The 144,179-nt window shown below is 42.5% G+C and overlaps 2 protein-coding genes across 5 annotated transcripts in view; one reads left to right on the forward strand and one right to left on the reverse strand.

The window, feature by feature from the left end:
• The window catches only part of LOC123747206 (innexin inx2), a 37,756-nt gene extending 25,270 nt beyond the window's left edge, over window positions 1-12,486 (forward strand). For all 3 annotated transcript variants that reach the window (XM_069321562.1, XM_069321561.1, XM_069321563.1), the window contains exon 3: window positions 10,632-12,486. In XM_069321562.1, coding sequence (XP_069177663.1) covers window positions 10,632-11,513 — 882 coding nt within the window. In that variant the 3' untranslated portion in view covers window positions 11,514-12,486. The remainder of the gene's footprint in view (window positions 1-10,631) is intronic.
• A 32,341-nt stretch (window positions 12,487-44,827) lies between these two features.
• On the reverse strand, window positions 44,828-105,010 carry LOC123747188 (kinesin-like protein KIF23). Of its 2 annotated transcripts, XM_045729228.2 has the most exons (17): window positions 104,870-105,010; window positions 93,635-93,791; window positions 91,094-91,303; window positions 89,670-89,875; window positions 84,258-84,425; window positions 82,402-82,501; window positions 82,123-82,221; window positions 81,582-81,720; window positions 72,520-72,719; window positions 71,789-71,947; window positions 71,487-71,649; window positions 71,183-71,391; window positions 65,134-65,268; window positions 62,642-62,848; window positions 61,290-61,370; window positions 57,402-57,560; window positions 44,828-45,682 (listed from the first exon to the last, which is right to left on the reverse strand). In XM_045729228.2, the coding sequence occupies exons 1-17, from the start codon at window positions 104,878-104,880 to the stop codon at window positions 45,461-45,463; spliced, it is 2,625 nt and encodes an 874-aa protein (XP_045585184.2). In that variant the 5' UTR covers window positions 104,881-105,010; the 3' UTR covers window positions 44,828-45,460. The 2 variants fall into 2 exon arrangements, with proteins under 2 accessions (XP_045585184.2, XP_045585190.2); XM_045729234.2 differs by lacking the exon at window positions 57,402-57,560 and having other exon boundaries at window positions 45,325-45,682.
• Window positions 105,011-144,179: the final 39,169 nt, after the last annotated feature.

Raw genomic sequence — 144,179 nt, forward strand, 5'->3', positions numbered from 1 at the left:
GTACCCGCTCCGTGTGGGCTGACCGGTACCCGCTCCGTGTGGGCTGACCAGTACCCGCTCTGTGTGGGCTGACCGCTACCCGCTCCGTGTGGGCTGACCAGTACCCGCTCCGTGTGGGTTGACCAGTACCCGCTCCGTGTGGGCTGACCAGTACCCGCTCCGTGTGGGTTGACCAGTACCCGCTCCGTGTGGGCTGACCAGTACCCGCTCCGTGTGGGTTGACCAGTACCCGCTCCGTGTGGGTTGACCAGTACCTGCTCCGTGTGCGCTGACCAGTACCCGCTCCGTGTGGGTTGACCAGTACCCGCTCCGTGTGGGCTGACCAGTACCCGCTCCGTGTGGGTTGACCAGTACCTGCTCCGTGTGCGCTGACCAGTACCCGCTCCGTGTGGGTTGACCAGTACCCGCTCCGTGTGGGTTGACCAGTACCCGCTCCGTGTGGGTTGACCAGTACCTGCTCCGTGTGCGCTGACCAGTACCCGCTCCGTGTGGGTTGACCAGTACCCGCTCCGTGTGGGTTGACCAGTACCTGCTCCGTGTGCGCTGACCAGTACCCGCTCCGTGTGGGTTGACCAGTACCCGCTCCGTGTGCGCTGACCAGTACCCGCTCCGTGTGGGTTGACCAGTACCCGCTCCGTGTGGGTTGACCAGTACCTGCTCCGTGTGCGCTGACCAGTACCCGCTCCGTGTGGGTTGACCAGTACCCGCTCCGTGTGGGTTGACCAGTACCCGCTCCGTGTGGGTTGACCAGTACCCGCTCCGTGTGGGTTGACCAGTACCCGCTCCGTGTGCGCTGACCAGTACCCGCTCCGTGTGGGTTGACCAGTACCCGCTCCGTGTGGGTTGACCAGTACCCGCTCCGTGTGGGCTGACCAGTACCCGCTCCGTGTGGGCTGACCAGTACCCGCTCCGTGTGGGCTGACCAGTACCCGCTCCGTGTGGGTTGACCAGTACCCGCTCCGTGTGGGCTGACCGGTACCCGCTCAGGTGGGCAGTCCAATACAGTAGGAATTATGCAGTTTTAATTAAATACAGTGTACGACTTGAAGCCTCGCGGACGCAATCCCAGACTACCATCCTCTTCACTCTACGGCTGTTTGGGAAACTTTGTATGCGATCTCCGGAACTTTTTAGCTGATTGTGGTCCTTGTGTCGTAGCCTGCCTCCTCTCCCTCCCTCTCCCTCTTCCTCTCCCTCTCCCTCTCCCTCTCCCTCTCCCTCTCCCTCTCCCTCCCTGTCTGTCTGTCATTGTCCGGTATGGATTCAAACACCATTGAACGGAACTGAACCAAACTGGGAGCTTGCTATCCAGCAGGGCGAGAGGATGGAGGTCCATCCTCTAGCCCTGCTTGTCCACCTTCCATCCATCCCCGAAGGCAGTTCATGTTAATTTACGGTCTAGTAGCCCAAGTAGCCAAGAGGATTTTCTTCAAAAAAATGCATGAATATTATCGTTGTGAGCTTTATTAAGCCTGGGGCTACGTTTGGCGTTTTGGTTCTGTTATCAGTGTTTAAGGTAAATAGGTGAAGCATTTAGAAATGAACGCTTCCAACACAGTGCATTGAAGCACCTTTTAATAATGTTTTGAACGTTTTCAGATTAAAGAGCTTTTGGCGTGAGTTTCAGCTTTGGCTTTTCGGCTTTTCCTCAGCTTTCAGCTTTTCCCTTAGGCTATGCTCGCCTTGGCTGCGACCCCCACACACCCCCCACACCCCCTTTCCCACAAAAGTCCCGCTCCTCATTGATAGCCATTTATGTAACCAAAATAGTATTCTGTGAAATAAAATTATTGTATGTAACAACATAAGACTATAGGAAACTATGCAGAAGGCCTATTGGCCTTACAAGGCTGCTTTATCATCCCATAAGGAAAATAATGGATATTTTTGATAGTTTTCACAAAGTTAATAACTATTTGTTGCTTTGTTTTAAAGTAAATACAAATATTCAAAACTGATCAAAGAAAATAAACCACCAACTCATCATATATCTGTATATTCCTATATGTATATTTTATATTAATAGTTTCAAACTATACACAAATTATCATACATAATAATATCGTGGGATTGCTTGATTGTTTCAAGCGTAGGTTAGACATTAGCCTAGGTTATATATATATAACCTAGTTTATGTATAACCTCGGTTACATACTGTAGGTTATACATTAGCTTAGGTTATATAAATTGGGTGATATATATATATATATATATATATATATATATATATATTGGAAAGAATGTCAAATAATTATATATATATATATATATATATATATATATATATATATATATATATATATATATATATATATATATATGTCTATGCTTAAGGCACAACTCTTCTAAACACGAGAGTGAAGTATACAACTTTATATATATATATATATATATATATATATATATATATATATATATATATATATATCTGACCTGCGCTTGAAGCAATCAGGTGATCTGTGATAGTTGCGAAGCAGTTTATAATGATATCCTCCTAATAATGATGTCATTCAAATTTACAAACAAATGAAAACAAAGAAGTTCAATATGCAGCAGCAGTTCATTGTTCCAGGAACTGTCAGTGTTCAACTTTAGTGGCGTTGAGGCCCCCAGCTTGTACCAGCCAATAGTAAATGATTTCAGATATTCTGTTTTTGAAACAACGTGAAATATTGGCAGGTGTGATGAGGCCATGACAGCTGGTACAAGGACACCAACACTGACGCCATGACAGCTGGTACATGGACACCAACACTGAAGCCATGACAGCTGGTACAAGGACACCAACACTGAGGCCATGACAGCTGGTGCATGGACACCAACACTGAGGCCATGACAGCTGGTACAAGGACACCAACACTGAGGCCATGACAGCTGGTACAAGGACACCGACACTGAAGCCATGACAGCTGGTGCAAGGACACCAACACTGAGGCCATGACAGCTGGTACAAGGACACCGACACTGAAGCCATGACAGCTGGTGCCAGGACACCAACACTGAGGCCATGACAGCTGGTGCAAGGACACCAACACTGACGCCATGACAGCTGGTACATGGACACCAACACTGAGGCCATGACAGCTGGTACATGGACACCAACACTGAGGCCATGACAGCTGGTGCCAGGACACCAACACTGAGGCCATGACAGCTGGTACATGGACACCAACACTGAGGCCATGACAGCTGGTACAAGGACACCGACACTGAAGCCATGAAAGCTGGTGCCAGGACACCAACACTGAGGCCATGACAGCTGGTGCATGGACACCAACACTGAGGCCATGACAGCTGGTACAAGGACACCAACACTGAGGCCATGACAGCTGGTGCCAGGACATCAACACTGAAGCCATGACAGCTGGTGCAAGGACACCAACACTGACGCCATGACAGCTGGTACATGGACACCAACACTGAGGCCATGACAGCTGGTACATGGACACCAACACTGAGGCCATGACAGCTGGTGCCAGGACACCAACACTGAGGCCATGACAGCTGGTGCCAGGACATCAACACTGAAGCCATGACAGCTGGTGCAAGGACACCAACACTGAGGCCATGACAGCTGGTACATGGACACCAACACTGAGGCCATGACAGCTGGTACAAGGACACCGACACTGAAGCCATGAAAGCTGGTGCCAGGACACCAACACTGAGGCCATGACAGCTGGTGCCAGGACATCAACACTGAAGCCATGACAGCTGGTGCAAGGACACCAACACTGACGCCATGACAGCTGGTGCCATGGACACCAACACTGAGGCCATGACAGCTGGTACATGGACACCAACACTGAGGCCATGACAGCTGGTGCCAGGACACCAACACTGAGGCCATGACAGCTGGTGCCAGGACATCAACACTGAAGCCATGACAGCTGGTGCAAGGACACCAACACTGAGGCCATGACAGCTGGTACATGGACACCAACACTGAGGCCATGACAGCTGGTACATGGACACCAACACTGAGGCCATGACAGCTGGTGCCAGGACATCAACACTGAGGCCATGACAGCTGGTACATGGACACGTACCAGCTGTGGTTGTTGACATAACTTGCCGTTTAGGAGCATCTAGAGATGTTAAGGACCTGACTACCTTCTCTGGGGAGTTTATTTACCTCTGATGTTGACAAGTTGTTTGTTAGGCTAACAAACAACAAGGTTAGGTTTGTTATCGAAATCCCCTTGGCGAAGGACATCTTTCCAAGGATGCAACCCACGACAGTTGCCTTAATCCCGTGTAAGTATTAACTACTAGATGAAGAGAGGCATCAGTTGTTAGAAAAGTGCGCCCAAACGTCTCGTCCTCTCCGAGAATCGAACGCGATTCCTAGAATTAAACTCAAGATAATTACGAGGAGAGCGGTAAGCCAGTATAAAGTTTAAGGACAAGGAGCTAGGTTATGACGGGGGAAAGGAACAGTGCCCAACCACTTGGACCATCAGGAATCGAACGCCGACCTGCAAGAAGCGAGGCCGATAATTTACCGATCAGTCCAAGTGCATAGAATTCAACTGAGTCATTTGCAAAGTATTGACGTTAGGGAGGTAAATACCCATTGGTTAATATCATCCTATTTACCACATATCTGAGGACCACTCCCTCTAGTGGCTATGATGGTGATAGGAAGCCGGCGGCTTGTCATAGGTCCTCCAGTGTTACTGAGGATTTTTTTTCAACTGGATTATGAACTCAAGTAATGTCTTGGCATGTATGGCTTCAGCGGGTAGGCGGTTCCTTGGGTTTATAATCCTATGGGTGAAAAAGCGTCTCCCATTTCTGTTGTGCATGGTGGCTTCTTGAACTTGTGCTCCTTATGTACATAACAGGATATCATCAGCGGCGTATGCTACGCTGGCAGATACAAGAAATGTCTTTATGAATCGGAATAGAAATTATTCAGGATCTGCATGCCACGTACGTCAGACCACTTCTGCAATATGTTGCACCAGCGTGGAGTTGTAAAGTTGCCAAACAGAAATGGAAGCTGGGGAAAGTTGAGAGGCATGGCACCATACTAGTCCCAGAACAGAGAAGTATGAGTCACGTGATTCATTAAAGGAACTAAATTCTCACATCACTTGAAGAAGATTTAAAAAGAAAACTGTCAGGAGAGATATGATTACCACATACAAAATTCCCAGAGAAGAGAGAGCTGAAAAGGACAGATTATTCGGTATGAGTGATACACAAACAAGAGGACACAGGTGGGAACTACGTACCCAAATGAGACACAGAGACATTATACAGAATATTGGCAGTGACAGTAAAGAATATTGACAAGACAGTAAACAATGGAATACGTTGAGAAGCAAATTGGTGGTCGCAGAAGACAGCAGTTTTAAAATGCTGGTGTGATTGAGCCCTGTAGGCCCGCGAGGCTGTTTACTAGCACAGTGAAGGTTAGGAGGCCGGACCATACAGCTGAATTTCAACCACTTGACAAGTAAAATTAAGTGATCAGTTATGTGATAACATAAGCAAAACACAACCAAAACCACCACACCACCACAACCATTACACCACCACAACCATCACGCCACCACAACCATTACACAAACACAACCATCACGCCACCACAACCACCACACCACCACAACCACCACACCAACACAACCACCACAACCACCACACCAACACAACCACCACACCACCACAACCACCACAACCACCACAACCACCACACCAACACAACCACCACACCAACACAACCACCACACCAACACAACCACCACACCACCACACCACCACAACCACCACACCACAACAACCACCACACCACCACAACCATTACACCACCACAACCATTACACCACCACAACCATCACGCCACCACAACCATTACACCACCACAACCATCACGCCACCACAACCATCACGCCACCACAACCATTACACAAACACAACCATCACGCCACCACAACCATTACACCACCACAACCATCACGCCACCACAACCATTACACCACCACAACCATCACGCCACCACAACCATTACACAAACAACCATCACGCCACCACAACCATTACACTACCACAATCACCACAATCAACACAATCACCACACCACCACAACCACCACACCACCACAACCACCGTACCACCACAGCACAACATCCACCACACCACCACAGCCACCACACCACCACAACCACCATACCCACCACACCACCACACCAATACACCACCACAACCACCATACCCACCACACCACCACAACCACCACACCACCACACCACCACAACCACCACAACCACCACAACCACCACAACCACAACACCAACACAACCACCACACCACCACAACCACCACAACCACCACAACCACCACAACCACCACACCAACACAACCACCACACCAACACAACCACCACACCAACACAACCACCACACCACCACACCACCACAACCACCACACCACAACAACCACCACACCACCACAACCATTACACCACCACAACCATTACACCACCACAACCATCACGCCACCACAACCATTACACCACCACAACCATCACGCCACCACAACCATCACGCCACCACAACCATTACACAAACACAACCATCACGCCACCACAACCATTACACCACCACAACCATCACGCCACCACAACCATTACACCACCACAACCATCACGCCACCACAACCATTACACAAACAACCATCACGCCACCACAACCATTACACTACCACAATCACCACAATCAACACAATCACCACACCACCACAACCACCATACCACCACAACCACCGTACCACCACAGCACAACATCCACCACACCACCACAGCCACCACACCACCATACCCACCACACCACCACACCAATACACCACCACAACCACCATACCCACCACACCACCACAACCACCACACCACCACACCACCACAACCACCACAACCACCACAACCACCACAACCACCACACCACCACAACCACCACACCACCACAACCACCACACCACCACAACCACCACAACCACCACAACCACCACACCACCACACCACCACAACCACCACACCACCACAACCACCACAACCACCACAACCACCACACCACCACACCACCACAACCACCACACCACCACAACCACCACAACCACCACAACCACCACAACCACCACACCACCACAACCACCACACCACCACAACCACCACACCACCACAACCACCACACCACCACAACCACCACACCACCACAACCACCACACCACCACAACCACCACACCAACACAACCACCACACCACCACAACCACCACACCAACACAACCACCACACCACCACACCACCACAACCACCACACCACCACAACCACCACACCAACACAACCACCACACCACCACAACCACCACACCAACACAACCACCACACCACCACACCACCACAACCACCACACCACCACAACCACCACACCAACACAACCATCACACCACCACAACCACCACAACCACCACAACCACCACAACCACCACACCACCACAACCACCACACCACCACACCACCACAACCACCACACCACCACAACCACCACACCACCACAACCACCACACCACCACAACCACCACACCAACACAACCACCACACCACCACAACCACCACACCAACACAACCACCACACCACCACACCACCACAACCACCACACCACCACAACCACCACACCAACACAACCACCACACCACCACAACCACCACACCAACACAACCACCACACCACCACACCACCACAACCACCACACCACCACAACCACCACACCAACACAACCACCACACCACCACAACCACCACACCAACACAACCACCACACCACCACACCACCACAACCACCACACCACCACAACCATCACACCAACACAACCACCACACCACCACAACCACCACACCAACACAACCACCACACCACCACAACCACCACACCACCACAACCACCACACCACCACAACCACCACACCAACACAACCACCACACCACCACACCAACACAACCACCACACCACCACAACCACCACACCAACACAACCACCACACCACCACACCAACACAACCACCACACCACCACAACCACCACACCAAGTCATGTTAAACTGGACGCCTCACTCTCAGAGACATGCTGCTCAAATTATTGATTTTCGCGCTAAATCTCCTTGACACGTTTCCCACGCAGGACGAGTTAAAGCCACCGTCTTCTTGACCCGGACTGATGGGATGGAGGATGCTGGGATGGGGGATGCTGGGATGGGGAACTCTGGAATAGGGGATGCTAGGATGGGGATGCTGGTCTTATGAAGGTGTGGGTTGCTGCTGTGGCTGACTGAGAGACCAGAAGGCCCCAGGTGGGAGCCACGGTGGGTGTACATAGTCTCTGGCCGCCACTTGAAGGATCTCAACAGTGGATGTCAAGCGGACCAAGAAACTCCCACTTACAAGATTTGAATATCTAGAAAGACTGGATGCCAGTAGACTTGATGCACAGATGCGCAAGAGTGGAGTGTAAGGAGCGGGGCAGGTGGGGCGGCCAACCACAGGGAAACAGCAAAATCAATCAAGTACAGGCGATTGGAAGGTCAATTCCCCTTTGTTCCCATAGCGTCTGAGGACGCATGGTCCCTGGGGTAGAAGCGCCTTGGGATTCCTCAAAGAATTGGGTTCCAGGCTCATTGGCATCACCAGAGACCCAAAGGCTGCCAGTTTCCTGTTTCAGCGCCTCAGTGTGGCGATCCAGAGGGGAAACGCCTGCTGCATCCTCGGTTCCTATCCGGAAGCGAAGGAGCTCCAAGAGATCCATAACCTTTAAACCCTATTGCATTAACTAATGTACATCTTGTAAACTTTAAATATCTAATAAAGCACAACAAAACACAAAAGGAAAGAAGGTGGTAGGAGAAAAGCACACACAAACTGTATTGGAGGAGACCTAAACATTCCATCTAATGCATTATGTCTGATTTCCTCCGAGGCTAAGGGTCCCCCTTCTTCCAGCCAGAGGTGGTACTTCCTCCCTATTTAAAAAATAATATATATATATATATATATATATATATATATATATATATATATATATATATATATATATATATATATATATATATATATATATATAATACATATATCTCGTAAATCACTCACACACCCATTCATCCACTTACCCCGCCTCTTCGTCCTCTCATCCAATCGCTCTCCCAACCACTCATTCTCTAACATGTGCGCATATGTAATTATTCAAGTGTAACATCCCCAAACAAGTGATGTAGATGGCAAGTTTATCTTCCAGTACTGTGGAAACCTGTGTCATGTGCGGCGAGTGAGGCCGCTTGAGTCAGGTTTGGCTGCTAGGGGCTCCACGGGAGGCTACATGACACAAGTTGGGCCACTTGATACATGTTGGGCCACTTGATACATGTTGGGCCACTTGATACATGTTGGGCCACTTGATATGACATGTTGGGCCACTTGATATAACATGTTGGGCCACTTGATATAACATGTTGGGCCACTTGATACATGTTGGGCCACTTGATATGACATGTTGGGCCACTTCATATGATATGTTGGGCCACTTGATATGACATGTTGGGCCACTTGATACATGTTTGGCCGCTTGATATGACATGTTTGGCCGGCTGATGCAACGTGTTTGAACGCTTGACACGACATATTTGTCTGCTTGAGACATATTTGTCCCCCCTTGACACAAGTTTAGCTGCTTGACACGACATATTTGGCCGCTTGACACATGTTTGGCTGCTTGACATGTTTGGCCATGTGACTACACATATGTAGCATTTATTTGCGTTGCAAGCACATTTTCCTAAGATGTTAAACAGAGTGAAGATTACAGCGAAACCTTCCGCACTGGACTTTTCATAATATTATAATTTGATTGATAAATAAAGTTTTCAGAAATCAACACGAAACAGGTTTCCTTACTATGATGTATGGATAATTGGAACATCATTATATCAACAGTTAAATCATTGTAAATAGAATCCGATGCTTAAAGGCACCCAATATTATTTCCACGGGGTTCCTGTGTTATTTTACGCGCCTGTGTGAAGTTTATACATTATGTCATATGCAGAATATTTACATACTTTGAAGGCTAGCACAGTTTTGGGCCAAGCACAGTTTTGAGCCAAGCACAGTTTTGGGCCAAGCACAGTTTTGGGCCAAGCACAGTTTTGGGCCAAGCACAGTTTTGGGCCAAGCACAGTTTTGGGCCAAGCACAGTTTTGGGCCAAGCACAGTTTTGGGCCAAGCACACTTTTGGGCCAAGCATAGTTTTGGGCCAAGCACAGTTTTGAGCCAAGCACAGTTTTGAGACAAGCACACTTTTGGGCCAAGCACAGTTTTGAGCCAAGGACAGTTTTGAGCCAAGCACAGTTTTGAGACAAGCACACTTTTGGGCCAAGCACAGTTTTGGGCCAAGCACAGTTTTCAGCCAAGCACTGGTGGATCCATCCCTCACTACGCCGTAATATAGCATATAGTCACACAAAAAGGTCACAATAAACTTATGTAAAGGTCATGTATGCTACAAAATGAATTTTTACAGTAATTTCAACTTCACGTTAATATTAAAAGCTTTATAATGTGTTTTAACACTTATATTCTTTTCCAGGTTGGTAAAAATGTTATCTACCCTAACTTGGGCCAATTTGTGGAAGGCCAAAGCTCTCGAAGGGAGATCTCATACTACCAGTGGGTGACATTCTTCCTGCTGATCGAGGCGCTAGTCATCTACCTCCCACGGCAGATCTGGCACCAGCTCACCCATAGTCAGTGTCTCCCCTTCGATTTCACCAACCTTCGACGTCGCGAAGACTGGGAGGACAAAAAGAATTTCCTGGTTTGGCATATGAAACAGACGAGGGGCAACCACGAGTACTGGCTGTGGCAATATCTGCTGACCGAACTCTTGGCGATTGCCCTGCTCGCTTCCTTCTTCATTCTCACTGATGTGTTCCTGGGAGGCGACTTCTACAACTACGGGCTGGACTGGGTCAACTTCATGCACAATGCAACTAACACTACCATCTCTCCCATGACAGCACGTTTCCCGCGTCTGACTGTGTGCAAGCTACAGTACCACAGTCGTGGAGGCACTATCAACAGTTACTACCCACTCTGTCTCCTTCCCATCAACTGTTTTAATGATAAGATCTTCCTGTTCCTGTATTTCTGGTACTGCATGTTGTTTGGGCTGTCACTGCTGCGGGGGCTCTACATGCTGGTGCTCGTCACCTGCAAACCGGCTCGGCGGTTGCGTCTCAAGTTCAGCGCTAAGCTGGTGCCCGAAGATACTTTGGACCGGTTCATTAATGCTCACAATCTCAGCGACTGGTTTGTGCTGTGCAATCTCGCACCCACCATGGACCCTGTACTCATCGCTGAACTTGTCACTCAGCTCGTGTACGAGGTGCAAGGAGGAGAAAGTTCCGACTCCAAACCGTCCCGCCTCGGAAAGCAAGAAAAATCGCTTCAGTCTGTAAATTACATATGAGATTCAGCGCCGCGCGCTTCCCCACACTCGCATTCACACTGCCTTCCCAATGGCCACCCCAGCTACGGATTCCGTGCAAGTCCGAACCCGTACGGCCAGTATCATAACCGCTACCCACCCGTTCACGGGTACGGCACCGCCTATTCCAACGGCCACTGCGAGGGGCTGTAAGTGTGGTTGGTTCCTGCCTGGCCTCTGTGAGGTCCTCCACCCGTCAGACCTGGGCCACGGCAGTGCACAGGGCTCGGCCCAGCCCCCTGCGTCACCTGGACGCCTGGGGCTGCAGAACCGCACGCAGGGGAAGGCGCCGCGCTACTCTCATACCGCCGCACTACCACGTTGGGGCCCGCTGTCCACCATACACCTGGTGTACTCTTCAAGCCCAGCCTGGGATGGTGGGCTGCGGCGCTCCGCCAAAGTAACAGAATAAGCAACAGTAACAGCAACAGAGCAGAACAAGAGCGTGGTCGAGCCCTGAAGTTCGCCATGAGACCTGCCACCACAACGCAGAAGAACGGTGGACGACCTTTGCACCTGGTTCGCCCATCGACGACTACACACCAGGGCTTTGCAACACCGGCACTCTGCGTCTCCAACATGGGGACCTCTCGGTGATAAATATCGTTGAAATTTGAATCTGTTTGTTATGTTACTGGCATGAGTTTATCGGAAGTATTCACACAGAGATCTTGGTCACTGCTGCACTGGTTGCAAACTTGCAATCAGCCAACGGCTCTTGTTAAGTCACTTTTTTTTCATATAGTGAATCTAATCTTTAAAGGACTGTTTGTGTGTATTTTATAAGCTCGTAGATCTTTTGTTTTGCTTACTTGTCTAAGCTGTGTAGCTGACTGGTGATATTACAAGACAATGTTTTCTGTATATGAAAGAGTTTTATCAGTATTTAAAGTATTCTTCAGTATTATGAATGAGAACATATACTAAGATAAAGTAGTATATTATATATATATATATATATATATATATATATATATATATATATATATATATATATATATATATATATATATATATATATATATATATATATATGTATGTATATATATATGTGTATATATATATACATATAAAGTTTTGCTATTTGTTTTGCGTGTGGCCTGTCATAGTGCTTCTTGTTCAGTAAACTCAAAAACAGAAACACAGTGGAATACGCTGGTTCTTACTGGGTGAGGCGGGCACGGTGACCTCGCCCGGCAACAGTGCACATGTGGGCGACCAGACACGTGGCGCCCCCACCCTCCCCTCACGCCCGCCCCCCACCCGCCACCGTCACATCCACTACCCTCAGAACTCTTGTCAAACAAGACTAAAACACTCGTCAGACTCATAGCACGAACTCTTCAGTCCTCTCATGGACGTATCACACAGACAAACCTGCAGGAATTATGTGTTAAAATATATATTGTGAGCATCTTGAAAGGCTATATACATAAATATATAAGTGTTAATGTGGATGTTGGATGGGTGGTGAGGGCTTACCTGTGACGAGGCTTGGCGCATGCGTGTTAGTTGCCCACTGCGGGCTTCCTGGATTTTGGGCGGGTTTTTTTATTTTTTATTTTTTGATTGATCACTCACGCCCCCAGCCCTGATAGCGAGAGACTCTGCCACGTATCACACAGCGCGATCAATATTGAATATCGTGAATGGATCTGTGCGGTTATAAATTTAAACATAAGTTGACGTTCCCGCAAAGTTCCGAATATAATACTAGCATATTCCTTCCCCCCCCCCCCCCTCCCCCCAACCCCCTCCTCTCCCTACTACTAATTTCTAAGACATCGACATGATGGCCATTCTCTTCTCGTTGAAGCTGTACGCAGTCCGGAGTGGACGTGAAGGTAGTAGTACTGTAATTAACCTTTACAGGTGTGTGACCTCTTTCCACTGCCCCTCCGACCTACCCCCCTCCTTCCCACCCATGACCTCACACCAGTTTAGGTTACATGACCCTTATGTTTACTAGTCAGCCGGGGCGGCAGGCAAGTAACACGTGTTTACACTTGTATAAAACACATTGTTTTCTCACATTCTTTATGGAGATTATATAAAAAAAATACAAGATTTTTCTATTGTTTTGTTGTGATGTGCATATTTCATATGTACCGGTGTCTTTTTTCCAGCTAGGTGAAATCGAATTTTACTAGATCATATTTATGTTGTCTGTTCAATATGATGTTTATATATCCTCACACCAGAATGTTATTAGTTTTAGCTTCTTAATGGAACTGCGCATTAATTCTCTATAAGTAAAGAAAGTTACAGTAGGGAGTTGCTTGATAACACTTGCTTAGTTGATCTGTAGCCACTCTCGGTGTAGAACTCTCCATGACAAATCTCTCTCTTCTCTCTCTCTCTCTCTCTCTCTCTCTCTCTCTCTCTCTCTCTCTCTCTCTCTCTCTCTCTCTCTCTCTCTCTCTCTCTCTCTCTCTCTCTCTCTCTTCTCTCTCTCTCTCTCTCTCTCTCTCTCTCTCTCTCTCTCTCTCTCTCTCTCTCTCTCTCTCTCTCTCTCTCTCTCTCTCTCTCTCTCTCTCTCTCTCTCTCTCTCTCTCTTCTCTCTTTCTCTCTTTCTCTCTCTCTCTCTCTCTCTTTCTCTCTTTCTCTCTCTCTCTCTCTCTCTCTCTCGCTACATTTATGATCCTCCTTGACCATATATGTGAACCGCTCCAGTGTTTTGACTTTACGGCAAGAGCAGGTACAATGTGTAATCTTGAAACAACGGATCATTCTATAGTGTATGTTCGATAGATCTATAGATCATTCTATATTGCAGGACACAACCTTGTGCAGACTCATTATGATGCTATGATCCCAGATGCTGTTGGTGTAAAATAAAATATGTACATTAGTCTAATAAGCTCTTGGCACTGGAGTAGTTTGGATGTGTGGTCGTTAAGTCCCACCAGCAGACGCAGACTCTGGCCCCTGTAGTTGTGGTCAAGCGGTCTAGGACTTCCCCCTTTGTTGTATATGTAGAATGGGACCTTTTTGTATTCATGCTGCCAAGATGTGTATCTAAAGAACCTGGTGCCACTATTGTTAATAGTTCTTTCATTATACACAATGATCACATGATCAACTATGTTTCACTGTAAGTTGATAATCACCATTTAGCACCCAGCCTGGCCTATTCCTAAACCTAGATCGTGTGAGGTGTCCCTATTGCATCCTCGACCAGATATACTACCTATTCACAATTATCCCAATTGAACCATCGTACCCGCAAATGACCATTTAGTGACCCCTTTGTCCTACTCTCCCCAGAGATAACATATATTCCTCCTCAACCATCAATACATACTCTAGAAGTGGCACCAAGTTCTGAACACACCCACTTAAGTCTCCCAGTCAACCCTACCAGGGGGGAGGGAAGGTTAGCCCAATGAACCCTTACAGTCAATCTTGCTGGGAAGAGGAGGGAGGCTGACTGGTACATCCCTCGCAGCCTAACCAGTCTCTAAGGTTCAATCATTTGTTTTCCCAAACAGATTTAGCATCAAATATGTTGCAGTTTAGTATTAAAGCTCTTGCAGTCTAGTTTCCTGTCAAGTCTGTAGTAATTCATCATGTTAGATTACTTGCAACAACAGATAGGAAAACTTCAAGATACTGTAAGAGGTCTTTTACGGTGATATTTAATAAGTCGATACTGAAGCCTTTGAAGGCAAACTTGCTGTCAAGGGGAAAAGTGTCACAACTCAAGCAGTCAGCCTCTTTCTGGGGAGGGTACGGTCATTTGTCATGACTTTAGTCAGTCTTGTTAGGGGGAAAACATTAAATAATGCAATTCTTAGATTAAACTATTGTGGAGGAATCACCTATCTCTGCTAGTGAGCTGTGCTAGTCAGCTAGGCTAGCGGACCCGTTGTCATCACTTCGCTAGTAATTAACCTAACAAGGTAAACATGAACTGATGAAATAACATGTACTGGGTTGAGCTGCTGCAAGGCAGTCATTCCTGTATGTGTAAATCTTCAATAAAGTTTACCTCAGACTGTTGTGATAAAATTATGGACAATAGAAGCTACTAGTTTTTTTGCTGTTGACAGAAATAATAACTATTCCTAGTATCAAGTCATTAATGTACCCTAAAAAACTTGTTTCTGGTCATGTTAAGGTGTGGACATGGGCTTTGTAAGCCTTTACTGGAATCTAAGTTAAAGTGGGCATCATATGTTGTAATATATCATTATATCGGTGTCACTTCAGACTGTATGTACATTATTTAGGGCAACTTGTGGCTCTTAAGTCACCTCTAGGGTATTATTGTATATAAGCACGAGTGCTTTCTCAATGGTTCAATGACTCTTTTATAACACACAACAAAATATATATGTACAGTATTCAAACTTTATTGAAGTAATACGCACTTTTAAGGGTCGTGATTGGTTACAATGCGTTTTAGATTGTAAGTTATGTAATGTCTAAGGAAAGGGGAAGGGGGGGGCGGTGTTAAAGCAAGATTGGCTGTTGGGTGACGAGGCATTTTAGGGTTGATGGTGAAGACATGTAGAGTTATATCCTGACAGTTAATTGTTTGTAACGCGTACGAAACCTAGATACATAAAACATACTACCTTATTCAGGGTTAGATCTCATTTCAGAAGTTAAAATTTATAGAAACTTTTTCGGCCTAAGTAACATAACACAAACTGAATAAAAGCATCACTGAATACCTTGAGGTTGTTTACAAACAGTGGCTTCCTGGGCTGTGACCCCAGTTGACCCCCAGAGCAAGGAAGGCGCTCCGTGGTCAGCTGGTGACATGACCTTGACCAAAGCTGCCCTATGACGATACCAACAAGGTCACTCTACAACCACTTGGGATTTGACAATGAAAAAAAAATATATATATATATAGTTCTCTAAGTATGAACTGTTAGATATTGTAACAACTTGTTATAACTTTTGTGAACACGGTAGTGGGATATTATATTTACAACAGGTAGTCAGTATATGCTATTTTTTAGGTTCAGTAGACAGAGACGTTGTGTGTTTTATATATATATATATATATATATATATATATATATATATATATATATATATATATATATATATATATATATATATATATATATATATATATATATATATATATATATATATATATATATATATAAAACTCTAGGTGATCTATTTTGAGTGTACTCCTTCTAAATGTTCATGTGGCTCCTGAGTTATTGATCAAATGTGCTGTATACAGTTAGTGTTGGGAGTTAGGTCATGGTGTCTATCATTGCTGTCAGTTTGGTCATAGGATAACTTATGAACTAGTTCCTTTGCGTGATGTCCTTTATTTATGTTTATTTGTATGCTAAATCTATTTTTATCATGCTTATTAATTCATTGTTCTGATGATATTTAAAGTACAGCACTAATATTTGTGTACCGATATATTTGCCAATCTTATATTACCACAATTATATATTACTCCTTAAATTTTATTGGCATTTTACTTAACAGACATACATGACCTACATATATGACCTGACTATCAGTCATAATTGTACTTAACAGCGACAGATATGACCAAGTCAGCATTGTAATGAACTGACAGATATGACCAAGTCAGCATTGTAATGAACTGACAGATATGACCAAGCCAGCATTGTACTGAACTGACAAATATGACCAAGTCAGCTTTTAGTGGTTCAAAGGTACGGCTTCAGATAGCTTTATATAGGACTGATTTTCAAAGGTGAAGCCAGCCGCAGGGTTGGAATTTGTAAAAGGTATCTAAGGCCAATTCATCTGAACCCATCATTTAATTAGTTAGTAGTGTCAATTACTTTTTTTCAATGCTTGATGATTGAATTTCTAAATGTTATTCCACTTTCTAAACAAACATATTTTCTCTACGCGTGATGAAAACATATTTTAACACATACCATCTGGGGGATCTTTCAATGTCAAGAACTTGACTTGCCTTAATTATTATTCTATTAATGTTGTTCATTTACTGGCATTCCAAGTCTATTTTCCACATTCACATTGACACCTTTAATGCGTCTCTGTCTACCGTCCCAAAAATTGCCCCCTTTTAGTCAGTTGTAAGAGGACGAAGCACTGAACTGTAACTTTGCATTTCTAGAGGCAATAAGGAAATATAGTTAATATACTGTAAAGTTCTCGTGTTGCAAATTTATTAAATAAAACAGAGAAACTGCCACTTCGTGTGTTTTATTAGTCCGTTATAAGTTATTGGTTCATGCAGCTAAGCTTCGAACTAAAATATGAGGTACTTGACCTACAGAACGCACCAGGTACTGCACTTACAGAACGCACCAGGTACTGCACTTACAGAACGCACCAGGTACTGCACTTACAGAACGCACCAGGTACTGCACTTACAGAACGCACCAGGTACTGCACTTACAGAACGCACCAGGTACTGCACTTACAGATAGAACAGATACCCACCACGCTTGGTACGTTAGTCGTGTACCAGTTTAAGAACCATTAATGATAATAACAATAATGATTTAATATCCATCTTACACCTGATATCTGCCACAACACCACGGCACGTGGTTAATAGCCAGGCAAAATACAGAAATAATGCTGCTGTCTTGCCCAAGAAGAACAGCGCCTGCTGTGTAATTCAAATTGTAAGTACAATTACTAGTGCTGACAAACTGTGGCTGCTGTTCTGATAGACAGATGTCTGCTCAACAACGCTCGGCGCTGGGCAATTTCTCATTCTGGAAATTCAGTGTTGTTTGCTGAGCATGCTGCGGCAACAGTGCTGAAGACGTGTCATGTAACGCTGATGACGAATGCTGTGCTGGTGTGATATGAAACAACATTACATGTGGACAATGCTAGGCTAGAGGTGAGTTTGCCCTTCTATTGTGCAGTGTGGTGACTTTTTACATTGAAATGCTTGTATGCTTTGCAAAAGTAAAATAATTACAATAAATTCTAAACTTTAGAGTGATGAGTTCATTTTTAGCCAGTGTAAAATGACAAATCTTCCTCAGGTTCCTGCCTATGATTCGGCTTACCCGCCACAGAGTGGCCGATAAGTTCTCATGCCTGAACTGTTTCCAGCATCAAAAGTGCAGTAAGAAACCTGCCTTTCTTTCTACTCCACTGTATAGGAGATAGTTTGTGGCGACTGTAACACCATAAAACACCCTTAATCACAAATATCATGACACTGCCAAAGGCAAATTAACTATATAGATCGCTGCCTTGGAAATTATGCATGACAGGAGAGCCTAGCTACTCCCAAATAAAACTGCAAATCAAGGTATCAAACTCATTTGCTATCACTGGTCAGATTTCATATGATTCTACATGATTCAGGCCATGACAAGGAAGACCTACCCACCTCCAGGGGCAAGAGGGAAGCGTTCGTAAAACGAAGAAACCAATAATAATAATAATAATAATAATAATAATAATAATAATAATAATAATAATCTTATTTTCTGGTATAGCTGCTTCCTGGGATTTTGCATCTCTTGGTCTTGTACATTACATCAAAGTCCTGACGTAAGCAAGTGACAGCCACAGTATTGAATGTCGGTGTACATCAGTTACTTGAGAACCAAGTTGAGATTTATTAATGTTCATTACAGAAACGAGCCGTTAACTAACATGTGCTCCAAACATGGACATAATCTTGAAGGCCGAACGCTAAATTCATCCTTGCCTAAATTTGGTTCCAGATATTCTAATGTGCCATCATCCACAGTCGAAAACTTTCCCCTCAAAATAGAATCACATAAGGACAATTATTTCTAGCTGAAAAAATTCTGGCTTTTCATTAACACCGATGAATAACGAGTTTCCGAACAATGGAGAAATGTTTCTGTGGGCGGTGGCCGAAAGGTTAGTCATGTAATGGGCTCAAGAATTTTAAATATTTTGAGTAATATATAATTTTGAATGAAGAACTAAACATGGCGTTCGTGTATCTGTTTGACATTGTTGCAGTGCATGAAATTGATAATGAAACTGTGTAAAGGTATGAATACAAATGCTTGGTAATTAAAGAGAGTATGTTGATGGGTGATGAGGTAGTTAGCACGAAGGCCGCGGCTTCCAGCACTGTGATTGGTCAAGGCCACACCTCATAATCTAAGTCTAAATTTTCCGATGTCTTTATACCATTTAACCTAAGACTTTTGATAGAAATTGGTTTATAATATTAATACAAAGCAAGATATAGTAAATAGAGTATTGCCAAATAAAATTAAAGGACAGCTTAATTGATAATAATACTATACGTTTTCCGTGACATAAGCTTGTGACGTCAGCAGAGCGACGGGCTGACCCCGCACGGTTGCCAGATTAGGCTATAACCTATGGGGTGCTCAATTGAAATGTTACTTGCAATTAATTACTCAATTACAATCGTTACTTGCTACTTTTTGGTCTACTTTTACAATAAACTGGGATATTTACTCTGAAAATATTATGAACTCATGAGAAATATTGAATTACTTTTATTATAAAATAGCGACTTTTTTGTCTATAAGCTGGCTACTTCCAGCAATATAGACTGGGAACACCAGGTCAGCCGTCAGTGTGTGCTCGTCATCCGCCGGGGTCGGTAGTTGTCGGCCGTCGCGCTGGCAACTGTTGGTCAACTTTACTGAGGCGTAGCTGTGAGCTGCAGTATTCATGTGAGTAAATACCTTTGAAATGGTTGCCTCGTATGTAGAGGCTGTAGTTTATCAATTAAGATTAGTTTAGTGAGCTCTGTTTGCTACGTATACAATGCTTGCTGGACTGAACAGACGTACAGGAGTAACAATTTTAACTTGCCTTTTTTATGTTCATATTCCGACACATTTAGCTTTAGAATTTAAGTAGCGATACAATATACCGTCAGTGCAGGCGGGTTCGTTCTCGACTCTCGATCGAGAATTCGGTTTCGAGACCCGGGCGGGATAGAAATGATTTAAGTGCGTTTCCTAATGCCCCTGTTCACCTAGCAGTAAATAGGTACCCAGCAGTTAAACTTGTGGGGTTGCATCCTAAGGGTCAGTAGTTCGACACTGGGGGGGGAGGGGGAAACGTAGATATAAGCCTAACATGTATATGTAGTGGCTGCCTGTCCCCTCAAAAATGAGTTATTTATATGTATAAATATATAATGTGTATATAAATATATGTATTTATGCATGTTGATAAAGCACTTATTATTGTGTAGCTGTATTATCGACAGTAATAACCAACTAAAATTAGATTGAAATTTAAATACTTAGTTAATATGTAAGGGTTCAAGGAAAAAAATATTCTTAAAATGGTTAGACATTTATAATTGCATAATTTTTAAACAAAATACATTAATCATTTCATAAATAATTTTAACATTAATAGCCTAACACGGATCATAATAAATGAGATTAATAAAACTTTAAGACCAAGTTTATCATGATGTCAATTGGAATTGACACAAAATGTTACGATTTACTAACAGAAAGAGATACATAGAAAGCACAAATAATTTAATTCATAGCGACAAATAAGATATAACATGTTTAAATTTGCAGCGCCAGCATTTGATAAATTCAGGGACTAGTCTGGATCACGTTCACTCTAAACACAGCTTGTATTTTAACATGCATCCTATTTAAATAGAAAAAATCTATGCTTTAAATAGATTTTGTCTATTTAGAATGCTTGTCAACAAGCCTTTTTGTAATAGTAATTCCTTGATTAAAAGTATCCAGGTAGGGGTAATCCCTGTTTCTGATTAATCCTAAGTTTTTCTTGCAATAAAGTTATTTAATCAATGTGTGGAATTTGTGTGTGACTGGAAGGAATCATTCAGAACCTTGTATACCACATATAAGTTAGACCAATCCTGTAGTATGCAGCTCCAGCATGGAGTCATATCTCGTCAAGCATAAGACTAAATTGGAGAAAATTCAGAGGTTTGCCACCAGACTAGTACCCGAGCCGAGAGGTATGAGCTACGAGGAGAGCCTTTGGGAACTAAACTTCGTCACTGGATGATAGAATTTAGGGGCGGGGGACATGATCATAAGATTCTCAGAAGGATTGATAGAGTAGACAGTTTAACACTAGGGGGCTCAGCAACCAGTACACTAGTTCATTGACAGTTGAGAGGTGGGACCAAAGAGCCGAAGCTCGACTAGGTGAGTACAACTAGAGTACGTACACACACACACACCGAATGGGAGATGAAGTCCTTCACAAAACGGACAGAGAGGAAGATCTGGGAGTTGATATTACGCCAAACCTGTCTCCTGAAGACCACGTCAAAATATCAGCGGCCTATGCGAGGCTGGCTAACATCAGAACTGCTTTCAGAAACCTATGTAAGGAATCCTTTAGAACCTTGTATACCACATATATAAGGCCAATCCTGGAGTATGCAGCCCCAGCATGGAGCCCTTACCTAGTCAAGCACAAGACGAAGCTGGAAATAGTTCAGAGGTATGCCACTAGGCTAGTCCCAGCACTAAGAGGCATGAGTTATGAGGACAGGCTGCGTGAACTGCACCTCACGTCGCTGGAAGACAGAAGAGCTCGGGGAGACATGATCACCACATACAAAATTCTCGGGAATTGACAGGGTAGACAAGGATGGATTATTTAACACGGGTGCTGTACACACAAGAGGACACATGTGCAAGCTGAGTACCCAAATGAGCCACAGACATTAAAAATAATCTTTTCAGTGTCAGAGTAGTTAAAAAATGGAATGCATTAGGCAGTGATGTGGTGGAGGCTGACTCCATACAGTTTCAAATGTAGATATGATAGATCCCAGTAGGCTTAGGAATCTGTACATCTGTAACGGGGGGTGGGGGGAGAGAAAAGGGATGAAATGGAAAGAAAATTAATAATGAAATAATGAGGGTTTAGGGTAAGGGAGGTAGAGAGGTGGGAGGAGTCAGGGAGAAGCGAGGAGTGATCAGGTGAAAGGGGAAGTTTGAAGAGAGGCGGAGGGAGAGGAGAAAGAGTAGGAAGTATAAAATAGAAAAGGTAGAAGGTAGATGAGAAGAAAAAAGGTAGAAAACTGCAGACAACACCTGAGAGATCACAAGCATCACACGCAGGTCCTAGTCCCTCTTCTGGGGTTTGGGACAACATCCGATGTCTCCTGGGGGGCAGTTGCAGGCAAGCCTGGATAGCCCCTCCTCTAACAATCCAGTCGTCCCCTCCCACTGACATGGCGTTACAGGCAATCCCAGTGGGGTGGGGGCCTACCTCTACCATTAAGAACGGGACTTAAGCAAGCGCAGGAAGACGGCCAACTCCCGCAGTGCTATGCCTCGGAAAGTAATCAGCTAATGAGGTAATCTCTGTTTACAGAGCTAACGGAAAATGTGGCAGAGATCCTGCCACTTGGCCACTCACTACCAGCAACAATGTATATGGTCTCACTGTTACGTGGACCTCTGAGATCTACTCGCTCAAGGTAATGATGGGGTACTCTCGACACCACTTCTGCAGCCCCGAACTAAACGTTAACCCCGAGGAAACTAGTTCCTCTTGAAGACGACCAGTGGCCGCATGCTATGAGCATTTATGCGGCAATTTACCTGGAACTTTATCCATCGGAGGCTCTGGATCTACTTACTTACGTTATGTCGAGGAAATGAAAACGTTAAATGCCGACTGGAGATGGTACGATAGGCGTTTCAAAGAGGAACGAGAATGCGTCATGTGCTCCTGGTGACATCTACGCAGCAATCTCGAACTACGGTTCTTTTAAAAAACAGAAAGGAGGGCCCCTTGCGAGCAGCGGTCTGGAGGTCTCCATGGTCTTGGGCAACACTAAACAACGTGACCTTTTTTTACCGGTCGGATATTGTTTTAATTTCCACTAAGGAAACCTACTGCAATACCAGTGTTTGTCCCTATAAGCACACCTGCCCACGCTATTCTGCCCCACACCCAGCCTACAGGACTTGCAAAGGGACAGCAATTACCCAGAACTACCCTCTCCCTCGAGAAAAACCCTACACGAGCAGCGTCACTGCCGGTACGGGTAGACCGCCTTTCTAAGCTGCTAGAAAGTTATCCAAAACGAGATTATATTATTAAGGGGCTCTCAGAGGGGTTCCCGTTGGGTTTCCAGGGAGAGCGCAGGGCATTGTCGACACACGCCACCTCTTTGATTGTTGCCGCCGAAGGCGGCTAGTTTATTGTGCACCCCATACTCATCCTGTGAGCGGTAGCGCAAAAGCATTACAGAGGGCACAAAAGGTCTTTATCAGACCTCATCTTAGATTATTACATAAACAATTTCTTCAATCCTTCACACCTTATAGATACAATGTCAGCTAGTTACAGAGAAAGTGCTATTACAAGAGCTACATATTTACAGTAAGTCATCATACATTAATGGTAGGTCTTATCGCTAATACATAATAGTTTGGCCAATGGGGATATTACAGAGTCAGAGGGGAGCTTCTGATTATTATTAGTATTACGCCACCTCTGTTGTTGGCCGTCCTGACAGCATCGAACCCATACTATAACAAGAATTGTGCCTAGGGAGGATTGCAAAACTTTTTGACGCCCTCTGCCTGCTCTCCAACTTTAAATGCTCGATAGCACTACGTGAGAAGTCCTTGCCAGGCAAATTTAGGCTCCAACAACTTCAGCTTCTCATTCGATCATAACTGTGAATTTCAATATTCCGAAGATCGTAACGACAGTACATTACTAGTCCATTACTGACGCTCTGGCCCTAGTCGTGTTTAACTCACCAGAGGCCCACATAGCGAAGTGTGACATAGAGGAAGCCTTCCGTATTCTTGTCAACACTGCAGAATATCACCTCCCTGGTTAAGCTTACGGCGGGCACTACTACGAGAAAATGCCGAGCATGGGGGCAGCTCCATCCTGCAGGATCTTCGAAGTATCAACAGCTTTAGCTTGGATACTGGTAACAAAATAAAGTCCATGGTTAAAGTACTCGACGACGACTTCTTCGTGAGACCATCACACCAGGAATGCCTAGCTGACCTGAGGACCTTCATTGTGCGCTGTGCCTACTTAAGTGTCCTTCTGGCCCGAAACAAACACGACGGGAGACATCTCCCGTCACGCAGGGTGCAGTTGCACCTCCACAGATCTCCAGTATCAGCTCTTGATACTGGTAATGGCTCAAAAGGACCACCACTTACGGGCTATTCATGCCCGTGCCACCTTTTGGGTGACTTAATCTTAATCAATCAATCAATCCCAAACAAAACCCAAACATAACACGGCCCAACAGCGACGCTTACCTTCCTCGGTCTGGTGTCAGACATAGTAAAAATGGAAATTCAACTTACAAGCGACAAGGAACAAAAATATGCCAAGGTCATACTAGATGCCCTTGACCACAAAAGCATGTGCCTTCACGAACTGCAGTCTATCATAGAAAAACTCAAGTTTGCCACTTCCGTCATTCTGGGAGGTCGTATTTTATTTTTTATTTTATTTTATTTTATTTATATATATACAAGAAGGTACATTGGGTTTGAGAGAATACATTGGATAGTACAGTATTTACACTCTTGTAAAGCCACTAGTTCGCGCAGCGTTTCGGGCAGGTCCTTAATCTAGCAGATAATTTTAAGTAGGTAATTTCAATCAGAATTTATAAATGAAAGATACATTACAAGAGAAAAATGAGATGAGAGAGATAAGTAAGTATATTAAAGCACATTGTTATATTAAAGCTCTGATTGATTACATTGACAGCTTGATTAGTAATTTAAACAAGATTAATAGACACCATACAGCAGATTGACAGCACATATAAGACAGCAGTGATCACAATGGTAAAGATGTTCAGAATGGGTACATAAAGATTGGGAGACTGGGTAGTAAAAAATACAGATAACAAGATTTATAAACACCATACAACAGATTGGCAGCACATATAAGAAAACAGCAATGATCTCAATGGTAAAGATGTTCAAATTGGGAACATAAAGGTTGGGAGATTGGGTAGCAATAGATACAGTGCAATTTTAAGGCAAAAAGTGAAAAACTATGAAGATGAAATTAGGTACTTTTTAGTATTGATTTTGAATGATGTAAAAGTTGGACAGCTTTTCAATTCAGTAGGGAGTGAGTTCCATAAACTGGGTCCCTTTATTTGCATAGAGTGTTTACACAGATTAAGTTTAATTCTGGGGATATCGAAGAGATATTTATTTCTGGTGTGGTGATAATGGGTCCTATTACATCTGTCCAGGAAGAGTTTCAGACAAGGATTTGCATTTAAGAACAGGGTTTTGTAAATGTAGTTGACACAGGAGAATTTGTGGAGTGAGATTATGTTTAGCATGTTTAGGGAGTTAAACAAGGGGGCCTGTTGTCTGAAAGCAGAATTTGATATTATTCTGATAGCAGATTTTTGCTGGGTGATGATGGACTTGAGGTGGTTTGCCGTGGTTGAACCCCATGCACAGATACCATAGTTGAGATAGGAATAGATTAGTGCATAATATAGAGAGATGAGAGCAGAGTTAGGAACATAATATCTGATTTTGGAGAGTATACCAACTGTTTTAGAGACTATTTTCTCTAAAACTGAGACGTATATTCCTGAGACGCCTCTTTCCGCTCGCCAACGGGCCTCGCACCCCATATCGGCTCTGCCCTATCACGAAAGTAGGGAAGCTCGACTTAATATCATGGGCTTCTTTCTTGACACGGTTTAATGGTGTGACGATTTTCCCCTCCTATGGGAGGCTGGTGAGTGGCTCCTTAGTTTACCATGTGTGCTGATGCCTCCTCTTACAGGTACGGTCTCACTTTGGGTCCTGCCTGGTTTCGGGGCACGACGTGGCCTCACAATTGGTGCTCCATTAATATCGCTTTCCTAGAAATCTACCCCTTCATTTTGGGCATGACGCGATTTGCCTCGGTGCTCCGAACTCCTGTGTGGTGTGCAAGTCTGATAACTTTGCTGTAGTACATATCCTTAACTCCTTTTCTTCCAATTGCCCTCTAATCATGCAATTAGTGCGGCCCTTGGCGGTAACTCTGCTACTGCATAATATTATTCTGTTCCCTACCCATCTCACTGGGAAAGAAAATCTCTTGTGTGATTCACTTTCACGTTTGCAGGTCCTTCCCAACGGTCTCATTCAGCGGCATGGAATGGCCGTCCTACCAGTAGCCATACTAGCAGAACTGCTGGCACATAATTTATCCCTGAGACACTAGCAACCCTCAAGGCCTCCCTACAACCATCCATGCTAATAAGTATATGAGGCTTAATGGGAAGAGCATATCTCCTTTGCTAGGCAATACGTCAGACGCAAATACCTACTTCCGGCAACCCCGCGGCTACTTGCCAATTTATTGCAGCATCTGCTAAACAAAAGCTGTAAACTACAGACCAGTTTCAACGCCACTGCCTTCACTCACAAGACGCGTGGCCTTAAGAGACCCCGCGAGGTCCTTCATCACACAAATACTAAAAGGAGTCAAGATCTTGTCACACTGGAAGCAGGCTTCCCCGACACCCCATCAAGCGCGCTCTCCTTCATAACCTTGTAAACATGCGACGTTGGCCGCCACTTGAATACTCCATGGTATGTTGGAGCCATCTTCCTCCTGACCTACGAAGCCTGCCTGAGGGGTGGGGAAGTGGTCTACGCAGCAGGCGGTAAGTATACACTGCAATACAAACAAGTAAAGTTATCCTAGGCACACACTTCAATCTCCTTTGTCTCTTACAAGCTCAGCGGGTGCGAAACGCCGTCCCTGCAAATACATGAAATTCTCTCTGACCCTCACTACAGTTACGGCTCTTCCCTGTTTCCTGCAGCGGCGGGGCAGCACCAGGGGCCCCCTCTTCACACACGAGGACCACAGCTCGGTGACAAGAGGTGACTTCACACGTGAACTACACTTGGCACTAAAGGACACATCCAGACACATGGCTACGGTCTGCACTCTTTTTGCATCGGTAGAGCCACACAGATGAGGTGCGACAACCTTTCCCCAGAGATATAAATTCAGTAGGTCGGTGGTAGAGCAACGCTTACCATACTACATCAGGCCGCGAACCATCATGACCCCCCCCACCCCCACAGCAGATGCGCATTGTCTGACTTCAGAATGGGGGTTCCGCGGGAGACTCCGTCGGACCCTTCCCCCCCCCCCCCAATCCATTGAATAACATTGCTTACTGTGTTTCTTCTGGTCTTCACTTACTTCAAATCTCAACTTCTTTAGCTCGGCCTTTGCCCGTCTGTTATTCTTCTATACGCCCCCCTTTTGGTCAGCTAAGTGGCAACCCCCTTTTTACACTTAAAGCCTAGACTCCTCTATTGTATCCACTGTTATTTAGTTTTTCAACTTACGATTTGTTTACTACTAATTTCATAATTTTATATCATGGAAACATTATGGCAATTACTTGCTTCACGTTTTGTATCACTGAAAATGTTTAATGTTAGCAAGGTAAAATACAAAATTAAAAAAAAAAAAGAATTTTCATTGTTTTTCAAAGTTGTTTATGTATTAAATTGTTGCCTTCGTCTTGTTGGCTAGTAGAGGCTTCGATGGTCCTGGTTGGCATATTATTTGGGTGAGATTGTCAGCGAATGTGATGTATTCTCTGGGTTGGGGTTGTAGAAGGTCTACAGTATTTGTTAAAAAGTGGGTGAGGACAACTCCCTTGCGGTATTCTGCTTTTCAATTAAATTATGTCACCCAAGTAGCTGCCATGTTGAGCCTAGCAGTCTTGTTTATAAAGCTGCATGCTGTGGCAGCAAATCTCAGTGGAAGCTCCTAGCTCTGATATCTTTTATTTTAGGCCTGTGTGACAAATTTTGTCGAAGGCTTTAAAAGCATCTGAGCACAATATTGCATTGATCTTTTTTTAACATTGCATCAGCCATGTGCTCATAGATCAGGGCTATAGCTGTATAGGTCCCTGTACCCATGTTGTCTAGTTTTATAGATCCTCTTCCATGTATTTCAAGTCATTGGTCGATTTATTTTTTCCAGTACCCGGTACTTCGAGGAGGGAAATTAGTCTGTAATTTTCAGTTTGGCTTGGATTTTCTTGGCTTGGGGATTAATCTGATTGTGGCATTTTTTGAAGTATGCCTGGTGCCTTATTCTTGAAACCTATAATTGTTCTATGGACGTCTACAATGGTTGTGCTTCATAAGGTGGCAATCATTGTGAATGTTGTTAAGGTCTATTGTTTGTGTTGGAAGTAGTGTTGCAGCTCTGTTAGCGACTAGTTGTTATTTCCCTTTCACTTACGGGACAAAAGTTTACATTTTCTTTTGAATTTCTGCTGAATATATTTTCCCAGAACTTCGTGAATTCCTGTTCTTGTTTTTCTCTCTCCTCTTAATTTATTTCCTTGATGTAGGGTGTTTCCTCGGCTGCGGTACCCATCAAGGTTTTTACTTTATTTTCCAGAACTTTCCTGGGTTTCTGTAATAGACTTGAATTTCGCTTATCAGATCATCCCACTTTTTAGTGTAGTGTTTTGCATAGATCTTGCAGCTCATCTTGTAGTTGTCTTTGTAGTCTTTTTGCGCTCGTCCATCCACACTTTGTGCGTTAGTTGTAGAAGATTGTGGTTTGCAGTGTTGTGTGCGCCTCACTGGTTTAGGGGGGAGGGAGGGTGTGTGTGTGTTGTGTGGCCAGCTTTTGTCGTTCATGCATTTTACTCTGGTGCAAATCCATTTGTTTAGCTCTGTATTTATGCATTTAGCTTTGTATTTATGTACAATCGACTTGATAATGGTACAGGACGGACTGAAACATCTAATGGTGTATGGTTTAGTTCTCATTATGTTTCCTTACCACTAAAGTATGTGATACTGATTTTCTGGGCACTGTTTTTGAGGCCTCCTAGTTTGTGTATTGATATTTTTTTGTTTGGGGGGAAGGGGAAAGTAATAGTTTCTGAATAGGGTTAGTTGGTAGCGTCATTATTATTCATAGGTGGTTGCTTATGTTTACTAGGCCTCATTTTTTTTCTCTCTTTATGATTGTAACTTTCGTCGTTTGGAGTTCAATTGCCAAGAAGTTTTTTTTGGATGTTATCTACAATGTTGAGGTACATTTCTCCTGACGGCAATTGCTGCTCCATCGTTGGGCTGGTATGTTTTGTAGATGAATATCTTGATCTTCTCTCGTTTTTTCCAAGACGGTTAATGAGTATTTTATCCGGGTCTGTCTTCGTACAAGTTGCTGAGTTCCATAGCTCTGTGCAGAGTCTAGCTTAGTACATTGTTGTATTATTTTTAATGACTGGACGGCCGTGTTGAAGTTTGTTGGTCCATTCCACCTGGTTCCACCATTCTTGGGTTCGAAGTGTGTCCATTTTGCATTGTGCTGAACTTATTGCTACTTACCTGGTGATTGACTTGAAGAGGGGGGGAGGTTGTGGTGGACGTGTGCAGCATTGTGATTGTAGATCTCCTTACCGTTGGCATAGTTGTAATTTTTTTTAAGATTTTACTCCCTCTTGAAGGGTCTTTCGGCTAGCCTTGTGTGAACTGGCTGTCAAGAAGAATTAAATTGTTTGTAGTTTCATTTGGGGCTTGGGTTTCAGTCTGTCGTGTTAAGTGTGGGACTAGCATTGTAGCTCACTTCAGATTCGAAGGTTTGCTCATCTTCGTTCTCCTTCCCGATTAGTGGTGGGTGTCTTCTATGATGCTTCAAGATTAGTGTCTTCCCTTAAGGGATTAATAATAATGGTGATTGCTGGTGGTGTTCCAGTTACAGAGTCTGGTGACATTTTCTGCAACGATAGGTCTTTGCACTTGTTGGGAATTGGTACAGACTCTAGGTATGTTAACATTGTTTTCCACGAGGGCTTTTATAATATCAGGAGGGAGCATCATCTGGGAATTTCATATCAGGAAGTCCATTGCACCTTCGATTTCCTTAATTGTGATTGATTTTGATTGTTGCCACCGAAGGCGGCTAGTTTATTGTGCACCCCATACTCATCCTGTGAGCGGTAGCGCAAAAGCATTACAGAGGGCACAAAAGGTCTTTATCAGACCTCATCTTAGATTATTACATAAACAATTTCTTCAATCCTTCACACCTTATAGATACAATGTCAGCTAGTTACAGAGAAAGTGCTATTACAAGAGCTACATATTTACAGTAAGTCATCATACATTAATGGTAGGTCTTATCGTTAATACATAATAGTTTGGCCAATGGGGATATTACAGTTAATTGTGGTTCCAAATGATCCTGGCTTTGCTAGGCTTTCAAGGTGGGTAAAGATTATGATGCTCAATATTTTGGTTGGGAGGTCACCATTCACCTGCAAGGATGTTTGCTGCGTTCTGGGCTGCATTATTCGTCCATGTATTTGTCAGTTATATCTGCATAGGTACTGTTGGCCATCATTTGCTGTATTGCTGTAGCTTCTCTTTTGCTTGCGGGGAGACTTCCTTGTAGGCCAGATGGATGCCAGTGTGGGGTGAGGCCCTCAGTTGAGGCACTTGGGGTCTGTCTTGTCCTTGCACTCCCTGAAGGTGTGATCTTGCTGGCCGGCGCATTCAGAACATACTTTGACGTTCTTCTGATGCAGGTTGAGGCTGTGTGGTCATATTTGTAGCAGGTCCAGCAGCGAGTTATATTGTAGTATTCATCTAGTTCTATGTTCTTGTTGGCTGTACTCAGGTGGTAGTACTTGTAGTAAATGCCCTGGTGGGGGGGGGGGCATTTTTGTCATGAATATTTCCTCAAATCTGACTTTCATCACAGATTTAATATTTGGCATGATAATTACTACTACTAGCTTGGCGCATTCATTTCTTGTTTCCTATGTCCTGGAGGATGTTTTCAGAGACTGTCTCGTCTAGTCTCTTTAGGACTATTGACTTTTTGGCCTTCAGCTCCGGGGTTATTATAACATAAAATTTTAAGTTTTTTTTAACTTTCGTATGTTCTTTCCTTTGATTATGGTGTCAACCTCCTTATCCTGGTAATCGTAGAGTCCCTGATGGGTATTAATCTTGAGACTGGACACAATTTGGGCTAAATCATCGTTTCATGTAGCCTATTGATCCCTCTAGGGGACGGATTCTTACTGTGAGCTTCCAGTTGTCTCAGGTTTCGTTATTCATTCTTTCTCCTTTCCTATATTTTTCCTATCACTCCCCCCCCCCCCTTCCTGCTTAGAATAAGGTCCTCTTGGCTGAGGGCTGATCACTTCCGTCCTTCTAGAGATTTTCACTTTTTAAGGTACTTTGTGTACAGCAAAGTTGTGTTAGAGCGATACATCAGAGTGACGATTGATGGGCTGCTGCTGGTGGGGTGAGGTGGGGTCATGCCTCCATGCAAGAGGCATCAAGCTACGATCGGCCTGAGTGGGGTCCACCCAGGATATTTGTTCACTTATTGTTTATCACAATGAAACGTGTAGAGTAAAACACGTGTATGGAGCAAGTAACAAAATCGGCAGACTAACAGACGTTGTCACAGCTCGAATAAGACTTTTTTTTTTTGAGATATATACAAGAGTTGTTACATTCTTGTACAGCCACTAGTACGCGTAGCGTTTCGGGCAGGTCCCTGGAATACTGATCCCCTGCCGCGAAGAATCGTTTTTTCATCAAAGTACACATTTTACTGTTGCGTTAAACAGAGGCTACAGTTAAGGAATTGCGCCCAGTAAATCCTCCCCGGCCAGGATAGGAACCCATGACATAGCGCTCGCGGAACGCCAGGCGAGTGTCTTACCACTACACCACGGAGACTGTAAATTCGACTTATTCGACTTAAGTCGAATAAGACTACATGTATCTCTGGCAGTTTGGCTTGTATAGGAATCCAGATAAAGCAAAGTGTGAAGACAGAGAGGTAAACACACTCGAACATTATATCTTGGACTAGTAAAATTGACCCATTTATAGATAAATCTAAACTCGCGTTGTATGAAATGGCAAACCATCTTATTACTAAGGATAAAATACCTGGAATCCTTGCACTGTATCCATATTTCGCTTCCAGTAGATAAACGACATATGAGATTAAGAAACAAGTAGTGTATTGTTAAGACTAATAATAAACAGCAGCTCCCCTATGACTGTAATATCTCTATTGCTCAAACAATTATGCATTAGCGATAAAATCTATCATTAATATATAATGATTTACTGTAAATATATAGCTTTTGAAATAGAACATTCTCTGTAACTAGTTGACATTGTAATTATAAGGTGTAAAGGACAGATTGAATTGTTAATGTAATAATCTCCGTTGAGGTTTGATAGATCTTTTCAGCTCTCTCTCTAATTCTTTTTGCGCTACCGCTCACAGGATGAGTATGGAATGCACAAACTAGCCGCCTCCGGCTGCAACAATCAAATAAATCAATTTAGAGTGAATACATGAATACATGTATAGCCTCTTTATACTAGTGACTTATGCAATAGTGCTAAAGCACTCGACAGCGGAGTATTATTATGCTGATACAACCCTAGGCGATCAAACAAGGTTTCAAGGGTCGTAACCCCTAGAGACTTGAAGCCAACATCCTCTCGGCCTAAGGCCTGGGCAGCGATTGTGAGGTGCTTAGAGATGGTGAAGAGGGGGGTCTAGATGGGGGAAAGGGAGTGGGGGATGGAGGCGTGTGAGGCAGCCTGTGGAAGGGAGTAGGTCAAGGGGCGGATGTGAGACGGCCTGCTGTTGAGAGGAAGTGGTAGGACAGCCTGGATGGGAGGGGGGGGGGCAGCTTGTCGGATACAGTGTGGGCTTAAAATACAGTACCTTAAACTTATTTCATATCACGTCTTGCTATAATATGGCTTTCTCCAGTTAGATGATATAGTAGGGAGCCATATAATTTATTGTAGCTCTCATACTTTGCAGATTACAGTGTTCCAATCACCCTGTTGAATCAGTAGATATCTTGGCCGTGTGATTGAGCACTCTCCTGGAAATTTTTATTGTTCTACTTCCTCCGTCAGTTCCACAGTCCTCCAGACAAACATCTTCTCTTACTGATGCTACAAATGCCAGACAAGATTGTAGTAGTGGCCGAGTGGTGCAGCGGACTCGGCATTATCGAGCCTGCATGATATTTAAGGGTTAGTTTGCATTGATTCTCAGTTTCTGTAGCACGAGTTTCTGGAAGTTTGGTAGAAGCCATGATGCGAGAGTTGTAACGTCAAACTAGTTGTATAAATGCATGGATTGAACACATTTCAATCCGTGATTCACTGTATGTCTACTTGAAGTATAAGGATGTAGGTGTACGTTAAATACAGGTCCAGTGAGTTGTGTGTTGCATGGATGCAGACGATGGTTTGTAGCAGAGCGATCTGTTAATACCACACCAAAATATAAAGCTAAACTTGAAGTGATTGTGGACATGCATAATATTATGGGATACAATTGTGACAAATAAGTGGGTGGGGTGGAGTATTGGAAGCAATACTTCCAATACTAACCAATATTAGTTTTGGTTTAAAATAGTGGCTGGCGCAAAGAAAGCCATGTTGAGGAAAAAATAAAGATGTGCATAAGGTCTGCCTTTAGTGAAACGAATGTGTAGTATGAACGTGAAAAGTTCAAAGTATAGAATTATATTATCTGGGAAGCAAGTGTGATTGAATAATGGAAAATGAGATGGCAGGGTCGATGGCTTTGGCTTGTAAATTTTAAATTTAAATGTTCGTTTAAAGTTAATTAATTTTGTATCAAGATCAAGCATTATAAAAATCTTAACTTAAACAGTTTAGTAACATGCGAAGGATTGAAATATGAAGAGTGGCCACAAGACCAATCCCTTTAGTTTCATTATCAATTTCATACGTTCCAACATTGTGAAACAAATGTGCACATGGCATATATTTTTGTTCAAAATGATAATGTACTATTAAAAACTTGACAAAATATTCAAAGTTCCCCAGCCTTTTTCTGGTATGCGGTTAAACTTACAATTTCCTCAACGGTTTGTTATCAAACCATTTAAATATTTAGCATTTTATTTGCTGCCTCTGAAGGAAGAACTGAAAACCCATTACATATTGTCGGCCTCGGGATTTTACTAAAACCAACAATGTCGAGATTGTTTGTATCTTTACACGCTTTGTCGGGCTTCACCCACTTGTGTAAAGTGAGTAAGTTAAGGTTAGTGGTAGTTGAGACGTCATTGTTTAACTCCGCGGCACCTGCCCCTTCCCCCCCCCCCCTCCTCTCTCAGATAACTCCTCCAGGCTCCATGCTATAACATGGCCGCATCTACAGTATCCCCCAGTACTACTACACACCATAAAGAAAATTAACATGCAGAAACTGCAAGCAGTACAAAATAAGGCGCTAAGGAGAGCAGCAAAACACCGTCCACCATATGATCAGACAATCCAGGAGCTCCATGAACTCCTGAACATACAGCCACTAAACATCAGACTGCAGCACCAAGCCATCAGGGTGTGGAACACCATCGAAATGTTAGAGGACCCAATGTTTGAAAGATTGCTCCAAGATGAGACGCCCCGCTCCCACAGCTGGTGGCCCAAGAGCCTCGATTCTCTGGATGAAAACCCCGCCCCACAGTATATAATCCCCAGATGAGATATATATGTGTATATATGAACAGTTCATATATGTGTATATATGAACAACTCGATAAATAATAATAATAAAACAAAGAGCCTTAAACAGAACAACATGTGTGGAAGCATGGGAGTGTGTATATATGAATGCTACACAGTATTCATCTATGGACATCCATATATGGTGAAACACATGTGAAGAACCTCTCACACACTCACAGCTCCCTGACAAGAGGGAGCCAGCTTAGCTTAGCTGCCAACACCCACACATCGTGTCAGCAAGGCAGGACAGCCCGCCTGCTTTCATACCTCTCACTGTATTTCCCACTTCTAACCTTCCCTTCACCTATGCCTCTCCTTCCTCTTTACTCCCCCAAAAAAATGCTACAACACTTCACTGTCAGTATAACACAGGTGGGGGTGGTCATTGTCTTGTAATGGTGTAACCAATTGTCCTGATACCACTTAACGCACCTTACGGAAAAAAAAGAGTTCTGGCAAAATTGGTAAAGACAGCAGCAGGAGCATAAGGCCACAAAAGGACAGAGGACTGACCCATGGAGCCTCGCACTCCGGCAGCCGCACGCCAAGCCCCCTTACGACACCAACGGGCCAGAAAGGAAGGGGGTGTGGTGGTAATAGTAATGAGGTTGTTTTGGTGGTGGTGGTAGTAGTGTGGTGGTGGTTGTGGTAGAAGTAGTAGTGTGGTGGTTGTAGTGGTGGTGGTGGTTGTAGTGGTGGTGGTGGTTGTAGAGGTGGTGGTTGTGGTGGTGGTAGTAGTGGTGACTCACTTCCCCCTTCAGAGCAGGAGAGATTGCTGAAATAGAGGGAACACAGAGAACATATATGGCACGCATAGACGCGATAAAGCACCTAAATTATTGGGATAGTCTCAAAGCTCTCCAAATGTACTCTCTAGAAAGGAGACGAGAGAGATACCAAATAATATGCACATGGAAAATACTGGAGGGACAGGTCCCTAATCTACACAGTAAAATAAAAACGTACTGGAGTGAACGATATGGAAGAAAATGTAGAATAGAACCAGTGAAGAGCAGAGGTGCCATAGGCACAATCAGAGAACACTGTATAAACATCAGAGGTCCGCGGTTGTTCAACGTCCTCCCAGCGAGCATCAGAAATATTGCCGGAACAACCGTGGACATCTTCAAGAGAAAACTAGACTTTTCTAAAAAAAAGTTCCGGACCAACCGGGCTGTGGTGGGTATGTGGGCCTGCGGGCCGCTCCAAGCAACAGCCTGGTGGACCAAACTCTCACAAGTCAAGCCTGGCCTCGGGCCGGGCTTGGGGAGTAGAAGAACTCCCAGAATCCCATCAAGCAGGAGGTGGTAGTAGTAGAGTGGTGGTAGTAGTGTGATGGTGGTGTGGTTGTGGTGGTGGTAGTAGTGTGGTGGTGGTAGTAGTAGTGGTGTGGTTGTGATGTAGTGATGGTGGTAGAAGTAGTGTGGTGGTAGTAGTGGTGTGGTGGTAGTAGTGGTGTGGTGGTAGTGTGGTGGTGGTAGTAGTGGTGATTGTGGTAGTGGTGTGGTGGTTGTGGTAGTAGTGGTGGTGGTAGTAGTAGTAGTGCGATGGTAGTAAGGTGGTGGTGGTTGTGACGGTAGTAGTAAGGTGGTGGTGGTAGTTGTTGTAGTGTGTGGTGGTTAGTAGCAGTGTAGTGGGTGGTGATTAGTAGTATAGTGGATGGTGGGTAGTAGTGGTAGTACCGTAGTGGTGGTAGCGTAGTGGTGGTGGTTAGTGGTAGCGTAGTGGTGGTGGTTAGTAGTGGTGGTTGGTAGTGGTGGTAGCATAGTGGTGGTAGTATAGTGGTGGTTAGTAATGGTAGTATTTTGATAGTGGTGGTAGTGTAGTGGTGGTAGTATAGTGGTGGTGGTTAGTAGTGTGATAGTGGTGGTGGTGGTAGCGTAGTGGTGGTGGTAGTAGTGTAGTGGTGGTAGCGTAGTGGTGGTGGTTAGTAGTGGTAGTAGTGTAGTGGTGGTGGTTAGTAGTAGTGTAGTGGTGGTGGTTAATAGTAGTGTAGTGGTGGTGGTTAGTAGTAGTAGTGTAGTGGTGGTGGTTAGTAGTAGTAGTGTAGTGGTGGTGGTTAGTAGTAGTGTAGTGGTGGTGGTTAGTAGTAGTGTAGTGGTGGTGGTTAGTAGTAGTAGTGTAGTGGTGGTGGTTAGTAGTGTAGTGGTGGTGGTTAGTAGTAGTAGTGTAGTGGTGGTGGTTAGTAGTAGTAGTGTAGTGGTGGTGGTTAGTAGTAGTAGTGTAGTGGTGGTGGTTGGTTAGTAGTAGTGTAGTGGTGGTGGTTAGTAGTAGTGTAGTGGTGGCGGTTAGTAGTAGTGTAGTGGTGGTGGTTAGTAGTAGTAGTGTAGTGGTGGTGGTTGGTTAGTAGTAGTGTAGTGGTGGTGGTTAGTAGTAGTGTAGTGGTGGTGGTAGTGTAGTGGTGGTGGTTAGTAGTGGTGGTAGTTAGTAGTAGTAGTGTAGTGGTGGTGGTTAGTAGTAGTAGTGTAGTGGTGGTGGTTAGTAGTAGTAGTGTAGTGGTGGTGGTTAGTAGTAGTAGTGTAGTGGTGGTGGTTAGTAGTAGTAGTGTAGTGGTGGTGGTTAGTAGTAGTAGTGTAGTGGTGGTGGTTAGTAGTAGTAGTGTAGTGGTGGTGGTTAGTAGTAGTAGTGTAGTGGTGGTGGTTAGTAGTAGTAGTGTAGTGGTGGTGGTTAGTAGTAGTAGTGTAGTGGTGGTGGTTAGTAGTAGTAGTGTAGTGGTGGTGGTTAGTAGTAGTGTAGTGGTGGTGGTTAGTAGTAGTGTAGTGGTGGTGGTAGTGTAGTGGTGGTAGTGTAGTGGTGGTGGTTAGTAGTGGTGGTAGTGTAGTGTAGTGGTGGTAGTGTAGTGGTGGTAGTGTAGTGGTGGTGGTTAGTAGTGGTGGTGGTTAGTAGTGGTGGTAGTGTAGTGGTGGTAGTGTAGTGGTGGTAGTGTAGTGGTGGTAGTGTAGTGGTGGTAGTAGAGGTAGTAGCGTAGTGGTGGTGGCTAGTGATGGTAGCGTAGTGGTTAGTAGGGGTAGTAGCGTAGTGGTGGTTAGTAGTGATGGTAGTGTAGTGGTGGTGGTAATAGTAGTGTAGGTGGTGATTAGTAGTAGTAGTATCGTCGATGAATCACATGCCTCTGATATCGTTTGCCTTATATTCCTGTATTGGCATACATAGTGATATTTAGCACTTGGTATCCTGCACATTTGATGGTGCTACATAGCCTTCGACTTGATGTCTTCATTTGACAAGTATTTGATGCTTGATACTTAGAGGATCGCAAAGCCTCAAAAATAACAGGAAGTGCTGTCCCATACTCAAAGCCACCCACCTCATAATCTTTGACCCCCCTCACACCAACAACAGGCTGGAAAGTGACATGAAATCAGAGGAAAATTTAAAGGATCGCAGATTGCCACAAAGTTTAATCATTTGCAAAGTTCATACTCTTATTGCCATTAGCAGCTACCAGAAATGTAGATCATAGCAACTGTAATCACGTCCCCCCCTGATCTATTCACCTCTGAGGGGTTGTCTCTTTTTGAATTCTGTGCCACATTCAATTACAAAATCCTGGTGTAACTGGATAGGCAAGGATCTAACCACAGCAGTCAAGTATAAAAAAAAAGAGCAGGGAAGGTTATGTAGCACCATCAAATGTGCAACATATTCAAAATGCATTAAATATCCCTAAGGATGCCAATACAAGAACATAAGGTAAACGATATCAAAGGTATGAGATTCACCAAGGATGTTATCGAAGGACAAGAGACTGCAAGGGTTGGTTGGAACCAACACACATGCAGGTCCTGAAAGTCAAAACATTCAACAAGGATATGCATGACCATACGAGGGACAATGCAGTTTGGAGAATAAGGAGCAGGGCAGTGCTCCATTAAATGCCTGCGAGTTAAATGTGTGTGGGTAATACATAACCTCGCCAGAGCCGGTTTCCACCGCCAGTTACGGTGGTAGACTACTCTTAAGAGCTTGTTACCAGTAACAGAAGGCCAACAACCCTGCCAATGGGCAAGGATGGAGGAATGAATAACGGGGGGGGGGCCAGGCAGACAAATTGAGAGAGAATATATCATTACAGGGAAGCATGCCAAAATCTAGGGGACCAGATTCAAGAAGGGGCTTACAAAAAAGTATAGATGGAAGACGAGAACCAGAGCTAACAGTCTTATATGAGGGGTACCCATTTCAGTCATGACCGACATTGGATCCACCACAATATAACCACGGAGGTTAAGGACCAGCGAGACATCTGGAACTTACCTGCTATTTCACCGATTTCCTTCCAAGCAGCAGTCTGTTGTAGCCCAGTCGATTAAGGCAGTGTCTGGGATGCTCTCAGATGCATGTTCAAATCCTCATCACGGCCCTTGTAGATTTGTTCATTTGATACATCACGCTATTGTGATTTGTGTGTAATGTAGCCATTTCCAAGCTCTCCCAAAAAATGCTAAGGTAAGGTAATTATCAAAAGAAGGCACCAAACCGGGAAGGCTATGTAGCACCATCAAAGTGCATAATAATCAGACGGCGCTAAATATCACCAAGAATGCCAATACGAGAACAAAAACGCATAAGGCAAACGATATCAAAAGTATCCGATTCACCTAGAATTCTATCGAGGGACAAGTGACCGCGAGGGACGGTCGGAAAGCAAGACACGTGCTCGTCCTGGAAGTCAGGACATTTAACAAGGATATGCACAACTGTAAGAGGGACAATGCAATTCGGACAATAAGGAGCAGGGCGGCGCTCCGTTAAGTGACCGTGGGTTAAGCGAGTATGGCCAACCCCAGCCGTGCCAAAGCAGTTTCCCACTGCCGGCTACGGTGGTAGGAGGAAGGCCACGGAGACACACTACGCTTGAGAGTACGCAGCTTGTTACTAACCACAGAGGACCAACAACCCTGCCAACGGGTAAGAATGGAGGAATGAACAACAGGATAAGTCGGAATAAGGAATACCTTTACGGGAGATGGGACAAGAATGGATAGCTTCCTTAGCGGCAGCATCCGCACGCTCATTGAAAGAAACACCAACATGGCTGGGAACCCAGCAAAACTCTACTGATTTAAATTTACTAGAAATAAGAAACGGCCAATGTTGAATCTCAATGACCACCGGATGGACAGGATTAAAGGACCCTAGAGCCATGAGGGCACTACGAGAGTCGACTACAACCACAAACCAGGAATGAGAATGAGAAAGCAAGAGACGAAGAGCAGAGAGAATAGCATAAAGTTCTGCCGTAAAGATGCTAGCCTCCGAAGGGAGGCGACACACACAAGTACAGTCAGGAAAACAATAGAGTAGCCCACACCGTCCGCAGACTTAGACCCATCGGTGAAGATGGAAATAGAGTGGGAGTGCGAAGAAAAGTGCTCAAGGAAGAGGCTTTTCAGAATTGTAGGAGGGGTAAAGGCTTTAGGAATACAAGTCAAGGACATACAAAACTTGGGAAGGGGGACTCTCCACGGAGGTAAGGAAGGAACAATACGAGGAGAAACATTAGAAATATGAACAGAGAGAATCCTGTAAGCGAGATAACGGGACAGAAAGTGGGAGACGATGAAGAGGAACAGGAACTACAGGAGGAAAAGTCAATGCACGACAGAGGTGACAGGAAGGTTGTTGGAAGGACCGCGCAAGATAGCGAAGACAGTAGTGATCACGGCGGTCCTGAAGAGAGAAAGCCAGTGTCAACATACAAACTGAGGGCGGGAGTCGAACGAAAGGCACCAAAGCCGAGACGCAACCCAGTATAGTGCAAAGCATCGAGACGGCGAAGAGTAGGAGAAGCAGAAGAGTATGCAGGGCAACCATAATCGAGTTTAGACAGGACGAGAGAAGAGTGCAAATAGAGGAGCATGCGCCTATCCGCTCCCCAAGAAGTATGGGACAAAACCTTAAGGAGGTTAAGGGCCTTAGAGCATTCAACTCGGAGGTAAGAGATATGGGCTGACCAAGACAAACGAGTGTCAGACTAACCCCAAAAGCTTTACGGAATCCCTGTACACAATGGGATGACCATAAAGCAACAAAGAGGAACGAAGAACGACATGCTTCCGAGTAAAAGTCATAGCACAAGTCTTAGACGCAGAGAACTTAAAGCCATGATCAGTGGCCCAAGACGACACGGCATCAATCGCAAGTTGAAGCCACCGTTGATGGAGAGGCGAATCATCATCCCGACAGCAAAGGGCAAGATCATCAACATAGAGAGCGGAGAAGACGCCAGAAGGAAGAGAGGAAAGAAGACCGTTGAGGGCAACTAGAAAAAAAAGAGTAGTGCTCAGAACACTACCCTGAGGTACACACTCATACTGCCGAAAAGGGGCAGAGAGAGCAGTACCAAGCCGCACACGAAAGGAACGACAGGAGAGGAGGCTCTGGAGGAAGAGAGGGAGGTTCCCACAAAGGCCAAAAGAATGAAGTTGAGACAGAATATGATACCGCCAGGTAGTGTCGTAAGCCTTTTCCAGGTCAAAAAGGACGGCAACAACGGAGGTCTTCGCAGCAAAAGCAGTACAAATATAGACCAAGTTCACCAGGACATCCATTGTACTGCGGCACTTGCGAAAACCAAATTGAGAAGGGGAGAGGTCGTGATAGTGTTCTAAGAACCACATCAAACGAACGTTAACCATACGTTCAAAGAGCTTGCAGACAACTCGTGAGGGCAATAGGGCGGAAGTCCTTGGGGGATGACCCGAGAGACCTTTGTTTCCGAACAGGGAGGACAACAGCATCGAGCCAGTCTTCAGGGACCGACGACAACTCCCAGACCCGATTGTACAGACTCGGTAAATATTGAGACGTGCACGGAGGGAATGACGAAGCATTTCATAATGAATGCCATTGGAGCCCGCCGGCAGACGATAGAGTCTGCCGGCGGCGATGTCTCTTCCAGGCTGCACGCTTACAGCGGACAGCCCGAGCACAGTCCATACTCCACCAGGGAACACACTTCCGCGTTCCAGGAGAGGAATAGAGTGGAGGGCAGCGTCAAAGAGAGTGTCATGAAAAAGAACGAGGGCGCGAGGGAGAGGCAGAACGGAGAGGTCGGAAATAGTAGCACGGAGAGTAAAGAGGCGCCAGTCAGCCTCGGCAAACCGCTACCTAGGGAAGGAGAGCGGAGGGCGAAAAGAGAAAAAAGTGACAAGGATAGGAAAATGGTCACTGCCATGGAGGAGGTCATCAAGGACTCGCCACCCGAAATCTAAGGAAAAGGATGACGAGCACAGAAAGATCGAGACAAGAAAGGGAGCGAGTCCGAGAGTCCAAATGAGTGGGCTCACCAGAATTAAGAAGGGACAGGGAAGAGGAGAGGATGAAAGGTTCAAGGAGGCGACCCCAGGTGTTTGTCAGCACATCACCCCCAAAGGGCATAACAATTGGAATCACCCAGCAGAAGCACAGGCTCCGGCAAGGAGACTAGGTGGTGTTTAAGATCAGGAAGAGAAAGTGGGACAGTGGGGGGGGGGGGGGGGAGATAAATGGAACAAACCATGTACCATCTCGCACAAAAACACGGGCGGCAGAACAGTGGAGAGGTGAGGAAAAAAGTAAGGGGACAAAGGGAACATCAGAGCGAATCAAGAGAGCAGAAGAATTATGGACTGTGGAGGGGAGAGAAAAGAATAGCCACGGAAGGGACCAGGACGAGCACCAAGCATCGGCTCCTGTAGACAAACAAAGGAGCGAAAACTGTGAAATGAGAAGTTGGAGGTCAAGGAAATTGGCGTAAAATCCACGGATGTTCCATTGAAGAAAAGACATCAGCAAAGAGAGAGAGGAGAGCAACAGAGCAAAGAAGAAAAGATGAAGAAGGAACACGGCACACTAAAAAAGCACAAGAGTCAGGGTTAGCGGGCATGGGTAAACTGAGTAAAGGAGGGAAAGAAGCGGGAAGACGGACCAGAGGTGGACAAGCAGGATCTGGAGTAAAAGGAAGGGGGGGGAGGGCAGAAAGAGGAGCGCACCTCAGCAAGGGCAGTAACCGAGATGGAACCGGGGGCACCAACACCGAAGCAGGAGGGGAAGGAATGATAGAATCAGAGATTGGGGTGAAGAAGAAGAAAGCGAAGCTTTCTTACCGACGGGAGGAGAGGAGAGGAGCCAGGTTTCCATTTCTGACTCAAAGATACAGGCGTCCCAGCAGCAACGTACTGGACAACAGACTCCAGTGTCTCAATAGAAGAAGAGCGAGAGCAAACAACACAACCATCAGGAGAGCGATGGACGTCGGCCCGCACAGTCAGGCGGCGTGGAGAGCCAAGAGATGGAGGAGAAGGACGGGAAGGAGGACTAGAGGGAGAGGAAATAGAAGACACAGGAGACGTGACAGACTGGGTAGAAAGAAGGGGAGCCCTAGACAGAACTAGGAGGGGGGGACCCTTCAGGACAGAACAGAGGGAAACGGGAGGTGGTGTCCGGGTCTAAGGCTCGGAAACGGTTGTGAGACTGAGGAAGGTGGGAAGGACGAGGAGAGGAAGAGCGCACCACGCGAGCATAGGAGACACCAGCGAAAGAAAGGAGACGATGAACTTGGCACCGAGCCTCGGGAAAAGAAACGGTTCCGGTGCTTCAAGTCGAGGACAGCCGCCTCAAGTTTGTAACAAATACACGCACGGGAGAAGGTAGGGTGGGCCTCACCGCAATTGAGGCAGCGGGCCTGGGGAGAAGTGCATTCCAACTTAGTGACCCTCGCTTCCACACAGGGGACAGAGGACTAGAGCATTTGAGGGTACCATGCCCAAACTTCCAGCACTTACTGCAGAGTCGAGGAGATGGAATATACTCCTGAACGGAGCACCTGGCACCAGCAAGAATAACAGAGGATGGAAGGGTCCTACCATCAAAGATAACCTTCACAACCCGAAGGGGCAGACGGCGATGACCATGAGGGGGACGAGTAAATGTATCCACCTGGAGGACAGAATGACCCTGGGCCTCGAGGATATGCTTGATATCCTCGTGGCAGTCCTCGAGATCCCTAACACCGGTCGCAACCTGGTGCGGGAGGAGAACAGTGCCAACACTGGCATTTAACCAAGCGTTCTTCGAGACCCGAACAGGGGTTTCGCCAAGGCAGGATAAGGCGGCCAAGCGAGCGGCCGCATCCTGAGGAGGAGCAGCAACGACACGGGTACCAAGACGAGTGGGGTTGAAGGTGACAGGCATCCACAGAATCGACAAGATGCCTATAAAGGGAAAAATCGTCAGGAGTTGAATCCAAAAGGGTGGAGGTCAAAGTACTTAGTCCATGTAGCAGGACCAAACAAAGCATGGAACGAAGTAGGATGGAAGAGAGCATACGAGAGCGGCCGAGGCGGGGACGGCGATGAGAACCCGGTTGAAAGGTGCAGTAGTCACAAGAAGAGATGGAGCCGTGCAAGGGGACGAGACGGTCACCACAGCAGGCTTGGGGCTCAACCCAACCACAGAGGGAGGGGAGCAGGGAGGAAGAGTCCGGTCTGGGCCTAAATTGGGCCCTGTAGCGGAGGCTATGGTTCCCGGTCTTCCAGGACGGTCCGACTCAGGGGCCTGGTTGCCCACCACATGAGCCTGGTTAAGAGTAGTCAAGTCATCCATACAGCAAACCAATATATAAGGGATGGGACCCGGAACCAAGGGATGCACTTCTCCACAGCTTGCCCTCTACAAGTTTCATGACCACATTCTGCAATACTTGGAGCATTGTAAAAGTGGCTTCCTCATTTTACACAAATTTCAGTCAGAAAAAAAAACAACCACAGGTAAGAGCTACACACTTTTATTTTTAATACATTACAATGAATAAAATTCATCCAAATTTACATTTCTAGACATCAGTTTTATAAAACATTTTTCAATATCTTTGAAAGTAGTCAAATATCTAGAACATTGTACTAAACAGTAGGGGCAATGAAAATGTCATTCTGAAATACCATCATGCATAAACATCTGCAAAATTTTACTGGAATTATTGAATTCTAAAGTCATGTATTGAGCAAACATCAAGTAATCCCTGGGATAGAAGTATGAAATTTTATTTTAAAACCTCGGCATCAAACGACAATATAATATAGACATGTTTATAAAAATTAAACTATCTTTTTTAAAAAGTGAGGTCAGCTCAAAGTCAAAATTAATATATCTACATAGGATATTAAGAGGGTTTATATACAGTAACGAATTATATACTAGTTTATACCACTGCTTTAAGCAATAAACACTTCACTATTATGCAGGAAGTATGTCTGCTTCAACCTGACCTTAAGGCTCTACAGGTTTCCCAATATTTGAGATTGATGAGGTCCTGAACATACTTAAGAAACCTATAAAGAAACTAGAACATAGCTCTCCTTAATATCAAACGTATTTTCACTTAAGATTAAAAAAATAATATATTTACACAAACTTTGATCTCTTATTTACAACAGATGGTCGTGGTGTAGTATGGCCTTGAATTCCCACAGAACAGCGATCTTGGAGTGTTGAAGCGTCTACTTTAGGTGTACCATCCGAAGACCGCTTTTGAGCGGGAACAGCAAGAGGGTCACGCTGTGTGTGGATCTCAACATCTTGAAACACTACCTGTGAGCCACCCCCTGCAGTTGGTAGTACATCACCCTAAGGGGATAAACCCATTAATTTACAGTGCAAATAATACTATTCTAATATAATGAAATTAACAATTATCCATATAATAAACTTACTTAATATCACATGTTCGTATTGTGTTACATCAAGATGGAGTAAAATATGGCTGCAAGGAAAGTGCAATGCTTGAGTATTTGGAGACAAGCATAGAAAAACAAATGTGAAGGGAAGAATTACAAGTAATTATCAAAGAAGGCACCAAACTAGGAAGGTTATGTAGCACCATCAAATGTGCAGGATAATCAGAGGGTGCTAAATATCACCAAGGATGCCAATATGAGAACAGAAACACAAGGCAAATGATATCAAAAGTATCCGAGGGGAGAATTACAAGAGGATGCCAAACTGGCAGTCACAATTTTCTGCAACGTAGATCAATAGCACAATTGTGAGTGCGCTTAAAGACTAATAATCTGGAGAGAATACAGAGGGGAAAAATTCCACAGTATTGCTGCTAACAGTTACACCGTGGTTTTTTCTAAATGTTTGAGACACGGCAAACCTATCACATAAGGGGCATAACTGGCCGACCCCTCACAGTGTTCAAGAGAACTTCATAAACACCTTCAAAGGATACCCGATTGTTACGAACCTGACTACATCATCGGAGTATGGAGTAGCGATGCCAGCACCATCTGTAAGTCTGCTTCCTCACCCCCACAGCATCATACGTAATGTGGACAATGCCATCTGGTGGGGGCTGTCTAATACCTGCTAAAGGCTCAAGATTCCTGCCTTGGTCAGCCAGAGGAGTCGCTGTGGCTGACCTCTGGTGAGGTGGCGACTAGAAATTAGTGCCATCTGTTGCAATATGAGCTGAATGTCAATGCCAGTCAGTAAGTGGCATTTCCTAGTTACACCAGTACCGGCCAGTTTACTGATGCCGTATCTGTATTCACAGAGGCGAGGTAGGGCTGCTGTAGTACGGAGAAAGGCAGTCTATCCTGGGCAGCCTAATCTCTCTCTACTTAATTCTGCTTGACAACTAAGTGAACCACCGCCAAAGAGGAACCATGTGGTATCTGCTTTCTGCTAGTGGAGTGGCAGTGAAAGGATTTGGCGTATTCCGGGACTGGCTAGGGGGAAGAGACTACCAACAGTGAGGTGCTATTGAGGAGCGTTACTAGCTCATCGCTAGAGGCTCCTGCCAGGGGTTAGCTACCCTTGTATTTGTCCGTGTAGAGGCCCATCAGCGCGTGGCTGAAGTTCTCTGCCAGCACTTGGCTGGAGTGTGATTGTGGGCATTCACAAAAAGCCCCTAATCATACTGTAGATAGGCTGGCCCATGGCAAGGGTAGACTCGTTGGAATTTCCCAGTATTGGTTGAGGACATTACTGTGTTGAGGAAACACGGCAGGTGACAAAGGCTGAATCAAGTTAGCATCGAGGAATGCTTAGTGTCCTGTGTCCTATGCGAGAGCGACATGTAAATATCTACGTGTAGTAACACGATTTCATTTTCTATTTTAGGTAATGGGAAAGTGGTAATAAGTTAAGTGAATATATTGATAAAGGATGAAGTAGTGTGTTCATTTCAGCTCCCCCCTTTTTATTACTTGCATTACCTAGCCTACTCTTTGAAAGCCACTACCAACTTGGGGGTCAAATGCTAGTACTTTGGTTCCACCACCAAAGAACTCGGTTGCGACTCAGTGGCCATAACACTGACCAACCAGGCTGCGATTTATACGTCAGGTTGCAAGCAGTTGCGACCAACAGCCTGGTTGACCCGTCCAGCAACGAGGAGGCCTGGGCGACAACCGGACCGCAGGAAAGCCAAGCCCCAAAAACACCAAGGTATCTTATAAAAGGTAATTAGGAAAAGAAAGCACAAATCCATTACAACTATATAGCACTTTGAAGGGACCTGCAGATAAGGATTTAGGATAGGACAAAATGAATGATGCCCAAACTATTGGGGAGTTGCAGATATAACGCCAGCCTGCAAGACGCGAGACCATCACTATCGTGCCACCAAAATACTTGTCTCGTCAAGCAGACATGCCAGAGACAATAGTAGGTGTTGTACAAATACACCCAACAAATTGAGTATAATGAGAATTTTTTGCAGGTCAATGGAAGTGTTGCAACATCGACAAAAGCAAGGACAAAGATCCTAATTCTCCGACTTTGACCACAAAATAAAGATTCACATAGGAACACTTGCAGATCAAAATTAGTGGACTACTGTACTCTAGTACAGTGGAGCCTAAATTTACAATGGTAATCCATTCCTAGAGATGTATTTTAAGTCAAAATATCTTAAATTGAAGCAATTTTTCACATAAGAAATAAAGGGAATTGAATTAATCCGTTCTCCACCCTCCAAAATATTAACTTACAAATACATTTTATACTGCATACAATTTTTTTCTCCAAGTAAAACACAGTGCATATGCTTATCTTACCTTTATGGATGACTTGATGGCATATGGAAGATGGTGATGAGAGGGGAGGAGAGGTGTTACTGTTTGGAAGGGGAGTCCCCTTCCATTATAGCATCAGGCAGTCACGACTTCTGGGATGCACTCTGGCATGTTTTGCCTACATACCACTAGGACCTGCTTGTGGCTCACTACTTGCTTGTCTTACTAAGAATCTGTCTAAAGACACTTGTCTGTAGTAAGACATCACATTGTCATTTAAAGGTCAATGCAATGGCCTGCTACAGCTTTTATCTGGGTGAGTTTTTTCAACAAAACTTTGCAGTTCTTTCCATACTTCACACATTTTCTTAACGAGGAAAGGACATCCTCTACTCTACTATTTTCTTGGGTTGAACCTTACCACTGATTTTCTTGGGACCCATGGTGTGATATATAATCAGTTTTATGTTCAAAGAGGAAAAAAATAAGAATTTCTTATAGGCGTGATAGTCACTAAGCGGACAGCTCTAGTAAACTGAGGCAGGTCAGCCCGCATGACCAGGAACCACGCGCTCCGTCGACCGAAACGCGTGCCAACAAATATCGTTAGTCAAGTCACATTTTTCGATCAAATTTACATCACAACTCGAGGTGCCACTGTACTTCCTTCCCAGGTCTTCAAGAACAATGAACCAGCAATAATCTACCTTGTGCTCCTGCAGGTCCATCTAGATATGGACAACCACTTTTCTGACAACGGGTCTGAAGGAGCAGAACAAGACACGTACAGAGGTAGGTGCTAATGCACAAGGGCGAGAAAATTATCTGAAATTTGAACAAAAGACGAACAAAAAGTACACCAAGTACATACTACAAATGCACACAGCCCACACAAGCCATGAAGAGATTATCCCAAGGTTCACCAAAATGCAAGCACACCAAAAAAAACTAAGAAATAGGCTTGTGAACAGTATAGAGTACCAAGGAAAACAGTGAGGCACTATAAAAACCATCAAAGAGCACTACAGTCAGGCAAAACCAGAAGCAGTTTGAAAATTATTTAGCAGTTGAAGCCAACCAGCAGTGTAGATTACTATCCAATCATTAAAAAAATACAGTAATGGACTATTAGAAATAAAGTTCAGACAGCTCTGTAAAGATCTTTATGACTTCAGGTTTACAAGACTGAGCCAGTGTACAAGAGGAGGGAGGGTGTAATATTAGCTATACTGTAATATAGCTAAAATATAGTATAGCTATAGCATTAAGTATAGTTTGGTTACTTCAGCAGTAGTAACCAAGTAAATAGGCACCTGGAATAATTAAAGGTGAACAAAGCAGTATGACCAGACTACATTTTGCCATACATTGAATTAGGCAGCAGAGGTACCATGTAACCCGAGAATGTCCTGTGTCTCATTATTAAGCGGGAACACCTAGACGAACTGGACAACCCCAAATATGGTGGGAATAGTCAAGAAAGAAGATTATGAAGCATTAAACTAGACTTGTCACCAAATTTTATATAGTGCCATTGCAAAATAGTGTACAGTACTAGAAAAATAATCAGAGGAGATACTGGAACATCTGGCCAGACTACATAAGGCTATGGAGGACCTGGACAAGCTACAGAAATGGCTAATGAAGTTTAATTATTAAAAGTATTAATAAAGTTTCATTTGGGGAAAGGAAACCAAACAAATATGTCTGGTTGGGTTTTTTCCAGTTTTCAGTATTATTCATTAGTGTGTAACTATGAATTTATAATAGTTAAACGTATTGAACCTCGCCATGCTAAAAAACCAGCGTTGAATGTAATGAAACGCCATTTTCTGGGTGAGACCCGGAGGCTCCCCGGAGCTTTACCGGCTGATATGCTAATGTCAGACTTTGGCATCAGTCATGTGTATGGAGTTCTAGGGCCTACCGGAGACCACGAGCCAGAACCTGGCCCCCTCAGAGAGGCAAGGGGAGCAATGGCCTATAGAAACCCCCGTGTGGTTGGAAGCATTCTATGTCTGCCATCGACCGGGTCAAGCATCCAGAAAGGTAAGCATTCCAAAACAAACCCCTATTCTGGTGAAAATTGCTACCCAAGCTGAACTAGTGGATAGAACTCTTCAACAGAAAACAAGGAAACTAGTATGACGTCATATGTCACCGCGCCGCTGTCTGCGCAGCTCCCCCCTCCCCGGGAGGGGGAAGGGGGAGCCCCAGACCTCCCACACCAGCTATCCACCCATCAGTTCTGAGGCTGGATGTCAAAACACGCGAAAAACGCCGACCGGAGGGAGGGAGGGTTGCCGGGGAGCCTCCGGGTCTCACCCAGAAAATGGCGTTTCATTACATTCAACGCTGGTTTTCTGGGGGGAGCCCCGTCGGCTCCCCGGAGCTAACTACCCACAGAGGAAGGTCTAAAGGGACAAAACCGGGAGGCGGACACCACGCACCCCACCAAGGAGGCGAGACAACCGGCAGCAAACGCCAAACCAAGGCGCCACAGCCCCGAAAATCCCAGGAACAACACTAGAACCACGAGCAGCAAGGCCCCTGCACGAACACCAAAAATCCATGCCCAAAAGACTGCAAGGCCACGTCGCCCAGACTGCAGCGAGAGCAGCGAAGCCACGAACGCCACAGGCATGAGGGAAGAACACAGGCAGCTGAGCCGCAAGAACACGGCTGACCACCCGGGACACTATCACCCGCGAACCGGGAAGAACAGAACCGGATCAACGCAAAACGCGCTCCGGACCCAAACACCGTGGCAAGCAAACAACAGCGGAGGGCCGCCACTGAACACAAAAACGACACACCCCCGGCCCGACCAACGAAGCACCAACAAACCCTGGACCCCTCCAGAATGCAGCAGCCCCACCCCGCGCCAGAAAAGATGGAGACTGCTGCCATCAAACAACCAAAACGCTAAAACCAAAGGAGCAAAAAAATTCAGCGACCCGACCCCCAGAGGCAAAGGCCCAAAGGAAAGAGCCGACAAAAAAACACACCGGAACCGAAGGGGCACTACCAACCGAGGAGAAGACAGAGCACGCTGACCAGAGAACAGGATGGTGCAAGCGGCGCACGAACAGGCCGGAGGTGAAACGACGCACAAGACAGCTGACTAACGGTGCAGAAGCAACACCAAGACCGAAAGCAAGCTGAAGCGGCTCCGCCTGCGCCGCACGAAAAGAGGCGACAGTATGTGGCAAGACAACGGCCCCCAACCCCCACTAGAAAACCAAGCCGAGAGTAAACCAAGCGAACAAGAGTAACCACCTAAGAAGGGACAGGAAAAGGAAGGACCGCCAAAATACCCCATACTGCCGCCAAGAGAAGCACGCAGGTGGGACACCTACCACGAAGCCACCCAACCACCAACCGGAGGCGAGACCACGAGGCAGAACATAAGCAGCCCCGACAAGGCCCAACCCCCCCCCCCCCCCCCCCGAGCCCAGGAAAAGGCAGAGCCGCGAGAAGATCTCGGGCGCGACCACCGAAACCCAGGCGGCACAAGTAGATGGAACGTCTGCTGAACAGAAAAACTCCCCAAAGCATACAAGCCCGCCAGGAGTTCAGAAACGACGGGTCCGACGCGAGACATCGCAAGACCCCCCCCCCAAAAAAAAAAAAACGGCAGGGCAAGCTAGGAAAACCAAAGGCGGCGGAAGGGTCGCCGCCAGAACAGGACCCGAACCAAGGGGCACGAACAACTGCAATAGACCGAGACAAAGAAGCACATCACAGGACACAGGCTGACCAACGCCTAAGAACACACGCAGAACATCCCTGCTGCAGAGGAGGCAGGAAGAAAGAGCAGAAGCACAAAAAAAACCCAGGAGAACAACCAGGGGTGGACAATCAGGCAGGGACAAAAACCCCACGCAATCCCCAGACACAAAACGGCAGCAAAGTGCCACTCCACAACCGGACACAGGAACAAGGACACGCCACCGTGAAACACAGTACCAATGCACACGTGCAGCAGCCGCAACAGGCACCACTGCAACGTGTAAATAGCAACTCCCCTCTGCAAAGGCAGAGAACGGAGCAGGCCGACCCCAGACAGGGCCAACGGAGACACGACAAAACACTGCAGGCCCAGAAACCTGCACCAGGCGACCGACGGCGGAGAAACCCCGCTCGATACCTGCTGGATGAGGTACTGGGAGCTCTTTTACACCTGAAGCCCGGCCCAAGGTCAGGCCAGACCGGCCAGAGGATGGCCCACCAGGCAGCTGCGAGGAGCAGTCCACCGGCCCACATACCCCCACAACCAGGACGGGCCGGAACTGCCATACGAAAACAGGCCAGTGCGCCCTGGAAGTCCACGGACGAACCAGCAAGAAGGCTTATGCTCGCAAGTAGGTCGTGTAACAAGCACAGACCACTGATGGTAATACAGTGTTTCCCAAAAGTGCCAACAGCACCACTGCACTCCACTGGTACTATCCCGCAAGTTCTACCAGATAGGCGGGACCCAAGAGCCAGAGCTCAAATCCTGCAAGCACAGCCAGGAGCCTTACCAGGTGAGTACAGAACCAACCCTACAACCCCCACACCTCACAACATTAAAAAGGGAGGGTCCCCTGAATGACTCCAGCCTGGGTTGGACATGCACATGAGGGGTACAGGAAGGGGTGATAAAGGGACAGTCACTGGTGTGCGAACGGTCTCAGTCGTACAAAATATACCTAAATAAAGACAGGTATATAAACACCGCCGCATCCAGCGCCAGGCCAAAAGACGCCAGACCGCAGAAACTCACCTGGCGAATGGTGGCACGAACTTGACACGACTCAACCGTGCCCAGAAGAACTTGGGAGCACCGCCAGAGCCGGACCCGCAGGAGAACGGAGAGGCGGAGGCGGTCCACACCCATGACAGGGAAAACCGCGGTGTCCTCCCCACAACTGGGAACCAGGACACCCCCGGCGCGAAGGGGCACATACCGCAGCCAGGGAGAAGAACGAGAGGCGAAGCACTGTACCAAAAAAGGGCGCAAAACCCCAGCACTGAAACACCGCCCAGACCAAAACAAACTCCACGGCGCATGCGCATAACACGCTGGCCGAACCGCACACCCTCCCTGCGGGAAGGCGCCAGCCAGGACTACTGCACGAGAAAAGGAGCCAAAAGAGGAAGCAGGAACAAGAAAACCGGCCAAAGAAGCAAAGAGCCCAACCGGGCGACAAGTAGCCCAACCGGGCGACAAGTAGCCCAACCGGGCGACAAGTAGCCCAACCGGGCAACAAGTAGCCCAACCGGGCGACAAGTAGCCCAACCGGGCGACAAGTAGCCCAACCGGGCGACAAGTACGAGGAGCCGACAGACGTTCCAATAATGCGGGAAGTAGCGAAAAACCTTCCCGTACCCTCGAGAACACAGAAGCCAACACTAGTCCCGAAGGCACACGAAGGCGCAGGCGCACCCAAGATCAGAAGTCACGCAGAACCCCATCGAACGGGGAAACATGACAAAGACACCGTCCCAAAAAGGGGGGGGGGGGGGGGAAGGAAACTTCCACCCACAGGACGGAACCAACCGACTCAAAGGCCAAGGAACCGAGCCCGGGGAGGTGCTGACGTCCAACAGCACGTACGGCGAGTGGGGAGGAAAGACCCCACTCCGCGTAACCACAAGCCCCGCCTAGAGGGGGATAAAAACCCCCATGGGGTCTAACGGGGCCAAGGCCCCCCCCAAGTCAGCCCCTCCCCAGCCCCGGGAACCTACACGACAGGCCCCGGGGCCGAGCCGTTCCCCTAAAGCCCCGGCCGTACCAGAAAACCGGGGCAGCCGTGAAAACACTAAGGAAGGGAGCCCACTGGCAGACTCGTACAACACGGCTGGAGGAACAGGCCCAAATGCCCCCGTCACTACCCCGGAAGGGGAATTCCCCGAGACTGCCCGAGTCTCAACACCACCAAAAACCCCGCCCCGAACCTACAGACGGTAAGGAACCGGATGCAGGCAGGAAGGGTGAACCAGGGGAAAGACAAGGGGGCGTGGATGGAACCGAAGCAACCAACACCCCCAAGTCCCAAAACGAACTACAACGGGGCAGCCCCGGGGCTCCCGGGGAGGAAACCACGAGAACGTTGCCACCACCAAGGCTCAAGTGCAACGCCCCTGCTGCCCGCACCCGCTTTGTTAGCACAACTGGGTAACCGAGCCACAACGAGCAACCAAACTCGCAGGACTCCGGGTCGAAGGTGTCACCGACCCCACAGGCAGCAGACGGAGGCAAAACAGAGTCACCCAGAGACAAAAGGTGAGAGCAACCCTCAAACTCGCTGGAAGCGAGGGGGGGGACTCTGGGGTCACATCCATCGGACCCGCGCGCCCCCAGGGGTTTCCCAGGGTCCCGAGCGTTTACTTTAAGAGGACTCGCGCTCAGGTAATCCCAGGCAGGGTACTGCTAACCGGCACCCAAAGCTACCAAACAACTTTCTAAGAGCTGAACCCCCGGGACGTGTACACTCACGGGGACCTAGCAGGGGTACCACCAGAAAATACTCGGAACACAAGGGACACAAGGGGGCAAGAACGAAGGCAGACCCCCCACCAGGTAGATAAACAAAAAGAAAAAGAAAACCCCGCAAGAGGACAGCGTACCCAAGCGGAACAGAGCCGGCCGCTATGATTGGTAAAGACAAGCTGCACAGTACCCCGCGCCCCACCAGTGCAAACACTGCCCCTTACTCTAAGGCGAACAAGGGAGACAGAACACCCGAGCACACAAAGAGCGGCCGAAAACCAAGCGGTAAACGGCCAAGCAGGGGCAGGACCCAAGGAACTTGTGGAAGGTGGCCCCAAGCCCCAAGGGCAGTACTTACAGGGCACCTAGGGAAGGGATCCCTAGGCGCATGCAGCCCGAGTACTGAAGAATCACTCCCGGCTCACGCACCACCTAGAAAACAGACACCACACTCTAGGTACAGTGCTGAAACAACCACTGGAGCCGGAGTACATAACCATTGCCAATAGCATCAGCCGAAGAACTGATGGGTGGATAGCCGGCGTGGGAGGTCTGGGGCTCCCCCTTCTTCCTCCCGGGGATGGGGGAGCTGCGCAGACAGCGGTGCGGTGACGTATGACGTCATACTAGTTTCCTCGTTTTCTGTTGAAGAGTTCTATCCACTAGTTCGGCTTAGGTAGCAATTTTCACCAGAATAGGGGTTTGTTTTGGAATGCTTACCTTTCTGGATGCTTGACCCGGTCGATGGCAGACATAGAATGCTTCCAACCACACGGGGGTTTCTATAGGCCATTGCTCCCCTTGCCTCTCTGAGGGGGCCAGGTTCTGGCTCGTGGTCCCCGGTAGGCCCTAGAACTCCATACACATGACTGATGCCAAAGTCTGACATTAGCATATCAGCCGGTAAAGCTCCGGGGAGCCGACGGGGCTCCCCCCAGAAAATATGGTGCTCTTATCTAGCGACATTTAGATCATTCTTATCGAATGACATTTGACGACATTTCTTATCGTGACATTTAGAGTACTCTTATCTTATGCCATTATTACACTACACATTATATAACTACATATATAAATTCTGTATGCCATAATGAACAACTAAGCTCATTTGGTTAAAGTTATGATCTTGTAACCACAATCTAAGGTCAGCCTAGCACCAAACATCTTTGCAGCAGCAGCAACGGCTGCAAAGATTTTTTTTTTTTTTTTTTTTTTACACAATTTCAATGTGTCAATGGTTTTAACTTTCTTTTTGCAATAGTACAATAGTTTGTAATTTACGTAGCTAAATGTGTTGATCATCAAGTTAAAAAGTATGGTGCTCATATGCAGTGACTGAACAATAACACTGTTGTTATTACACTATACACACACAACCACAGTATTTTTACAAATTATAATGAACCACTAATTAATTCTAGTTGGTGTGGTAATTAAATTTCAGCACAGTATTAAACCACACAAAGCAAGCAGATGTCAGTCACCCGACTCGGCAAGGTGCCTTCAGTATCCCCCCCCCCCCACCCCCTGTTTGATTCCTGTCACTAGCATTCTCTGATTCGTGCATCTCTAGCATCCTGATTACTGTATCCCTCCTGGCTCTTAGCCAAACCATTTTAACTAAACCATCTATTCACTGGAATCCTGAGTAACAATGCGAGCCCCATGTACCCCGTGGGAGTTTTGATTCTTACTAATGTACAGTACTGTATATACTAATGTGATTGGTCGGTACACACCCTTTAACCACGATACCACATTTTGAGCAGTGCAGTGGTTTAACAAGACAAAATTAGCCGTACATGCAAGAATAATTAACACAAGGAAAGTTTTCAACACTTCAGTGTTGTGCACTATTTTAGACCAGTACTAAAGGATGTACTTGCAACTCTCACCTGGTAAAGCACAGTAAAGAAATTGACAATCCAAAGACTTGTGATATTCAGATACAAAAAAATGAGCCATGAGAATAGGCCAAGTGAACTAATATGAACAATGGATAAGTAAATGATACAAATATGATAAATGAAACCAATAGCAATACAGACTGCCATGTGGAAGAACATGCAGAGCAAAGGTAAACATGTGAAAGCTAAAACAAATAGCCAGAGAAACAATGAAACAAGTGGAATGAGCGACAAACACAGGTGGTGGACCAGCCACCATTAACATTTTTAAGAGCAAATATCAGAGTACAGTACCGGAAAGTCATGAGGCACATGCACAATACCCACGAAGGGAGTTTCTGTAGCTGGATCTCGATCCCTGTAAACAACTATGTTTGCACCACAGTTGAGAATAAAATTCACACAAATCAAAGCAATTACTACAGTATGTATTCTTTCCAACATGTCACAATGGAACTAAATATAAACACTTACAAAAGCCAGTATAAAACTCCATTAATTTTTTAATTATAAAGACTTCATTGGTGGTATTTGTAGATACAAACTAAATCTACATATCCAATATGTTCAACATTTTACACAGTTGCCTTTAATGGGAAAAAAAGTGAGCAAAATATAATGCCCATCTCTTCAAAGAGCAGAGAACATCCACAAGTTTCAGGAATATTAATGTTAGATGCACCAACATCCGGAGATCACTCAAGCGCCGCCTCCATAAAAATTAAGATCCTACTAAATAAGAAATGCCATGCTAATACTAGTTGACAAAACAGTTGCCATGGAAGCATGACCAAGTTAAGCTTTCAGCAGAAAACAATTATCCATAACTACTTTCATGTGAAAACTTATACTTATCACCTCGAACAGGAAAAAAGCGCATTTAAAGCTGCAATATGGAAGCACTGTAATTGGCATGCACATTTCAGAATTTAGTCTACCTTGTACAGCTTTGTTTCAAGTTCCCCATGAGAATCCTGCTGCTGGGTCGTCAAACAATAATTTGTGACACGACCATTTGTTAGATCTTCACTATGCAGACGAGTGACCGATCTTCGTCGTGGTAATGCTGGCTGAAGTATTGTTCCACTTGGTACCTCCTGTCATTGTATTCATTATACAGTAGTAAAATATGCAAATTGTCAATCTAAATACAAGCTAAAAAAAAAACTGTGGGACTTTAACAAGGAATCTAAATATTTGACATATCTAACCGTGATCTTTTTCAGAGCTTTCCACTGAGCTTGGGAGTATATATATATAGCCAATATCAGGAACTGAAATCTTTCTTGCATGTGCTTGCAAGTAGGAAGGATTTGCAAGCACAAAAACACTTGGTACAAAAACATTTCTGTCTTCAACTGTCATACTTGCTGAGAACTTGCAAGGCAGCCCAGAACAACCTCACAAAGGAGTGCCAAGAAACAAGAATGGGACAGGAAAGCAACTGGATAAGTGTCAGGAAAAGAAGGGATATGAAATGTCAAGATACTCCTAAGAGCAGACTACCAGACAGGTGCTTTGCACCCCTGCCCAGACACTTTTTCATCCACAAAATTGGACGACTCCTTATTGGCGACCCCTGTTGCCGGGCAATCCAATAATCTGTTTAAATCGCCACGCAAGTGGATATACACAGTACATTTAAGTTACCAGTACTTTAATGTCGGGTCCCAATAATGCAAAGTAGAGACCTTAATAGAATAAAGAATATGGTAGGAAATGCAAAATAAGCCCAGTACCACAGGTACAATTTGAAAATATGAACATGAAAAAAAATATTGTTAGAACTTAAAATTTTCCCAATATTATGACTAGTCCCTTCATTAAATACCTGCTTGACTTATCACCAGACAAGGCTGGCCCCAAGCTGACCTTTAAGATTTGAACTAAACTGATTACTGTTAAAAATGTAGTTACATTTACCTGTAAACTTTAGACGTCTAAAATTCCTCTAACAACTTTTGCTAAATTAGATTAATTCAAATATGCAGGTTCAGTGTGGAAATACTTAGTACTATGTACAAAACTATACATTAATCAGGTGTCAACATTGGGTTAATACCACCACCCACTGATACAATAGGGTAACAAAAATATTTATGAAATATATACAATTTGGCAAGTAAAATTGCCAATTATTCCAAAAAAATTAGACAAATCAGAAGATATAATCCAGATTTTGGAGGGGTCCACTAAATATATAGTGACATATGTATTTATCTATATACATATAAAACTGATTCTAGTTCAAAGCTTGTATTGGTATTTTTTACAAATGAGAATTTACTAAAACTCGACAAGAGTAGAAATTTTAGTGAAACTATACATTAATTTGAAAATATTACTAGGCTCTTCCCTCCCCAACCAGGTACAGTATATTAAAATAGTTAAAAAATTATATACCAGGTAACTACTTCAGGATAGCCCAAAACCAAGTGACCATCCTTTTACCAATATTCCTAGGTTTTCGTAGTTTCATGCTGATATACGAAGGTATTCTTTAGGCATAAAAAAAAGTTATTCCTACTGTAGATTTAATTACCTGGTAAATACAAATATTACCCCACACTACTATCTCCAATACAAACATGTTTACAAATGTTAACACCTGCATTGCAACACTCCAACAGCAACATCTGGTAGAAGTAGGGATAACTTGCTCAAGGAAGGGACCAGAAAACAAAAGGCTGGCATACTGAAAGGAAATCGAAATAAAATTCCTAAGAGATATACTATGGGTAACAGAACTCTAAAGGCTGCACAAGAAATGAACACCACCAAAAAGTGTAACGTGCCAGTTGACAAGTTTGTCCCAGTCTAAAAGTAAAATAAAAATGCAAATGAGGCATTCTTGGTTTAAACAGGGATGCAAGCTGGCAAATCAACCAGGTATAAGAGCATTAAGAAACTACAGAAATAACAGGACACCAGAGAGTAACGAAAGATACCAGAGTAACGAAAGATACCAGAATAATGAAAGATACCAGAATGGCCCAATTCTTCCTCATGGCAATAGGAAGAAAGATGGTATGAAAACAAATAAAGCAAAGACCAAACTCAAATTGCTGCACAGCCACATCATAAGGAAAATGGCGAGTGAACAGATAATGAAACTGAGGATAGAAGGCAGACTGGTTCACTACAAATGACAAGGTGTGTGAGAAACCAAGATATTTCAGTAGGTCTCCATAATAGCGCAGCGAGAAGTTCTTGAACTGAAGGGAAAAATATCTAACTAGGCACCACTGGAGGAGTGAGATTACCAGTGGGGAGGTAAGGAAACATTTGTTTGAATTAGATGTGGCAAAGGCTGTAGGCTCAGACAATCTCACCATAGATACTAAAAGAGGGGACAGAAGCACTGTGCCTACCACTCATTGGTGTATAAAGTTGCTGATAACAGAACTGCCCAAAATATGAAAGAGGAAGATGACTAATTTCGCCCCAATATACAAGATAGACATGATGCACCGAACTACAGGTCCCTAACCTAACCGAACCAGTGTCCCTAACTTGCATACAATGCCAGGTGATGAAGATAAGAGACACTAGCAGAACATCTGGAGAGAGAACTTTGTAACCCATCAACATGGGTTCAGGGATGACAAATCTTGCCTTACAGGTTTAATAAAATTCAATGACCAGGTCACAAAAATTAGGCAAGAGAAGGATGGGCAGACTGCATATATGTATGGATTGAAAGAAAGCCTTTGACAGGCAGTAGGAGACTACTGCACAAGTTGGAGAGGCAGCAGGAACAACATGTACTCCCTTATTCACTGGAATACCTTCCCTAAGCAACAGAAGACATCAAGTCATTGAGGTGTGAGGGCTCTGTGGCAAGACATCACTAGTGGAATACAAGTGTTCAGTCCTTGCCCGTATTCTGTTTCCGATATATATAAATCATCTCCCAGAGGGAACCGACTCGCTCTTCTTGATGTTCACCGATGTGAAAATTATGAGGATTAAGATAGATTACAAGATGACCTAGACAAATTGATGGAATGATCTTAACAATTGCCTACTAGAGTTTAACTAGTAAATGTAAAGTAACAAAGCTAGGTGGAGGAAGCAGGAGGCCAGACAATGTACCAAATGGGAGAAAGTTCCTCCACGAAACAGAAAGATCTAGGAGTTTATCTCATCGAACTGGTCTTCTGAAGCCCAAATTAAAAGGATATCGGTGTATGCGAAGCTGGCTAACATCATAACTGCTTTTAGAAATTTGTGCAAGGAGTCATTTAGAACCTTGTATCCCACATGTCAGACCAGTCCTGGAGTATGCAGCTCCAGCATTGAGTTCATACTTTGTCATGCACAAGACAAAGCAGGAGAAAGTTGAAACATGTGCCATTAGACTAGTTCCAGAACTACGAGTTACGAGGAAAGGCTGCACAAATTGCACCTCTTGTCTCCCCTAACTCTTCCAGTGACATGATTACCACATACAAAATTCTCAGGGGATTGACAAGGTATTTAAAACAAATTACTTAACAGGTGGTTCTTGCACAAGGAGACAGGTGAAAACTGTACCCAAATGAGCCAGACATTAGAAACATTACTGTCAGTAGTTAATAAATGGAATGCATTAGGAAGTGATGTGGTGGCAGCAGAACTTCAGTTTCAAATGTAAATAGGATTGAACCCAATAAGCTGAGGAACCTATACACCAGTTAATTGACAATTGAGAGTGGGGGGGGGGGCCCCCAAAGATCCAAAGCCCAATCAAGTACTGTAATGGTTAATATACTAAGTAACTAATATTCCCAATCAAGTACTGTAATGGTTATTATACTAAGTAACTAATATTAAACAAGTATTACCTGTACAGGCCGATGGTCAAGCCAGGTATCAGCCCCTTGAGACCTCGATCTCCTGTGTCTTAAGTTGACAACTGCTTGACCCTGAAACAATCATGAAAATCTTACCATGTGAACAATATACATTTTGTAGGATAACCACCACATAGTGTATCATGCAAAATGTAAAACATCAGTGGAAAAAAAATAAATTACAGTTTAAAAGAAAGTCAGTCACATCCTACTTCAATTCAAAATTACCTAAACTTTCACCCTTTAATGTGTCTTCATTATCTGCAAATGCCTCGTGTGTGAATTACCATACCTGAATTAACTCCGTTTGGTGAATTGTTGACGTTCACGCCATGATGTACAACTATTAGCTAAGCCTTTTAAAGGTTTATGAAAATTTAATCTTTTTAGGTACTGTACTATGATGCACGATATGACAACGTTAATTTTACACTCATTTAGGCATGTGTTAACCTAATTTTGTTAAAGCTTGCCGATGTGCTTTTTGTAAACATTGATATGTTTAGTTAAATACAGTGCTTGTACAGCACACCTAACTTACAGCAATGTTTCACTAATTTATCACATCCCTAAATACAATCTTTTTCAAGGCCTGGCAACCCACATCATCAAATGTCCAATAGTTTTAATTATCCATTATTTTCATATAGAGCTTCATTGAATAATTGTTTAATAATTTAAGTCGTAAAAATCCTTGCAACCCACACTTAGGGCATGACTGGTTTGGGTACCACTAACTTTTTTTAATTTGTGGTAGGATCTCCAAGTTAGTCATCAAAAGAAGGCACCAGGCTGGAAGACTAAGCATTGCGTGTTGCAGAACTTTCATAAAAATTTAAATCGATACATAGGGCACGAACCCCATCAGATCCTATATAAAGCCCCCTTAGATCAAACTATCTACAATTATTCATTCTTATACTGTGCTCTTCAGCCTCCAAAGATCACTAAATCTAGAAAGACAACAACTGTACAATAATGATGTATTTTGGTGTGAACAAGCCAAGACCTAAAGCAAATCTGTAAAAAGAGAGGGTACTGGAGAGAGGAGGAAATTTCACTGCAGGTTTGGCAAGTTAATAAGTGAGCAAAAGTTGTTTCTCTCAAAATCTAGCTAAAAGCCAACATTTTGCTCCTTTCCTTGTTTAAAAAATTCAATTAATAGCCTCTAATACAATATATAGCAAGTACAATAAAAACTAGACATTCCAATATAGGAAGTAGACAATACATTCACACAACCAATTTTCCTACCTGACCTAACACTACAAACCCTATCATAAAAATTTATTGTTATTGTCTTCATGCTCACTTATAAAACAACTTCATTAAGCAATATTTACACGAGAACCAGACGCATGAATGACCCGGGTACCATCCAGCCTTGGATCTGAAGTGGATGGTGTAACTGTGCTTCTGGTGCTTGGACGCATCTGGGAGAGGTCCGAATCCGACGACGACGGAGGAGGACAACTTGCAGGACAAGTATTAGGCTTTCCATCTAAAAGCATTTCTTTCAGAGCCCTTACTTGTGTTTGGAATAGTATAGACTGAAAATTTCAAATTAAGATGAGCAACAAATTCTAAATAAAAATCCACAAATGTCCTGCATCATGTGTCTTTCTTCACTTACCCAAAATTGTCACATTCACACATTTTCCTCCACACATTAAATTTTTACTTTGATAACTTCAATAACTATGAATTACAAGTACAGTACTCTAAATATATAATTGAGCATGAAACTTTACACAATTTAATTTTTTGTTTAATTAAATACAAAACTTTTCTTATCTGCAGTCTAATAGGCATATTAAGTATATAGAGAACTTTCAGCCCATTAAACAAATCAATATTTTTGTGTTAGCATTTTAAGTTTCCTAATTGGGAACCGGATCTCAGTCTATTAGACACGAAAAGTTTGCCTGTGCATTCGTTTCTCAGAACTCTCTCAAATGTGCACGCTTTCAGCTGGGTCTAAGGCACTAAAGTTACATGTATTTTAAACAATCTGAAGTATCATTATGCATACCTCTGCCACTATTGTATATGCTTAAAGCTACAAATTTACCTTCAGAATTTAAAGCGGTCTTATTTTTTTTTTCAATTTAAATGTTTCTTTTCCATAGCCCCTGTGCCTACTCCTTCCTGAACACCCCTCGTAAGAGGATGGTAGGAGCAAATTTCTGCAAAAATGCTTCCCAGTAATTGCTGGAATTATATTTAATATGTGCTAATATTTAGAGGACACAATAGGCTCCGAGCTATACCAATGTATGACATGCATTTCTTATAGTGTACTGGAAAAATAATTAGGAAAAGACAAACTATTTTTCAACCTGTCCTCAGACTATGTCCATTCCATCCAGTGGTCGACCCCAAAAATGCATTCATAAATTTTAACATGCTGTTCATTCAAAACATGAATTCTCAATATTTTATATTACCATATTTTACATATTTAGGCATTCATTAGGTTAGGTGTTTAGGTTCTACTGGCGATTATTTGTAGTATATGGGTGAAGCATTTACAGCATTGTGGTTCAAAATTCTTCAGCGAAACACTTGTTCCAGAAGTTTTCGAACGTCATCAGTTCGAATCTTGTGTAAACCATTTTTCATTCATAATCATATACAGGGGGTTTGGTGGGTGCAAGGCATGGACTTTGAAGGACGGGCTGCTATTTTTAAATAGCAAACTTTGTAATGGTGAGGTAGCAGGGATTTAGAGGCAGTAAGCCTTGCCAGATGAACCTGACAGTTACACAAGATTACAAACAGGTGAAAAGGACTGGGTAAAGAATTGCATCTCCATAATTCCAGAAAATCCTTTGATATTCCACAAACGACTAATACACAAGATGGAGAAGCACATTAACAATTGGGAGAGTACCGGGCTTGTAAGGCAATTTACATACTAGAACTCATTAAAGATATCCGAGTGATGCAGCAAACCGATCTCGTGTTTTAGTTCCAAGGGGTCCCCTACCTCTGTATTAGTGAATAACAACTTAAGGGTAATGACCAAACATAATTGTATAAACAAAGTTTGGGAGAAGAGAGGACAGAAAGGAAATGAAATATACAAGGGAAATGGTTACGAAAATTAGAAGATAATTGTGGACAATATACAAGAGGCATAAACAGGGTAAAGTCCAACAAGTGCAAAACTTGCAAACTTGCCGATGGACTTCACACATTTAAACACCAGTTCATCCACAACACTACAGTGTACAGTAAGTCGAGGCAATTCTAAATTATGCAATACCAACATGAAATCCCAACTTTTTCCCAACTAGCCAGATTGGTAGAATAGCTACAAGATGGGTGCTGTAGACAGCTATGAAGACATTAAATGAATTCAGTCTTAATGATGCTAAGAGAAAGCGCCAAATAAAGATGCTATAAACATGATACTAAAAGCAACATAAAAAGGTAGAGATAGTTTTTTACAGATATAGGAAAATAGAGGCATTGGTGTGCATGATTTAGGTTCTTTGCTGTCATAAACAAGTGTAATGAGCTGGAAGCCATCATAATTCACCTCTTCATGAGCAAGTAGGATAACATGGTGCTGTACAGGATTACAATGAGAGGTAGACGCACGTCAGGTACTCCAAGTACAAGTCGGGACAAGTCACCAAGATATCCCTCACCATAAGTATTTATGAAAGAAATACCCATTTTCAACAGAAAGCTTACTTTTATAACAAACAGTTTAAAGTGAATATCTTTAAAGTCTTGTGCTTGGGCACATTTTTGAATCAAGATTAAAAAAATACATGACAGAACCCTAATGTATCCTTACCAAGAAAAGAAACTTGTTATACATTACCTTTTGTTGAGAAAGTTCAACTTTCATGCCATTTTTAAGTTTTTCTTTCTCTTGTTCCAATTTTGCCTTATGGATTGCTTTCATTCGCTGCTTATCTATCTGTCCCTGTGCCTTTGCCATGTCCAGTTCTTCACGCTAAAAAGGTAAAAAAAGTTAATTTTATACAAATATAACCATTATTCACACTTTTCCATAAATTATCAACATCCTGAGTAGAGCTAAGTAAACTAATTTCTTCATAATAAAGTACATTAAGTTTTTATAAAAATAAGGCACCAACCACAAAGATAATTTAACACCATCTGTGTTGCAGAATATCCAAAGGTTGTAAATATTACTCCAAATGACAAGACGAGAGCAAAAACATGCAAGACGAGCGACATCACCAGCATCATCCGAATTGCCAAGTATTCTATTAAGGTACAAGAGACCCCACAAAGAATTACGTCGAGTCGTCAATGAACTGGGAATTTTCCCGATTTTATTCAGCTGTACGCAGTACTAGAGTTTCCTAATGATCACTTTAACTACCACCACACTTAATGCTTTAGCATTCCAGTAATTCTAAAATGTGTCATCCATTTTGAAATTTCAAAAAATTACTTTAGATATATTTATATAGCAGTGTAAGCATAGCTTAACAGGACCAGTCAAAGATCACCTTGGCCAACTACTATTTATTCTAGAGGATAGTTGCTTGGTCCCAGTTTTTGTCTTGCTCTGCAATTTATCTGCCATAAAAGAATGAAAGTTTCTTTTAAGTGAGATCATGTGCACACATTTCCATTTCAGATTTAGAAAAATGAGGCATGTTGAAACATAAGGAATGTCAAAATGTTCATAAACATTCATATATCAGCATATTTTACTGTATAATCTTGCAAAACAAAATGTATATTGGCATTTCTAATATATCAAATTATTAATTTGCCAAGTGGGACCTAGAGATGCCCAAAACATTTATGATTGGGTACACACCAACATGTCAGAACATTAACCCCTGCACTAACAACCCTTCTTCAGAATAGACAGTATGTTTTAATGCTAAATGTAATAAGTACATTCCTGACTGTCTGCATAGTACAAACAATTGTGCTGTTACATTTAACTCCCCATATATTCAAATTTTCTGTTAAAATACACAACTTTTAGGTTGAAGTTTTCATGTTCAATTCTATATACACAAGTTTTAGAGAATTTCAGTTTTATTTAATAGAGATTTTATACAAAATTTAAAAATATCAAGTTACTTTATAATTTATTGAAAGACTTTATGAAACTAATAAAACTAAACTTGTAACATCTATATAGCTATAGGTTAAGTACTAATTGTAAGAAGCAATAAATGCTATTTACATGCTTGTCCCCCTACACACTCGAGGTTAGGTCAGGTCGTGGTGTTCTATACAGCTTTTCAGGTAAACTGATATTCACAATATTTTGGTGCGATGCTGACGATTTAGTGTATTTATATACTATGCCGATAGTCAGGATTGTACTTATTACACTTGGTATTAAAACTTATTGTCTATTCGGAGGATGGGCCGAATTAAAGCATTTCGGGAGGCATTCCACACGAACATGAATAAAATTTTAAAAATTTGTCTTTTCATTAAACTTTTCCATACAATTATATGAATTTATCAAATTACACACTACAGTGGTACCTCAGTTTCCGAATTTAATCCGTTCCCAGAGACGGTTTGCAAGTCGAAAATTCATAAACTGAAATGAATTTCCCCGTAAATAATGGAAATTGAATTAATTCATTCCAGAATAAAATAAAACTTCTAAGTACTGTAAATTTTATACCTAATTCACCCAAATCTTCAGTATTAAAATATGTACAAGTTATTACCTGCCTTTACTGATGACTTGTTGGCATATGGAAGATGGTGAGGAGGGGGGGGGGGGGGGGGAGGAAGAGAGGTGTGTGTGTTTTTAAGGGGAGTCCCCTTCCATTATAACACAAGGAAGTGAAGACTTCTGGGGTACACACACCTACGTTTTGCAGGCATACCCCTAGAACCTGCTTGTGGCTCACCGATTTTCTCACGATAAAACAATCCATAAAGGATTTTTTTTCCCCTTCATTGTAACACTTCTGTAGTGAGGCATCACATCGTCATTAACACTTTCGCCCGGGCATGACGCAGCATTGCGTCATCCATTTACTGTCGGTAATACCGGGGATGATGCAGCATTGCGTCATCCACTTTAAATCGCCAAAAATCAGGTTTTTATCCGATTTTTGGGGGACTGGTTTTAAAATGCGCACGGATGTCTTCCCATTTTCTTTGTCGAGCCTAGTGGCCCTCACGCGGCTTGGCACACTCCGTGGGCCCATTGTTTTCGCTCCACTGTTGTGACCAATGTCGCCTCCCCGCGCATCTCAAACGTGTGAACATTTCGGCTATTTTCCGTGGCTATATTTCTTACTGCGGCTTTAGAAACTATCTACGCTTACTCCACGATGGATAGTGATCATGAACAAGGCCCTTCCAGGAAGAAAATTGCAAAAGAAAGGCATGAAAAGGGCGGGAATTGGGAGTGTAGCTGGAAGGCGTCTGAGCGCTCATTTGCGGCTAGCGCGTGGCCCGTCTTCAACTCGTCGGCGGTTGGAGCGTGACCAGGTTTTTTATTTTATATGCTAATGTTCCTCTAGAGAATTCTATTGCAAACCCATTGAGACCAAAATGAAAGACCTAGGACGAAAATTGAGGTGACCAGAGTGAAAATAGTGAAAACATTTTATCGCATTTGCGCGCTCCTGGGTAACTCGTTCGCACTTTCTCTGTTTGCTGCGGGTAATTAGCCGGGCTTTTGGAGTTTATATGCATTTAGTGCTGTAGAGAATTCTATTGCGAACACAATGATACAAAATTTAATCTCATAGGACGAGAATTTAGGTGACAAAGTTGGAGAGTATACACTTTTCAGAATTTACGCACGCTCCCGTGACACCCTGGGTCCCATATCGCAGAGTTGAGGGGTGGCGCGCGGGGTACGCCAAAGTGTTAAAAAGATTAATGCAACGACAGCTTGCTCTGGGCAAGTCATTTCAACAAATGCTTGCACTTCCTAATTGTTGAAGGGATTCTACTGCCTCCTCCTCGCCCTGAAGACATTTCCTCAGCTGCCTCTTGTGAGAATGACAAGGAACAGCAGGATATGTTTTCTTGGCTTTAACCTTACCACTGGCTTTCTTGAGACCCATGGAAAGATATAACAAATTTTATATTCAAATAGCCAAAAATAAAAAAATAAAGCATTCTTTACAAAGAATTCAGGCACGATTGTCACTAGGCGGGAGGCACTGGTAAATTGAGACGCGATCTCCATACCACCACGTGCTAGGTCGGCCATACACGCATCAACAAACTCGTTTCGAGGAAAAGTTCATAACCAGATTCGAATTTTCCAAAGAAATTAGGCTCGTAACCCGAAAAGTTCGTAAATAGGGGCATTCGTAAGCCGAGGTGTCACTATTATCAGGTTGCTAATAATAGCAACCTTGTGCCTAGAATTAGTGATGTGCGTAGTATTTAATGGCTCATTTTGTGTCTGCCAGTGGTGCATGTGCACCCTTCATACCAACAACTATACTGTCTTTGGATTTCATTACTACACCAGAATGGCTTAGCGATTCGTAATCGTGCATGGTAGTCTACGTCCACAGCTAGTAACCCTGGGACGAGTCCAATCTCCGGGATCAGTTATCTTTAGACGATTTTGGGGCTTAGCATCCCCACGGCCTGGTCCTCTACCAGGCCTCTTATTATACACCATCAGAAAGCAGCCTGTAGCACCTGTAACTCCCAGGTACCTATTTACTGCTAAATGAATAGGGGCATCAGGGTGAAAAACTGTGCCCATTTGTTTCCGCTACCACCGGGAATCAAACCCGGAACCTTAGGACTACGAATCCCGAGTGCTGTCTATTAGGCTCTCGAACCCAAACAGGTCAAACTGTTTGGTATGTTACCTTTCCCTCGTCTCTGCTTACCATTTATATAAAATCATTTATATAAATGATTTAGTTTCAGGTTTGAGCAACAATACTTGCAAATTTGCATACACAAAAATCGGGAGGGTAATAAACATGGAAGACCAACTCTCTTCAAGACTAATTAGTTTTGAAATGGTCAAAAGATTGACAGATGCAGTTTAACGCTGACAAATTAAAGGTTTTGAGGCTAGGTAATGATAGTTTCAAGATACGAGTTAGATGGTGTCGAGATTGTGAAGTCGGATTGCTAAAGTAATCTGGTTATGATTAGTAAGAATTTAAAAAAAAAATCAATGCATAAATGTTCGTAATACGGCAAATAGGACACTGGGACTTATTAATCGAAGTGTTAGTATCGAGACACCTGATGGTGTTCTTCAGCTATATCTTGCTCTGATTAGGCCCATTTAGATTGTGCATTTCAGTTTTGGTCGCCATACTATAGAATGGATATAAATTCACTTTAATGTGTCCAGCGTAGGATGACAGTTATTCCCCCAAATTAGAAACCCGTCATATGCAGAAAGTTTAACACAGCTTAAATTGCATTCACTGGAAAGGCAAAGTTAGGGGTGACATGATAGAGGTTTACAAGTGGACGAATGTACATAAGGAGACATTAATAGGGTATTAAAAGTATCAACAAGACAGAACACAAACCAATGGGTATAAACTGTACAAGTTTAGATTTAGGAAAGACCTGGGGTAAATACTGGTTCCGTAACAGGGTTGTCGATTTGTGGAACCAATTACCGTGTAACGTGCTGGAGGTAAGGGACCCTTGATTGTTTCCAATGTGGATTGAACATGTATACAAGTGGGATTAGGTGGTTATAAATAAGAGCTGCCTCGTATGGGCCAATAGGCTTTCTGCAGTTACCTTTATTTTTATGTTTTAGCAATAAATAAGTACACCAAATATTAGACAATTTTGGGGGGTTGTATACTGGGGAAGGTCAGTAGTTGGGCCTAAGTACAGGCATCTTGTCCTTGAGAATTTGAAATATGCATTACATTATCTTTTACAGTGTACCTGTCAACCTTTTTTGAGGAATTTCAGGTTCTTTTGGATAATAGTATGGCAACTTAATTATGACTTGCTTAGTAAAATTTGCCATTGGTGCATGGGGAAAAGTGAATTGCCTCTATTACAGGTACTTTATTAAGAATGAGCTTTTAATGATTTTAGTACATGGAAAAATTTAGAAGCCATTAAACAATTTAAGAAATTGTATGGTTGCACAATTTTTATTTTCTTGCATTTTCCTGCACCTGGAGTCATGGTGCTACCTTCGAAAAATAAGGTTTAGAGAAAACTTTAAATGCTGCAGAAAACAAGGGAGATGGTGAAAGGTCTACTCTCTGGTTTTGCTGGTAGATAGCCATCATGTAACAGGTTGAACTTTAGAAGTCACACTGTAAACTTTCACCCATAGTGAACTGGAAAATGGTGCGAATGCCATCTCAAGTTTGCTCAACGAGTTTTAGCACCTACTGCCCCCCCCCCCCCTACCAATTTAACCCTTTAGCCTTCTACCCTTTAACACCTCAAAAATTAGTCCGGAAAATGGTCAGGAAACTACAAGATAATGTCAAAATTCTAATTACCTATATATTTTTACTGGTTTGGGAATGAATCCACATTTATAGCATTATGTATATAGGAAAGTTACGAACATCTTTTTGGAATGCATCCTGTTCATAAGCTGGGGACTACCTCTGTGCATAATGCATTTTTGTAATGGTTTTTATGCAAGATTGTTTGGTACAGTGGCTATGGAAAATGGGGACATTTACATAATTCTTTTTCTAAAATCAAAATATGCTTAAGCTGAATTAGACTGGTCACTGATATGACTAATAGTTAACTCACTCTGGGAAAGGTTATGTTCTTAAAAAACCTTTTGGCTCAACATCTCAAATGACTAAGAATAATTTGCAAAGGAACATATAAAGCCTCCCGAGCAGTCAAAATAACAGTGTACCACAATTGTAACTTACATAACCAAGACTAAGATTAAAAACGTAAGAGTTACTTACTGCAGCATTACATTCATCTACCAATTGGTTGAAGTCTTCAAATTTTCTTTGCAAACTTTCGTTTGCAGATTCAGCATTAAGTAACATTGTTTCCAGGTTCCGAAGTTTTGTCATTGCATCACTATATAGGGCGCGCAGACTACCAATCTCCTTTTTCATTATGATATTTTCTTTTTCGGTTTCCATTAAGCGGGAACGTACTTTTAATACTGTTGATTAAGAAAATAAGGAGTTACCATTTCATAAACATATCTAGCATCATTATTACACTTTAAAAGCAAGTATATGTTGGAAAATCCCTTACTTTTGTCTTGTGCATCAGATTTTAGTCTGTCTCTGCTATTTATTCTCTTCACCAAGCAAGCCTTGAGCTTGGTCATCATCTCTTCCCTCATTTCTGGGGTGACAGTAACAGCAGGCCACTCAGGAGCCAAGGTGTAGATAGGAGTCAGATCTATCTCCAGATTCTAAAATAAACCATCTTGTTTTAAACCAATTAGTTAACAATATCTGTGGTAATTACAAAACTATTGTTAATTCAAACACTGAATTTTCAAACTTAGTTTTTAAGTTTTATGAACAAAAAGTTTGCATTTTTTACATTACCCTGACGTTTTCACCCTCTGTCTCTAGTCTCCTGCGCACTTCTTTGAACAGTTGATTGGCACGCCTTCTCCCAGGAGGTAGTCCCAAGTCATGCCTCATAGGATGCGCTACTCTCTGTATCTGAACTGCTGATGCAAGCTCGGCAAATTTCATCACCGGCTGTAAAGTTTAATACTGCTAAAACTTACACATTTCGAAAAACTGCCTGTATGAATTTAAACCTATTTCCATTTACTAAGTACTAAGTGACGCACTCTTAAGTATTATATTCAAAGCAAAATTTATTGCCAATTAGCTATATATTCGAATAAGAACAATGCCTTACTTTGCAAGTGTCAAGATAAAGGTTAGACAATTCAGTTATTGTATTTGTATATACACAAGTGCAAATGATGGGGGAAGGGGGACAGGTAAATTTGTTTTATATGCAGTATATTATGCAAATACAGAAATAGGAAAATGTCAAAATATGCACACAATCAAATATTATAATTAGCCAGATTTATAAAATACTACCTGTAATGCAGTGACAAAAGTAAAGCTTTCTTATTTACTTATAAATCAGCAGAACTTTTGGGTAAAATAACATACTAACCAAAGAAAAACAAGTAGTTTACAAAAAATGTCCATTCCTGAACAGTGTTGTTGATTATTGACTATCAATGTCCAATATGTTTCTTAGTTAAGCAGCAAAAGCAAACAAACAATACCACCAGGGTTAAAATACATACAAGGGTTTCATCGTAATCCTCAGCCTTGGGGTTCACGCACACTATCATATTCACTTTGCCTTCTCCATCAAAGTAATTCTTGAAGTAGTGTGTGAGTTTGGAGTCCCTATAGGGAACCTTTTTTGATCCTCCAGTCATCTGATTTTCCCGAAGAACTTCAATGCAAGCTCTCAGGTTCATGAGAGAGTTATTAATGTTACCTGAAAATTTAGTGTCAATTTATATTTTTATAGAAGATAGCTTTTTTAAACTAGTCGGTTCATGGCACAAAAAAATAAATGTTAGTTTCCAAAGGAGGAGCACTATTGTGAATGATAATATATCATTAACATTTCAGACTATTAATGATCTTAATTATTCAAATCATTGGAATAAAGATTTTTTCTTAATTAAACTAATAAAACATTGAAAAAATGTATAAAATATATTTGCGGCAACTCCTGCCCGACAGCTGGCTCAGGATGACCACCCCAGGGCGATTGCTCATGTACACATGAATCTTGACGTCATCGCAAGACTTCCAGGCTTCACCACGGCCAAAATCAAATACAATTCAATTTTTTCCCTATGATCATGGAATGCATCTTAACTATCTGAAGGAACAAAAATGATTTCTTTCCTTGTGCACTATGGGGTTGTCAGCTATTAACAGGTGCACAGCTCAAGGTGCACATTTGTTAAAGTACCCCTGTAAGATTTACAATTCATACATGGGGTCACATCTGCTTCCTTAGACTTCCAGTAAATACACTTTTTTCCGAAGATGGTAAGTAATTATCAAAAGGCACCAAACTATGTAGCACCATCAAATGTGTGGGATAATCAGAGGGAGTTAAATATCACCAAGGATGCCAATACGAGAACAGTAACGCATAAGGCGAACGATACCAAAAGTATCCGAGTCACCAAGAATTCTATCGAGGGACAAGCAACCGCAGGGAACGGTCAGAAAACAAGACGCTTGTCCTGAAAGTCAGGACATTCAACAAGGATATGCACGACCGTATGAGGGACAATGCAATTTGCACAATAAGCAGCAGGGCAGCGCTGCATTAAGTGACCATGACTTAAGCGAGTATTGCCAATACGCAACCTCGCCAAAGCCATTTCCCATCGCCGGTTACGGAGGTAGGAGGACGGCCACGAGGACAACTCTTAGTCTGGTCCCAGACTAGTCTTAGTCCCAGATGCCAAGTCTGGTTGGCATCTGGGTCCAAAAATGCAAGAATGAAAACTCTTTCGATTTCAATCAAACTTTTTTGACAAGTTCTATATGAAAAGTGTTTCATCTGGTCCAAGTTTCAGCATCGTAGCATAAATAGGAAGGGAGAAAAAAAATATTGAAGTTGTGAAAATTATGCAAAAATGGTCAAAATCGATTATCAATCAAAAGTGTCAACTGAAATCATAACTACGACTCTTTGCTATCACAATAGCATATATTAAACAAATATTATAATTAGTTTAATTGGAAAAAAATGTTAAGAATTTTTTTTTTTTTTTTAATTTTTTTTTTTTTTTTTTTTTTTTTTTTAATTTTTAATTTTTTTTCAGGCGATTTGCATCAAACTTACACACCTGACTGTACGTAAGCCTATCTGTAAGGATGCCAATTTTGGAGAAAATTGGTTGATGTCAACCTCAGCCACAGATTTTAGAACCTTAGACTTTATTCATTTCCGGTTTTTTTTCAATTAACACAAACGTTTACAAAACTGATTCCTTTTTTATTCAATTTACATGAAACTTACAAAGTATATGTGGAGGGCATGTCTCTACATTGGGGGGCTTTCATTTTTCTCTAAGTTCATTTATTGATTTTATAATAGCAATAAACATGCCATATTTGCAAAATAATTTTGGGGAACTTTGAAAATTTGTATTTGGAAAACTAAAGATGTTTTGGAAATTCTAAAGCCCAAAATCCTTTGTTATATGCTAATGTGTCAGAAAAGTGTCACAGAATTATATCTGAAACGTGTGTTCTGAAGTGTGGACTTGAAAATGTGTAAAAAAACGTCGAGAGAGAAAAAACTCCCTTTCTATTTACGCTGCAGTACTGAAACTTGGGACAATTTAAGCACTTTTCATATACAACTAGAAAATTAATATTGGTTGACATTGAACAACTTTCATCTATAATCCTCTGACGCCCCCTTAAGAGTATGCAGTTTGTTACCAGTAACAGAAGACCAATAAGCCTGCCAACGGGTAAGGATGGAAGAATGGATAACCGGGTAAAGTCTGAATAAGTAATACCTTTACGAGAGATGGGACAAGAGCGGACAGCTTCCCTGGCGGCAGCATCCGCACGCTCATTTAAAGACACCAATATTAACCCAGCAAACCTCAACCGACTTAAATTTACTGTGAATAAGAAACGGCCAATGCTGGATCTCTACAACCACTGGATGAACCGTATTAAATGACCCGAGAGCAATGAGGAAACTGAGCCAACAACAACTACAAAGAAGATTGACAATGAGAAAGCAGGAGACGAAGAGCAGAGAGAATAACAAAGTTCCGCTGTGAAGATGCCCGAGGTAAACGACAAGTGCAATCGGGAAAAAACAACAGTAGCCTACACCGTTCGCAGACTTAGACCCATCGGGGAAGATGGAAATGGAGTGGGAGCGAGAAGAAAAGTGCTCGAGGAAAAGGCGTTTTAGAACCGTAGGAGGGGGGGGGGTAAAAGCTTTAGTGATGTGGGTTAAGGATGTACAAAACTGTAGAGGGGGGGGGGGGGGGGGACTTTCCACGGGGGCAAAGAAGGAACAACACGAGGAGAAATTAGAAATACAAACTAAAAGAATCCTGTAAGCGAGATAACTAGACAAAGAGGGAGGTGGTGAAGCGGAACAGGAACCGCAGGAGGGGCAACAGTTAAAGTACGACAGAGGCGAGAGGAAGGATGTTGCAAAGACCGCACAAGATTGCGAAGATGGTAGCAATCACGGCAGTCCTGGAGATAGGAAGCCAATGTCAACATACAAGCTGAGGAGGAGAGTTGAACGAAAGGCACCAAAACCGAGGCGCAACCCAGTATGGTGCAAAGCATCAAGACGGCGAAGAGTAGAAGAAGCAGACGAGTAAGCAGGGCAACCATATCGAGTTTAGACACGACGAGAGAGGAAGAAAGCAAGGAGTGCGCGCCAATCCACTCCCCAAGAAGTATGGGACAATACTCGGAGGAGGATAAGGGCCTTAGAGCATTCAACACGGAGGTAAGAGAGATGGGGAGACCAAGACAAACGAGTGTCAAAAATCAGCCCCAAAAGCTTAGTGGAATCCTTGTACACAATGGGGTGACCATAAAGCGACAAAAAAAGAACAAGAATGACACGCTTCCGAGTAAAAGTCATAGCACAAGTCTTAGATGTAGAGAACCTGAAGCCATGATTGGTGGCCCAAGACAACATGGCATCAATCGCAAGTTGAAGCCGGCGTTGAAGAAAAGGCGAATCATCACCCTGACAGCAAAGGGCAAGATCGTCAACATTGAGAGCGGAGAAGACGCCAGAAGGAAGAGAGGAAAGAAGACCATTGAGGGCAACCAGAAAAAGTAGTGCTCAGAACACTAACCTGGGGGCACACCTTTGTATTGCTGAAAAGAGGGAGAGAGCGGAATCAAGCCTCACCCGAAAGGAACGACTAGAGAGGAAGCTTTGGAGAAAGAGGGAGATGACCACGAAGGCCAAAAGAATGAAGTTGGGATAGAATATGATATCGCTAAGTGGTGTCTTAAGCCTTTTCCAGGTCAAAAAGGACGGCAACAACGGAGGTCTTTGCAGTAAAAGCAGTACGAATATAGACCTCCAAGTTCACCAGGACATCTGTTGTGCTGCGGCACTTGCGGAAACCAAATTGAGAAGGGGAGTGGTGGTGATGGTGTTCCAAGAACCACATCAGACGAACGTTAACCATACATTCAAAGAGTTTGCAGACAACTTGTGAGGGCAATAGGGCAAAAGTCCTTAGGGGATGTTCCCAGACCCTGGTTTGCGAACAGGGAGGACAACGGCATCGAGCCAGTCCTCGGACTGACGACGACTCCCAGATCCGATTATACAGACTCAATAAATACCGAGACGTGCACGGAGGGAGATGGCGAAGCATCTCAATGAATGCCATCGGAGTCACCCGCCATAGAACCGCAGAGGGCCAGGGCAGACCGAAGTTCAGAGAGAAGGGATTGTTATAAGGAAGTCGAAGATGAGTGCAGAAATCTAAAGGCCGAGATTCAAGGTTCAGGTTTATGAAGAAGGAAAGAATGGGGAAGATGAAAACCAGAGCTAACAGAAGAAAAGTGGGAACCCAGTTCGGTAGTGACCTGCAACTGGTCCGCCACAAGAGTACCACGAGGTGAAGGACCGGCGAGACATTAACGAACTTACCCGCTATCTTGTGGATACGCTTCCAGATCTGCGGCAGAGGAGTTTCAGATGTAATGGAGGAGACAAGATGCCCAACAATCACGTTTAGCTGTACAGATGGCCCTACGGGCCACCGCACTCGCCTTCTGAAACAAAAGAATCGGCCGTCTGTCGGCGGCGGTCTCTTCCAGGCTGCACGCTTACAGCGGACAGCCCAAACAGTCTGTATTCCACCAGGGAATGCATTTCCGTAGTCCCCCAAGAGGAAGAGCGAGGAATAGAGCAGAGGGCAGCGTTGAAGACAGTGTCATGAAAGAGGAGGAGAGAGCGAGGGAGAGGCAGAAGGGTGAGGTCAGAGAGCAGCACTGAAGGTAAATAGGTTCCAGTCTGCCTTGGCAAACTGCCACCTAGGGAAGGAGAGGGGAGGGTGAAAAGAGAAAGGTAACAAGGATGGGAAAATATCACTGCCATAGCAGTGACAACAAGAACCTGCCTCGTGAAATCTAAGTAGAGAGACGACGAGCAAAGAGAAAGATCAAGACAGGAAAGGGTGCAAGTCCGAGAGTTCAAAGCTCACCAAAATTCAGGAGAGACAGGGAAGGAGAGGATGAACGGCTCAAAAAGGCGACCCCCAGGTGTTTGTCTGAACATCACCCCAAAGGGAATGATAATTTAAATCACCTAGCAGGAGCACAGGCTCCGGCAAGCAGTCCAGTAGGTGTTTAAGATCGGGAAGAGAACAGAAGAGTTAGGAGCCTCAACAACAGCTGGGGAAGGTGGGGCGGAGGAAGAGAAAAGAATAGCCACGAAAGCTACCAGGACGAGCACCAAGCATCGAATCCTGGAGACAGACACAAAGGGGCGAAAACCGTGAAATCAGAAGTTGGAGTTCAAGGAAATTGGCATAATAACCACGAACGTTCCACTGAAGAATAGACATCAAGAAAAGAAAGGACAGCAACAGAACAACGAAGAAACAAAGGTGAAAAGGGAACACAGCACATTTAAGAAGCGCATGGTCAGGGTCAGCGAAGTCAGGGGGCATGGGTAAACTAAGTAAAGGAGGGAAGGGAGCTGGAGGACTGACCAGGGGTAGACGAGTAGGGCCCAGAGGAGGAAGAGGGGGGGGGGGGGATAACCTAGGGTCAAGGACAGGAGGGGCAGAAACCAGGTAGTGCACCTCAGCAAAGGCAGAAACCGAGAGGGAAGTGGGGCCAAAGAGACCTCCATAGCAGGAACGGGGCGTAACCACTGAAACGGGAGGGGACAGAGTGAGAGTCAGAGGTAGGGGGAGAGGAAGAAAGCGAAGCCTTTTTACCCGCCGGGGAGGAAGGAAGGAGCCAGGCTTACACTTCTGACTCGGAGAGACAGGCATCCCAGCAACAATGTACTGGGCAACATATTCTAGTGTCTCAACATGAGAAGCAGAACGAGAGCATACACGACGGCCATTGGGAGAGCGATGGACATCAGCCAGTACTGACAGGCGGTGTGGAGAGCCAATAGACGGAGAAGGATGGGAAGGAGGATCAGAGGAAGACGAGGAAGACGACACAGAAGACATGACAGAACGGGCAGAAAGAAGGGAAACCCCAGTCAGAGGACCAGGAGGGGGACCCTTCAGGACAGAACTTAAAAGAACAGAGGGGGCGGTGGGCGTGTCAGGGTCTAAGGCCTGGAAACAGTTTTGAGTCCGAGGAAGGTGGGAAGGACAAGGAGAGGAGAGGAAGAGCACAACACGCGAGCATAAGAGACGTTAGCATAAGGTGGGAGACGGCAAACTTGGCGCCTCGCCTCAGGAAAAGAGAAGCGCTCCCGGTGCTTCAAGTTTAGGACAGCTGCCTCAAGCTTGTAATGTATACATGCACGTGAAAAGGTAGGGTGGGCCTCACCGCAATTGAGGCAGCGAACCTGGGGAGAAGTGCACTCCAACTTAGAATGACTCGTTCTCACACCCAGGACAGAGAGAGAGAGAGTACTGGAGTAGCTGAGGACTCCATGCCCAAACCTCCAGCACATATTACAGAGCCGAGGAGAGGGAATGTACTCCTGGACAGAGCACCTGGCACCAGCAAGAATGACAGGGCGAAAGGGTCCTACCATCAAAGGTAATCTTCACAACACGAAGGGGTTGATGGCGACGACCACAAGGGGGACGAGTAAACTTGTCAACCTGGAGGACAGAATGGTCCTGGGCTTCAAGGATATGCCGAATATCATCGTGGCAGTCCTGTAGATTCCGAACACCGGTGGCAACATGGTGCGGGAGGAGAATAGTGCCAACATTGGCATTCAACCAAGCGTTCTTGGAGACCCGAACAGGGGGTCTTGATAAAGCAGGATAAGGAAGCCAAGTGGGAGGCTGCATCCTGAGGAGCAGCAGCAACGACACGTGTACCGAGACGGGTGGGATTGAAGGTAACAGAGGCATCTACGGAATCAACAAGATGCCTATGGAGGGAGAAATCGTCAGGAGGCGTAGAATCAAGAGGGAGGAGATCAAAGCATTTGGTCCACGAAGCGGGACCAAACAAGGCCGGATACGCATCAGTATGGGAAGGAATCGAGCGAGAGCTGCCGTGGAGCCAACGACGTTGAGAACCCCGAGAGGGGTTAAAAGGCGCAGTGGTCACAACAAGCGAGCCGTGCCAGGGGACGAGGTGGTCACCACTGGGGGCTTGTGGCTCGACCCAACCACAGAGGAGGGAGGGGAGTAGTCAGGAGGATCAAAGGAGGAGCTAGGTCGGGGCCCAATGCAGCGGGGCTACAGAGCCTGGTCTTCCAACACAGTCCGACTCGGGGGCTTGGTCACCCACTCCATGAGCCGGAGGGGGTACAAGAGGAACATTTACAGACAGATGAGAAGTAAAACTTTCATTCACAAATGTGCCCCCACACCCACTATGGAGCCACAATTAGAGGCAGGACACCCAACAAGAAGCTATCGCCGATCATGCTGGGGCCCCCTAGAGGTGCGTCTTGAGTATACGCCCCACAAACGCCACCTTAAGAACCGTTAGTCCGTAGAGATCGGGTTCAGTGACGAAAGGAGGATTGACAATAAAAGGTTCCCCCTCGCTCTTGACGTTGGGTACTACAGTTCTATGGGTGCAAGAGTATGCCTTCTCAAACACCCGGGCGTCAAAACAAAAGGCCAAAAGAATGAACAAAACAGGCACAAGGTCAGCGGGAAATGACAATCAAAAAGGAGAAGAGGGGGAAGAAAAACTAAAGGAAAAGGTGTCCGGCAAAATTTGTGAGGACCGCAGGAGCATAAGGCCACAAAAGGACAGAGGACTGGCCCATGGAGCATCACACTCCGGCAGCCGCCCACCAAGCCCCCCCCCCCTCCCTCACAGCATCAACGAGCCGGACAGGGAGGGGGTGGAAAAAAAAAAATTGTGGGCACCCCTCCTGGATGTGTGAGGGCCTCAAGATTCAGTGACAGCATGGTTAGCACATGCTACAGCAGCCCACAGTACCACCATGCAGCATTTGCCCATAGCATCAATAATGATTACATAAATAACCGATAACTTTGCAATGATGATATCCTGCCTGTGGTAAAAGACTACATACAAAGTGCACAGCCCAGTGAAAAATATGTTCGTTTTGATATTCACAGCAAGAGGCACACACATTCACGATTCGTGCATCTACTCATAAAATGGGAACTTTTTCATTTTGATATTTTTCTATTTTATATGATTTAGTTACTTGTATTCTGATAATAGCTCTTTTTGCTAGAGTTAGCAATATGCATAATATATTATAGTCATTTTGCAGTCAGGTGGTATTGCCCCACACTCGGCTGAAGCAATGTAGTGCTTTGATTTCATTACCACACCCAGAGTTCTTGTGGTTCATAATGGTGCATGAAAATGTATAGTTAAATACATATTGTACATAGTGCAATAACAGCAAAACCAGTTAATTTTATTGTTCAAAGCATATAATGCTGTGTGCATCTTAGCAACACTAATATATTTGAGCATTCTAATGTTCTACACATTTTATTGTATAACTAGCTCTATGCACACTGCTGAATATTACCGCCAAAAATAAACATTGGAATGAATCTTAACCTTCACAACTCCCGCTCCATGCCTGGCACGGGGCACTTGTTCCACGATGGCCCTTGAATCATGACACTGCAAGATTTAAGGGTTCACCACACAAAGTTACATACAATTTTCATCAAGAAATACATTTTAACCATTAGAAAAAAAATGGGGGGGGGGGGGGGGTCGTGTGCACGGAGGTGGTGTCGGCTATAAAAGGGGTGCAGTGTTAAAAGAGCACCGTTTTAAGCAGACCTGGTAGCTACCACAATTCAATTTGAAGAGCAGAGGTGTTTCGAAGTAGTGTAGAAATACTGTACCATGTACAATAGCTGGGAAGTATGGCCCTAGAGCGCTCTCTCTCATCTGCTAGGCAAGCCACTGTAGGATGACTTTGCCTACTTTTAATATCAATAACTAAAGTGATCACCAAATCACACACCAGAAGATGAAGAGACGAAACTAGTCAAAATGTAGTCGGCTCTTCATCTTCTGGCATGTGATTTGGTCATATCTTCAGCCACATTGTGACATCGTCTGCAGTAACTAAAGTCTCTTCCACAGTATTACATCTCCATAAACTTGCAAGTTTCCTATCTATAGGCATTATGCCCTAAATGCCATTTACCTGCTTCTTTAATCCTGTCACCAACTGCCTTTGTACGGACGTTACGCTCCGAGCCAGCCAAGTCCACCAATGAAAGCTGGGAGACTATGATGGAACTCTTATCTGTAACAACATCTTCCCCTTGTGCATCAAGTGGTGCCTAGAAAATGTAGATTGAAACAATTTATTCTGATAAAAACAAATGATAAATGTTCTTTAATAGAATGAAAAATTACATTGACCAGGATAAGATTTCTATCATATACATGGTAAGGTACAATAGAATATATTGTCTAATCTGTATCAACATGCACAATGGTGAAAGAAAATGATATATCCAAAAATATGAGTTAAGAATGGCATCAAATCCACATCCCTGGACTCCACAGGTACACGAGCAATATTATATGGCTTCAGTGTCTTCTCTGTATAACTTAGTTTCGATTAAGGGAGTGAAGTTTACACCTACAAAAGTGAACTAGTTAATATTAAAACTTACTAATGACCAGGAATGACTATGCTGATATTCTAGGACAAAAGCATTAGGACAAACCAAGCATACCTGAACAACCCTGATGGTGAATATGGAGTGCGACCGAGACGACTCGCAGTTCAAAGTGGTGTATGCAATCTTGCGCCTCTTCTCACCTTTGTACAGAATCTGAGACGGAGGAAAAGCTTACCATCTATTAAAATAAAGATTTCTTTACTTTCAATAATAATAAAAATCAATTTGCCACATTTATTAAGGCTTAAATGTGAATTCTATGCACATTTGTACATGTAGTCATGTACAGTAGTGCATAGAATAATCCTAATAAAGCCGAGCACAATCACTAACCTCTAAAGCATCTTCAGGAGTCTTTACTTCCAATTCTGTGCAAGCATGGACATACATATTGTGTTGGGCATCTTCTCGAAGTATCTTTGTTTGTAATCCCCTGCGAAGAACATTTGACGCATCTTTAAATGCCTAGCAAATAATGCAGCAAAATATTTACAACAAATCCTCCATTAAATAAAAAATTTTATTATAACAAATATTTGTAATATACATTTATTTCATGCAATACAGTTGAAATTTCTTATAGTTAATGACCCATCATGTAAGAATGATGTCATCTGTCCAATTACGTAATAGACATTCAAATCAACATCAATACCTGTACACGACATGTACACTGTACTATCTACTAAGAGACTCGTCATTTAAATTCCAACAAGAGGTCCTTTCACTTCAAAAAGCTGTTGAATATTTTCCAGACATTGCAACACTGGCAAGGCCTCTTCTGATTCAATGTTAAGGCACCACTGTGGCCCTGAAAGGTGGCACTAGTTTGATCACATTGGAAATGTAAAGGGGCTGTGGATCAGGCAAACAGCCTACCAACTACCATTCAAGTTCAAGCTTTTTCACTATGCCTCCTTTCAATAGTTATATTCAACTTCAGAGGCCCGAGACTGTTCAACATGCTACCACTACACAAATGGTAAAACTGGCCAACCCCCTCGCAGTGTTTAAGAGAAAACTTTTGAAACGCCTCCAAAGGATACCTAATCAACCCAGCTGTGATTCATACATCAGGCTGCGAGCAGCCGCATCCAACAGCCTGGTTGACCAGTCCAGCAACGAGGAGCCCTGGTGAAGGACCAGGTCACAAGGACGTTTAGCCACGAAATATCGCAAGGTAACCTCAAGGTAAGCTCATTCATACAGCTGACAATCACACAAGATGGCTCTACATTATTTTAAATTTATTTATATATACAAGAGTTTACATTCTTGTAAAACCATTAGCATGTGTAGCATTTCGAGCAAGTCCTCATTATTAATTTTTCCCAGGAATACGATCTGGCAAATCGTTTAACAACCAGGTACCCATTCACTGCTGAGTGAACAGACGCTACAGTTGAGAATTGGCTCCTGGTCAATCCTCCCCAGCCAGGATACGAACCCAAGCCGAAGCGCTCGCAAAACGTCGGACGAGTGGTTATCTTTATTTCAGGGCTTAGCATCCCCGCGGTCCGGTCCTCGACCAGGCCTCCTTTTTGTTACACCCCCAGGAAGCAGCCCCTACCAGCTGTAACTCCTAGATACCTATTTACTGCTAGGTAACGGGCATCAATGAAAAACTGCCCATTTGTTTCCGCCTCCACTGGGGATCAAACCCAGAACCTCAGGACTACAAATCCAAAGTGCTATCCACTCAGCTCTCGGTGCTTAACCACTGTGCCCCAGGGACCACAGGATTACCAGTGGTAATATGGGATTTAGGCACTAGACAGGAAATGCAGAAGTCAATCTTTAATATGGTCTTAGTCGTGCAATTTGCACAATATGCACACACATTCCATGTGATTTGCTGCAATTCAAAATTCACCCAACAGTTTCAGTACAGTATTGTTAAACATTTTTATGGGACATCTTGTGCTAAACTTATTTCCCAACAACTCATTGACACTTTGCCATGTTATACTGGCCCTAGTAGAAGAAACTTGCCAAACTCGCTGTCAAATCTACCTTAAGATTTACAGAAAACAGCCTAGCTAGTTTGTAGTAATATCAAATTAACATGAATAATAATTCTCAAGCATATGTAGGCCAGAATTTTGTTATGCATCTGAATCTACAGTACTGTATGTTACATTGTTCCCCATGCCAAATAAAAACAAAAGGTACAATTATACAAAATTTACCTTGACGGTCCTGTTTCTGGAAGCTCTTCCAATAGATCATAAATATAGTTGTTGTATATTTCAATGTAGGCAACAAATATAGAAAATACATTGTCATCATCAATGTTTGCAATGCGGGAAGTATCAGGGATACGCTGCGAGTTATCTTGTGACCCAGTGGGATCTCTTCTGAAAAATTGCAATACATACTATTAAAATACCAATATTTTAAATAGTGATAAAACTATGTACCGTACAGTATTAAACCTTCATTTGCAACACCATGTTTTCTGCTTTATCCCTACCAAAGGTCAAAATGAAAGGCCAAAAAATTTGAAAATGGGTGTACATTTAATCAAGAAAAATCTACTTTTAAAAAATTGGCCCATTTTTCATTAGTAAATTAAATTAGTTCAAGAAACAAAACCAGGCCATATTCTAATGCCACAGATTACCATCCAAACCCCACACCCCCATATAACCAATTCCCCTAAACAGATTAGTTTAATCTCCTCAATTTGGATTTATTAAAAAAAAAAAAAAAAAAATAGATTTTAGAGGGGGGGGACGATGTGGAAATCCAGATTGTAGTTACATAATTTCTATTAGGCAGGGAAAGAAAAATGCCAGTCGTCGTCATGCTCATAACAGAATGAGGGTACCACCACTTGTGAAGTCATGAGGACCCATAGCCTCAGAAGCAAATACAAATAATGAATTCAGAGATGATTTGGAGTTGGTTTTTTTTGGTACTGTATTTGCTTCTATCACATTTACTCAACTGTAAACTCTATATAACACGATTACAAACTGTTGCATTCACACGTACACGACAACTACAAGGGGGGGGGGGGCCAATTTCCCAACATCACAAGCCCAACTTCAAAATACATTTATATTTTATAAACAGAGCTTGTACTTTGACAAAATTAGACAAAACTTTACTCTGTGGTATTTAAACCTAAAGCTGCACATGGTGTATAAATACGCCATGAGCAACATGTCCCATGGTGCGCATGGCATATATATACACCATAGGGTGCCAGGCACGATTCAAATGGCCAGCGGCTACACGGGGTTCACATTAGCTTCCTTAAGGCTCTTGTAAACAGACGCCATGTTTAAAAAAAAATTGAGCAATATTCTCTAGCGAGAGCCACAGTACTGTGGGAGCAACCAAGGCTGGCACACGCAGCATGAGCTAACAGCATTGCTGTTCAACTTGTGACCACAGTATCGCCTAAAAATGTCAAATTTGTAACTGCTATTATTTAGCAATGACAGTATTACAGATAACCCCTGACTGATAAAAATGACCAGGATTGTGATAATAGCAGGATTGTTGTAATTAGCACTGTGGGAGGAGTAATACTGAGGGACGGAGGGAGATACTGTAGCATCATTTACCGACTGTGTGGCCACCTGTTATTGTCTGCATTCACCATACCAGCTCAGTGGTTTTCTATCCTGAACACAAATGTAGATACTTATATATAGTGTGTGTATTAGTGTAATAACAGCAAAAGGATTATGTTGGGAGGAGCCATTTGGGTGACTGAGGTGGCGTCGTCTACACGACGTGTTTAGCTATGTAGAGGGTGGCCGCTGTGTAGAGGGTGGCCACTGTGCTTTTTGGACACCCTACAAGCTTAGGTGTACAGTTACGGTGCATACAACATGTAGATACTTACATATAATGTGTCATATAATGTGTGTACATAATGTAATAATACTGCAAACAGTATTGTTGGAGAAAATTTAGTGCATGTGACCTTGAATGAGGGAGGCAGCCACCAGCTGACCGTAGCGATGACTTAGTGCCTGAACTAACTATATCAGCCTAGTTGTACAGTTGTGGTGAACATATATACTTATATTGTATATAACGTCTGTATGTAGTGAATAAAATCAAAACGGATAGTGGGAGGAGAAAGTGGGAGAGTGAGGCGTTGTTGAGGGAGTGGCAACGAGTGACTGGCTGGTGTGTGGCGGTCACTTCTCATTGCTTTTCGACTCTATACCAACTTAGTGGTTCGCTATGGTGAACAAAACATGCAGATACTTTTATATAACCTGTGTATATAGTGTAATAGCAAAACTATTTGTTTATTGTTTTATGAACATAATTGAATCACTAATATGCACACCATACTTTTAAGTATAGCGATGATTCACCCCTTTTATTGTATAAATCGATTACACTACACACCATTGAATAATATTACTGCAGGAAAAACAAAAAAAATCAGACATTAAAATAATTAGGTAATATCTTTGTGGCAACTCCCACCTGTCAGCCAATGACGACCGCTCTGACAATGCCCGCATTTTGCCAGACTTCCTCGGCCTATTGCGGCCAAAATATGTCGCCTACGATTCCCCCCCCCCCTCCCCGTGCTCGGGGAACAAATTAACACTTTTAGAAGACTAAATAATTTAAGATTTTTTTTTTCTTGTGCACAGGGGTGTAAATCTCCTCAGGACCCCTTGGCAGCTTAAGGGTTAAATCTACTGTACTGTGAAGGCACACACATCAACCCGAGTTCTTTTTTTCACACAAGTGCTGTCTGTCCTCATTACTCTAGCATTTTCTTTTCCTTTGATATATTATTATTGTATTTGAGAGCTGAAGCCATATTGCCCAAGAATTTTAAGCCATTCATCAGATAAGGGTAAGAGGAACTTCTTACCACAAATTCAAGACCATTAATTAAAAGGTTTTGTGACTGGAGCCAAGCAGCTGGCAGAGGAGAATGGCATCATGGGTATGGGGTTATCTTGTGATAATTCCAGGGTTTAGCATCACTGCAGCCTGGTCCTCGACCAGGCCTTTGTTACACACTTCCAGGGAGCAGCCCGTAGCAGCTGTAACTCCCAGGTACAGTACCTATTTACCGTTAGGGGAACATCAGCATCAGGGTGAAAGAAACCCTACCCCATTTGTTTCCGCCTCTGCCAGGGATCAAACCTGGAACCTCAGGACTATGAATCCTGAGCACTGTTCACTCAGCTGTCAGGCCCCCTTTGATACAGATACATTGGCATTGATACTATTGTAGTACAGTTTGACAAGAAAATGCAAAGGAAAATCATGGAACTTGTGAATAAAAGAACACTGGTGGTAAACGATTATCAAAAGGTGGCATGAAGCCAAGAAGACACTTGTAGCAGCAGTGGTGGTGGTAGTGACAAAAATATTTCAACTTGATAATTTGGACCATTCTTTTTCACCAGAGGTTCACACAGTGTAGCCTGTGGCTGGCCGATGGTGGTGCACATTTATAATCGGCAGGCAAAAGTGTGGTTTGAACCACTGGCATGGAGGATGTCAAGGCAAGATCTACAAAGGCCAGTGGTTACTAAAAGTTTAATAGATGTTGCAACAAAGAACTGCTGAGTATAACCACATTTTGCTCCTAGTGCTACAAGAAAGTTGGTGAAAAATCAACTGCACAATAATTCAAATTATTAACTGCACAGTAACAGTATGTCAATGAGAAAATTTGAAGAGAAGCATTGGAGGTGAACTCTTAAACCACAGCCAGAATGCATGGGGGTAATGATTGAAACCCTGAGTGCTCAAGTTGAAGCCTCAGGATCCCTAAAGGATTTGGTTGAATCCCAGATTGTATTGCATTTGACCATGTCATGGTTGGTCTAAGGCATGTGCTTGGGATTACCCAGGGCATAGGTTCAAATCCTCTTCACGGTTCCTACTTATTTGTAAAAAATCTGTTGTGCATATTTGTTACTTATATGCACAATTATTCTTTATATGATATCTAACAAGTGTTCATTATAACCGACATACAGCAACAATAAAGTTTTGTAATTAACGCACTGTTGACACGTTATACTGTATTTGCAACCAACTACCGACAGGCTCCATATTTCCGATGTTCATAAAATATTTTTATACACAGTGGTACCCTCAACTTACAACTGCTCCTACTTACAAATTTTTTGAGTTGCAATCCCAATTTCGTCAAAATATGCAATGCCAGATAAAGCTATAGCAGGCCATTGCATTGACCTTTTGAATGACTGATGTCTCACTAGACAAGTGTTTAAATGTAGAGAAAAACCAAGTGTCTATAGACGTTCTTAAAAAGCAAGCAGTGAGCCACAACCAAGTCCTAGCGATATGCCTGCAAAATGTAGGAGGGAGTACCCCCAGAAAACTCATCACTGCCTATGTTATAATGGAAGGGGATGCCCCTTCCGGACTAACACCACCTTCCCCCACCTCACCATCTTCCAGACGCCAACAAGAGTCCTCAATAAAGGCAAGATATACATACTGTATTGTAGCTAGCACAAAAAAGTGATATTCGGTATAAAATGTACTTTTAAGTTAATATTTTTGGGGGTGTGGAATGGATTAATTAAATTTACATTATGTCTTATGGAAAAATTTGTTTTGAGTTACGAACCATCTCTGGGAACGGATTAAACTCAAGCGGAGGTACCACTGTACAAGAAAAAGGTTTGAGTGGCAACTGCAAAGGTTTAAAGAAAGCATGATTGTATACATTTGATACTACCATTATGGGTGACATATGCTCGTCATAAAATGGATATAGTCGAGAAATCCCAGTCTATGCCAATTATTACAGCATCAACAGCTCTTGCCTAGGGTTCAGCAGCACAGGATAATTGCTAAAAAGTTGTGAACAAGGTATATCACTAAGTAGATATATTTGTTTGACCATTACACCTCACAAAATGCACAGTAGTAGTCATTGATTTGAGGGGGGAGGGGGGTAATACTTCCTGGAAGCAAAAATGAATCTACAACTTTAATGCACTGCAGTTTACTGTGCATGGGGGACAAAAAAAAAAAAAAAAAAAAAAAAAAAAAATATATATATATATATATATATATATATATATACTCTTAAGTCCACTTTTCATGCTCTCTTAAACACCTATTTAGACACCAACATTAAACACTAGCTAAAATTAAGCCTATGAAATCAAGAATATGAGCAATTATACAAAAGGGTTACGTTTATGCATTGCATGCGTGTTTGAAAATTCCCAACAAGAATGAAATCAACCCAAAGATTAGCCTAGATTATCCACACTAAATTGCATTAATCTGGTCTTATCCCATGTACAGTAAGTAGCCCCAAAATACACCTACGTACAGTACTTCCAAGTGCTTAGTTCTTCTGTAACCGAATCATCATAATCCAAAGCTATGCAAATATGGTGCCTACAGTACACTGCAATTCTTCTCATCCTGATAAATTTATTTTAACAACCAACTGTTTCAGCAGAAAATTGATGGAAGTGTACGATCAGCACTAATTATGATCACTATTAACCGCTCATTTTTAGCCACAATTATTGTTATTAGCATGAAGTAATAAATGCTCTAGGCAACAATTTACTGGACCATACCTAGGTCTGCCAACAACCAGATCATACCTTGATTTGTAAGACCTGGTCATCATCTTGGTACTTTGAGTAGCATCCAACCTTCGTCGATCATTAGAAGCATCCGATTCACACTGGCCATCAAATCCATTCATGCGATCTGGCTTAAAGATGCACCTCCTTGTTTGGTACTCTTGTATACTATTGAAGATGACATCCAGGGTTCTTCTTACAATTCCACCATCTTGTGGTACTCCCTGAAATTAGGACAAAAAATAGTTGTGCAAGATTAAATGCTGCTATCTACACTATAAATATTTCATCGCTAATTATTTTACTGACTACATCACTCGCCATCACCTACCCATTATCTACCACCTATGAAACATTTAGTCGGCATTAATTCTTGTCTTTACTTATAAAATGATCTAAGAGCAGTAACATGAGCTCTCACTATCAAATTTTCATGTGCACTATCACAAAAAATAAAAATATTCAATTTTTTCTCTGGGTAATTGTGAATTCCTACTCAACTAGATTCTACAGATGCAAAGTGAGAGAATACTGTATACAGTATAGTGAAGAAAGAATGAAAATATTGTAACACTTTCAATCAGGCACTGTACAGCTATTTCAAGCCTGCAGCAAATTAATGCTACACCCATTTCATTCCACTCCCTGTAGTCTGGCATTTAATTCCTGCACGAACAATAATTTCCCATACACGTCAGATATACAGTACTTTTCTATTTCACTGACAATCTGCTAGTATTATACCTTACATTCTTCTCACCAGCACATTTACATTTGAACTTTCCATCACTTGTGTCATTCAGAACCTCCATGTGTTCACTTTGATTGCATCAAGCTAACATTCTCCCATACTAATTTTAACAAGAATGTTCCCATTGCCCCCCCCCACCCCAATCAGGAAATGTTTTACATTCTATCCTAACTTTTCATGCAAGATAAGAACATGTTATCACCACACAGCAGACCTGTTAGCCCATTATGCAGGTGCCTGTCTAGATCCAACTGCTCTACCCCACATATCTATCAAGACCTAATTTTAAAGCTAGTTTAACTATTTGACAATTATGTCAGGTAACCTATTATATTTGTCTCCCACCCTGTTACCAAACCTGCACTTTTCCACCTTAAAATAATTATGGGTTCTGATAATTTATAGTTCCAGGACCTCTACCATACATTTCTTTATGATAGTCCTTGTCCACGCGAGAACTTCACTCTTGTATCCCCTTGCCGTTGTAAAACCTCCCCCCCCTCATTCTGTATTCACAAATTTTAAGTTTCATAAACTGTTCTTGCCACTTCCTCCAATTACAGTTCTTCATTCTATTACCAGTTTACATCCAAGAACTAATTTTTATTTACAAAACAATCTGGGGTGCCTGGCCTCACAATAAGTCATAACTGTCTTTGCCCATTTAACCACTTTGAGAGAAGGCACTTGCCTGCATTGTGTAAGTCTTGCCAGAGCCAGTGACACCATAAGCAAAGAGGAGGCCATTTTTTCCATTCAGAACATCTGCAACTAAGGGTTTGGCAATACTATCAAAAAGCTCTTTCTGTGTGGTGTTGGGCCCAAACACATGCTGGAACTTGTAATATTGTTCCTTCGCACTTCCATTACGAGAAGCAAAACATGATGCTGGTGGGCTAAGCTGGAAACAAATAAAGCATAGGAATTACAATATATTGTAGCTTAAATGCTACACACTTTAAATATAACCTCAAGGCAAAAAGCAATTTAGTAAAGATCAAAATATTTTCAGGTGCAAAGTTTGTACTGTACTTGGTGCAAAATTTAAGTCTTGCCCAAACAGGGAAATGTATAGAGGTGGGAGGGTAGACAGATGTGGTGTGGGGTGGTGGGTTAAACCACAAGAAATACTTAATGAGGATTTGGAGAACAATTAATAAGACCAAGACAAATTTATTGGGGTAAAGTGTAGGGATAATTGATGGGGCAGGCAACAATTTCCTCTAGTGAAGTGGAATGTACACGAGGAAATGGTTGCCCGAACTAGAGGGACGAGAAGGGATTGGAAAACCATGTTTTAATGAAAAGGCTTGGAGAAACAAGTTAAGTGAGAAGGTGGTGGAGGCCAAGACCGTCAGTAGTGTCAAAGCGTTATATGAGTGCTGGGAAGATGGGACATCACGAGCGTAGCTCTCATCCTGTAACTACACTTAGGTAATTACATATAAATAAAAATAAATAAAGACTGAAGGTAACCATTAATATTGGCATGAAGTTAATTTACAAATGTGATATTACAGATAAATATCATGACCTATATAAATATCACATATCATGCAAAAAGTAACCACATGAAAATAACAATACTGTAAAGTACTATACTCCTTAATTCTAAAATTAAGCCATCATTCAAAAAATATAATTTATATTAAATATGTAGAGATTAAAAAAGATTGTATTAGTGAATGAAAATTTTTAGACAAGAGGCAGGGAAAAAAAGATAAAAAAAATTATATCTAGTGGCAAGGTACTGCCACCATCAGAAGATTATTTTATACTCCTTTAGGCAATGATCACCTTATTTCCAGTTCATGATTAACTGCAACGTTATAGGACTTTAAATAAATAAAACAAATTTAGACATTTGATTTGCATCTTTGCTTAGTTTGCTGGTAAGCAGTATGCCACGCTTTGCAGGACTATACATTTTCAGGAGACCCTTAACAAGCCGCTAGCTTCCATCGAGGCCACTAGGAAGAATACTAAAGTGCTGCCATACCAGAATGTAAGCCATAAAATGAATTAAATGCAAAATGACCGAGCCATTTGATCAGAGTGGTATTTGGGAAATGCGCCAGAATGCCTAATGTGAGAAATTTGCTCAACAAACAAGTGTATGGATGAACACACCCCATACAAAAACTCAAATTTATGTTTGAACTCTTGTAAGGCAAGTGCTACTGCACTTCTTAAAGCAAGCAATACAGTGTACATCACATTCCAAGACCCTCATTAATAATTGGTATGCTGATTGAGGTGGGAATCAAAAAGACGTGCAAGCTATTTAATGCACTGTCTCATCCACAAAAAAAAATTCTGCTAAAATAACTTTCATTTGACATTGTTAATTATCATCCAAGTAGCAAAATCCATGTAAAAGTTCTTACCTATTGTGGTTTAGCTGTAATGGCCCAGAGAAGTTAAATGTTTGGTAGAAATGAGACAAGGTGTCAGAAATAACTTATTTTCATGGTTTCTCCATGCTCAATGTTGTACAGTATTTATGTTAATACTGTAGTGGTAATCATTATGTATAGCATTGGAAATATACACATGTACAAATGTACATTTATAAATACACACCTGTACATGCAATATACAAGCCTATATCTTATAATTACAAAGTTTACATTTTGCATGCAAAAATATACATGTATATTTAATAATAATAAAAAGACCAATGGTTCAACAGCATGGCTCCCCAGCATGTTCAGTCACTGGATGGTGATGCACAAGACACGGGCCTCATCTTTTTACTCAAGTCTTGGGAGGAAACTAAGGGACCTTTTCCAAATGTGGCAAATGATCAACAGGTCTGTGGAGTCTAACGAGATCTCACTAGAATAGGTTGGGCTTTGGAATAAAATGGGGCCACCTTAAAATCATTTCCAAGTGATTGGAACATTCGGACCAATCTCCCTCAAGCAATTTGAGAAGTGTAAGGATTAAAGTTTCCCAATATATGGCACTGGCTGTGAAGTGGCTCTTGCCAACTGGTAAAGAGAAAAAGTGACATGTTACTCTATTCTATCCACCAATCATTTTCTAATAAAAAAAAAAAAACATTTAGAATGGTAAACCCTTTTAGCACACTCCCTCCCTAAAATGGCTTTATTACCAACTTTTCTGAAATTATCTTAGGTTGTACTTAATTTACCTATACAATGCTCCCATCAGTAAGCAACTGGGTTAGGCATTTTTTTGTCTTAGTAAATACTGTAGCAACACTTACCCTAACAGTACGTTTGTCTATGGCAGTGACACATTCTTCCAGATCAGGCATTTCAATTGGTCGAATGCGACAGAAGACTGCAACTGGGTCTTTCTCCACATTTCTTTCTGTTTTTGGCCTGGGCGTGGGCCGTGGTTTACGCGAGATAGGCGTCCTACTGAAAAAATAATAAACTTTGAATATTCTGCACATGTTTAAATTGCAAAACATTGAAGTTGCTCATCCTGAAACAGCCTTCTTACTGTAATATTTTAAATTGCAACAATTAAAAATGTATACATTTGTTAATTCACAATTCTGCCTCCTTCCCATTAATATGCATCAAGACAAGCTCATGCAAATCCAGCCTGTCACAAAGAAATAGCTACCCGAAAAAAAACTACGAAGCCAAAAACCTGAAAAAATTCCAGAAACTCTTTCGAATATACTACATGTTGAAACTAAACTTAAAACTACTAAAATCTAAAAGACTTCCTTTACTGCATTCTTACCCTTTATTTATTAATAGTACTTTTTATATTGACATTGAAGGTTATGGTTTGTGGAATTTGTTCTATTTGGTTATCACAGATTTAGACTTTAAAATGACATTCGTAAACCTAGAATTACGAGTAGTTTATTACTCATAATGGCATTATGAGTACAACTACTGTACAGTATATGGCTAGACACCAGTACCATGGAAATTAGTGCCAGAAGTCAACCAGTAAAATTTGGTAGTGTACAGTACCTGAATTGTACAGTACTACACAGTACACATTACACTTTCTACATAAATTTAAAACACCAACATGAATAAACACCATGCTTATCTGCATATAATAGAATCAAAGGGATGTCCTATGAAATATTGCCCACTAAGAAATTAATTAATATTAATAATCATGTATCGGTTCATAATGTTCCAGGCTTCCAAGAAATGACCCACATTTGGGTGGCCAGTACTGTATACCAACCGACTACCCAAATGTTTGGTTAGTGTACAGCCAACTATACCACCCACTTGGTACACTGCCCCACTATGCCAAGGTTGAACCTGCAGGTACTTAGTATGTTATGCAATAGAAACTGCATATGGTTGTAATTATGGTTTAGAATATAGATCATAATACACAAACATGTACCCAGTACTTGTGAAATTCCTTTACAAATAGACAATACGACTTCCTGGCAGAAAACCCGTACCCAGGTAGCCACACATTATGACTAAAAACTTTCAAAGGAAGAGAAGTCAAAACTAAACTTTGCTGAAGTAAAACTTCTTCCTTGTTCTTGCCAATATTTAGAGCAGTTTTTTCTACAAGGCGATAGGAATCGGGACAAAATTGTACATAAAAGCAAAACTTATCATAAGAGCAAGGGTGGATTAGAGGAGAGGGGAAACAATGTTCCTAAAAATCACACGTTTATTTTTGTTCACTTAAATCACATTAACATAGATGAAGAGAAAAATATACTGGAGGTATACGATATAATACAGCTAGACATGCCAGAGATTGTCAGACAAACCTAACAGTACAGGTACAGTAGTTTAAATGAGGTTGTATTCCCAAGGGAATACTCAATTTGGAGTATAGAAGATTTGGAGATTTGTAATAAGATAAATTTATTTGTAAATGGTAATGTCTTCTCAGACCTAATAACATAGGATAAGTAAGTAAGTAATTATCAAAAGAAGGCACCAAACCGGGAAGGCTATGTAGCACCATCAAATACGCAAAATAATCAGAGGGCGCTAAATATCACCAAGGATGCCAATACGAGAACAAAAACGCATAAGGCGAACGATATCAAAAGTATCCGAGTCACCAAGAATTCTATCGAGGGACAGGTGACCGCGAGGGGCGGTCGGAAAGCAAGACACACGCTCGTCCTGGAAGTCAGGACATTCAAGAAGGACATGCACGACCGTAAGAGGGACAATGCAACTAGGACAATAAGGAGCAGGGCGGCGCTCCATCAAGTGACCATGGGTTAAGCGAGTATGGCCAATACGCAACCTCGCCAGAGCTGTTTCCCACCGCCGGTTACGGTGGAAGGAGGACGGCCACGAGGAAACACAACATTTAAGAGTACGTAGCTTGTTACCAGTAACAGACAACCAAGAAGCCTGCCAACGGGTAAGGACTGAGGAATGGATAACCGGGTAAAAGTCGGAATACGGAATGCCTTTACGAGAGATGGGACAAGAGCGGACAGCTTCCTTAGCGGCAGCATCCGCACGCTCATTTAAAGACACGCCAATATGGCTGGGAACCCAACAAAACTCAACCGACTTAAATTTACTGTGAACGAGAAACAGCCAATGCTGGATCTCGACAACTACCGGATGAACTGGATTAAAGCACCCGAGAGCCATGAGGGCACTACGAGAGTCAACAACAACCACAAAGGAAGACTGACAACGAGAAAGCAGGAGACGAAGAGCATAGAGAATAGCATAAAGTTCCGCTGTAAAGATGCTAGTCTCCGGAGGCAAGCGACACATATAAGTGCGATCAGGAAAAACAACAGAGTAGCCAACACCGTCCGCTGACTTAGACCCATCGGTGAAGACAGAAACGGAGCGGGAGTGAGAAGAAAAGTGCTCGAGGAAAAGGCGTTTTAGAACTGTAGGAGGGGTAAAAGCTTTAGTGATACGAGTCAAGGATGTACAAAACCGTGGAAGAGGGACCCTCCACGGGGGCAAAGAAGGAACAACACGAGGAGAAACATCAGAAATACGAACGGAAAGAGAATCCTGTAGGCGAGATAACCGGACAGAAAGAGGGAGGTGGTGAAGAGGAACAGGAACCGCAGGAGGGGTAAAAGTTAAAGCACGACAGAGGCGAGAGGAAGGATGTTGCAAGGACCGCGCAAGATAGCGAAGACAGTAGCGATCACGGCGGTCCTGGAGAGACAGGAAGCCAGTGTCAACATACAAGCTAAGGACGGGAGTCGAACGAAAGGCACCAGAACTGAGGCGCAACCCAGTATGGTGCAAAGCATCAAGACGGCGAAGAGTAGAAGGAGAAGCAGACGAGTAAGCAGGGCAACCATAATCGAGCTTAGACAGGACGAGAGAGGAATGTAAAGCAAGGAGTGCGCGCCTATCTGCCCCCCAAGAAGTATGGGACAAGACCCGAAGGAGGGTAAGGGACTTAAAGCACTCAACACGGAGGTAAGAGATATGGGGAGACCAAGACAAACGAGTGTCAAGGAATAACCCCAAAAGCTTCGCGGAATCTTTGTATTCAAGGGGATGACCATAAAGTGACAAAGAGGGACGAAGAACAACCCGTTTCCGCGTAAAAGTCATGGCACAAGTCTTAGAAGTAGAGAACTTGAAGCCATGACCTGTGGCCCAAGACGACACGGCATCAATCGCAAGTTGAAGCCGGCGTTGAAGGAGAGGCGAATCATCACCCTGACAACAAAGGGTAAGATCATCGACAGAGAGCGGAGAAGACACCAGAAGGAAGAGAGGAAAGAAGACCATTGAGGGCAACCAGAAAAAGAGTAGTGCTCAGAACACTACCCTGGGGCACACCTTCGTATTGCTGAAAAGAGGGAGAGAGAGCGGTACCAAGGCGCACCCGAAAGGAACGACGAGAGAGGAAGCTGCGGAGAAAGAGAGGGAGATGACCACGAAGGCCAAAAGAATGAAGTTGAGATAGGATATGATAACGCCAAGTGGTGTCGTAAGCCTTTTCTAGGTCAAAAAGGACGGCAACAACGGAGGTCTTCGCAGCAAAAGCAGTACGAATATAGACCTCCAAGTTCACCAGGACATCTGTCGTGCTGCGGCACTTGCGGAAACCAAATTGAGAAGGGGAGAGGAGGTGATGGTGTTCCAGGAACCACATCAGACGAACGTTAACCATACGTTCAAAGAGTTTGCAGACACAACTTGTGAGAGCAATAGGGCGAAAGTCCTTAGGGGAAGTACCCAGAGACCCCGGTTTGCGAACAGGGAGGACAACGGCATCGAGCCAGTCCTCAGGGACTGACGACGACTCCCAGATCCGATTATACAGACTCAGTAAATACTGAGACATGCTCGGAGGGAGATGGCGAAGCATCTCATAATGAATACCATCGGAGCCCGCCGCCGTAGAACCGCAGAGGGCCAGGGCAGAACGAAGTTCAGAGAGAGAGAAGGGATCATTATAGGGAAGCTGAAGATGAGTGCAGAAATCTAAAGGACGAGACTCAAGGACAGGTTTACGAAGAAGGAAAGATTGGGGAAGATGAAGACCAGAGCTAACAGAAGAAAAGTGGGAACCCAGTTCGGAAGCGACCTGCAACGGGTCCGCCACAAGAGTATCATGGAGGTGAAGGACCGGTGAAACATCGGGAACGAACTTACCCGCTATCTTGCGGATACGCTTCCAGATCTGGGCCAGAGGGGTTTCGGACGTAATTGTCGAGACATAAGATGCCCAACATTCACGTTTAGCCGTACGGATGGCCCTACGGGCCACCGCACTCGCTTTCCGAAAGAAAAGAAAAGAATCGGTCGTCTGCCTACGGCGGTGCTTCTTCCAGGCTGCACGCTTACAGCGGACAGCCCGAGCACAGTCCGCATTCCACCAGGGAACGCACTTCCGTGGACCCCGAGAGGAAGAGCGAGGAATAGAGCGGAGGGCAGCGTCGAAGACAGTGTCATGAAAAAGGAGGAGAGCGCGAGAGAGGGGCAGAAGGGAGAGGTCAGAGAGAGTAGCACTGAGGGAAAATAGGGTCCAGTCCGCCTTAGCAAACTGCCACCTAGGGAAAGAGAGGGAAGGGCGAAAAGAGAAAAAGGAAACAAGGATGGGGAAATGATCACTTCCATGGAGGTCATCAAGAACCTGCCATGTGAAATCTAAGTAAAGAGAAGAAGAGCAGAGAGAAAGATCAAGACAAGAAAGGGTGCGAGTTCGAGAGTCCAAATGAGTGGGCTCACCAGAATTCAGAAGAGACAGGGAAGAAGAGAGGAGAAACGGCTCAAGGAGGCGACCCCGGGTATTCGTCAGAACGTCACCCCAAAGAGAATGACGACAATTGAAGTCACCCAGCAGGAGCACAGGCTCCGGCAAGGAGTCTAGGAGGTGTTTCAAATCAGGAAGAGAGAGCAGGACACTCGGGGGGAGATAAATGGAACAAACTGTGTACCATTTCCCCACAAAGATACGAGCAGCAGAACAATGGAGAGGCGAAGGAAAAAGTAAAGGAACAAAGGGAACATCAGCCCGAATCAAGAGAGCAGAAGAATTAGAAGCCCCAACAATGGCTGGGGGGGGGGAGAGAAAGGAATAGCCACGAAAACGACCAGGACGAGCACCAAGCATCGGCTCCTGGAGACAGACACAAAGGGGCGAAAACCGCGAAACCAGAAGTTGGAGTTCGAGGAAATTGGCGTAATAACCTCGAACGTTCCATTGAAGAATGGACAACGACGAGAAGAGAAAGGACAAAAACAGAGAACAAGGAAGAAACAAAGGCGAAAGACCAACAGAGCACGTTAAAGAATATCAGGGTCGGGATCAGGGTCAGCAAAGTCAGGGTTAGGGGGCATGGGTAAACTGAGCAAAGACGGAGGGAAGGAAACGGGAGAACAGATCAGAGGTGGGCGGGCAGGGTCCGGAGGAGGAGGAGGAGGAGGAGGAGGAGGAGACAACGGAGAGGAGCAGTCAAGGACAGCAGCAGGAAGAGGGGGAGTAGAAAGAGAGGAGCGCACCCCAGCAAGAGCAGCAACCGAAAGGGAAGCAGGGGCCAAAGAAACCTCCATAGCAGGAACAGGGGGCGCAAGCACTGAAACGGGAGGGGAAGGAGCAACAGAGCCAGAAGGAGGAGCTGAGGAAGAAAGCGAAGCCTTCTTACCCGCCGGGGAAGAGGAAGGAGAGGAGCCAGGCTTACGCTTCTGACTTAAAGAGACCGGTGTCCCAGCAACTACGTACCGGGCAACGGATTCCAGTGTCTCAACAGGAGAAGCCGAACGAGAGCACACACGACGGCCGTTAGGAGAGCGATGGACATCCGCCCGCACCGACAGGCGGCGGGGAGAGCCGATAGATGGAGGAAGAGGATGGGAAGGAGGATCGGAGGGGGACGAGGAAGGAGACACAGAAGACACGACAGACCGGGTAGAAGGAAGGGGAACCCCAGACAGAGGACCAGGAGGAGGATCCTTCGGGAGAGAACCCAAAGGGACAGAGGAGGGGGCAGTGGGCGCATCAGGGTCCAAGGCCTGGAAACGGTTGTGAGTCTGAGGAAGGCGGGAAGGACGAGGAGAGGAAGAGCGCAACACGCGAGCATAAGAGATATTAGCATAAGGCGGGAGCCGGCGAACCTGGCGCCTCGCCTCAGGAAAAGATAAACGCTCCCGGTGCTTCAAGTTGAGGACGGCTGCCTCAAGCTTGTAATGGACACACGCACGGGAGAAGGTAGGATGGGCCTCACCGCAGTTGAGGCAACGAGCCTGGGGAGAAGCGCACTCCGACTTAGAGTGACCTTCGCCACCACACAAAGGACAGAGAGAGACAGTCCCGGAGCAGCGGAGGGCACCATGCCCAAACCTCCAGCACTTGTTGCAGAGCCGAGGAGAAGGAATGTACTCCTGGACAGAGCACCTGGCACCAGCAAGAATGACAGAGGGTGGAAGGGTCCTACCATCAAAGGTAATCTTCACAACCCGGAGGGGTTGACGGCGACTACCACGAGGGGGACGAGTAAACGTGTCCACCTGGAGAATAGAATGGCCCTGGGCAGCGAGGATATGTCGAATATCGTCGTGGCAGTCGCGTAGGTCCCGAACACCGGTCGCAACATGGGGCGGGAGCAAAATAGTGCCAACACTGGCATTCAACTGAACGTTCTTCGAGACCCGAACGGGGGTCTCGCCAAGGCAGGATAAGGCAGCCAAGCGGGAAGCAGCATCCTGAGAAGGAGCAGCAACGACACGTGTACCGAGACGAGTGGGGTTGAAAGTAATGGAGGCATCAACGGAATCAATGAGATGTCGATGGAGGGAGAAATCGTCAGGAGGCGCAGAATCAAGAGGGAGGAGATCAAAATATTTGGCCCACGAAGCGGGACCAAACAAGGCATGATAGGTAGCAGAACTGGAAGGAATCGAGCGAGGGCGGCCGTGACGAAGACGGCGGTGAGAACCCCCAGAGAGAGAGGGGTTAAAAGGCGCAGTAGTTACAACTAGAGAAGGAGCCACGCCAGGGGACGAGGTAGTCACCACTGGGGGCTTGGGGCTCGACCCAACCACAGAGGAGGGAGGGGAGCCAGAGGAAGGAGTCAGAGAGGCCAAAGTAGGAGCAAGGTCGGGGCCCAATGCAGCGGAGGCTACAGAGCCCGGTCTTCCAATACGGACCGACTCGGGGGCTTGGTCGCCCACCCCACGAGCCTGAGAAGGTAAACCAGAAGAAGCCGAAGCAGGGGTAATCATCTTGACGAAAGAAAGAATTCACTCGCGAATGTGCCCCCACACCCACCATGGAGCCACAATTAGAGGCAGGACACCCAACAAGAAGCCATCGCCGATCCTGTCGGGGCCTCCTAGGGGTGCGTCGCGAGTATACGCCCCACAAACGCCACCTTAAGAAACCGACAGTCCGTCGAGATCGGGTTCAGTGACGAAGTGGGGATTGACAATAAAAGGTTCCCCTCGCTCTCGACGTCGGGTACTGCAGTTCTACGGGTGCATGAGTATGCCTCCTCAAGCACCCGGGCGTCAAAATAGAAGAAGTCCAAGGGAAGAACCAGAACGAGCAAAAGGTCGGTAGGAAACGGCAAGCAGATAGGAGAAGAGGGGGGAGAAAAACGAAACAGAAGGAAAAGGAAAAGATGCCCAGCAGAATTGGAGAGGACGGCAGCAGGAGCACAAGGCTAGAAAAGGACAGAGGACTGTCCCAAGGAGCATCACACTCCGGCAGCCGCCCACTAAGCCCCCAGACGGCGACAACGAGCTGAGCGGGGAGGGGGATAACATAGGATAAGAAAAACCACACTTTTGTATGCGAAATTTATGTAAGTTGGCACAGTAGAACAAAGCAGTTGCCCCGATGGACTTTCACCTTGGGTTCCGAGAGAATGCACATACGAGCTCAGCACAACTTCAATCGATTTCGGTCATTTGTGTGTCCTCGAGTCTTGCCAGATACAGTACAGTACATAAAAAAGGCAAACAGTGCCAGTCTACAAAAAAAAAAAAAAAATGGTAGCAGGGAAGGTTCACTTAAATTATGAACCTGTATCGTTGACAAGCATAGTACTGTAGTCAAAACTGGAAAAATTATTAAAACCAGAGGTTTAACATCTGGAGAGAAATAACATGGTATGGTTTTCCATCAGGAAGGTCCTGTGCAACCAATCTACTTAGTTTCTATGAGAGAGCCACAGATTTTACAGGAAAGAGTTGGGTTGACTTTATCTGGACCTAAAAAAGGCTTTTGACAGTCCCATTTAAGTGGTTGTTCTGGAACCGACCATACTAGGAGTGACAGGCTTTTAACATGGCTGAAAAAATTTCAGACAAATAAGGGCAGTAATCAGGTGGAATACATCAGACCAAAGAATGTCACTACTGTAGTGTAGTACCATAGGGTTCAGTTCTTGCACCAGTAAAGTTCCTTGTCAACCTAATCAATCTAGTGGAAGGAATACATATATGAACACTTGCTGATGATGCCAAGATACTAGGGAAGATAAACTTAGATGATTGTCATGCCCATCAAGACGACCTGGACAAAAACAATTAACTTTAATAAATGTCATGTTATGGACTGTGGAATAGGAGAATTTTTAGGTTGTGTAGGACCTATTAAGTGAAAAAGTTAAAGAATTCTGATAAAGATCTAAAAATGGTTCTAGACAAAACTTGCCTGAGGACCATATAAAGAACTGTGCGAGTAGCCTATGCAATGCTTTCTAATTTCAGATTGCTTTAAAATACACCAATGGCAAAATATTAAATTCACAACCCTAGCGAGACCAAAGTTGGAATATGAAGCAATTGTATGGTGCCCATATCTCGAGCAGCACAACAAACTGGAAAACGTGCAATCCCATGTAACAAAAGGCTTCCAAAACCGAGACAAGATCTGTGAGGAGAGGTTAGATGCAAATATGCCAAAGCTAGAAGAAAACATAGCAATATGATCACTATGTACAAAACAAAGGAATTGACAAAATTGAATTCTTGAAACCAAGAATTTTCAAGAAAGAGGTCATTGATTTAAGCTTACTAAAAGCTGCCAATGAACATTAGAAAGTTCGCATCTGAACAGTGGTAACAGTTTTAATAAACTGTAGACCAAAACTGTCAGCAGTTTCATAGCCGACAGTTTTGGCCTACAGTTTTGAAATGTTATACACGAGTCATTGTTATTCATGCCTTAGGTTTTTCTAAAAGGAATTATTTTTAAATCTGATTTTAATACACAATTTCTAGGTACTTTACCTTACCTGAACCAACCACCTTGACAAACATGAATACTCCTTGACGCAACTATTGTCTTTCTGCAGGTCAGCATTCACTTTACTGCTCAAGTGGGCTGGGCACCATTCCTTACCTCTGTTTTATCTTTACATATCTTCCAAATACTGTATGTAGTCACAATGGCTTGGTGCACTTTTCAGACGATAACCTTCACCCTACCTGGTACATCCTTATTGTTGCTCCTCTGTCGACACTTTCTAGAATTCCTCTCACATTAGAAAATTCAACAGGTTTGCCAAGCTAGGTATTGTACGAGGTCATCCTTAGGAATAATGTGGGTCAATAGTGTTGTCTTATGTAAATTCATGTAAAAATTAGTCATTCCACAAATTATCAACAAGCCAAAATAGCACTGGTCCATTTGTTTAACATCACCTGGGGCTGATTGACAGTCTTGCTTCATGCAGGTCTGCATTCAATCTCAAACCCGCCCAGTGGTTGGGCAACATTTTTTCCGTCCCATCCCATATCCTTATCCCTTCCAAGTGATATATAGTTGTAATGGCTCGGCACTTTCTCCCAATGGTTCCCTTCCCTTCTGTTAGGGAACTTTATGGATACCTTTCCATTTATGGATACTGTACATGCATGTCATTTGGTCAGAAGTTAAAGTCACTGGGTCTGGCTAGTTACTAGGTAAGTACTGTAACTATTAGGACAGGTTCATTGGCTGCAGACATGCTTCCTGTCACTGACCACTTTACACCATATATACAGTATTTGAAAAAGTCAATTCTTACCCATTTCTAGGTTTGTAAATGCAGGCTAATCAGGAATAGCATTGAATTCAATATAGGTCAGTGTGTACTTCTATGGCAATGTCGACTCCAGCCATTTTGACAACTGTTACAAAAAGTAATTTTTGCCCCTCTCAATAATACTATACACAATTGTGTTTATTAAAAGCAAATACTACCAACAATTCTCCTAGTTTTAATAATTCAAAGTACTTTATAGTGCTTCATATGAACTTGGCCTCATTCACTCGGCACAACCAGGCATATAACCGACACCTGACAATGCACCCGAGCACCCAGATGATGGACATGCAACCCGAAGACACCACATTTGGGGGGGTTATGTAGCGTAGTGGTCTACATCACTGGTTCACAACTGAGGGTCCCATGTTTAATTCTGTCCCAGGGGCAGAATTCAAGAGTTTAGGACAACACTTTCTGTAGCCTGATTGTCTACACCAAGCAGTAAACCTTGGAGTTGGACAGTTGTTAGTTGTGTGCTGGTAAAGACCAGAGGCTGGCCTAGGGGATCTTCATACGGTAACACTACTAAAAGTGCAAGACGATTATGCTAGCACAGTAATTTGGGGGCTTAGTCACTACAACTTCAGCTTAGTTACAAAGAGTTACAACAGCTTAAAACATTACTAAAGCAAAACAAAAAACAATGACGTACCCGGGGCCTAACGACCTCTCACACCCTCAGTGTCACTGCTACACTAAACATTCAAGAAACATATTTAAAAAGCCAAAACCTAGTACTAGTCAATTACAGTCACTCAGCAGACCGACTGGCAATGGCAGTAGAGCCTTGTCAAGGTCATATTCACACCAATAAATACGAAGAGGTCACTTATCCTTATCCACTTTGTTTATTTTCGACAGCTTAATGTTTGCCAAGATCACACCTCCACCTCAAACCACAATTTTCCCCTTTAAACACAACTCTACACACTTCACCACACCCGCACCGCTCAAACAAACCACAGGGCGTTAAATATCAAGGCTGAAATACGCGGAGTAACTTACTCGGGCTTCATATTAAGGGAGAGTAGAGAGGAGGTGTGGCGGGTGTTTTCGAAAGTGGAGGGAGTCCGTGACTGGTGACTGGTGGCGGCCTCCAGCGGCCACCCCGCCACGTTTGAACGGTCCCGGGGCCCCTACTTGCTCATTTACCACCACTAACTAGGAATAAGCTTATTACTCTTTTGCTAAAGCTTGCTGGTAAGCTTTTCTGCACATAGTTTGATGGTTTCTGCAATCTGTCATTTAAAAATGATGTTACTTATACATGCAACTATACCGGTTGAACGTAATAAAGTTTGTCTGTTGCATCCTACAAAAATTAACTACTTTATTATTGTTAATTTTTTAGAAGCCACAAAAAATAGGACAAGAATTTTGAGGTAGAATTATAAAAAGTAAAAAGTTCATGTAAAAATGATATAACGAACACAGTTGCCTTTTCTAAACTTCGGTAGTACAGTCAGGTTCGTTCTGGACTCATAACCGTGAATTCCGGGTTCGAATCCCGGGCGGGACAGACGTAGTTGACTGCGTTTTCTATCACTTAATGTCTCTGTTCACCAAGCAGTCAGTAGTTACCTTGTTGTGGGGGTTGCATCTTAGAGAGGGTCAGTAATTCGACCTGGGGGGGGGGGGGTACCTCGATATAAACCAAACATATATACATACACTGACTGCCTGTCCCCCGACACAACAAATTATTATTATTATTATTAATATTATATGTGATATTTTCAAAGGTAAGCATTCATTGTTGTACCGCCCACAAGATGGGTATAAGGTGCATAATAAATGAAAAACTAACAATAGTGCTATGTACAGAACAGATGAGATTGAAACTGACAAAAATTCACCAACGAACAATGATTAATCGGCCAAACACAATAAAAAGATTGCGAGAGCGACGTCTCATAATGAGCAAACGAAACGGTCAACCCAATTGACCCTTATATATCTTATCTGTAAACGCCTGTTTGACTTGACGTTAGACGCCATACCGTCCTCAGTCAGATAGCGAGGCGCCGGAGAGGACGGCACCTTGGTGATAAACCTCATTACTAAGTTGTACATGCATCCAACCGCAGTTTTAATAACATCAAATTTTAATGATATCTAAAAATGATACGGACCTCCACCAGAGTTTCCTCTGGCTTCATCCTGGCCAGGCATTGTTCACCATCTGTTACCAAATATATATATACTGTATGTATACAGTAAACCTACTGTATATACTTCTCAAACCTAGCCTAATCTCATAGAATATAATAGGTTTCTAACCCGAGAACAGTAATCAAAATCTCAAGGGGGTCAAATGCTCATGGGCTTAAAGTCTGTCGACCGAGAATTAGGGTCATTAAGGTCACCATTAGCTTACTAACCGACCAGCAAGCAAATTTTCTCTCGGGCAAGGTTAATTAGTTTATTAAGGGCCTCATTCCGAGCCTGTGGGTCAGTGTAAGTGACAGAAAGGTTAGGGTCAAATAATGGTTCAGGTACTAGGCAGGCTAAAGATCTTTAAGATAAACAATTTACTTATTTGGGAAGTTTAATTCAATAGCATACAATGTAAAATATTGTACAATAACTGTAGATATGAAAAGACATGGACCAAGTCATAGCGTATTTTCAGACCAAATATTTTATTGAACTTGATATATATTAACATCAACACTAACGCTAGGCTTGTGGGAGCTCTATAAGCATTTTAAGGGGGCTTCCTCTTTTGACGATATACCTCAGAGACCATAAATATCTCTTTGGGGTATACCCACATTCAGTTAGATTCCCGTTGTCAGGGACAGGAAGCCTGTATTTAGCTAATTTTTTGTTACATTAAACATTCAATTTCTTTCTTTATTATGCACCCCATACCCATCCCATGGGCGGTGGTGTAATGGATTACAGAGGCACATAATTGGTTCAGGAACTGAACCCTCTAGTTAGCTAAGCAAATAACAATCTTTTGACGCTAGTTACAAAATTATTAATGTTATATATACATGTACACATACTCATACTTACATGTACATATATATACGTATACATATATACATACACATACATATTTAATCACCCACACAAATACACACATCAATAATCTTTTGTGTCACAAGTGATTCAGCAAGAGGCTCACAAGTCACTATACAAGGCACTTTACATCTATGATCACATTGAACAGCCGGTGGTTTACTCTTAACAACCCAACTTGTCCTCCCATATAATGCACGACAGTTTTACGCTATATCAACCGCTACGCTACGTAAAAACTGACGTGGGTTCTTGAAATAATATTGCACACAAATTAAGACTTTTCGAAACTTGACCTGATCTGCCGGTATGGAAAGTATCCAATTAGTACATAGTGGTTTCCCCTGGATAAATTAAGTGCGTTGCCTACATAGATATACGAGGGTAACGGCGGGCGGGTGGGTGCGTTGGGTTTCAAAGCTCCATCGTTAGTGTCCGATTTTTCGGGTGATAAGAGCAGGATACTCGTGTTAAGTGGCAGACAAACGCATAGTTCTCAAGCTGCGTTAGAGCATATACTTATCATCGGAGGCGATATATAAGTGGTAAAAGGAGCCGTCAGTCTGATTTTCTAGCGTGGTCGGCGAGGGCTTCAACCAAATCATCCCCAGTATTTGCAGCTAAGTGAACTAGTGTGTAATATTATACATAAAAAGTAGATTTTATATGACAATAAACACGCTAGTAATGCAATAACCATCATAGAAAACTAAATAAGTATTATATATATATATATATATATATATATATATATATATATATATATATATATATATATATATATATATAGATATATATATATATATATATATATATATATATATATATATATATATATATATATATATATATATATATATATATATATATATAAACAAAATTTGGGGGAGTAGCCCTCGTAGTCCTCTCGGTGAATTAGTGTAAACACAGTCACGTGGAGGCGTATCAGGGCAAACTTCGCATATACATAAAGTGAGTAAATTACTTTAGTTGCTGTTTACTTTTGTTGTTAACTGAATTAGTAAACATGGCAGGAGGGTATGACGTGTGAGAGGAAAATTACTTCCAGGCAGCCGTCAATTGAATGTAATCTGTGCCATCAGAAATACCACAGCGCATATGCCAAAACATCTCTGATAGATTAATCGAGGCGTACAACAATGAGCCAGCCGAAGGCAAACACCTTTTTCATTTTCACTGCATACCCTGCAGTAAGCCTAGCAAGGGTCTAAATGACCTAGGCACCACTAACAATGACACAGTTGAGAGTAACACTTGTGACATGATTAGAGAACTACAAGAGGAGCAGAAAGTTTTGATGAAACAGTCTATGGACTTTCAACAATCGTTAACTAACGTGTAGGCATGATTCCAGAGGTAAACCAGGTGAACCCGGGAGGAAATCCCGCACTCGGGGGAAAAGACCTTGAATGCAGGCAGAACCGAGATGAACTAGGGCGGAACTCATACTCTAAAGGGAAAACACTGAATACAGACAGAGTTGAAGGACCTAGATTCAGGAAGCTCTGTGTATTTCTTCGTAAGTGGGTTTGCTACGAAGGTTCCTAAGTGCGCCCTAAGAAGATGCTTAGGTGCGATTCAATAAGGTCCACTTAGGAAGAAAATTGTTGGTTCACCTGCGTGCCTATAGAGGTCACTACTGTGTTTCGTTTGGCCAATCAGAGAGCAGCAACATTCTTCATATTGAAGATTTAGCGCTGGCTTATCGGAGCTCTACTGCCTCCTATTTACGTCGAATTTTCTTATAAAATTAGTATATTTCGAAGTAAAACAATGTTTTTTCAACTTCTACAGCCAGCACCGACATTGTAGTAAACAAATATGTTACATTTGTTGTTTACCTACGTAATTCTAAGAGATACTGTGTAGCTGTCCTTGTTGCTCGGAAGATGCGCTGACAATTATTGTATATATTTACTGAATTTACCCAAGGGCCACTAACTATCTAGTGACCTCGAAGAGGACAGAAAGCCGGCGGCTTGTTAAAGGGCCCGCCAATTGTCTTAATGATATTTTTTACCTGTAATTTGGCATTTACGGCTTCAGCGGGTAGGCGGTTCCATGGGTTTATAACCCTCTTGGTGGAAAAAAAAAACATCTGTTTTCAGTCCTACTTGAGAGAACATACTCTCCAACACTATATCTGTGATTGTCCTGTTATCAGTGACTTCATACCAAATGGTATGAGGTATTTTGAGCTCTGTAATTACTTCATACACTCAGGAATATTGGAAGATATTCTTGTGCTGCACCCAGATTTTGCCAGTGGAGGCTAATAGATCAGCATTAAGTATTTTGTTCTCTCCTAATTCCATGTATGACTGGCCATCCTGTGAGGTGAGGATGTTGGATGAGCTTGTAGCTGGTTTTTGATCTACACTGTGTGGTCCTTTATACAGAATAGGGAAGCAGCACATTGCTGTGTATACCTAAACATGTTTAAAAATACATTGTTTGAGAGGAGTTTTGTAGAAACTGGTAAGAGTAATTATAATATAATGTTTCCATGATTCAGTGCTGACCTCTTGTGAAAATTGCTTAGAGTTGTTTAGTCAGAGTTGATTTGTTTTTTGTATTGAGGCTGGTATTTTCTAAATTGATTCCATGTACAGTATGTCTAACCATCCTGTGAGATGGGAGTATTAGATAAACTTATAGCTAGTTTTTTATCTACACTGTGTAATATGCCATATAGAATAGGGTAGCAGCACATTGCTGTGCATACCTAATCTTCTTAATAAAAAAAATCAGTAATAAAGATTTTAAATTATAGTTTGTATTATTACAAATACAGTACTGTATTATCCTTATTAAATCATGTTGACCATGGATCATTAAGATCTCATGTTGATATGTAATAGTCATATTTCTTTTGAACTGCTAATCCATGCTAATCATTCATTAAATTGTGCATTATGTCTCAATTTTTCACTTCCTTGGATATACTGTACAGTACAAAAAGATAGGATAATAATAAACCAGTAATATTTCTTTCATTATATTTTTCATTTAAATAACTGCATCAATATTTTTACAGCTGACAGGATTTGTTTTACCATACAGGTGCATTATTTGTTAAAAAAAATTTGGTTTATTGTTACACACAATGGTGCTACATAGCCTTACCAGCTTGGTGCCTTCTTTTAATACTTACTGATTAAAAAATAAATAATAAATACATTTTATTCAGGAAAAGTACATACAGTTGATTTACAAACATAATGTTGGATTTATAGGCAGAGCTAGTACATACAATACCTAAAGCCACTAATACTCATAGCATTTCGGGCAAGGTGTGGGGGAAAAAAAACACAGACTAAAACTTAATAGTAATCGGGATTAGGTATAAATTGTGTTGAAAGAAGGAATAAAAAATACAAAAAGGGGGTTAACATAGCATAAATCAGCAATTGCACATGTTGGTGAACAGCGTTGTTTAAAAAATAGCAAGACATGGGTTGACATTTAGGAGGTAAGTTAGGTTACATGGAGTTAATTAGGCAGTACTTGGTTTAACTCTTAAACTGGTTGAGAGAGGTACAGCCTTTGACATGATTCGGGAGGTCATTCCACTTTCTAGGTCCCTTGATTTGTAGAGCACTTCTAGTTTGGTTACACACAGCCAAATTGTGTAACAGGAAGAGGTCTTGGACACAAATTTGTTCCATGCTAAATGTAGAGGAATCAGCTGAGTATTCCTCAAATAAAATAAGTTGCCTCAGCTTATAAGGTAAATAAATTAAGCATTTCTCAAATAAGTAGCTGCCTCACCTCACTGCTACATAGCCTTCCCGGCATGGTGCCTTCTTTTGATAATTACTTGTTCCACACCCAAACTGTATAACAGGAAGAGGTCTTGGACCCCTACTTCCCTCTCTCTTTTTTAATAGTCTATATAGTCATAATTATAGCTTTAAGTATTCAATGAATAAAGTTTTTGACATTTTTACCCTTCGCCTTACCTAACATCATTTGTGCAGCATATTTTTATTTTATGTCTCACCCAGATTTAATTTCAAAATAAAACCAAACTAAATAAATTAGAAATGGGTATGTATAGCTAAGGTACACCCTTACTACTAGGTGAACAGGGGCATTTGGTGATAGTAAATGATCCCATCAGGCGGGGCTCATCACCTTCTCTCATATTTCATGTTCACCAGTGTTTATTTACTTAATAACTACGGGTATAATATGTTGCTATTATAAAACTAATTCTACTATCATCAAACACATATTTACTTCAAGTTTCAAGCAGAGAATGCATATATAACTAACACGAAGGACTCCTCTTCACTAGATTCACCAGCTATAATATTTTGGTCATGTTCCAATATCATAAATCGATCCCAGTGTTATGTAGTAGAGAAAAAATGACTTATATCCAGTTTAAGGCTGGAGCGGCGGAAACCTTGGATAGAAAAAAACGAACAATCTCATTATAAGGAACCTGGCAAAAGTTGAGGGTAAAAATATCCAGGAAATCGTTGAGGAAATGATAGTGAAACTAATAGGTAGCGAGAAAGATCTTAGTCTATCCAATGTGGAAAGGTTAGGTAAGCCCGAAGCAAGTATAGTACACATGACCCCTGTAAACTTTGAGCACAGAAGGAAGCTACTACCCAGCACGCATAACCTAAAAGGTATTGAAGGGTATAACCATGTCTAAACCTCCCCAGATCACACAGTTGAACAGCAAAAAAAAACAAAAAAAAACAACAAAAAAAAACAACAGAGTTCTAAGAGGAAAGTTTAAGAAGTTAAGGAGCCTAGATGCAAACAAAGATTCAAAGCTAGTGATCAGGAGAAGACGAGTGACTAAAATAGTAGATGGAGGAGGAGACGTAGTCCTAGTCCTCCAAGCAGCCAGGCAGAACTTTTTATTTTTTTTTATTTATTCAAGAGTTCTTACATTCTTGTACAGCCACTAGCATGCATACCGTTTCGTGCAAGTCCTTAATCCTAATATACTGCAGAATACGACCCGCTAAATCGTTTAACAACCAGATACCCATTTTATTGTTGGGTAAAGAGAGGCTACAGTTAAGGATTGGCGCCCAGTAAATCCTCCTCGACTAGGATACGAACCCAGGACAAAGCGCTCGCGAAACGCCAGGGAAACGTCTTACCACTATGCCACGGGAACTAACCCAATATATCTCAGAAGACGACCAGGCTCAAAACCAGAGTGACAACGAACGGAATAATATAAATTGTCATCCACACTTCCGTGGAAATAAACATTCCATTCATCTGAACTGTATGGGTCTCGAAACGTGGACCCCACGCGTGTGAAGTGCGGTCGACTATTCATAGCAGAGTTGATAGAGCTACAGCCTCACATGCGTGGAATCCTCGGTCCGAGACCCTTGCAGACCAAGTCAATGGAACGGAATAATAATGTACAGAACCAAGGAGCTTTCTCTCATCCCAATTGGAACAACGAAATAAATTTAAAGTGCTTCCACACTAATGCCAGAAGCCTGGTGAATAAATTTGATACATTTTGTGCTTATGCTGAGGCCGAGGCTCCAAACATCATTGACATAAGTGAAACATGGAGACGATATGACATTATTGAAGGGGAAGTCCTTCTCCCAGGGTATCATTCACCGTTCAGAAAGGACAGAACAATAAGAGCAGGTGGTGTACAGCTTTATGTGCAGGAGGACCTGAATGCAACCACCAATGAGTAACGATGGTAACATACTGACAGTGGGAATTTGCTACAGGGCTGACACAGCAACAGCAGAGGAAGTTACAGATCTACATAATGTGATCAATGCTGCGTCACAAACGCAAAATCTTACAATGGGCGAGTTTAACCACGAGCAATATATTGGATAAATCTGACATCACAAGCAGAAGATCAATTTCTAGACCTGGTGCAGGACTCATTTCCAATACAACATGTGGTAGCGCTCACGCGAGGTAACAGTATTCTGAACCTTGTGATAACACCAGAAGAGGGCATCATGGTCGATATAATTCAAGTAGGGGAAAAGTTCACCCCCATCGCGTGTGTCGGAAAATCCGACACCATTTAACAATAATATCATACAGACAGATAAGAGCTGTATTACCAACAAGTTACCCATAGAAAACGTAACTTGTAGTGGAATTACCGTCTATAGAAAACGGGATATCATCACCACATACTATTATAATTCACCACCTATTATGGTGGGAATTATTCTTAAATACATTAGTCTTTGGACTTTACCATCATAAAAACATCTTATATAAATTAACTTAATTATCAATATTAAAGTAGAGTAAATGTGACCCTTCTATCACTTTCTGAAATCTGGACAAAGTAGGCCAGGCGTCAGTGGGGAAGGAGGGCAGCCATTGTTGTTTATACTAGACCAGAGGCTCACACGGGAGCAAATGCGGCTCCTGTTAAATTTACTTGGACGTAGTGTTATGGAAACTAAAAGTGTACCATTATCAACACGCTGTCTACAAATTCAAGTTAAGTGTCTATCCGAAACCCATTATCTATCATTAGTGGCCATTAATGTCATTGGGTAGGGTTATCCGGTTAGATCACATGGAAGCCTCAAACTAAAGGTCAAGACGAGGATGCAAGATTATGTGCACCAGTTACTGGGTGATAGAAGCTACCTCAAAGAGGATAATTTGGTGTCTACACTCTAGTTATACCTGGTGGACTAACCTGCTGTACTATAAGAGAAGGAACCTCATCAATGTATGTAGCTATTACTGTAATTTGATTGGCTGCATATGTGTAATATAAACCCCCCCTAATGTGTAGAGGATCGATTTGTGAGATTATGAGATTATTGCAGAAATACAGTCCACTTATCATTATACAAATTGCTATCGAAGTATATAAATTAACGTAAATATAAATTCATATAAATTAAACAAATATAAAACTCACAGGTCGGTTCCCACATTATTTTGGTCATCTTCGAACCGGATGACGGATTATTTGATCCTTTGAACCCACATTTGGTCATCTTAGTACCGGATGAACCAGTTATCCAGTGGATTCATTAAATACTAGTGCAGTGTTATTTAAACAAAGCCAGCCAGTCATAGACAGCGGCGAAGCCTCGTGGGAGCTCAGGAGCCTCCCTCAGCCCAGTTCAGCCTTAGTCAGCGGTTTCATGCACACCCACAGAAATTTGGTGGCGTGTTATTTCGTGAAATGACAGCGCTAATATAGAATCCAGCCAAATTAGTGACTGTGTCTTCGCGAGATTGTTCACGGATTTCGTGGTGTTACATTTCGCGAGAGATTATCTACGAATTTTGTGGACTTTATTTCGCGAGGTCACTAATAACATTTAATACTTCTAGATAATAATAGAAGTTTCATAGAGGCTAATTAAGAGGCTATTATCAATAATTGTGTATATTATTTCTCCAAAATAGAGAATTATTTCATATATATTGCACTAGTGATCACAGTATAATATTTACTAATTGCCAACCCACAACAGGGTAGGATATGACTAGTTGAACTATTATTGTTCATCCTAGTCCCATTATTACAATAGTCAGTTGTACTATATTGAACAACCTAACACCATTAATGAATGGTCCAGACCCTATTTTGGGTGTAATTTTTATCAACTCGAGTTGAGTTGTGTATATATAATAATTTACTTATGATCATTACACCTTTGAGTGATTAATTAGTGTCTCTACCATCCTAGGGTGATATAGAAGAGCTAACCTAAAGGTACTTCCAGTGACACTGGTTTATCACTCAAATCACTAGTGTGTATGATTGTATATATATAATGTGTATTAATTTTAAGTGCTAACCTCTAGTAGAGGTAGGATTATTGCCTAGTGAGTGCAGAATTAACCCTAGGCTACCATTAGAGCTTGTTCAGTAATATGAGCAGCCCAAGTACAAGCCCCACAAGGCTTCACCAACTAGCCAGGATGGATAATGCAGGGAGAATGAAAAGAACCCTTGCAGGTCTTAAAGGCCACTTAACAAGACAGATCAAGAAATGTGAAGATTTGTCACAACAATCAACAGTTGATTATGCTGACCTGGAAAGCTATTATCAAGCAGCTGCAGGTAAATTTGAGCAAATCAAATGTCAAATAGCAACATATGTGGCTGAACTTGCCAACACTAATTTATCAGAAACAGAAATAGACGACATTATGGTTGATCTTGCGAATTATGAAGATCACACTCAGGCCACGTTACAGCCTTATGTCAAATTAATTGCCCAGAACAAGGCAGCAACAACAACAACAGTTGCATCTAATACGAGTCAAGCAGAAGCTCGACTCCCTCCAATTAATTTACCCACTTTCTCAGGAAAAGATGAGGAAGATTGGGACGAATTTTGGAACAAATTCGTTGACCTTGTAGACTCAAAACAATCTTTACCAAAGAGTAGTAAATTCTCTTATTTGCAAGGCCAATTATCAGGTGAGGCTAAAACAGTAGTATCCCATCTGAGATTAACTAATGACGGCTATGATCTGGCAGTAAAACTCCTCAAGGATAATTATGCTGATCCAGAAGTAAGAACATCACATTTAGTTCATGAGCTGTTGCATTTACCCCCACCGGAGGCTTCAGCTGATTCACTCCAAGTTTTCAAGCTGGAGATAGAATCATTGATCAATGCCCTCAGCCTGACAGCAGATACAAACGGGGCTGAGTGGGTCTTGAAAATAATTGTCCAGGAGAAAATACCTAGGGACATATTGAGACAAATGAGTGCTCATTACAATAAAAGCATCTTATCTATGAATGAAATATCTGAAGGTTTAAAGTCAGTAGTTCATCAATTACGAACACATGACAAATTAAAACCACCAAGTAAACCCTCAGAAACCAATAATAGTAAACCACAGAGTACCAAAGGTACTCCAAATCAATCTAGACAATATAATTCAACACCAAAGTGGAACAGTGGCAGTGTGGGCGTATATGCAGTGGGACCCTCCAAGCCTATAGTTACTGTGTCACCCAAGAACGTGACACCAAAGGGTACTGGAAGCTATGGAACATGTTTGTTCTGCAATGAGAAACATTCAATGTACCACTGCTCTAATTTTCCTGATAGTGACGCCCGTGTTGAGCGACTCAAAGATTTGCAACATTGCACGAGGTGCCTCAGGAAACATAACATCAAGGACTGTGATACCCAATTACACACCTGTAATAGGTGTAACAAAGGTCAGCACCATGCAGCACTGTGCAAATATACGAAATTAACGTATTCAAGACCCAAGGTGGAAGATAGCATTCCCACCACAGTACAGTACTGCAAGGTGCAACCAACAAAGAGTGTCCAATCGGCAAAGTCTAAAGGTAATACGACTTTGCCTACTGCCCAAATTACCATCCTGAATAAGAGGGCCAAGGTCCATACCCGTGGGTTATTTGACCAAGGATCCCAGAGAACATATATCACTAAAAAGTTGGCAGATGAATTACAATTAAGGCCTGTAGCCCAGATGTCATTCAACATCTCAGGGTTTGTAACAGATGCAGGATCTCAAGTCTACCAGGTGGTACAACCATCAGTACGCTTAGGCAGGTACGTCTGTCGAGTACAAGCCATTGTGGTGGACAAAATACCAGTAGACCTACAAGTTCAAGGTCTGAGAGCAACAGCCAAATTCCTGAGAAATAGAGGAATAAAATTGGCAGATAATATTAAGTCTGATCACCTCACTGACTTCGGTCTCCTTGTTGGGACAGACTATTGCCATCGATTCATCGGTAGCCCTACTAAATATCAGGGTATAACCATGTTAAACTCTGCAGGAGGTAAATTACTCTCAGGCCCAGTATCAAGCCTGAGGAGACCTATGCCTGCAGATAAACAATACCAGTAGAAATCTAAATTTGTCAGCTGATTATATTTCTCCAGTAGCATTATACTAAGGAGATTACAGTTGACTATACCAACAGAGGTTGATGTTAGTATCATCATTTGAAGCTGAAGATGAGTTCATGAGGCCTCAGTGGCAAATCAGTGAACAGTAGCCTAAAACAGCTACAAGTCACTGCGACCAATGTCACTGAACCCACTGCAGTCTCAGAACCATACTTTACTTTAATGATGAGCTATTCAATCTTCTGAATCAATTAACTAAATTAAACCCCAATAAATCTGATGACTGATTTGATACATTTATTATTTAATCAAGATGTATTCCATGGGCCTCAGTGTTTATATATCAGTGACCAGTTACCTGAAGAAACTTCAAGTTATATCTAATGTCACTGATCTCACTGCAGTCCCTGAATCATACTTGACTGTAGTACTTGATCACATTCAGTCTTCTGGGTTAAATAATATGTAATAAGGCTTGAATATTAGCCTTTCAAGAGTTGACAGGGAAATGAAATCGCATTAGACTTCTAACCCCTGCAACTCTAGTACGGGACATCCGTCCTGTACGAACAGACACACAAATGTGTGATTACTAACTACTAACATCAAATTAATGTAATAATTCGAAGGAGGAGTATCGGTGTTCGTCTGTTCTAAACAGGACTTCGACCCGTGAGCAGCCCCCTGGGGAATTATGTCGGAAAATCCGACACCATTTAACAATAATATCATACAGACAGATAAGAGCTGTATTACCAACAAGTTACCCATAGAAAACGTAACTTGTAGTGGAATTACCGTCTATAGAAAACGGGATATCATCACCACATACTATTATAATTCACCACCTATTATGGTGGGAATTATTCTTAAATACATTAGTCTTTGGACTTTACCATCATAAAAACATCTTATATAAATTAACTTAATTATCAATATTAAAGTAGAGTAAATGTGACCCTTCTATCACTTTCTGAAATCTGGACAAAGTAGGCCAGGCGTCAGTGGGGAAGGAGGGCAGCCATTGTTGTTTATACTAGACCAGAGGCTCACACGGGAGCAAATGCGGCTCCTGTTAAATTTACTTGGACGTAGTGTTATGGAAACTAAAAGTGTACCATTATCAACACGCTGTCTACAAATTCAAGTTAAGTGTCTATCCGAAACCAATTATCTATCATTAGTGGCCATTAATGTCATTGGGTAGGGTTATCCGGTTAGATCACATGGAAGCCTCAAACTAAAGGTCAAGACGAGGATGCAAGATTATGTGCACCAGTTACTGGGTGATAGAAGCTACCTCAAAGAGGATAATTTGGTGTCTACACTCTAGTTATACCTGGTGGACTAACCTGCTGTACTATAAGAGAAGGAACCTCATCAATGTATGTAGCTATTACTGTAATTTGATTGGCTGCATATGTGTAATATAAACCCCCCCTAATGTGTAGAGGATCGATTTGTGAGATTATGAGATTATTGCAGAAATACAGTCCACTTATCATTATACAAATTGCTATCGAAGTATATAAATTAACGTAAATATAAATTCATATAAATTAAACAAATATAAAACTCACAGGTCGGTTCCCACAGCGTGATCACAATATTCTAAGATGGAATACAATTACAGAAACTCTCATAAAGGTCCAGGATGATGACCTTCTAGATTACCATCGAGGAAAATATTAAGGAATGAGAGGAATTGCAAAACACCCCATGGAGGGAGCTGATAGATGATCACGGCATGGAAACATCATGGGGAAATTTAAAAAAAGTCGTTACTGAAATCGTTCAAAGATATGTGCCAAAAAAGAAGAAAGAAAAGATAGGGAACAAGATGGATGACACAAGTAGTAAAAAGAGCGTTAATAACTAAATGGAACCTCTGGAGATGGTATAAGTCCACGTTGAACATCATGGATTATGGGATATATAAAAGGGCATTAAATACAGGTACCCAGGAAATCAGATTAACCAAAAAGAAAACTTGAAACTACGAAAGAAAACTTGCCCAAAACATAAAGGAAGATCCAAAACATTTTATGCATATATACGAAGTAAAACCAAAACAGGTTTCTGTAGGACCCTTAAAAGATGAGACTAACCAAGTTATATTTGATGACAAAAGGGCAGCAAACACTCTGAATGAATACTTTACATCAGTATTCACACTAGAAAGATTGAACGACATCCCATCACCCACACAAATGTTTGAAGGAGGTGAAGAGAATGAATTAAGGGATATACCCATTACATGCAACACAATCAGGAAGAGCATTGACAAACTAAAAGACTCAAAAGCCCCAGATGGGGATGGATTTCAATCTAGTCGTAAAGGAACTGGAAAAGGCACTTTGCTTTCCACTGAAGCTCCTTTTCAGAAAATTTCTGGACCAAGGGATAGTTTCCCTGGATTGGAAATATGCAAATGTTACCTCTATTTTTAAAAAAGGCAGAAAGAGCTCGACAGAAACCTACCGTCTAATCAGCTTGACATCACACATCTGCAAGCCCATGGAGAGAATTCTAAGGGAAGGAATCATACAACATCTCAGAGAACACTTGTAAAATCAACGTAACATGAGTTTGTTAAAAATATATCCTGCCTTACTAACCTGCTCACATTTCTGGAAACGGTAACCGGCTAGTCAGACAAAGGACTTCCGGTAGATGTAGCTTACATGGACTTTGCTAAAGCTTTTGACAATGTACCGCATGAGAGACTGGCAAAGAAATTACAGGCACATGGAATAAATGGGAGAATACTGGAATTGATAAAAGAATGGTTAAAACATAAAATATAGGGTCGTGCTAAATGAGAATGAATCTGACTGGGAAAATGTGGTAAGTGGGGTGCCACAGGGGTCCATTTTGGGGTCAACCCTCTTTGTCATATACATCAATGACATTGATGAGAATATTACAAACCACATCATCAAATTTGCAGATGACACTAAAATCTATGGTAAAGTGGGAAGTGAAGGTGATATTGAGACCTTACGAAGAGATCTACATGAACATAAATGGTTAGATGACTGATAAATGCTTTTTAATGTCGATAACTGCAAAACCTTGTATGTGGAGCACAACAATCCACGTCACAACTACCAAATTGACAGCACTACTTTACAACAGATAGATGAAGAAAAGGACCTTGGAGTCAGAATCCATCATTCATTAAAAGTTGCACAACAAGTGCAACTTGTTGCAACTCTAATAAAAAGCACGGTAGTAAAAAAAAGGCGAACCAAACACTGGGAATAATCAAGCGTACCTTTACATTCAAGGAAAAGAAAGTAGTCGTTCAATTGTATAAGTCTCTGGTGCGCCCTCATCTGGATTATTGCATCCAGGCATGGAGACCCCATCTTCAGAAAGATATAGCTTCTCTGGAGAAAGTGCAACACCGGGCAACAAAATCATCCCAGAACTTAGTCATCTCAGCAACGGTTGAGGGCCACAGAGCTAACAAAAGTGCAAACCAGGCTTGACGGGGCGGATCTCATCGAAACCTTTAAAATACTGAACAATTTGAAGGATATTGATCCGGACAATTTCGTCAAAAGGTCAGATGTAACACGAACGAGGTACAACGGGTTCAAGCTCAACAAGCCACAATGTAGGACAGAAAACAGGAGATGCTTTTTCACCCATAGAGTTGTAAACCCTTGGAACCGCCTACCCGCCGAAGCCGTAATACCAAAACTGCCTGATTTTAAAATTTAGCTGGAAAAGATCATCAGGGCAAATGGGGGGGGGGACCTCTGACAAGCCACCGGCTTCCTGTCCTCATCGAAGCCACTAGTATTAGTGGCTCTCAGGTCAAATTCAGGTTCGTACGAGTCTGTCATATCGACAGATCGATCCTTACCAGGAAGAGTAAAATTGCGATGCTTTATTATTTCATTAAACCAGCGCAATTTAAGCGTTCTTTATTACATATGTGAAAGTCATCGGTTTGTTTCCTTTGGATGAGGAAAGGTATTCTACGTCCTCGACTCGGTCGAACCTGGGATCTCTGAGATCCCGGGTTCGATCTTCTGGCGGGACTGAAAATGGTTGGGCAACGTTGTCATTCTCCGGAGGCCTCTGTTCACCCGAGATTTAAGCACGTGGTGTGGGTTGCAGCCTAGTAAAGTCTATAGTTCGACCTAGTGGGGGACCACGATAAAAACCCAAGTACAGGCTTCCTGTCCCCGACAACTGGGCTCGGGAGTCAGTATTGCCTTCCCCCGCCCTATCCAGAGCCTTGCCCTCGTGTGTCTTTCAAGAACTATATAGTCATAATGGCTTAGTGCTTTCTCCTGATACAGTAGGAAATTATCAGGTAAAAAGCACTAAGCCAGAAGGACTATATAACACGGGAGCTGGGATTGGACGGAAGGAAGGAATGGTGAACAACCACTCGAACCATCCAACCAGTACAAGTAGTTGGATTTTCTCCTGATAACCCTTCCTTTCCTTTGTATGACAATTACGAAGTGTTACGGTAGTAGTGACAGTGGTCAGCGTAGCTACCTCACAGCCAAAAGCTCCCCCGGGTTCGAATCCGCGGTTGGACAGAGGCGTTTGGGTAACATTTCCTTTCACCTGATGCATCTGCTCTGCCTAGCACTAAAGATACCCAGGAGTTAGGCAACTGTTGTGGGGTTACATCCTAAGGAAAGTCAGTGGTTTGCCAAGGAGGACTTAAATTAGCTTAACAGGTTTCCTGTCCCCGACTATGGAGCACCATGAGGTTATGCCGCCCAGTTCGTGGGCTGGGTAGGCCTTTCGTGCAAAAAAAATACTTGGACATTTTAGTATGCTTAGGATATGCCAACAGCCATTTTAATTAAATTGACTGCAAATTTTGAGACACGCTTTTTGGGCTGCTTCCTTTTAATAATGTAAGCAGTTTATTAAAACAGTAATGGTATTATTGGGGGATAGAACTCACGTTTATGGCCCACCACCAGCGGAGTATACATTGTAGTTACATACGCAAAATTATATGTTTTTTCATACAAAACCTGATGATAATCACTATCAGTAATTGTATCATGAAACACACTGAAATTGTGTTTTTCACAAATTATGCTTGCACTATAAATTTCATAGGCGTCTAAGGATACATAATACAGTTAGTATACATAAACACAGACGGGAGACATCTCCCGTCACGCAGGGTGCAGTTGCACCTCCACAGATCTCCAGTATCAGCTCTTGATACTGGTAATGGCTCCAAAACGCCACCACTTACGGGCTATTCATGCCCGTGCCACCTTTTGGGTGGCTTAATCTTCATCAATCAATCAATCATAAACACACACTGAGAGGATACATACACACAGTATACATACACACTGAGAGTTTACTCTAGTCCTGGAGTTCGATTATCAATGTTGACACAGGTGTCAACATCGAAGCCTCAACCACCGTTGTAGGGTTCACCATACACAAAATGACGCTGGGGACTAAATGCGTAGATTGGCTAAGCTGTTTATACATAGCCGCTCGTAAATTCTATAATGTGACGTCAATGAAAGACGTCAATACCATAAATAGTTTATGATACCAGCACCGATAGTTGTGGATATCTTTATTTGATAGGCTTTTTACCGCACAGTTTGAATAGAACCTTGCGGGGTTGTATTATGCATTTTTGGAAACGAAATAACGTTATGTTATGCAAAGATTACGTTATAAAAATAACGTAATCTTTGCATCAGGTACGGATGCGGCAAAAAACACAAATACTGCAAAATAATACTTAGAAGCGTTTTGTGCACAGTGCTGCCATTATATAAGTTCTCTTCGGTTCTCGTATATATTTCAATATCCTAATTTGATATTCAATATTCCAATATCCTGTCAGTGCAGCAGGATTCCTAACCCGCCACGGCGACTAGAGGCCGGTAATCTTAAATAGGAAAATAAGAATATATTAATTTAAAACCAACATGCATGCCTTTTCCGTGGGAATTCTTTGAACGCAATTGTATACATACATAATATGAATTAATATTATACCTCGAGTAGTATTCTAATGACGCCGATGCCAGGATTCTGAAATTTGCTGGGATGGATAGAGGGAAAGAGGATGCTTAAAAAACTAAGTATAAATTGAATGAAACGGGGAATTGGCTAAGAAATGTTTAAGTATAGTTATGTGTATTTTTTAGTTTGGCGAAAAGAGCCATTCATCCATGGATCATCCAATAAAATCAGCAGACTCCTATTTGTTATATATATAGGAGTCTATTCGTCTTAGACTCGGTTGTAAGTATCCATGGGTATTTTCATTATCTATTGATGTAAACCTGACTAAATGCAAACTGTCAACGAAATTATTCGTACACCCTTTTCCCTCCTTCTGTGTGATGTAATGCGAAAAGATACTTCAGTTTAGAAATAGCTTAATAACAAATGTTCAAGAAATGTGTCATTTTTTAAATGCAAAGTGATCTACTACCAGAACTTTTAGCCAGCTATCAGAAGTTTGCTAACTGTAGGTAGTAAATGTGGGTGATTGTAACCTTTCCACCGCTGCCCACAGGATGGAGGGTGGTGTGCATCATAGACAAATCAATTATGACACTAGCTCACTATATATGTAAGCTACTTAACTGGAGACTGTATTTGTGGTTGTTCTCGAACCCATTGTTACTATAACACTAATTTACATTAAACCGTGTAAAGAGCCTAGAAGATCGTAACTTTCTTTGTAAATGCATTTTGGGGTTAAGTCCCCGAGCCCATCATGCGCCCATGTAACCCTTTCCATTTCCGACCATACGATGGGTATGGGGTGCATAATAAATGAACCAAACTTAACTTGTGCTAAAGGGCTAACAACCACGTGAGGGTTATTAAGACCATCACACGAACCTATTCCCCAACCGGCACACATACCTTAGTCCTGAATATAGTTTGCCTCTAAATTAAGCCCTCGATGCATAAACATTCCTTGTTTCATTATTTTAAATAAGCAAGAAATAGTTTTGTTGTCTTCTTGGCTTTTGTTGCACCGTAGTATACATTATCAGTGTCATTTTCTCTACCATAAGAAATAAACTCCTTCCACAATTCAAATGATTATTTTTTATGTTCTCGAATCTCATTCAGTGACTTTACCAGCGTAAATGTAGAGGTTAAACTAAATAAATTTAAGAGTTGCTTTGAGGCAAGTGCGTGATTATAATTATATGTATAATTCTTCATTACAAAATCATTTAATAAACACGCTAAATGGCAGAATACCTTAAGTGGACAAGCACAACCTTGTCCTTATGTAGGGGGATTCGACAACATACGGGCATCCTATCCCCGACATTGTACTCCAACATGTGCACGCCAACATGCGTAACAGTAAGTTCTTTAAAAATAGTTTAGCCTTTGAAAAGAAAGAAAACGGTGCAACAGAGAACAAAACTTTAACAAGTATAAACTATTATATTTCAGTGATCGCCAGGAACATTGATTCAATTTGTTCATTGTAATAATAATAATAATAATAATAATAATAATTCGTCCTGTTAGGGTCAGGAAGCCTGTATATATATATATATATATATATATATATATATATATGTATATATATATATATGTCGTACCTAGTAGCCAGAACGCACTTGTCAGCCTACTATGCAAGGCCCGATTTGCCTAAAAAGCCAAGTTTTCCTGAATTAATATATTTTCTCTAATTTTTTTTCATATGAAATGATAAAGCTACCCATTTCACTATGTATTAGGTCAATTTTTTTTATTGGAGTTAAAATTAACGTAGATATATGACCGAACCTAACCAACCCTACCTAACCTAACCTAACCTATCTTAATAGGTTAGGTTAGGTTAGGTGGCCGAAAAAGTTAGGTTAGGTTAGGTTAGGTAGGTTAGGTAGTCGAAAAACAATTAATTCATGAAAACTTGGCTTATTAGGCAAATCGGGCCTTGCATAGTAGGCTGAGAAGTGCGTTCTGGCTACTAGGTACGACATATATATATATATATATATATATATATATATATATATATATATATATATATATATATATATATATATATATATATATATATATATGTCGTACCTAGTAGCCAGAACTCACTTTTCAGCCTACTATGCAAGGCCCGATTTGCCTAATAAGCCAAGTTTTCATGAATTAATTGTTTTTCGACTACCTAACCTACCTAACCTAACCTAACCTACCTTTTTTGGCTACCTAACCTAACCTAACCTATAAAGATAGGTTTTGTTAGGTTAGGTAGGGTTGGTTAGGTTTGGTCATATATCTACGTTAATTTTAACGACAATAAAAAAAAATTGACCTCATACCTAATGAAATGGGTAGCTTTATCATTTCATAAGAAAAAAATTAGAGAAAATATATTAATTCAGGAAAACTTGGCTTATTAGGCAAATCGGGCCTTGCATAGTAGGCTGACAAGTGCGTTCTGGCTACTAGGTACGACATATATATATATATATATATATATATATATATATATATATATATATATATATATATATATATATATATATATATATATATATATGTCGTACCTAGTAGCCAGAACGCACTTCTCAGCCTACTATGCAAGGCCAAATTTGCCTAATAAGCCAAGTTTTCATGAATTAATTGTTTTTCGACTACCTAACCTACCTAACCTAACCTAACCTAACTTTTTCGGCTACCTAACCGAACCTAACCTATAAAGATAGGTTAGGTTAGGTTAGGTAGGGTTGGTTAGGTTTGGTCATATATCTACGTTAATTTTAACTCCAATAAAAAAAATTGACCTCATATATAATGAAATGGGTAGCTTTATCATTTCATAAGAAAAAAATTAGTGAAAATATAATAATTCAGGAAAACTTGGCTTATTAAGCAAATCTGACCTTGCATAGTAGGCAGAGAAGTGCGTTCTGGCTACTAGGTACGACATATATATATATATATATATATATATATATATATATATATATATGTCGTACCTAGTAGCCAGAACTCACTTCTCAGCCTACTATGCAAGGCCCGATTTGCCTAATAAGTCAAGTTTTCATGAATTAATTGTTTTTCTACTACCTAACCTACCTAACCTAACCTAACCTAACTTTTTCGGCTACCTAACTTAACCTAACTTATAAAGATAGGTTAGGTTAGGTTAGGTAGGGTTGGTTAGGTTTGGTCATATATCTACGTTAATTTTAACTCCAGTAAAAAAAAATTGACCTCATACATAATAAAATGGGTAGGTTTATCATTTCATAATAAAAAAATTAGAGAAAATTTATTAATTCAGGAAAACTTGGCTTATTAGGCAAATCGGTCCCTGCATAGTAGGCCAAAAACTGCGTTCTGGCTACTAGGTACGACATATATATATATATATATATGTCGTACCTAGTAGCCAGAACGCACTTCTCGGCCTACTATTCAAGGCCCGATTTGCCTAATAAGCCAAGTTTTCCTGAATTAATATATTTTCTCTAATTTTTTTCTTATGAAATGATAAAGCTACCCATTTCATTATGTATGAGGTCAATTTTTTTTTATTGGAGTTAAAATTAACGTAGATATATGACCGAACCTAACCAACCCTACCTAACCTAACCTAACCTATATTTATTGGTTAGGTTGGGTTAGGTAGCCGAAAAAGTTAGGTTAGGTTAGGTTAGGTAGGTTAGATAGTCGAAAAACAATTAATTCATGAAAACTTAGCTTATTAGGCAAATCGGGCCTTGCATAGTAGGCTGAGAAGTGAGTTCTGGCTACTAGGTACGACATATATATATATATATATATATATATATATATATATATATATATATATATATATATATTATATATATATATATATATATATATATATATATATATATATATATATATATATATATATATATATATATATATATATATGTCGTACCTAGTAGCCAGAACACACTTCTCAGCCTACTATGCATAGCCTGATTTGCCTAATAAGCCAAGTTTTCATGAATTAATTGTTTTTCGACTACCTAACCTACCTAACCTTACCTAACCTAACTTTTTCTGCCACCTAACCTAACCTAACCTATAGAGATAGGTTAGGTTAGGTTAGGTAGGGTTGGTTAGGTTCGGTCATATATCTACGTTAATTTTAACTCCAATAAAAAAAATTGACCTCATACATAATGAAATGGGTAGCTTTATCATTTCATTAGAAAAAAAATTAAGAAAATATATTAATTCAGGAAAACTTGGCTTATTAGGCAAATCGGGCCTTGCATAGTAGGTTGAGAAGTGCGTTCTGGCTACTAGGTACGACATATATATATATATATATATACCTTGGGTGGAAACCACCAACCTTGGGTGGAAACCTAAAGTATATATATATATATATATATATATATATATATATATATATATATATATATATATATATATATATATATATATATTTTAGGTTTCCACCCAAGGTTGAACTGCTAACCTTCGGGTCCCCGGGACGCAACCCACAACAGTTGATGAGAATATTACAAACCACATCATCAAATTTGCAGATGTCACAAATATTTATAGTAAAATGGGAAATGATAATGGTGTTGAAGCCTTACAAAGAGATCTGCAGGAACTCCACAAGTGGTCAGATGACTGGCAAATGCTTTTTTAATATCGACAAATGTAAGACCTTGCATGTGAGGCATAACAACCTACGCCACAACTACCAAATTAATAGCATTACATTACATCAGATTTACGAAGAAAAGAATATTGGAGTCAAAATCCACCACTCAATGAAAGTTGCACAGCAGTTAGGGGGGCAGCAATAAAAAAGATAACCAAACACTGGGAATAATCCAGCGTACCTTCGACTTCAGATAAAATAATATAGTGATTCAATTGTATAAATCTCTGGTGCCCCCCCCCCCATGTGGATTACTGTATCCAGGCATGGAGACCTCATCTCCCAGAAGGATATAACTGCTCTGGAGAAAGTGCAACCAAGTGGTTAGGCACCGTTCTTATGTCCCAGCTCCTGTCTTTTTCTTCATATATCCGTTTCATGTGCTATACAGTCATACTTAGTGCTTTCCCCTGATAATTATCTTACCTTTTTGCACGAATCGTACTGAAAACAGCGTATGGTACAACACGTTTATTGGCAGCAGCAGCAGCACGTTAATACTCGCCCTGCTGACCAGTCACTGGTCTTTGTACTTCAACTTCCGTGGCTTGTACTAAACATTGGCCGGACAGGAACCGAGTGTGAGGAATGTGTAAAGAATGTACAAAATTTCCGCTATAATATTTACCTGCGTGACCTTACAGCTATTTTTGTCGTAGAGGATTGTCAGTGTTTACCTGTTTGATTAGTTTATTGCGCGTGTTTTATTGCTGCGCTATTTATGTAGCAAAGTGAAAATGTTGTTTTCTAGCACGTTATATTTATGTTTATCATGGTTTAGTGAACAGTGTTTTATTTGTATTTATTAAATATGACACTTAGTGAAGTTTTTGTATTTTTCGATTATCTCGTTTTTTTCATTTGTATATTTGACACTGATTTAATTGAGTTTTAAATAACAAAATATGGAACTAGAGGTCGTTAACACTTCCACGTTGTCGTTATTTAAAGGCCAACGTTGTGTAATGGGGATAATTAGTGGTTGGGAGGTGGTGGGGTGATTACTGGATGAATAGTGACAATAATATTATAATTATATGTGAGTCACACCTTAACTGCTAACGTTGGTGTTAGCAGTTAAGAGACCCTTAAAGGCGACTACTGCCTATCTGAAGAGAAGGAGACCATGTAGGCCAAATTTCTGAACTATTACTATGGGTTATGGGTATGAAGAGAACTAAGGTATCATACGAAAGATTAGTTTTTTTGAGTTGTTACATTTGCATACATACTTTACGGCGAAAGTTTCAACCTTGGATGGTATTATTTTGCATGTTTTCCTAAAGAACCAAAACCTATTTGAACTTTGCGTGACATATACATGCATTTTTAACCTATATCTCAAAGTAGCCTAATTTCAAAGCCTTTGTCACTCTTTAATTTCTTATTTATTTGTATTCATTTACACACAGAATAACTGTATAATTTCACATATATGTATAATAATAATAACGTATAATAATAATATAATAATGTACATTCTTAAACAATGACTATTTACATGAATTTATAAGATAACTGTACATTATTGTATTATGTCACCTTGAGCGTGGCACGAGTGGAAGCATTGTTATGTTACATTCACATTAAAATTACACAGCACTTGACTACCTCTAAGAACAATCCTCTCTGATAAAATCAACCTTCCTAGCATGTTTAGCTTCCATCCCAAGAGCGAATTCAAGAAGGGGATTAGGCGTCCCCATGGCAGGCCTATCCATTATTTTGTTAAATATCAAATAAAGTTTCGCATCCTAGTTTTTTTAATCAAACACGAAGCCATTATCAGCACAGTCCAGGGACGCTGGTTTGATCCCACTGCATAGCCTCAGTATTTATTCATATATTCATCACATTGTTGTGAGTTCATGGTGCACCAGGAGTGGCACGGATACATAACTATAATAACTGCTGGGATTATGCAGCAATACACATACGAATGTAAAGTGTATGCAATTGTACAGTGTATATATACGTGGGCTTCTGAATGCAGATGTAATGTTCACCTGGGACAATTGGGAGTCTTGCTACAAGAAACATTGAGAAGAGGGGATGATTGCTCTGCCGTAAATAACGTTGATACTAGGAAGATGGGTTGATTAGGTTAGGTTGGGTTTATAATGATGATTAGGCAACCATTAGTGACCTAATTAGAATTATACATCGAATAATACATTATAGCTTTCGAATAATATTTTCACGTGAAAATCACAACTGAAAAAATGTGATGTAAATCATAGCGGCTTGCAAACATTCACGTTTTCTATGCGTGGGTTCATCGGTTACGTTAGGTTGGGTTCAGCCAATTTAATACTTCATTTTCTGTCTGTTGTGACAACTCGTGATGACTGGCTGGATTGGGGTCAGGTTGGGTTTATATCATAATCAATCATCTTAGTTATCCAATCATCCAGGACCTGATCATCCAACAATTTGGCAGAACTGGGCGATCTTATGGTCCCAGCACTCGACTTAAGAAGGTAGCGGCCATAACTGAGGTTATCATCTTCGAAGCCCCGTGGCAACATTATATGGAGAAACGCCAGGCGTAGCCTAAAGCGTAGCTCTTGATACGCTCGAATGACGCTCAGTAAGATCATCATCATACCTACGGAACATTCACAATGATAAACTACCGTTTTGCATCTCAGGTTGTGGTAAACTACAGCAAGTTTGATGATCCGTGTACGTGAATAGGGGATATTTTTGCACAAGTTGCTGAGGCTATCATCCATATGTATCATGCCATGGATATGGATGTCTTGTCAATATTTGAGTCATCATTCTCATGTCAGTCGCATGAGTGCTTTCCATATCAGCACCGTGTGTATCTCATATATCACTATGCAAGCCACTTTACCAATCGCATATACAGTTTCCGTCTCTCTCTAGATGTCGAATCTTCAGTAATGACACCCGACTCCACGTATAAATCTCGCAGTCTTATGTATTGAAATTCCTTCACAATGAGAAAGTATTGAAGCCGTACAATGGGATCTAACCCGCGTCCCTGGACTCCCCAGGTACACGCATTACCTTCCCGATGATGTAGAACAGTATGAATGCTGTGCGAAACACAACGGTTCGCATAATGATTGAGTTTTGGAACTTTGAGTATGCTACCATATGAGTACATGTCCAAAGACGCTCACAGTATTGATCAGGTCTATGGTGCAGAGACTGCATGATGCTGAGTGACAGGTTCAACACCTAATAACATCCAGCAGCTGAAGTCTGTGGGTAGGAACCAAGAGCTGAAGTTTCCTAGCAAGGCCCAAATAACTTTAGTCCATTTCTTGAACCCTGCGGGAACTGAAGTCCCGCAGGGTTCAGGACCCAGGAGCTGAAGCCCGACATGATCATAGCAACCAAGAACTTAAGTTCGACCCTTTAATCAATAATGAACATGGTTAAAAAGAATAAAAGTAAATTATGGTGACAATGATTTAGGTGTAACCTTTAAAGACTTGGTAAATGATGTCGAGTTCGACCCGTAGTTGAATCTCTAATCAAACAGAAATAAAGCGAAAATATAAATGTTGCAAAACAATTGTGTAAAGAAGTGGTGCAACCAGGTATATCAATTCACCTACGCATAACTTTACCATCCTTTCCCTCTGGCACGGCAGGAGATTAAGCAAAGTTGACCTCTTGTCTCTTGAAATGGTATCACTATTGCACGGTTGAGTACTTAACTAGCTATTTAGGTATTGGAACTCGTATTATATTATAAATCAAACTTCTATACACTTGAACTGGTCGGTATAGCGGCGGCTTTGCGTCTTGCAGGTCGGCGTTCGATCCCCGATGGTCCAAGTGGTTGGGCACAGTTTCTTCACTACATTCTCATATCGTAGCTCCATGTGTCATTATCCTTCCAAATGCTATATAGCCATACTAGCCTCGCGCTTCCTCTCGACAATTACTGTATTCTTTTACAAATTCATGTACAGTGTATTGCTAGGTTTTGGCCAGTTTTAACTAGTCCTAACCTTTGCGGCTGCTTCAACCTTTATTCCTCGTGCTGTGCTTTGCCGCTTTTGTGGGAAATTGGTGTATTCTGAGAATATGTTTAGCATTTGTCCATTCCGCAGGATGCGACCCACAACAGTCGTCAAGCAACAGAGGTGTAAGGAAAATAGTCTATATATATCTCGCCCTGCCTAGGACTACTGCTAGGTTGCTAGGAGTAAATGAGACACTTCCCTTTGTCATCGATGACGGACATGATTCCAGAAACTATCTTCGAAACTTTGGAAATGTTCGAAGTGTTGCAAAGATATTCACCATATCTTTCGTCAGGTGAATACTATGAGCATTTGCAGAAGCTAATAGTTTTAGTGCTAGATCAGTCGTGCACATTACTTGACGATTTGGAAGAGTTTATTTCTGATGAATACAAATATATCCTTGAATGAAGGTTACCTGATATTAGGCTTCATCATTTACACTATCGTCTTCAGTGTCTGCAATACTGCCAGACGCCATCTCTGCAAGCAGTGGCCCTGAGCAATGTATCTGTTGATGATGGCCATCATTATTGTGTCCATTTTCCCGGCAGTTGCGTGTCTGACTGCCATTGAGGCGCCGCACTGAAGAGGCTACGCTTGTATCGCACCCTTCAAGGTACGCATTGTATCCGTGAGAAGATCCGCTCTGTGCTTACTACCTGCCTGGGTGACATTCAGCACTGTGCTGTCTTGCCAGATTCATCAGTGGTGTTGTCGACGCAAACATCTAGAAATGCTTCATTATACAAAATACGATTACTATGTGTCTGGAATTTCACCCACGTCTTTATCATTTCAAACGTGTACAAAATCTGGTTTCACCCGCCCTGGCGCCCTATACGTCTCATTTTTAACGGAATCGAAAAATCCACTAAAAATGAGAAGTATTACTAAAAATTAGAGCACCGTAATAGTGACGTTTTTATAGGTTAGATGGATTAATCAGGTTCATACGTTTTTGATTTGGCAACACAATTATATTTTTTTTACGGAGTGGCAAATCGAGATAAGTGATTGGATGGAAAGGAATGAGTTGAATTACTGCTTGTAAGAATGAATCATTCATCATGGATATTGTGTATGAAGCGATGACAGACATCCGGGGGCGTGTCTCGGACGCTTCTCTCATTCATAACAACTTGTTAAAATACTTTCGTTGTTGTGATTACATTGGTTGTAACCTTTCACACCAAGCCACACCAAACCGTACCTAGCCACAACTTTACTAAGCTTAACATAACCCCAAGATTTACTTTAATATTACTTTTGAACATGTGTGTGAATGAGATTGGGTAGATATAAATGGGAGCTGCCTCGTGTACTCACCTGTTTGTGCTTTCGGGGGTTGAGCTTTGGCTCTTTGGTCCCGCCTCTCAACTGTCAATCAACTGGTGTACAGATTCCTGAGCCTACTGGGCTCTATCATATCTACATTTGAAACTGTGTATGGAGTCAGCCTCCACCACATCACTGCCTAATGCATTCCATCCATTAACTACTCTGACACTGAAAAAGTTCCTTCTAACGTCTCTGTGGCTCACGTGTGAGCCAGTCTGACTGCCATTGCAGTTACCTTCATTCTTATGTTCTTATTACACAACCTAATGTAGCCTATCCTCACTGTAACGTTATCTTGAGATGATTTCGGGGACCGGGCCGTGTCCCCGCGGCCCGGTCCTCGACCAGGCCTCCTTTTTGTTACACATCCCCAGGAAGCAGCCCGTAGCAGCTGTCTAACTCCCAGGTACCTATTTACTTCTTGGTGAACAGGGAGCATTAGGGTGAAAGAAACTGTCCATTCGTTTCCGCCACCACCGGGGATCGAATCCGGGACCTCAGGACTACGAATCCGGAACGCTATCCACTCAGCTGTCCGGTTTCTATCCTTTACGTTACGTTACGTTACCGAACATAACGCACCAAATCCTTGCCCAAACGTTACCCAACATAACCATGCCTGTAACGTGACCTTAACCTAATGTGACATAACGTACCCTACTCTGAACTTGCTCTACCTTGGGACAAACTTGACGCAACTTACCCAAGATTAGTCAAAACATCTCAACCATATTGTTATTATTATTATTATTATTACTATTATAATTATTTTTTACGCCATTAGAGTTACTTTGAAGTTTTGCAAGAGAGAACTGCACTTTTTCTGTAGTTATCCTGTAGTAATGCGAGGATTCTATATATGTACTGAATACCCCTGGGTATTCAGGGGTATGTTAAGCTTAGTAAAGTTGTGGATAGTCATATATTTACAAAAGGTGTGAATTGTTGAAGTGACAGTATGGATTGTGTGCCATATATGTGCGTGCTTCTGGTGGTAAGAGCGTCGAGCCTGGTGTGTTCGTGCCAAGGAAACATCTGTCTGCTAGTCACATGTGGCTCCACTTGTTGCGTAGTTTGTTCTCGAGGGAGGAATTTACACGGGAAGCTAAATGGGGAAAATATGCAATTTTTTACTTGAATACACATAGACCAGCCACATCTATTCTATGTGGCTGGTCCACATGGAATAGTGGATCATGCATACATGATGTTAGGTCAAGCCCATTAACTTTACTTCTTTACACTATTTTTATAATTCGTTTTGTTGGGGGATGGAGGGCAGAAAGCCATTTATCATTTAGGCTTGTATCCAGATCCTCCCTCCAAATGTCGAATCCTTCCCAGGATGGACCCCCACAACAGTTGCCTAACTTCCGGGTACCCAATTACTAATTGGTGAACAGGTTTATTAGGTGAAAGGAAACGTACTCAAGCATTTCTGTATCTCAAGGGAATTGAATCAGGTAACCCCGATTGTGAGTCGATAACGAAGCCAACTGAACTACGAGGCCCTTTACAGCTGTCATGCATGTTTAAAGACAGTGTGAGAGCAAATATTTCCGTTTGAAGGGCATTATTATCATTTATTTCTTTTGCACCCCATACCCATCCGGAGGGCGGTGGTGGAAAGGCCCATAATGACTGCAGGAACTGAACCTCATAGCTTAGCTAAGCAAGTGACAATTTTGTGTAGTTACACAATTGTTAATATATATATATATATATATATATATATATATATATATATATATATATATATATATATATATATATATATATATATATATATATATATATATATGTCGTACCTAGTAGCCAGAACGCACTTTTCAGCCTACTATGCAAGGCCCGATTTGCCTAATAAGCCAAGTTTTCATGAATTAATATTTTTTTCGACTACCTAACCTAACCTAACCTAACTTTTTCGGCTACCTAACCGAACCTAACCTATAAAGATAGGTTAGGTTAGGTTAGGTAGGGTTGGTTAGGTTCGGTCATATATCTACGTTAATTTTAACTCCAATAAAAGAAAATTGACCTCATACATAATGAAATGGGTAGCTTTATCATTTCATAAGAAAAAAATTAGAGTAAATATATTAATTCAGGAAAACTTGGCTTATTAGGCAAATCGGGCCTTGCATAGTAGGCTGAGAAGTGCGTTCTGGCTACTAGGTACGACATATATATATATATATATATATATATATATATATATATATATATATATATATATATATATATATATATATAACGGTTGAGGGCCACAGGGCTAACAAAAGTGCAAACCAGGCTTGACGGGGCGGATCTCATCGAAACCTTTAAAATACTGAACAATTTGAAGGATATTGATCCGAATAATTTCGTCAAAAGGTAAGATGTAACACGAACGAGGTACAACGGGTTCAAGCTCAACAAGCCACAATGTAGGACAGAAAACAGATGCTTTTTTATCCATTGGGTTGTAAACCCGTGGAACCGCCTACCCGCCGAAGTTTTAAAAATCAGCTTGAAAGGATCATCATGGCAAATGGGGGGAATTTTGACAAGCTATCTTATCTTGGGGTTATCTTGAGATGATTTCGGGGCTTAACGTCCCCGCGGCCCGGTCCTCGACCAGGCCTTCATTTTGCTACATGTCCCCAAGGACGTAGCCCGTAACAGCTGTCTAACTCCCAGGTACCTATTTACTGCTAGGTGAACAGGCTCATCAGGGTGAAAGAAACTCTGCTCATTTGTTTCCGCCTTCACCAGGGATCGAGCCCAGAACCTTAGGAATACGAATCCGTAGCGCTTTCCACCCAGCTGTCAGGCCCCCTAGCCAGGAAGCTACCGGCTTCCTGTCCTCATCGAGGCCACAAGTATTAGTGGCCCTCAGGTAATATATATATATATATATATATATATATATATATATATATATATATATATATATATATATATATATATATATATATATATATATATCGTACCTAGTAGCCAGAACGCACTTCTCAGCCTACTATGCAAGGCCCGATTTGCCTAATAAGCCAAGTTTTCCTGAATTAATACATTTTCTCTAAATTTTTTCTTATGAAATGATAAAGCTACCCATTTCATTATGTTTGAGGTCAATTTTTTTTATTGGAGTTAAAATTAACGTAGATATATGACCGAACCTAACCAAACCTACCTAACCAAACCTAACCTATCTTTATAGGTTAGGTTAGGTTAGGTAGCCGAAAAAGTTAGGTTAGGTTAGGTTAGGTAGGTTAGGTAGTCGAAAAACAATTAATTCATGAAAACTTGGCTTATTAGGCAAATTGGGCCTTGAATAATAGACTGAGAAGTGCATTCTGGCTACTAGGTACGACATATATAATATATATATATATATATATATATAGAGAGAGAGAGAGAGAGAGAGAGAGAGAGAGAGAGAGAGAGAGAGAGAGAGAGAGAGAGAGAGAGAGAGAGAGAGAGAGAGAGAGAGAGAGAGAGAGAGAGAGAAGGGAGTACCACCTCTGGCTGGAAGAAGGGGGACCCATAGCATCGGAGGAAACCACGCATAACGCATTAGAGGGAATGTTCAGATCCCCTCCAATACAGTTTCTGTGTGCTTTTCTCCTACCACCCCCTTCCTTTTTTATTTTTTGTGCTTTATTATGCATTTGATGGTTACAAGATATACATGGGTTGATACAAAAATAATAATGCAAAAAGGTGCTTAAAGGTTATGGATCTCTTGAAAAACACAACAATGGGAAACATTGATGAATGTCACAGACGGGTTCGATCATTGTTGCAAGTCAAACACTTCTTCGAATTCCTGTGAAGTTGGACTAGTGCCCAAGACGCAACAGGCATTTCCCCTCTGAATCGCAACACTGAGGCGCTGGAACAAGAAACTTTTTGCTCTCTGGTCTTTTGTAGCGCTGATCAATTTGTCCCCCAATTCCTTCAGGAACTTCAATGCACATTTTCCCCACGAACCGAGGGTCTCCGAGCCGATCGGAACAAAGCTGTAGCAGTGTGCTAGACCTCTGTATTTAATAATTTTCTGCGATTCCCTGAAAGAAGCAGCACCACCGCTTTCACGTGTGCTGTAGTGGAGGTAGGTACTGGCCAGTGTGGCTGCGCACGTGTAGTCCCATACCACTTGCTTACCATCCTTCCAAGGTAGCAAGGTGACCCCATCAGGGCGCTTCTGAGGGTCGTTAGGTCTGGATAAGTGTGGTTCTCTTTGTGCCGGGCAGTGGGCTGTGGCGAGGCTCCTCTTGATGATGTCGTTGACTTCTTCATGTCTTGCAATTTTACCCTGTGATTTACGACATACCAGACCATGACGACCATATTGGTCTGCCATCGCAGTTCCGCAGATGCACCTATGTTCGGTGAGGATGGGGGCGGCAAGGCGAAGGGCAACTCCAATGCGGAGAGGGTCATGACTCAACCCGTTCTCGCAAATTTAATAAGTCAATATTGACTTATTAAATATGTGCATAGGTGACATACTTAACATAATAGATACCCTTAAAAAGATTCATAGAAAACACCGACCTTACCTAACCTTGTTAGTATCTTAAAATAAGCATCTTATTGCTTCGTAATTACAATTATTACCTAACCTATAATAGGTATAGGTTAAGTAATAATTGTAATTACGAAGCAATAAGATGCTTATCTTAAGATACTAACAAGGTTAGGTAAGGTCGGTGTTTTCTATGAATCTTTTTATTGGTATCTATTATGTTTAGTATATCACCTAAGCACGTAGTTAATAAAGTCAATATTGACTTTACGAATTTGCGAGAACGGGTTGCATGACTGAGGCGAGTTCCCAGGGCTGCATTGGGTACAGCAAATAAAAAATCCCCGGCGTGGGGTGCTGTTACCGCTAGGAGGCGGGCTTTGTTTTCAGCATCAGCGTTGTCAATCATTGCTGTGACAGTCTTTTCCATTATGGGGCTATCCCAGTGGGCCTGCTTGTGGTCTTTTGGGACTTGTGGTCGGGGTTGAGGGTGTGCAATGGTGTCCCATTGTCTGGCTGCTTCGATGAACGTTTGATCATGAGTTCCCGCTGTCTCTCTCATACGCTCTGGTAGGATCTGCCCTACCAATTCGTTGGCTGCTGTACATGAGGATAAGAATGCTGGAAGTGCTACCTCAGTTGCCTTTCGTATGCCTATCCCTCCAAATCTCACTGGTAGTGTTGCTTGGTCCCACTGACTGTCATCTAAATCTAGGTTGAGCGCCTTCCTGAATATTGACCTGAGGAGCTCATCATATTGATGTAGAAGTGGGTTGCCAAAAGTGGGTTGTGAGTGGAAGTGGAGTGGAAAGTGGGTTGAAGAAAAAGTGGAAGTGGGTTGCTATATATATATATATATATATATATATATATATATATATATATATATATATATATATATATATATATATATATATATATATATATATATATATATGTCGTACCTAGTAGCCAGAACGCAATTCTCAGCCTACTATGCAAGGCCCGATTTGCCTAATAAGCCAAGTTTTCATGAATTAATTGTTTTTCGACTACCTAACCTACCTAACCTAACCTAACCTAACTTTTTCTGCTACCTAACCTAACCTAACCTATAAAGATAGGTTAGGTTAGGTTAGGTAGGGTTGGTTAGGTTCAGTCATATATCTACGTTAATTTTAACTCCAATAAAAAAAAATTGACCTCATACATAATGAAATGGGTAGCTTTATCATTTCATAAGAAAAAAATTATAGAAAATATATTAATTCATGAAAACTTGGCTTATTAGGCAAATCGGGCCTTGCATAGTAGGCTGAGAAGTGCGTTCTGGCTACTAGGTACGACATTTATATATATGTACTGGTGCTTATTGACTAAGCTCCCTGACTGACCAACCCCCGACGACACTCATGGATCCATTTGGGTACAGTTTTTCATCAAATTCTGATGCATGCACGGGCCGCACTGAGTTTAACATGTGTGAGAAGGCTGCATGAACGCGCAAGCCATAGATCACTAAGACCTCTTTGACCAGGCCAGGATTCGAACCCATGCCGTCAAGGATCTTATAGACCTTATAGACGGTCATTGGTACGGTGGTCACGGTGGTCACGGTACTGTGTACGTTTAGGGTTGATCCTGGACGGCAGGGGTTCGAATCCTGGCCGGGTCAAAGAGTTCTTAGTGATCTATGGCTTGCGCGTTCATGCATCTTTCTCTCTCTCACACACACACACACACACACACACATATATATATATATATATATATATATATATATATATATATATATATATATATATATATATATATATATATATATATATATATATATATATATATATATATATATATAAACAAAGCCCGCCTCCTAGCGGTAACAGCACCCCACGCCGGGGATTTTTTATTTGCTGTGCCCAATGCAGCCCTGGGAACTCGCCTCAGTCATGACGCTCTCCGCATTGGAGTTGCCCTTCGCCTTGCCGCCCCCATCCTCACCGAACATAGGTGCATCTGCGGAACTGCGATGGCAGACCAATATGGTCGTCATGGTCTGGTATGTCGTAAATCACAGGGTAAAATTGCAAGACATGAAGAAGTCAACGACATCATCAAGAGGAGCCTCGCCACAGCCCGCTGCCCGGCACAAAGAGAACCACACTTATCCAGACCTAACGACCCTCAGAAGCGCCCTGATGGGGTCACCTTGCTACCTTGGAAGGATGGTAAGCAAGTGGTATGGGACTACACGTGCGCTGCCACACTGGCCAGTACCTACCTCCACTACAGCACAGGTGAAAGCGGTGGTGCTGCTTCTTTCAGGGAATCGCAGAAAATTATTAAATACAGAGGTCTAGCACACTGCTACAGCTTTGTTCCGATCGGCTCGGAGACCCTCGGTTCGTGGGGAAAATGTGCATTGAAGTTCCTGAAGGAATTGGGGGACAAATTGATCAGCGCTACAAAAGACCAGAGAGCAAAAAGTTTCTTGTTCCAGCGCCTCAGTGTTGCGATTCAGAGGGGAAATGCCTGTTGCGTCTTGGGCACTAGTCCAACTTCAGAGGAATTCGAAGAAGTGTTTGACTTGCAACAATGATCGAACCCGTCTGTGACATTCATCAATGTTTCCCATTGTTGTGTTCTTCAAGAGATCCATAACCTTTAAGCACCTTTTTGCATTATTATTTTTGTATCAACCCATGTATATCTTGCAACCATCAAATGCATAATAAAGCACAAAAAATATTCAAGGAAGGGGGTGGTAGGAGAAAAGCACACAGAAACTGTATTGGAGGGGATCTGAACATTCCCTCTAATGCGTTATGCGTGGTTTCCTCCGAGGCTATGGGTCCCCCTTCTTCCAGCTAGAGGTGGTACTCCCTTCCTATATATATATATATATATATATATATATATATATATATATATATATATATATATATATATATATATATATATATATATATATAAAATAGGGGTACCACCTCTGGTGCAATTGTAGGAACCCATGGCCTCGAAGAAGAAAATAAAGAGTATGAGAAGACCTTGTGGATTATCACTGAACACTTTAATTTTTTCTTCTCCTACCACCCCTATTATTTTTATATATATTTTGTTTTATTTTATTTTATTTTATTGCACTGCTACAGTTTACAGAGAATACACACACACACACACACACACACACACACACACACACACACACACACACACACACACACATATATATATATATATATATATATATATATATATATATATATATATATATATATATGTCTTCTGGGGTGTGAAAACTCACACCCTCAGAAGTGACTCACACCCCAGACGTCTATTATACAAGTATTATACAAAACCCAAGATGCAAGAAGATTACAAGTTCTTGAAGCAATTCACATAAGAATAGAACAACCTACCGTGAACACCCAAATCACGGAACTATTTACTCTACCCACCTTGAGAGTAAGGACAAGACCAGAACATAACGATGCCAACACAGAAGACACTGTTCAACATAACAGGCCAATTACACCTGATTAATCTTTGTATCTACAGGACGCCTTAATCCGCTTGACCATCACGACCGGACATAAGGAAGTGATAGCCGAAGTTATATGAACCACGGATTAAGGCGTCCTGTAGATACCAGTTGCGTTGCTCCTGGGAGTATGGGTTCGAGTCACTTCTGGGGTGTGAGTTTTCAGTCGCATATAGTCCTGGGGACCATTCAGGCTTGTTCGCATTTGTGTTCCTCACGTGTGCCCCAAAGAATGAGGTGATTTGATAAAATGCTATGCCCAAGATTACCATCCGAGTGCCGGCGGGGAAGTGGTTCAAATAGCTTCGGCTATCACTTCCTTATGTCCGGTCGTGATGGTCAAGCTGATTAAAGCGTCCTGTAGATACCAGTTGCATTGCTCCTGGGAGTATGGGTTCGAGTCACTTCTGGGGTGTGAGTTTTCATATATATATATATATATATATATATATATATATATATATATATATATATATATATATATATATATTAGTATATTTTGGTAGCAGTCTTTCCTGTAGACATATTTTATTAAATATGACCGAAAAAGTAAGATTAATAATTCTAACACGAATTTTCTCAATCTTTCGTACATTATGCTTCACTGTTGGAGGTAAATCAAAAATCACTTCTCCAAAATTCATTTTTATTTCTAGTCTGACGCGACACGGGCGCGTTTCGTAAAACTTATTACATTTTCAAAGACTTCACAAATACACAACTGATTAGAACTTGCATTTCCCTGATTTTATATCTACTTTTGAGTGAGGTGGGAAGGGTGATGTGGCATTACATTTGAGTGAGGTGGGAAGGATGATGTGGCATTAGAGGATATTAATAGGGTATTAAAAGTATCAACACAAGACAGAACACGAAACAATGGATATTGAATAGAAGTGTTTGTAGAAAGCCTATTGGTCCATATTTCTTGATGCTTCTATATTGGAGCGGAGTCTTGAGGTGGGTAGAATATAGTTGTGCAATAATTGGCTGTTGATTGCTGGTGTTGACTTCTTGATGTGTAGTGCCTCGCAAACGTCAAGCCGCCTGCTATCGCTGTATCTATCGATGATTTCTGTGTTGTTTACTAGGATTTCTCTGGCGATGGTTTGGTTATGGGAAGAGATTATATGTTCCTTAATGGAGCCCTGTTGTTTATGCATCGTTAAACGCCTAGAAAGAGATGTTGTTGTCTTGCCTATATACTGGGTTTTTTGGAGCTTACAGTCCCCAAGTGGGCATTTGAAGGCATAGACGACGTTAGTCTCTTTTAAAGCGTTCTGTTTCGTGTCTGGAGAGTTTCTCATGAGTAGGCTGGCCGTTTTTCTGGTTTTATAGTAAATCGTCAGTTGTATCCTCTGATTTTTGTCTGTAGGGATAACGTTTCTATTAACAATATCTTTCAGGACCCTTTCCTCTGTTTTATGAGCTGTGGAAAAGAAGTTCCTGTAAAATAGTCTAATAGGGGGTATAGGTGTTGTGTTAGTTGTCTCTTCAGAGGTTGCATGGCTTTTCACTTTCCTTCTTATGATGTCTTCGATGAAACCATTGGAGAAGCCGTTATTGACTAGAACCTGCCTTACCCTACAGAGTTCTTCGTCGACTTGCTTCCATTCTGAGCTGTGGCTGAGAGCACGGTCGACGTATGCGTTAACAACACTCCTCTTGTACCTGTCAGGGCAGTCGCTGTTGGCATTTAGGCACATTCCTATGTTTGTTTCCTTTGTGTAGACTGCAGTGTGGAAACCTCCGCCCTTTTCCATGACTGTTACATCTAGAAAAGGCAGCTTCCCATCCTTTTCCGTCTCGTAAGTGAAACGCAGCACGGAACTCTGCTCAAATGCCTCCTTCAGCTCCTGCAGATGTCTGACATCAGGTACCTGTGTAAAAATGTCGTCAACATACCTGCAGTATATGGCCGGTTTCAAGTTCATGTCGACTAAGACTTTTTGCTCGATGGTACCCATGTAGAAGTTTGCAAACAGGACACCTAGGGGAGAACCCATAGCGACCCCATCTACTTGCTTATACATATGCCCATCCGGGCTCAAGAAGGGTGCCTCTTTAGTACAAGCTTGGAGTAGTTTCCTCAGAATACTTTCTGGCATGTCAAGAGGAGTACAAGCTGGATCACGATACACTCTGTCGGCTATCATTCCGATTGTCTCGTCCACAGGTACGTTGGTAAACAGCGATTCTACGTCCAACGAGGCTCTTATCCCTGTGGCCCGTGCGCCCCGCAGTAAGTCCACAAATTCCTTTGGAGACTTCAGGCTGAAGGCGCAAGGAACATAAGGAGTCAGCAGGCCGTTGAGTCGCTTTGCCAATCTGTACGTGGGTGTGGGTATCTGGCTAATGATTGGCCGAAGTGGGTTTCCAGGCTTGTGCGTCTTGACATTTCCATACGCATATCCAGGTTTATATTCCCCAATGATCTTTGGCAGGTGGAGTCCGGATTTCTTGGCGTTCACAGTTTCGATCAGTTTGTTGACCTTTGCTTTTAATTCGGCTGTAGTGTCCTTCGTTACCCTTTGGAACTTAGTTTGGTCAGAGAGTATGATGTTCATTTTCGCCAGATATTCGTCTTTTTTAAGAATGACATATATTGGCGACTTGTCACCTCTCCTGACAACTATCTCCTTGTTCTCGCGAAGGCTTTTAGCTGCCGCTCTAAGCTCGGGGGACAGTATGGTGCTTCTGTAGTTGCCTCGATTCTTTCCTCCTTCTGCAATAAGTTCTGCTTGTAAGGTATCTTTGGTAGTGACCTTCTTTTGTGTCTCGAGGTCGAATATGTCGTCCAACAGAATTTCCAACTCCACTTTCCGGGCCATTTCACTCGGTCTGGACATAACATGACAGTTTATGCCCAGATTTAGGAGAGTGACTTGGTCCTCAGTGAGGTTAATTCCTGCAAGGTTCAGGAAGCCATCTCTTGGTCGTGGAATTGCCATAGGTCCTCCATCATCTCAGCACTGAAACAAGGATTATCAAGAAACTAACAACATTATATGGAGGACCTATGGCAATTCCACGACCAAGAGATGGCTTCCTGAACCTTGCAGGAATTAACCTCACTGAGGACCAAGTCACTCTCCTAAATCTGGGCATAAACTGTCATGTTATGTCCAGACCGAGTGAAATGGCCCGGAAAGTGGAGTTGGAAATTCTGTTGGACGACATATTCGACCTCGAGACACAAAAGAAGGTCACTACCAAAGATACCTTACAAGCAGAACTTATTGCAGAAGGAGGAAAGAATCGAGGCAACTACAGAAGCACCATACTGTCCCCCGAGCTTAGAGCGGCAGCTAAAAGCCTTCGCGAGAACAAGGAGATAGTTGTCAGGAGAGGTGACAAGTCGCCAATATATGTCATTCT

This window comes from Procambarus clarkii, chromosome 10 (genome assembly GCF_040958095.1).
Source record: "Procambarus clarkii isolate CNS0578487 chromosome 10, FALCON_Pclarkii_2.0, whole genome shotgun sequence".
In the NCBI taxonomy this organism is placed as follows: domain Eukaryota; kingdom Metazoa; phylum Arthropoda; class Malacostraca; order Decapoda; family Cambaridae; genus Procambarus; species Procambarus clarkii.

Bases quoted from the DNA above. Each gene is read 5' to 3' on its own strand.
- LOC123747188 (XM_045729228.2), bottom strand. The intron at 82,222-82,401 runs GTTAGTGATTGT...CCTCCGTCTCAG, and splicing joins CTCCTGAAGATGCTTTAGAG to ATTCTGTACAAAGGTGAGAA. The intron at 45,683-57,401 runs GTAGACTAAATT...TTATCCCCTTAG, and splicing joins TTGAAACAAAGCTGTACAAG to GGTGATGTACTACCAACTGC.